Raw genomic sequence first — 144,179 nt, 5'->3', positions numbered from 1 at the left:
GATTCCCAATTAGTTTCAATTTCGTGCCATAAAGAACTGTTCTGAAGATTTTACGCGCAATTCAAATGTTCATTATAATTTATGTTTTAATTTAAAATGTAATTTCGTCTTTCAGAATTGCAAGATCTAATAAATGGCCAGGACATGACTTTTACTGAAAAGTTGACTAAGGAATTACTATTAGAAGTGATATAATTAATGGCACTTTACTAGCTTTATCTAAGATTAGCTTTATTAGCTTTATCCAAGATTAATGAACCCCAAAACCCTTGCTGTTTGCTTATAAATCTAAAAGCTATGTTTGTTCTTCAATCATCTTAATGAAAATGCTAATATCTGAAACCACTAGAGGGCGCTCTGTCACCGTGTATGAGCACAATTATCTTAGTCTTGTAACACTGGCTTAAAGCCAGAAATGACTGTGCATGTGGCTCTTTGTAAACACTGTAACCTCAGTTTTCTGGATCCTTGATATTGGGTGATCTAGGGATGAGTTTCCTTGTTTCGTGGTCTCTCCAGGTTAGCCATTTTTTCAATTTTGAACGTATTATATAAGAGCAGCCTCTATCCATTTATGTAGAGACAGTGCTAAATGCTTTACATATAGTATTTAATCCCCATAACAATCTTTCAAGAAGTTTTATTGTCCCCATTTTAAATTTAGCCTTGAAGTGGTTAAGTAACTTATCCAAGGTCATGTAGCCAGAAACAGCGGAGACAGAATTCAAACTGAGATCTAAATGATTCTAAAATCAGCTCACCAAACTATCACATTGTTGTTTTCAGAGCTGGAAAGAAACTAAGGAACAGCTGAGTTCAATCTTCTCTCTCTCTCTCTCTCTTTTTTTTTTTTTTTTTTTTTTTTTTTTTGGTGGGAGAACTGATATCCTAGATGAGAAGTTACTTGTCCACATCAAGGCCAGATTGAGAAATGATCTTCCCACTGCCAGTGTTCCTGGGTTACGCCTCATGGGAATCTCTGCCTTCTCTGTGCTCACGGATCCTGTACCATGCTGTACCCCAACACAGCAGATGAAACCATAGGACGATTAGTCTCTTACCTAGACAATAGAAGAAATGGACTTTTTAGATAGAAATTTTGCTCCATCATGGTTCTCTGTCTTTCCTACTATGGCCAAGCCCAGGAGAAGTATATTCATAAGAACACCTTGCATTTTCCAAAGTAATTCATCTCTGCCATTAGTAGGTGCCCCCTGCAGGCAAAGGCAAAGGGATGTTTTCTTATAAAACACGCATCTGAGCATGTCACTCCTCTGCTTAAAACTCTCCAAAGGCTCACCACACTTTCTGCGCCAAGTCCAAAAAGCTTAGAAAACCCTATCCATTCTTCAGTCTTACCTCTTGCCAATTCTCCTTCCCCTTCCAACTCTCTCTCTCTCTCTCTCTCTCTCTCTCTCTCTCTCTCTCTCTCTCTCTCTCTCCCTCTCTCCTCTAGTCATACTGAACTATATGGTGAATCCAAACGCGAGCAGCCCATCCTTGCAGGCCTACACACTCCTCCTTTCCCTGTGCATAAAACACCTTCCCTGGTTCCACTGTTGTCTTATTTCTATGCTACCTTCAAAATTTGAACATCACTTCTACCTAGAAGCCTTTCTGTCCCTTTCCTCTCTTTACTCCGAGACTGGGTTAGAGCCTTTAGACGGAGCCCTTCTAACACCCTCTTACAATTATCACCGCACCAGTCACACCGGCTTTACCTGTCTCCTTACTTTTCTGCTGCCTTCACTGGACCATGAGCTTCTGAATAGCATGGATTCTGCCTTTTTAAACTTCATATCCCGAGTAAGACTTAGCATAGATTAAGAAGGCACGTAATAGCAGTTAGATGAATGAATAAATGATTGAATGAAAGAAAGAAAACAAAAAGAATGGAAGGCAAATCCTTCTGGGGGAAAGCAGTTCTATTACACTCAGATGCCAGATTTTCTTGTATCCTACTAGAAGGAGGAGTAAAGAACTGAGGCAGAACTCTTTGTCCTGAGAAATGAGCCCCAGAGTCTGGGTGTGAGCCGAGAGCCTCAGAGAAGCATCTCTTCATTAGCGTAAGTGCGTGAGAGCTTCTGGAGACAGGAATTGACTGATTAGCAAGGGCAGCTTCTCCAGAAGATGTATACTCCAGCAATTTTCCAAAAACACAAAGGCAGGTGAGATTACAACACTATAAACATAATTGCATTTTCTAATCAAAAGTGCAACATAACTCAAATAAATTGTGAGACTTCAGTAGCCACACAACTCTCCATCCTAAGTGTTTTTATCACTGAAAGTTGGGGGAGGTGAGATGTCCGAACATTTTGATTCATCACCTTGTATTCTTTCTCAGGGCACCTACACATGGAGAAAACCACTCGAAATGAAAAGGCAGGCAATGAAGTAGTATCTATTTAAAGACAACAAAGATGCCTTGGTAAGTTGAGGCCAGAAAGTGAAATGGGCTCTGCAGTCTTTTGGACAAGTGGTGTTTCTCTGTCAGGCAAAGGTGAATGATGAGTGCATGGTTCTGAGACCCGGCTGAGTGGAGCAGGGAGAGGCGGCTCCAGCTCCCATCCAGGCCTTTTCTCCACTTTGAAAGATGCCCTTGAATTGCACTACCTTTTCTCCCAGGGAATCAGCACAGCCGACTTATCTACCCAGGGCAAATGGAGGGTATACATGTGCTCTTGGCACACCTGCTTCTCTAGACCCAGAATGGAATTACCCTTACTTCCTTAGAGGAGGGAACAAAAACCAGAATAATAAAACAAGAAACAGGGCTTTGAAGGGCTGGAGAGCATTTATTCATTGCTGCAGAAGAAAAAGAAAGGAATTCCACCCTCTTCCATGGTTTAGCTGTGTAATCACCCTTTCTCCTGATCCACAACAGAACCTAGCTCGGTGTCGTGGGCAGTTTCTTCTAGTTTTGTGGAGAGACGGGGCCATGCAGTAGGAGTCCTGAATTTCCCCTCAAAATATTTCTCAGTAACATGGGGAGCAGGATTTGGGCAGTCAGAGAAGGGAGAAAGGCACTCTGGGAAGAAGGTACAAAGCACAATGACAAGAGAAAATGGAGTCACCAAGCAATCCACAGATGGTCGCCACCTGCCCCAGCCTTGGAGTTGCCTCGAGAGGCCAATCTGCAAACTGAGGCCAGCTGCCATTAGTGCCAGGCTTGGGGCTGCTCAGCAAGAGGTATGGGGTATACTGAGGCTAGATGCTGCTTGTTTGGGTTTGTGAACATTTGAGGGACCTTAGGGAAGTCCACAGCATGAGCCAAGACAGCCATATGTGTGCACTAAACCACTGGAAGCAGGTTGGGTGGACCTACAAGTCGGATGGGGCGGAGTCTCAGGAAATTACCAGGGCGGGGCAAATGGTATTAACCAAGTCGATGGAGGCTCGGATATGGCGCCCATCTGTGTCTGTATGCCAGAGGAGGGTGGACTCAATGAAGGAGCAAAAGCTTCTGCCAGCGCTTCTGTTTGGGAGAAAGCTGCCCCTCTGGCCTTCGCCCTGAAGCCAGACAATCCAGTTCCTTCCCATATGACCCCGGCACCTTTCAAGCTACTGCACCAGCGCTGGAGCTCAGAGTGAGTGAGTCCATCGGTAAGTAAGTAAGTCTGTGCACGGGCCCCTTGAGAGGAATGTCTGTGGCTCCAGCCACCCTTATCTTACTCAGCCACAGTCTCCACTGTTTTTCACTGGTGCTGGAAATTCTTGAGCCTTGAGAGGTAGAAGAGATCCTGCAAAGTAAATCAGGTGACTTCTTGCCTTCCCCCACTGTGGGAGTCTTCTCCCACCACCTTCCCCGTTCTGCTAAGTCGAGCCTCTCCTATTTATCTGCTATTGTTACATCCGTCAGTACAAATCAGTCACCTCCACCCTCCATGCTTTATTGATGTTCCAAGAGGAGATGGAGGTAATGCTCTGCATATTTAATCCTTTATCTTTAATCCAGAATTTATCATGTTTTTTTCATATTTCTTAAACTCCCTTCAATTAGCATACATTATTTTTGTAATAGAAAAAAAATGGGAAGGAAAAAACTGGACATTTTGGCATTTCGGAGATTGATTTGAATGAACTTGAAAACTGCAAGCAGATGTGAGAGCGAGGCAGAAGTCTGGCATGACGCAGAGAGATGAGGGGCAAGGGTGCCATGGGCAGAGACGTGGACACAGAGATCAGAAACAGGTCCAATGACAATCAGAGTTTAAGCTGCTCTGTTCTTAGAGAATGGATTTGTCTTTGAGCTATGACCATAGGGCGCATGGGCAAAGACCGACTTTCCAGAGTGACCTAGGCCTGACCCCAGGCCCCAGGTGCCCCTGACCTTGGAAGCTGGAATCACTTGACATCCTGTTGCTCCTCCTCCCCAGACTCAGCCTTTCCCTCTATTCTGGGACCAGTTCTGACTTTACTGGGGTTGGGCGAGATATGGAACACTTTAGGCTCTGAAGTGTTGAATATCCCATAAGCCCAGCCACAGATTTCTCTCTGACTCACACACCTCAACCCTAATAACCATCCAGTAAATAAGACCCCAACTTAAACCCTAATTCTAGCACTTGCCTACTCACACATAGTTTTAAATCCAGATATTATTGGACCTTCCACCATGGCCTGAAATCTAAGCCGGAACCCACACCTATGGCTGGATTCCCGTTGCCTACTGCCAGTCCTCTGTAATGTGCCCTTCTATGTTTCTCACGACACACCATCACCACCCATCCAGAACCAAAGTGTTGCTTTACCCAGGCACATTCATGATCAAAAGGTACTTAACATAGCCAACATCATCTCTGCCCCTTGAAGACTGAGGTAATGATTCTAAAGTAAGACAAAGAAACGTTTCACCTGAGCTGACTGCTCCAGATTTACCCTCAAATGGATGTCAAATACTAGGCTAAACCCAGACTTGGCCTATCTTTCTGGAGCTTTCTGGGGCACTTAACAGCTTGATGATTTCTTCCCAGTTTCAACAGACAAATTTTCCTATTGCCTAACTTAGACTTGATTTGGGGAAGGCCCTATCTGGAATTGCTGAGCTGGTTTTACAGTACGAATTCAGAGAACAGACTGGATATGAGCTGCAGTAATGGGGTTGGATTTTGTATAACCAGATCTCATTTGTTCTCTATTAGTAATGAATAAAGTGCTTTTAGAAATGTTCAAGGAAGTGAGGGGCCATGGAGTCCTAGGGTCAGATGGAAGAAACAGAGGACATCTAAGAAAGTGGTCTTCCTGGCTATTGTTACTCTTGTGGTATTACTGCCAGGACTGCCCAGGTTCAAAGCGTTCACCACCATTCACTAGGTGTGTGACCTTGGACAATCATTCTGCCTCTCAGTTTCTTCATATGTCAGATGGAGTTACTGATAGCGCTTAATTTGTAAGGTTGTTGCAAGGATAAATGAGTTAAGACATGCGAAATACTCAGAACAGCATCTGAAATGAAGTAGGCACTCAGTAAATATTAGCTATCATCCTTATTGCTTTTGCCATTCTTATTATTATTAGTGATGAACATCAGTATTGTTATTTAAACACTGCATCAGTAAAGTTCCAGTGTGGGAAACAGAAATCACTGTAGGTGTTTTATGCAGGGGAGGATTTAACGCAGGAAATTAGGTGCTTACAAAGGGGTGAAGGTGTGGGCTCCAGTCATGGAACAACCGTGTGAGTCTTACTGACCATTCAAGACTGCTAGGATCTCCGAGGCCGCCACTAGAGCCTGCTGGAATGAAAATCCCACCACTGCTGCAGTGGCCACTGCTGATTCTGCTACCTTCTGGACACTGGGAAGCTGTGGCAGTGACCACCTGGGGATTAGGAAGCCAGGGAAGGAGCCCTTATCACCAATGAGTGTACACTAGAAGGCAGACACACAGAAAACTCACATCTCCACAGCCCCGCTCGCAGCAAAAACATCCTAAAAGAAGCAGGAAGATAGTTTTCCCCTCACTTCCATGTGCCAGGTCTCCTGAGAGAACATCTGAATGGCGGAATCTAATTAGCATGCAGCATTCCGAGTGTTCCAACTAAAAGAAGGAACTGGAACAGAGGTGGAGGGAGACAATCCCTGTATGTGATGACCCTCACAGTGGAAAGCATGCCCTCCGTCTAGAGGGTGGACATCTAGACACCTGAAGGGGAAAGTCATTCCTAATTTCAGTACATCACCAGACAAGAACAGAGAAGGGACTTAGGTGTGACCAGAGAGGGTCATGTAACTGTCTTGGCCTTCACCATGAAGTTAGATCTGTGTTAGGAGTAGAAATACATTGCCTGAGAAAAAACACATGAGCATATTCTTAGAACACCTACCTTTCAGGCAAAGCACAAAAACCTGAAGCCACAAGAGAAAAGACTGATAAATTAACCCAAATGAAAGAACTAAAATAAAAATACAAGCAAAAGGTTGACAGAAAATATTTGCAATTCAAATAAACAGTTAACAGCCATACCAAATCAAGAATTCCTTTACCACAATAAGATTGAAACATTCAATAGTAGCAGGTTTCCCAAATGCTTTTCATTGTTTAGTGGGTTGTGTATGCTGTATCCTCTGCCTTAAGAACCTTTCCCCTCTCACCCACCTGGAAAACCTCTATTAATATTCTAAGGCTCTTAGCAATATCTCCTGTCCTTGACTCAATAACCGATTCTCCCTCCGTATTGGTTACAATGGTGCACAGCCAAATTTCGCTTCAGAATGGAGGCATTAACCTTCCCAGGACAACTGAGTTTTGTATAAGAAATTGCCTCCTGCAAAAGAAGCAGCAAACCATTCTGATTTTAGATTCTTCTATTAGGTTTTTTGGCATCCAAGATTGCTGGGTACAGGAGTATGAATGCCTTGGACAGCTAGGACAACTTGGTAGAGCCCAGCTCCAGAGGTGCTCATGGAACTGGCTAAGGCTTCTGTTCAGATTTACTGGATCCAACCAGCTCTGCCCCCATCACCCCTCGCAAGTGTTGGTCCAGAGAACACTTCCCAATAAACCTCTTGCATGGAAATCTTAGAGTATTGGAGTCTGTTTCGTGGGAATCAACTGTGACACACTCCGACAGATGGTTTATAGATGTTTGCATAGTGATATGTGTTAATTTAGTTCATCCATCTTAATAACATCCATTGTACAAACATACCACAATTTGATTATTCCACCCTTATTATGGACATGTAGGTCATTACCTTTTTTTTTTTTTTTGCTATTGTAAACAATGCTTCTATTAATACCTTTTTACATAGCTCTAGGAGCATGTATGAGTTTCTCTGGGATATATACCTAGAGGAGGAACTACAGAGTCAAAAGGTATTTGTAGCTCTAAGTTTATAGATATTACCAAATTTCTCTTCAAAGTTGTATTATCCATAGACGCTCCCTCCAGCCTGCATCATCAGAGTGCCTACTTCTTCTCACCTAATTAGGTATTGTCAGACTTTTAAAATATTTGCCAGTCAGATGGGAGGGAGATGGGATTTTATTGGTTGTTTTAATTGTCATTTCCTTGGTGACTAGTGAGCGAGCTTGAGACTTTTTTCATCTTTGTGAAGAGTGTTGGCATATTCCCCTCTGGGAATTACTTGTTCATACTTTTGCCTATTCTTATATTAGGTTATTTGGCTTTTCTTGTTGATTTAGTTTATATTTGAGCTAAATAGAGAACATTTGTTGCTCATATGCATGGCTAAATTACCTCCCTCTCTAGTTTTTCTCAGTTTTCTTAGATCTCTTTGTATATGAAACCTTTAAGTTTTGAAATAGGGAAAATATTTTTGCTCTTTAGTTTATGATTTAGATGGTTTTAGGTAGGAAAAGCTAGTTTCATACCCTACAGCTATAAAAATGTATTCTTGTATTTTTTACAAGAAGTTATTTTTGTGTATAGTTTCTTCCATATGTGCAACTAATTGTCTCATCTCATTTACTGAATCAGTCCATCCTTTTCCCACTGATTTATAATGCCACCTCTGTCATGCATGAAATTCTTATGTATGCTGGCTCTGTTTAGATCTCATTATACTGTTCCCTTTGTCTGTCTATCCCTGTGACAATTCCTTACCACTGTAGTTTCGACAGTTTCCTATGAGTGCTGATAGTTGATTCAGTAAATCCTCCTCCTTATTCTTCCTCCCCCCCAAAAGCATCTGAGCTAAGCTCTATCCTCTAATAAACTACATAAATTCAAGAATCGGCTTGACAAATTTGACCATAACAACTCCCTTTAGGGAAGTTGAATGGAACTGCTTTGAATCTAAAGAAAATGTTGAGAACTGATATCTTTAGAATGTTAAATTTTCTTATTCATGAAGTTGATATACATCCCTATATTATATATCGTCTTTATTATCAACTTTGTTAATATCTTGCAATTAAACTTCATACTTTTATCCATAAGGGTCTTATACACATCTTATTCGTAAAATATGTAAATAATAGAATTTTTGGTACCTTAATTTTCGATATTTTTTAAATTGTATCTTTTAAAACTATATAATCAGCTGTTTGATGCTGGTGTATGGAAATGCTGTTGACTTTAATATATGGATTTTATACATATAAGCCTTGATAAATTCTCTTATTAATTCTAATAATTTGTAGATTTTCTTGTCTTTTAACAAATCATATCTTCAAATAGTGATACTTCTCTTTTTTTCTAATCTTTGTATATCTTATTTCTTTTCTTTAAAAGCTTACCATGCTGGTTGGGGCCTCCAATAAAATGTTGGAGAATAAAGGAGTAATAAGAGACGATCTTGTTTTTTTTTAAAAGAATTGGTCTTACAATCTTATTATAAGGTATTATACTTCTTGTAGGTGCTTGTTTGTTTGTAGATATTTTTACCAAGCAACAAAAGTTTTATTCCTGGTTTTATAAGAATTTTTTATTTTTTATCATAAGTTGCTTGAACTTTATTAGATATTTATTTTCTGAAGCTATTAAAACTTTCCTTAGCCTCCAGCCTTAATCTTTAGAGCAACACAGACATATGATGTTTCCTAGGATATTGTCCCTAATGCAGCCTCCCAGAGTTGCTGGAAATGGAACCAGGGGAAGTTTTCTCTGAACCCATCACAGCCTTGTTACTGTAGGTAACTAGGGTGAAATTTAGACAAAGTCTAATTGACAGTCTGGGTGGTGGGGAATGCAATACTCAGAATCAAACATTTTCTGAACTGCCTGGAAGAAAGCCTTTTCTCTAAGATCACCAAAGCAATTCCCACCCCCCAATTACTGAGGGTAACCAATATTAAACATTGATATTTTTAGCACCCTTGGTACAGAAAGCACTGGCCAAGGATGCACGACCCAGGAAATGAGAATGAATTCCTCTTGGACCAGATGTGGCCAATGGCTACTTTCTGTGAAATCCTCTAGTCTAAGCTTGATCAGATAGAAGCCCAACTTATTCCCATTTCTGAACAAGGAAACCAAGGCTTGCCTCCAAAAAGGAAAGCACACAATGTAAAACTGGTGACCACTGGATAAGAGATTAATAACTGAACAGACATTTCACATAAGGAAGGATAGAGATCACACTGGTTGTCATGTCTCTGGAGGGCAGTGGGGCAAAGAAGACGAAGTGGTCCATAAAATAGCCTAATGCCCAGAGGAGAGCATGCAGGTAAAAGAACCTCCCATAACTGAATGCAGGTGGAACCTGACAAAGCTGAGGACAGAAACATATCCTAAGTGTAAGCTGAGGACCATTCATTCTAACTTACTTGGAACATGAAGGGAAGTAGATCCCAGAATGAGAGTAAGGATGTGGAAGATGGCAATCTAGGGATGCAAAACTCCCCAAAGTTGTAGAGTATCAGTTCTCATGTACAATTCTCTAAACCTTAACTGGTAGAAAGTAGCAAGGAAGAAACTCAGTGGGAGGCTTGGGGAAGGCAAGGTCAACACCAGATAATGACAGGAGGAAATATACATGTCTCTTGACTCACTCAGACTTTCAGGGAACCTAAGAAAATGTCATCACCTAGTTATATACTGCTACACATGTAGTAATTCCTCTCTCAGAGAAAGAAACTGGGGAGAGGGACCTGGTTTCCACCTCATGGAAGGTAAGCAGTGCAGCCAATTCGCATTCACAGTAGTTATGATCCATAAGTCTGCCATGAACACTGAATTAGCAAATACTTAACCATTGCTCTTGGGGGAAATATAGGGTTAGGTTTTATGAGCCTCTGGTCACAAAATCTTCATCAACCGATCAATATATAACATTGTTTTATGTGTGTTTCTATTTAAAGACTCCTTATTTAATATATACTATTGCTCCATTAACAGTGAACTCACGGCCTACAGCACTATAACACATGCCTCATCTAAGCTTGTCTAGAACATGTATTTTCTCTGTAAGGCACATCACAACCTTCTTGCACTTAAGAACACTAGATAGCACTTCAGCACTACACTTGGCGGCAATTTTAAATAGCAGTATCGTCACCCAAAAGCATAAAAATGTGAAAAACATGGCACTAAATAGAGTATGGAAAGAACACTTGTTTGTAGTATGAGCCGAAACAAGAAGGCAGAGCATTGCCTTTGTCAGGCCCAGCTGAGAATGTGCAGTGGAGTGTCTTAAATTTTTTGCTGCTCTTTGTATAGCAACAAATGATTGGGAAATCACTTCAAGTGTTGCTTTTGGAGTTACAAATACGTTTTAGCAAGTAGGCAATTTCACAAATATGGAATGCATGAATGATGAAGACTGATTGTATATCTTTCGTGGGCACACAGGATTTCCTGTGAGAAGCTCTAGAGAAATAGGAGGAGGCAAGGAAAGGCTTTGCACTCATTTCTCAGTGTAAGATAACAACCTGCTGGAAGCTCTCCCTGGAGCTAGCAAACACTCTCTTATGCTTCTATTGTAACCAGATTCCCATCTATTTCGTATTATAGTTAACTTTATTCATAACTCTTTCTCTAGACCATAATAGGTCCCAGGCACAAGAAAATAATATATTTTGGTGCCCCTCCCCACTCCAGTGCCTAGTACATGGCAGGCACACAGTAAATGTCATTCTATAAGTATAAAGCTGGGAATCTAAAAACTGAGTTGCCCATGAGTAACCATCCAATCTCATACAATGGCAAATGCTTTGTACTTTACAACGTGTCTTCGCATCCAATGTGCTATTTAATCCTCACAGTGACCCTGGAAGGAAAGTATTGTTTTCCCTCTTTGTAGATGAGAAAACATTTCCAATCCAAACTGCTCTTCTGCACTCTAAGCCACATTTCAGGCAGCTATAGAACATCTTGCCTAGATGACCCACAAGCATGCCAAATCCTACATGTCCAAAAAGGACTCATTGAGCTCCCATTTCTCCCTGATCCAAACCAGAACCTGTTTATCCTCCAGAATTGTCCATCTCAGCTCATGGCACCACCACCTACCTAACCACCCAGGCAGAAACTTGCAAGAGAGCCTATACTTTTCCTTGCCCTCCCTTCAAGCTACCAGTCTGTGATGTTTACTTCGCAATGCCATATCTCTCAGTCCTCTTCTCCAAACCACTCCTCCTATGTTAGCTCAGGCCCTGATCACCTCTCCTAGAATAATGTGTTAGCCTGGGTGCTATTTCAACCTCTTGCCTTGCCAGTCTCACTCCTACCCCACCCTGGCTCTTGTTTCCCTCCCTTCTAGACCACACATCCCAATGCTGACAGAATGGTCTTTATAAGCACCAATTGGATGGTGTCCTTGTTCTCCTTTAAACCATTCGATGTCTCATTGTCATTAGGATAAATTCCAATTCCTTAGCTTATCATGGCTTCTTCTGTTTTCAACTCAGCTCTCCTTTCTGGACTCATCTTTCTTCATTTTTTAACTTCTATATCTGTTTTACGCAGCTGTTTATAGTTCACTAATGTGCCCTGTCTCTCAAGAATCCATCTCTATTCACATATCATTCCCTCTAACAGGAATTTTGTTCCTACTCTTTTCACCTAACTTATTATCAACTTCTCCAGGAAGTTTCACCTGACCTCCCTTGTCCCAACACAGGACTATGTCCCATAGCATGTTTGACTGGACTCCAGCACTTACTACTTGGACATAAAATTGTCATTTTTAATTTTTTACACTAGAAGGTGTATTTCTTGGGAGCTGAAATTGCTCATCTCTGTCTCCAGGGTCTAGCACAGTGGCTGTAACATAGTAGGTGCCTAGTAAATGTTAAGTGGGTAGATAAATGAATGGATAGATGGATGGATGGACGAATGGATGGATGGATAGATCCACTGTTCAAAATGACATGGCCAGCAGATGGAGTGACAAGTACTCAAAACTAAATCTTTCCATATTTTCACTTTTGCATTGCCTGTCTTTAAAAACCAGTTCTCCAACCTCCAAGGTTTCCCAAATTACACCTGCCACAGCATGCTACTACAAACGATGATAATATGCCCTGAGAGCTCCAGTTCCTCAGATGAAGGGCTCTTTGCCTCGTGCATACAGGTGGTAATTTGTCCAATGGGCTTTTTGTGTCCTGAACTGAATGTTGCAGAACCAGCTTATGAAATATACATTGCAATTAGGGAAAATATTCTTGTAGCAGGTTGGAGAGATAATTACTACCTAATTATATTTTTCCTCAGTATTTTAACCTAATGGTCTAGAAAATTAATCTTGAATTGTGATTTTTATAATGACCTTTTTTGAGAGGTCTATTCAGAATTATAATTATCCTCTAACAGGTGTGAGAGGTAACTTTGGTTTAGGCACTATTCTAAGTGTTTCATATGCATTATCTCATTTGGTTATCTCAAAAAACATGTGAGGTGTTTCCTATTTGCCTCATTTTATAGACGAGGAAAGTAAGGTTAAGAATCTTGCCCAGAATTGCTCCTGGTAACGGGGCTGAACTGGAACAGTACGTCTGCTACCACCAAAGAGCATGATCTTATCGACTTCTCTATGCTGCCTCCACAATTCTCAAAAGATTCATTTATTCAATTAATTTAGGAATTATTAATTGTTAAATCATGTCAGACACTATTTTAGGTGCTGGAGGTAACACTAGGGAACAAAACAGTCTCTCTTTGCATGGAGCATGTGCCCTGGGGACAGAGGAAGGAAACTAATGAATAAATACATATATAATATATCAGACATTGGTAAATGCTATAGGCAGAGAAAAGAGAGTGTGTAGGGAGAACTATTTAAAGAATGGCTGCATCTAAATTCCAAAACAGTAGTATCTTGTGTCCGCAAGTACTTGGGGACACACTCTGAGCCTGAGCTTGCATGCAAAGACTGCTCGGGAAGCCCTCTCAGGAAACAGGCCTATAAGGAAATGAGGACAGCAGGATTGGGCATAGAAGTTGAACCATAACGTGGCTGCATCTCAGCCCTCAGGGGATACTATAGTGAGCTGGCAGTCCAGAGGACTCTTCAGGGTAGTCCAAGCTGAGCCTTTGTGTCCCCTGGCTATCACTGTGGCCAAGGTCAGTACCCAGTAAGGGGTACTCTTTTGAGTCTTGGGTATTGTTTCTGGACAATGGGTATTTCCTGTCAAGCCTCTCTTGTAGGGTTATTGGCTGATGCCAAAGATTTAACTGTTTAAGCCTCTGTTCTTCCTCTTTACAAGCTAGGATAATAATATCTCTGCCAAAAGTGTTTCTATAAGGATTAGAATGATAAAATGGTGATAAATAACCATATAGAAATATAAAGGAGATTAAATGAATTAGAGTCAGGTATATTGGGAATAATGTAGATCATGTGTGAAAACAAATGATCTGGAACAGCCAGAATTGATGTGGAGGGTAAGACATATGAGAAAAAGAACGAAGAATGTGATAACATGTATCAGATGCTATCATTTATTTTTAAAAGACATCTGTTTGTATTCATATAGAAAAACAAATGGAAGGATATGCTTAAAATGTTGACTAGGAAAGCAGGAGTCAACCAGGAAGGATGGGAGACAAGGCAGAGCTGGATAAGAGGTGGGGCTAGAACTGGCTTTGTTTGATATGAGAAGATGGGCATAGAAGGCGTTGCAGGCAGATATGATGGGGTGGATGGCAACGAAGAAAACAAATATGGATGGGACTTTAGAGATAATTTGCTATTTGGATTTGCTTGTGTTCTGGAGTCAGCAAATCTGAGTTCAAGTCCCTACTCCACTACTAAATCGCTGACTGACCTCGGGCAAGGCAATGTCTCTGAATCTGTTTTTTCATCTGTAAAATGAAGATAATAATACTCACTTTGAAGAGCTGTTGTCAAGATTAGACATGATTGCCTCAGGCAGTCATTCACAGGAGACACTGTCATTAGCCCAAAGAGTAGTCACCTGACATTCCTCCTACTTCTGAACAAGGAGTAAAGTATCAGATTCCCTGGGCTGAAGTAACACTTTAGGATGAACCACCTTTCCAAATGAGCAAGGTTTCTGTCTGTCTGTTTCTACATAACTAGATGGGAAGTCGATTCACCTAAAATTCTTCTCCTGATAAATTAGTGGTTCACTTAGCTTTAAAATTTTTTCATCAAACGATATATGCACATTAAAAAAAAAGAGAGAGAGACAGGCAGAGAGGACAAATGAGAGTACTATGAGGCTTCTAATGAAACACAGCAAGCAAGCCCTTCTCCATCCCTTTCTTCCACATCCAACGGCAACCTCATCTAAGCTATCTTACTAGACAGTTATCTCCATATTTCTAAACAAGATACTTATGTTTCTATTTTGTTTTATTAAATTTAGACATCATCGATTGTATTTTATTATGATTCAAGCATTTAGCATTCTCGTACCACTGTTTCATTACCAATCTTCCCCATAGTCTTAGTGAAATCGAAAATTAGACTTGACATTATAAAGACTCGGTAAATATAGTTGTTATAATTTTTTCAAACTCTTTATCACATCTTCCACCTACCTATCCTTTGATTATTGATTCTAAACATTCTCATATTGGATACTTTATTATCATTTTATTTATCATTACTTCCTCTTTCTGTTTCAATATAGAGACATCTCTCTGAGACCTTCTGTCCTGCTCCTAACCAGATAGACAGGCTCTTTCAGGCCAACTGCACGGTTGCCATCTAGAGAATTCTCTGTGTTGCTACCCTGGGTAGAATCCTCTGTAACTTGGATTTCATGTCTTTTTCTCTCCCTAGCTTTACTGAAGCAACTTGGTGGGGAAGGAACTTGGTGGGGAAGGATCTAAGTTTTCTCTTTACAATATCCTCTGGATTCAATATGTGTTTGCAATTGGCGAGATAGCTTTTTTTCTGGTCATGTACTTCACACCCCTGATTTAAACAGGTATAACCAAGTGTTACATACATTTATTTAACAAATACAGGCCAGCACCAAAGCCACTGTCTAAGAATCTGAAATCAATAAGTTGGGGATGCTTCTCTGAAGATATTTTTTTTGTTGGGGAAAATATGTAAACAGGCAATGACAGAATGTGATCAATATTATAGTAGATAATAGAAACTGCATAAAGTGCTAAAAGACTACCAAAAATAAAAACAAACAACAATAACACAAAATTAAATTCACCTCGAGGAGTTCTTACAAGGTTTCCTAGAATTGAGACTGCCTAAATTAAGCCTAAAACATGAAAATACATGTTTATTATTTTATGTACTATATAGTTTTAAAAAATGGATCTAAGATATTTTTCAAAATGCTTGTAACTATTTTGGTATACTAAAATCTTTCCAGCTGGGTCTAGATTTAACTAACCTTCTGGGTTTCAGCATTTTCCCCAGTGATTTGAATGGTGCCTAGCATATAGTAGGCTCTTAATATATAGTTGTTGAAAGTCAGATGTGGCATTTTAAATCAGTGGAGGAAATGAGTTCTTTAAAAAAATTTTTAATAAATGGATCTGGTGTAGCTTTGCTATTAACACATATAAAAATACTAAAATTAGTTCTTTGCTTTACCTCATTTACAAAAGTAAATTCCAGATGCACTGAAGATAAAAATATTTAAGATTTTTTGGGACCAACACAAGATAATATTTTTATGACATCAGAGTAGGAATAGATTACTTAAATAGGACATTGTGCATAACTCATAACATAAAGATTGGTAAAATGGACACTATCAAGTATGAATTTTCTGTACAACAAAAGACACTTATCACAGGGTATTGTCAAAAATGTCTCTCCCACTAGACTTCGAAGGTCATGTTTGTCAGTCTGATAGACACTGATTCTAAATGTAACCTTGCCATTTACTAGCTATGTGAGCTTGGTCAAATAATTTAACTTCTCTGAGTTCAGATTTTCTCTTCCGTAAAATGAGGATAATATCATTTTAGATCATTAAATTATATGATGAATTTAAAGCTTTTATCAGAGTGCACAGTTCATTTTAGGTGATGAGTGTGCTAGGTGTTGGGGTTTTCAGGATAAATGAGCCATGATCCCATCCTTCACAATTGAAGAACTTAAGTCAATTGAACAATTTAGACAAACAGACACCCAACTATGAGGTAACAAGTGTCGTCATTTTTCTTTACTTTAGCATCTTGTAGATCGAGAAGTAATGGTACCCCAGTCTTCAGGGTTGGGGGAGGACACCTGTTGGCCTCCTCCATTAGTCCCATTTGTCAGGATTCTCTCAGAACTCTCCTGGTATCACAGGCACTCTCTTCCCAAGTGATCTTATCCATGTCTATAGCCATGAATGCTACCTCTGTACTGACAACCCCCAAAACTTTACCTGACACATCCATTTGAATGTCTAATAGATGTCTCAAACTTAGTATGTCAGAAACTAAACTCTAATCCTTCTATGTCCCTGAAAAAACTGCCTCTCCACATTGGCCCAGCTCAACCCACTCAGTCACTTCAGTTACTCATAACAAAACCCCAGAACCATTCTTGATAACTCCCACTCACTTACCACCCAAACCATGGTTATTCTCCCATCAAAATACTTCTTCAATCCATGTGCTTTTTTCTACCTCTACTTTAACCACACTGGTCTAAACCATCACTGTTTCTCACCTGGACTTCTGCTATAGCTACCTAACAAGCCTCCTTGAATATCCTCATATCTTTCTTCTCTTCCTGTTCTTCATCTAAATCTTTCGTTGTAGTAGTAGTAGTAGTAGTAGTAGTAGTAGTAGTAGTAGTAGTAGTTGTTGTTACAATATATTTTTTTATTTTTCAATTATAGTTGACAATCAATATTATTTTTTATTAGTTTCAGGTCTACAGCATAGCAGTAAGACATTTATAAAATTTGGGAAGCAATCTCCCAATAAATCCAGTAGCCACCTGGCACAATACATAGTTATTACAATATTATTGACCATATTCTCTATGCTGTACTTTACATCCCTGTGACTATTTTGTATGGCTTAATCCCTTCATCTTTTTCACCCAGCCTCCAACCCCTTCCCATCAGGCAACCTCAGATCATCCAAATCTTTTGAAAATGTAAACTTGATTGATATTTTTCTACTTGAAATCATCGATTGGCTTCCCATTGTACTTGAAATCTAAATCTCTTACCACAGAGGCCCTGGATGATCCTGCCTCCATCCATTGTAATTGCCTTGTTGCTCATTAGCCTTCAGCAATACTGGTCTCCTTTCAATTTCTTCAAAATATGACATTCTTTCTATCTCAGGCCATGGGTACCTGCTCTCCTCTCTTCCTTAAACAATCCCTATCTTCCCTGTAGCTTAGCTAATCCATCTCATCATTTCTGCTTTCCTCTTAAATGTTATTTTCTTACAGGAAGTTTTCCTAGTGCCCTTGTCTAAATCAACTACTTTAACTTTCTAATTACTTTCTTCTATTCTTTCCTTGTGTTTATAATTGTAAAATATTCATTTATTTTTATGGTTGAGTATATGTGTCTTATCTAAGAGACTAAAAGTTTCATAAGGATAGAAATGATGATAAATTTGTTCCTTCCTATTTTGTCCCTTGCTATATAGCTCTTATATCCAGCATAATTTGGTATTCATAGTAGAGGCTTAGTTATCGACCTGGCTGCACAGGAGATTTTATAGTGTGTAGTTATGGGCTGAATATTTGTGTCCCCCCAAAATTAATATGTTGAAGCTGTAACCCCCAATGTGATAGTATTTAGAGGCAGGCATTGGTAAGTAATTAGGTTTAGATAAGGTCATGAGGTGGAAGGCTTATGAGGGGATTAGTGCCCTTATAAGAAGAGGAAGATAAAGATCTCTCTCTCTCTCTCTAAGCACAGAGGAAAGACCATGTCTACAAGCCAGAAAGAGGGCCCTCATCAGGAACCAAATCTGCTGACCTTGATCTTGGGCTTCCCAGTGTCCAGAACTGTAAGAAATAAATGTCTGTTATTTAAGCCACCTAGTTTGTGGCTTTGAGCTAACTAAGGTAAGTGTTTTAGAAATATATTGATTTGGGGGCTTCAAAATCTATTGAATAAGACCCTTTCATGGGTGGAGCCCAGAAATCTGTATTTTTAACAAACTTCATAAGCGACTTCTATTTAGACAACCCAATTCTAATGTTTGGAACCTGTTAGCCTAGAGAAAAGTACCCAAGATTAGAAATCAGAAGACATAGGTTTGAATTCTTCTCTGTAAATTATTAGATATGGTATTTGAGAAAGTAATTTAATATCTCCGATCTTCAGTTTCTTTTTGTATAAATTTGTAGTAATGAAAACATTTGCTTCAAAGAGTAGCTGTGAGGCTCCAATGCACAATACTTTAAAACTCTTTGCAAACTGCATAGTAAAGAAATGTTAGACTTTTCGCTTGTTAAGGATCTCTTCTATGAAGGGCTTGCCTTGTCATCTCTGATAAGCTACCTGATACCGCCCATACTTCTCCAATGAGATAACATCCTTTTCCTCATCCTTCTGAAGAAGGACTAATAACAATAATTCACTGAGCTCTTTGCTTTTCCAAAGTTCTGGGATGTGATTATTTAGATATACATCAAACACATCCAGAGCCTCACTAGCCCATTTACTGCTGGGAAAGAAACATAGCTCAGACAGCAGCAGCAAAGTCAGGAGGAGAAAGCTTTGGCCTTACTTCCATGGGGATGATAAGAGTTAAGTTTTTGGAAAGGCCACAACCAGGAACTGGGCAACTTCTAAGCATTTTCTTAACTGACACTTACATGCTGAATCTTTTGCAAACTTACTTAACTATTTTGGGCAATGATAGAATCAAGAAAACCAGATTCCTTAGGCAAGATGTAATTATAAAAAGTGAACTCTCAAATTTGAGCAATTTGCTGTGTGAATCTAGGAAACTCTTCACATCTCCTTGGCTCTCAGTTACCTTACATGTGGAACAGATGATTGGACCAGATGAATGTATAAATGAATGAATGAATGAGTACAACTGCCTGCAGGACACATTTTTGTTTTGAAATATGGCACAAATACCCAGTTATCCAAGCCAGATATCTTGATTAAATGATTCTTCCCTGGTCATCCTAATTTCTCTTATCTGTCCCCATTTCTCCATTTCACTACATTGACCTGATTCAGCTCCTCATTATTTCTCACCTAGACTCTTTCTCCAGCTCCTAATAGATCTACATCCTTTTAATCATTAATTTATTTATCCAAACATTCATTCATCTGAAAAACATTGACCAAAGTATCTTCTACTGGGGGTTTTGTAGTGAATAAGACAAAGTCCCTGCTTTCATGAAACTTATATTGTAGTCGGGAGCGACGACTGCAAAACTAGTTAATGAGTACAAATGACATATTTTTGAGGTAACAGAAAGCGTTATTAAGAAAAAGTCAGGTGAAAAATAGACAGTAACACGGAGGGAGAGCTCCTTGAGGAGGGATTTCAGTAGGAATCTGATGACGTGAGGGAGCAAGCCAAGTAAAGCTCAGGCAGAATACCATTCTTAGCAGAGGGGAGGAAATGGGTGCAATGTCCTGAGGTACAGCTAAGCTTGTTGTGTTCTAGGAATAGCAAAGGGAGAAAAATGTGCCTGGAATGGGGTGAGTAAAGGGAGGAATAATAGGAGATGGGTTTAATGGGTAGGCATGGGCCAGGATTGTGTGAGAAAAAGAGACAAAAAGAGACATATTATAGAGAAAAAAATTACATAGATGATAGAGGCTCCGTTTATCCCTCTGGTGACCAAATCAAAGTTGTGATGGAAACAAGGAGCAGCAGTAAGAAAAAAAATCACCTGGGATCTAGAGAAACTAGCCATACAACTAGGGAGAAGTCCAAGAAAATACTCTGCAACAGCAGAAGGTAGGACGGGGCAAGGGCATGAGGCTGCCTGGTCTTAACGGCTGAGTGAGACAGAGGTTGCAGCAGTGGCAGGCTCCTCTTAAAGGGTCCCTTTCTGTGAGTGGGTTGTCATGGTGATGGACCTGCTCACTCTGAGCACTAGTGCTGATTTGGCTGCACGCGGGGGCACCAGGGACTTACAGGGAGACATTGTCAGAGTGAGGGCTGAGGAAAGACTCACTGGGTTCAGAAGTGCCGGCGGTATCCTTTGTTCCCTCTTGAGCCCTCCTCCCTCCCAGTGCACTGGACACAGCACAGCCATAGCCGTGACATCATCAAACTGGATAACAGAGGTCGCTCCACCCAGAGGATTCCCTGAAACCCCACTTCCTCCAACTCACGGCCCCACCCAAGCCACATCCAGGTGTATCCTCAGTGAGTCAGGTGCTCCTTGCTGAGACTCATAGTGGAGGCAGACTCGGTTTCTAGTGTAGCATTATAAGGCGACTGTAAACACAGCATCTGTGGATTGCTTACTGAATCTTAACAGGTGGCCCCAGAGGGGCAGAGGCTTGGGCTAAGTTTTGTCTGCAGCTGAACCCCTCTCAGGACTGTGCCACTGGACATCTACTTCACAAATCCACAATAATAAGACCAAGAGACTAAGGAGCTTTGGTTAGTACATAGAAACAGACACAGAAAGGCAACCAAAATAGGAAGACAAAGAAGCAGAAGCCATATGAGAGAACATCACAGAGATCCAGAAATAATGGAGTCAAATAATCTAACAGATACAGAATTCAAAACACTGGTTATAAAGATGCTCAATGAACTTTTGGGAAGTGTAGATAACTTCAGTGAGAACTTCAACAAAGAGATAAAAAACATAAAATTGGAAATGGAAGTTATAAAAAGGAAATGAAGAACACATTATCCGAGATGAGAAGTATATTAAATGGAATAAACAAAGTGAATAAAGAAGAGGCTCGAATGCCCTATCTAGAGGACAGGAAAGCCAATCAGGACGCTCAATCGGAATGGCAAGAAAAAAGATGCCAAGACTATAAAAATTATTTAAGAAGGATATGGGACACTATTAAGGCACCAATATTCATCTGATAAGCATAACTGAAGAAAATCAAGATGTTGAACAGATGTTTGAAGAAATAATGATGAAAACTTCCCTAACCTGGTGAAGGAAATGGACATAAAACCCCAGGAAGCTCAGAGAATTCCAAAAATCAGGGATCCAAAGAGACCTACACCAAGACACATCATAATTGAAATGCCAAAGGTTAAATACAAAGAAAGACTATTAGAAAAACAGATAATTACTTATAGGTGAACATCCATAAGACTAGCATCTTATTTCTTAAGAGAAACTATATAGGAAAAAAGGGCTTTGCAAAAAATATTTGACAGGATGAAGACCCAGGATCTACAACCAAGAATAATTTATCTGATGAAGCTATCAGTTAGAGTTGAAGCACAGATAAAGGGCTTCCTAGTCAAAAATAAGCCAAAGGAATTTATCACCACCAAGCCAGTATTACAGGAAGTTAAAGGGACTTCTTTAAGAAGAAAAAACATGTATCAAAAACAGGAATAAAAAATGGTAACAACTACATTCCTATCAATAAGTACCTCAAATAGAAAAGAACCAAGTGCTCCAACTAAAAGATAAAGTGGCAGAAAGGACAAGAAAACAAGACCCCTACATATGAAAAGGAAGGGGATGGAAAAAGAAATTGCTTGGATAAACCTAGAAGGTATTTAAATCAGACAGAGAAAGATAAACACTATATGATTTCACTTATATGTGGAATCTAAGGAATAAAAAGAACAAACTAATCAATATCAGACACACAAATATAGTGGACAGAGGGGAGGAGTTTGGGCGGCTGGGAGAATGGGATGAAGGGCTAAAGAATTACAAATTAGTAGCTGATAGATGGTAACAGGGATGGGAAGCACAGCATAGGGAATGCACTTAGCATTAATATGTTGGCTAGATGGAGGATTGGGGAGGGAGGGAGCAATCGGGGGGATCGTTTTATGAACTATACAGATGTCTAACCAATGCACTGTATACTTGAAACTAAATAAAAAATAATAATTTAAAAAAGAAGAATGAATGCATGACTTTTGGCCTGAGCTACTGAGAAAACAATGGTGCCACCTGCTGGGTGAGGAAGAGTTGGGAAGAATGTGGATAGGTGAAACTTCTAAGATCCGTTTCCACCAGGTTTATTAGAAAGCTGAGTATGCATATCAAGTAAGATATTGGACAAATATGCCTGAAGCTCAAAAGAGAGGTTTGGGCTGGAGATGTGAATCTGGAGTTATCAAATGTTACTTAAAGTCAGGGGACTGGAGAGGGTATATGTGAGATAGAATTGATGGGAGGATTGACCATGAGAGAACTACAGTAATTTGAGAACTGAGGAGGAGAAGCGCCCAGAGACGATGTTGCTAGGAAGTGCCAGGAATACCAGGCAAGGGTAGGTGTGGGGGCCAAGACAAGAAAGCATTTTAAGAAAGTGAAAATGGCCACTATGTCAGGTGCTACTTCTTTTAATAGATTTTAATCAATTTGCATTTCTTTGAATGCTGAGGTATGTGGACATCTTTCTTACATCTCTTTTTCTTTTCTTTTTCTTTTTCTTTTTTTTTTGGTATTTCTATTTACCACACTTTTCTCTTTGTTTTATTTTTCTTCTGATAGAAATTCAATTTGTAGCTGGTTTGTAGGGGTATCAAATTGTTAGATAGAAACATGAAATGCTTTTACTTTTTCCCAATGTTGCTTCCCATACATTATGTTGATTCCCTTCCCTCACTGGGTGGTGGCTCCCTTAATGGCATCTTGGCCAGATTACTTAATTTTCTATAACTTTTGACTAATAGCATAGTTTAATTCCATTTTTTAAAAACTCAATTCTGTTTATTTAAAAACAGTTTTTTTCAAAAGGCATATGTTTCATTTTTTAAACTTTTAATGAAAATTTTCAAACACATACAAAACCAGAGAAATCCTATTCATCATAAACCTCATTCTTCTATCATGCTCCAAGCCCTCCTCATCTGGAGGCTGTAAAGGACAAGTGGGGAACCTATGGTGCCCTTCTGCCAAAGGGCTCATTCCAGGGCTGCCCCTTCAGGATGATCGTGCTCTCTTTGGAGATATAATCATGTCTTCTGCCCCCTCCCCACACTGGTGATGTCATGCATTCTGGTGCCTGGAACTCTCTTTATCTTCCACTCTTTCCTGGCCCTGAAAATACCACAGCCCCCTTTCCCTTGCCAAATAATCTCCAGTTCTCTTTCCTTGCTCCTTTTACCTCATACTCCTTCAATTTCTGATTTATTTTATCTTGTTTATGTATTGATTTATTCATTTCTTTATTCAGTGCTGTATATTGTGTACCTACTGTGAGTAAGCACTTGGCTCAAAGTGATAAGCAGGCAGACACTCTTCTGCCTTTATGAAGCTCAGGTTTCAGGAAGGAAAACAGACATTAAGTTCATTATCATACTAAATACTGATGCCGTATTATATGTTTTACACACATAAATATTCATCTTTTAAACTCAGTTTAGATGTGGCCCTCTCTAGGCAGTATCTCCAGGTACTCCAGGCTGAACGGGGCACCCTCCTATGTGCTCTGTTGGCATCTTATAAATGTCTCTTTCATAGCGCTTGACGTGCTATGTGTCACTGTGGACATGCCTGTCTTCCCCATGGTAAATAGCGGGGTTCTGAGGGGTAAGTATTGTCTCATTTATTTCTTAATCTCTGGTTTTGTTCACAGAACATAGACTCCATTAAATGTTAAGTAAAATGTTGACCAAATAAATGTTTTTTTTATTGGTTCCTTCCAAGGAGAGTCCCAATAAATAACACTTCTGGACAATTTGAGAAATAAATCATAAAAAAATTTTTTAACTTCCATGGTTGAAAGTCTTTTTATTATTTATGTTTTTAAAAATTCAAACACTTATGTGTTTGTTTATTTATTTATTTATTATGGTGACATTGGTTAATGAAATACATTAAGTTTCAGGTGTACAATTCAGCAGTAAGGCATATATATATATATTGCATTGTGTGTTCACTGCCCACAGTTAGATTTTTTTCTGTCACCACATATTTGATCCTTTGACCCTATCTACTTCACCCCTACCCCTACCCTCTGGTAACCACTAGTCTATTGTCCAGATCCATGAGTCTCTGTTTGTTTGTCCTGTTTGTTTGTTGCTTTTCGGTTTGTGTCCTGCTTATAAGTGATATCATGTGGTTTTCAATTTTTTCTGTCTGGCTTATTTTGCTTAGCATGATTATTTCAAGGTCCATCCATGTTGTCACAAATGGCAGTATTTCACCTCTTCTTATGGTTGAGTAATATTCCATTGTATATATGTACCACAGCTTCTTTAGCAAATCATCTATCCTAGGACACTTTGGTTGCTTCCATGTCCTGGCCACTGTGAATAATACTACTATGAACATTGTGTGCAAATATCTTTCAGATATATGTTTTCAAGTCTTTGGGGTAAATACCCAGTAAAGGGATTGCTAGATCATGTAGTAGATCAATTCTTAACTTTTTTGAGGAACCTCCATACTGTTTTCCATAGTGGCTGTACCAATTTGCAGTCCCACCAGCAGTGTGTGAAGGTTTCTTTTTCTCCGCATCCTCTCCAACACTTGTTATTACTTGTCCTGTTGATTATAGCTATTCTAACTGACATGAGGTGCTATCTTATTGTGGTTTTGATTTGCATTACCCTAATAGCTAGCAATGTTGCACATCCTTTCATGTGTTTGTTGGCCATTTGCATGTCTTCTTGGGAGGAGGGTCTGTTCAGGTCCTCTGCCCATTTTTTAATTGGATTTTTTGTGTGTGGTTGTTATTGAGTCATATGAGTTCTTTGTATATTTTGGATATTAGATTCTTATCAGAGGCATTGCTTGCAAATATATTTTTAAAAAAGAGTTTATTGGTCCATTGCTAGCGACAAAAATAGACCAGGTCCTGAGGCATGAAGTCCAAACTACCAACAGCAGTGCCAATGCGAAAGACAGCATGTCCACCCTCTTGGAGTGGGCAAGCATTTTTATACATCAGGTTATGGGGAGAAAGATGTTAGTTGTTTTAAAGATTTTACATTGACTATAGATAATCGGGTGGGAGAAGGTGAGGTAGGGCTAGTTCTGGGATAGGCATAGAGTCCTTAAGGAAGAAACATTCATTCCTTTGGAATAACTGTGGGCAACAGTCCAGAAAGTTCATGTATAAACAGGAAGTAGAGATTCCTGGAGTTCAATGGCACCTGGCTAATCTCTCTTTTAGATAATCGTGGAAATAGCCACCAGAAGTTAATTCAAAGTTCCAACACATATTCAGGAATGTGAGCAGTCTTGTTAGCTGGCCCCCAGCTATTAACAAGCTAACTGTTTTTTCTTTCACTCTCCAGCTCTCTGTAATTTTATTTAGAATATCTCAGAATTTTTCTCTTGTCAAAGTCAAGAGTAAATACATAGGCAAAATATCACCTTTAGTACTGATACATGCTCTATTGGAGGATGTAGCTTAGTTTGAGGGTCAAATGGGTCTGCCAGTGAACCATAGCATTAGTATAGCTCACCCAGGTGAGGGGACATTTGGGGCCTGTGAAGGATGGGGAGGGAGAATCACAGGAAAGTGTGTGCTCCATGCAGGCAGATTTGTTCCCTAGAGGAAGATAGCAGAGCTGAACTGAGCATGGCCAATTAGTCTCTTAAACTTACCATGAGAGCAATCACCTACTGCCCCAGAGGCTGAGAATGTGAAAAGAGAGAGAGAGACTCGGAGTACAGAGACTATACTAATTTGGCTCATTCATAGGAAGGAAACATCTGATGTCAGCAAGAAATGTTCCCCATGATCAACTACATTGCATCAAATAGTGTGCTAGATCCTTTTGCCTGTGTTAGATTGTTCAGTGCTTCCAAAAGCAGAGGTAGGTATCATTCCCTTTTATAAAAGAGGAAGCCAACGTTCATATTGGCTAATTCACTTACCCAAGACTGCAAATTGAGGATGTGGGATGTGATAGTACAAATTCAATTGCATTACTGATAATTATGGTTGATATTTGTTTAGGTGTTTATGATGTGCTAGGCTAAGTACATTAACATATGGCCCTATGAGGTAAGTATTATTTTTAATTCCATTTTGTAGATGAGATCATTTAGATGAGGGTCACTAGCTCAGGGCCAAGATTCAAACTAGGATCTGTCCTCCAAAGCCTTAGTTTGCCTTCAGATTCCCCTATCATTCCTGCCTCAGGTAAAACATGTAAGCAAATCAACAAATTTTCTGGAACCACAAGACATATTGTATCCTCTAAGACAAGAAATTCATTTCTAGAACTGAAAGAAAATCTCCAGGGTCTGGGGTTTGAATCTTGCTACTTTTCAGTGGTGTGATTCTGAGCTATGGCCTCAGTTTACTCATCTGCCAATAGGAAATAATAACTCCCCATCACAGAGATGCACAGGCACCAGAGAAGCATGTGTGCATTGCAAATGGTAAAACCCTGCACAGGTTAAGGACTTGGGTGGCTGTATGCTCATGACTCAGGATGATGATTTATCTCACTCCTTTGGAGGTTTGGTTCCTCCCTGGGTGTTTTGGTCCAGCAAGGCTGCTCCCAGTGCCTCTCCCATGTCTAAGACTTTAAGAGATGCCTAGAGTCCCTCTCTTGGGCTAATGACTCTGGGGTCTTCTGATAGGGAGCAAAAAATAAACCCTAGGCTGGGAGAGGGGTAGGACAATGGGGTGGCTGGAGTGGTTCTAATTGCTTCCAAGAACACAGGATATCTTCCGTAATCCTCTCAACAAACCTGAAAGGCAAGCATTATCTCTGATTTCAGAGAAGTGAGATTAATGAAACAGAGCAGGCAGTAGCAAGACCTGAGTGAGTCTGGGTCTAGTAGAGAAGGAGCAGAGAGCAAGGTGTTCCATCCTATATCCAATATGTTCATGTGGGGAAGAGAAGGTTGAATTCTAGATGATGGCAGTCTAGGTGCCAAGTTGGTAATATTATGCCCATTTATAAGGTAAAAAGCCTGAGGCCTCTCTGCCTGTGGTCCAGGCTGGGGGTTGGTAGAGAAGAGGCTGGAATTCAGGATAGTCTGACCCCTGCATCAGTGCAGTCTCTTTTTCCCAAATCTTTGTTACTTAAAGTGTTACCAGGATCAGCAGCTTCATCATCACCTGGAAGTTTGTTAAAAACAAGTAATCCCAGGGTTTGTCCCAGGTCTCCAGGCCAGTATCTTCCTTTTAGCAAGATCCCCAGTTGACTCAAATGTCCGTTTACATTTGAGAAGCCCTGTCTTACACCATGTCTAGGTAATCCCCAAATTCGCCCTAACCCTCAGGTCTCTTCTTCCATCACTGGCAGATGTGTCACTGTCACCCCTGGCAGGAAGCCTCTCCTCCTTGCCTTTGCTCTGGGACCTCCTGCAGCACCCACGACTTTCACTGCCCCTCTGGTACTTTGCCAGGTACCTGGAATTCTTGGTTCTCTTCCTTTTCCTGTCTCCAACCTGGTAATCCCCTCAGGATTCGAGGTCTTGACATAGAATGGTGTCCACACAGTAAAATCAACCTCTTAATCTCTCTACTACTGCCCTACAGACCTCATCTCATTCTGATCTTTACAACAATCCTTCAACATAGCTATTATTGTCACAGTTACTAAGACACTTGCTCAAGTTTTCAGAACTAATTTAGTTCAGGATAAGGGGTCCTCTCCCCTCAAAAAGAAAGCCTCACCATCAGTTTGGAGGTACTGAGACATGGGTATATACATGGGTAACATTTTTAAAGAGGGCATAGAGTTATTTCAAAATTCAGTCTTAACCTCTGGCTTGCAAATGCCCTCATGATCCAAGGAGAGTGGGCAGTCCTGAGACAGGCTCCCCCCTGCTGGTGGGGATCTCTTATCATTCTAGCCTAGGAGCTTGGAGCAGGAAACCGGTGGCCTTGGCCTTTAGCCTTGGCTGTCACTCACTTTGGGAAAGTTAGCTCACGTGTGTGAAGCACTAACCTCAGTGCCGCACACACAAAGGAGACGCTCAGGAAGTGGCAATTCCTATTGTTCCCTGGGCCTGACTCTCCCTATCTGGAAGATGAAGATGTTCCACTGGAATCAGCTGTTTTCAAACTGTGGTCCTAGAGCTTCGGAGATGTCAGCCTGCATCCATACTGGGTTTGGGTTGAGATAAGGAAGAGAAAGCAAACAGATCCCAGTACTGCCCCTGATTTCAACCAAAACAGTCAACTTCTTATCTGTTTTACATACAACCTTCCTCATGAGCTTTTCTCTAAACACACACACACACACACACATATACACTTACACACATATGTGTATATATACACACACATACATATATATGTATATATATATTTGGTCTATATATATTTATATTTTGATTTTATATGTATACATATATACATATGTACATATATACATATATATAAAAAATAATTTTGAGAACCATTGTGCTGAATATTCTTTGAGGTCCTGTTCAACTAGAATGGACTATGTATGATTCCAGGTTTGATTTTTCTTGACTCGAGATTTATTAATTGGGACACCAAACAAATATTTACTAAGTACCATCATGTCATTTACTGAGTGACATGCCCTGACCACTGTTTTGCAATCTTCTCTTTGGCTACTGTAGTGGAAACAGACCACAGGGGTGTGTGTATGATAGTAACCCCAATATCCACTCAATCCTTTCTCTGTAGCAATAGAGCCCTGATTTTTTGCTGGACACCAGGCTACATAGAGCAAAGCCCACATTCCTCAGTCTCCCAGGTAGCTAGGTGTGGCTGTTTGACTAAAATCTCAGCAATGTGTGTAAAAGGACTGGTAGGTACAATTTGTGGGCCACGCAGTTAAAGGAAAAGGCATGCTGCCCCCTTCTACATTTCTTCCTCCCAAACAGACTGAATGCAGACATGGCAGTGAGCAATGTTGTGTCATGTGAGCAAGGAAATACCCTATGGAGGGTGGGGCCACAAAAACAAGGAACCTGACTCTATAGAGCTGCTGCCACACAAGCCCTGAATTGTTTCCACCCAGGTTGCTACATAAGTGGGAAGCAAAACTCTGTCTTGTTTAAGCCATTGTTTATTTGGGTATCTGTTAGAGTAACTGAATATATACATACACACATACACACACATATACACTAACTAATATAGGGGGCAAGAGTAGGAGCAGAGAGGCCAGTTAGAAGCTTTTGAAACCATCCAGGCAAAGACAATAGTGGTTTGAGAAAAGGTAATAACTTTGATAGTGATTAGATTCTGGAGATATTTCAAAGATACAGATGATGAGATTTGCTAATGGAGTAAATGTGAGGTATGAGAAATAGTGTAGAGTCATGGGTAATTCCAAGATTTGGAAGAATGTGTTGCTAGATGGAGATTAGGAAAGGAACATGGAGGGGCTCAAAATCAGTTCATTTTGGGCACGTTAGGTTTGAAATGACAAGTAAACATCTAATATCGCTTAAGCATTTGGATTTGGGCATCAAGATTTCAGAGGAGAGGGAATTGACTTAAGTATAAAAACAGACTTTGGGCAGCAATGTAGAGAGCAAAACAGAATTCTACAGTGAAAATCTGAGCAAGCTGTTGCCCTGTCATTTTCCATAATTGCAATATGGCTTTTAATTAACTCACTCCGCAGACTACTTTGTACTGAAAAACCCACAGGACAAATTACGGCTCTGCACACCTCGGAAAATGTATCCTCACATCTGAACAACTCAGATTTCCCAAGGCACATAATTATCCTCTGAGAAAGCCTTCTGGGGTGAATGGAATTTGGGAAAGTTGGGAAGTTGTGGAACTGGATTTTCAATCCAAAAGGCACAATGGAAAGAGTGCTCAGAAGATCTGGCTTGGAGTTCTGGACTCTACATAGGGGTCTGATATGGCAAAAGTCATCTCGTATACAGACATGCATTTATTCATCAATCCATCCATCCATCTATCCATCATTCCATCCACCCACCCATCCGTTATCTGAATAGAATATCTTCAATATCATTTCCTTTCTATTTAATCACACATCCTTACACAATATGATTAGATTGCACTGCTTATTGCCCAAGTAAGGTAAGAGAGGAAACCACCTAAAACATAAAAGGCTAGAGAGTACAAAAGAAGTATTTATTGAGTGTCATCATGTCATTTACTGAGTGACATGCCCTGATCACTGTTTTGCAATCTTCACTTTGGCTACTGTATTGGAAACAGACCACAAGGTATATGTATGACAGAAATCCCAATATCCACTCAATCCTTTCTCTGTAGAAACAGATCCATGATTTTTTGCTGGACACCAGGCTGCGTAGAATGAAGCCTACATTCTGTCTCCCAGGTAACTAGGTACGGCTGTTTAACTAAATTCTGACCTATGTGTATAAGCAGAATGGATAAGAAGTAAATGGATATCTGTCTAGATAAAAATGGATAGTAGAAAGCTCTTCTGGCATCAACATTTGGAGCAGTGGACACAGAAAGCTGAACTCTGCAGCAAGAGTCATTTTGTGAGAGAGGTTTGGGGACAACCATGCAGAATAGTTTGCCCCTTGCTTCTCGGTGTCTAGCTCTGGAAAATTCCAAATCCCAGGTTCAGCATGGTACCACATCCAACACCACATGGATATATGAGCAGTAATAGGTAAGGAGGTGTCTAAGGGTAACGTCACAGAGGCTGTGCACTAGCTTGGAATGGATAGGGAAACAGAGCATCCCTGGAAGCACCAGGGCTGGGGTCATGAACTAGAAGCCACTGAGAGCAGGGACCTCATGACTAAAGGATAAAGCATGGATGAAATCTTCAGCATCAGGGGCCACACCTGGATGGATGATATCCAAAAGACCACCTCTACAGACATTCACTCAGAGTGCCCAGGGACCAAGCTGAGCCTGCCAGCCCTCTGGAGCACACTGAGCAATACAGGAGATCTTGGACCAGGGTCTTTTCCCATCTGTACTCTCTTCCCTGCCACCTCCAGAGCACGAGGATGTATAAACTCACATCTGCACCCAAATGCCATCTTGGGGAAGAAGGAAAATGAAAGCTTTTTGAACAAGGAGAGAAACAGTATTGATAGAGAACTTCAGTTTAAATTATCAACCCAAACAAGACTGGATTTGGCAAAAAGAGACTTTATGAATCCTAAACAAACTGAGTTGCCTTTAATTGGAAAGTTCAAGGATTATTTTCCACCACCAGTAGAAATGGGGATACAAGAAAAAAGATAGGTTATTGCCCAGGAATATTATGTTATTTTGCACATCAGAGTTGCGCACAAATTTTTAATTTTCTGCTATCATTCTTTTATTTATTCATTATTTGATTCATTCCACAGACATTTACTGAGGACTTAATTTCTCTCAGGCACTGAGAAAAAAATATAAAAATTTTCTGCCCTCAAGAAGCTTAGAGATTGGTGTGGGAGGCACTACCCACAATCCCAGTGCAAGGTAAGAAATTCTATGACAGAGGCTGGCCCAGAAGAAAACTAAAGGCCACTCAGCCCAGCCTGGGCAGGCAGTCAGGGAAGACTTGCTGAAGTAGTTGGTGCCTGACTTGAGTCTTTAGGATGAGTGGGAGTTGACCAGGCAGAAAAGGATAGACAGGAAAGGTAACATTCATTCCTATGTTTCCTTATGCATTCATTAATTTAACTAATATGTATTGGGTGCCAATTAAATTCAAAAACTGACCTAAGCAAGGGGATACAGCAGTAAATGAAACAGATGAGATCACTTCCCTTAAAGAACTTATATTTTAGTAGGAGGAAAGAGATAGTTAAAACAACAACAACAACAACAACAACAATAGCAATATAAATGTCTAATATAATATCAGAGAGTAATAAGTGCAATGAAGGACAGATAAAGTTTGTTTAGTAAGGAGACAGAAGGAGGCAATTGAGGGAGGTGAGAAAGGGCCAGAGGTTATTTTGAAGAGGGTGAAGAGGGAAGGACCCTCATGAAGTGAGATTTGAGTGGGGACCCATTTGAAATGAGAGCCTTAAATATGTGATTGTCTAGAAGAACAGTATTTGAGGTAGAAGAAACAGCAAGTGCAAAAGCTCTAAGTCCAGAGGGTTTTTTTTTTTTTTTTTTTTTTGGCAAATTTAAAGAATAGACAGGAGGCCAGAGTGGCTGGAGAAGAGAAGAGAAGTAGAAAATTAGGTTGTAAAAATATCCAGGACCAGTTCAGATAGAACTTTATAGGCCATGATTAGGAGTCTAAATTTTGTTCTAAATGTGAGGAAAAGCCATTAAGTTGTCAAGGCATGCGATAGTAGGGGCACTGGGAGATTTACAAATAATTCATTATGATTGGACTATAAAGTACACACTAGAGATCATAAAGGAACGAGCTAGAGAATTACCCAGAGGCCGAACACAAAAGGCTTAGACAAAAAAGAGCTTCACTCAGCTAGGAGAGTTGATATTAATATTGAGTACAGTGGAAGCATTGAATTGACATGATCAGATTAAGGTTTTGGGAAAATGATTTGTGGGTGTTTTGGAGGGAAGATTAGAAAAACAGGGGAGTAGTATAAGAGAGAGTGAGCAAAATAAGGGTGTGGAAAAATCAATCAAGGAGGTTATAATCATCCAGGTGAGAGCTGATGGTGCAACCAGGAAGGTGCAACAAAACTGGGGATAAAGAAGAGTGGGGTCAAAAGACAGTGAGACAGAACCAAAGCTTAATAGGAAAAAGTGTATTCATTAAGGTCCCAGCATGAAACAGATGGCATACGAAACTTAGGGAACTTTAGGAGAGCTTAATAAAGGGACTATTTTCAAAGATTTGAGCAGGATGTAGGGGAACTAGAAGGAAATAAAAGATAGCACAGAACCCTAGAGCTAATTACAGCTCCAGAGACATTGCCATTCTAGGAATAAAAGGACGTGAGGAGGGAGCAGTTATGTAATAGGGGTATATAGGGAGAGAGTGGGGAGAAAGGAAGTCAGAAAAGGGAGAGAAGAGGGAGAGAAAGAACTATGTGAAGAGGGCCTAACAATAGAAGGAAGAGGCCGGTTCTTTTCTCTCTCCAAGTGATTCCATCCTGGACTTAAACACTATCCTTATGATAATAGCTCCCAAACTTGTATCTCCAGCCCAAGTTTCACCTCTAAGCTCTTATACCCAGATACCTCCTGGGGTTCTCTATTGCCCCACAGATATCTCATGTATTCAAACAAAAGTCTTGGTTGGCCCCAATCACCCCCTCCTGTCAGTCCTTTTCACCTTAACAATAGTATCATCAATACAACTGATACCTAGGAGTCAGCCTTGACTCCTCCTTCCCACCCACAACCACTCCAATTGCAACTCTTACAATTAAAAATGCATTTTGAATCTGTTTACATCTTACTAAATCCACGGCCATCACCTTATTCACAGTCACTGTCACCTCTTGCTCAAACCAGAAGTCCAAAAATGGAATGCAGAATATGATCAAACAAGGTCCAAAAAATACCAGATCTTCTACTTATATTTATTACAGCATATTCAGTGTAACTTATTTTTTGTGTGTATTTCATAAATCAGTTCTTTGGTTGATGAGGAAAAGTTTTTTATTGAAGAATCTTAGTTAATAAATGCAGAAAGAAGGGTAGTATTAGAAATCACTATTTTGCAACTACCTAATGAAATAATTGGTCTAGTCAACAATCAACAATGATGGCAAAAAATTTTTAAGTGAAAAATTGATGGGAAAACTTTACAGTTGATCAATAAGGCTGAAATGCCTGAATCCACAGGTCAACCTAACATCAGTAAAAGTTGGACAACCAGACATTGCGTGGCTCCAAATGAGATGCTATTGAAAGTATACAGCAACCACCTATGAAATAATGTTGTCTTCTCCCTTTCTCTCCCTGCCGAAAAACCTGAATCTGAATCTCATCAGGCCTCTAGGTCTGATTACCATTTGACAAGAAATATGGGGGATGGCATCACAAAGAAATGATCAGCCTAAACCAGAATGTAGGAAAATTCTGCAAGACAAATGACCCAGGGTATTCATTAGGGTCCCAGCAGGAAACAGATGCCATACTCAAATTAGGTAATTTTAGGAGAGCTTAATAAAGGGACTATTTCAAAGATTTGAGCAGGATGCAGGGGAACTAGGAGGGAATAAGGGATAGATAGCACAGAACCCTAGAGCTAATTACAGCTCCAGAGACATTGCCACTCTAGTAATAAAAGGACGTGAGGAGGGAGCGGTTACATAACAAGGGTACATGGGGAGATGCGGGGGAGAAGGGAGGGCAGAAGGGAGAGAGAAGAGAGAGAGAGAGAATGAACAATGTGAAGAGGGCCTAATGACAACTGTTGGTTGAAGGACACAACAATGTCGCCAAGAAATATTGTACACGTATGTTCAGAATAGTAGTCACACCGTTTGGAATAAAATAGAAGAGGGAGATAAAAGATTCCATTTGTATAAAAATAAAGAATTTCTTATTTTAACTACCAATAGTTCAGCATGTATCTGAGTATTATTGTATGAGATGTATTTTTAATCCAGGACTAACACATTAGATTCCAATTGGTATTGGTGCATCCATTCTTTGTCCTTAATCTGTTCTCTGCTGCTAGGCAGTGTCTTCGAAAACTACAAATCTGGTCTTGGGGTTAAACTACTTGAAACCCTTCAGTTGCCCTTCAATAAAGATTTTTAGCCTAATTCAGAAGGCACTCCGTGATCTAGCACTTTCTTGCCCCTCCAGTCCTTCTTCTCTTGAATGGTTCTACTCCAGCCACACTGGATATCCTTAGAGTGCTACCAGCTTTCTTTCTAGTAGACTTTCACATAGGTGGTTCCTATGAGCTGAAACTTGTTTAGGGCTCAATTGCAAGAATCATAATCCACTCTAATTAGATTAAGCAGAAGGAGATTTACTACAGCATATTAAATGATTCCAGAAGCAATGGCATGCCTGGAAAATAAGGCTCTAAGAACAACAAGAGCCATGACAGCTCTGGCCACCTGAGGAACTTCAGCCTCTTCAGGGAAGGAGCTGGCAGGCAAACTGCAAAGTTGCCCCAGCAGCTGCTGTCTGCAAGGATCAGAAAACCACCCAAACCAGCAAACAGCCACAAGCTAGGAGCTAAAATGACCAAGAAGCCACCGCAATCCAAGGTGCCTCAGAAAAGCCAGGCCTCTTGTTTACTTGCCAGCAGAAGCCATGGAAGTGGGGAAGTGAGGCCATCTTGTGATGTCCATCTTCCACATCCTGTATGAGTGCATCTGACTGATGCAATTCACATCCAGAACTCGTACTACAAAGGACACTGGAGAATTTGATGTTTAACTTTCCAGTCTATCCACGCTAGAAAGCTGGTGTAGACATTGTCAATGGACTACATCTGCCATAGCCTGGAATACTCTGTTCTTCTTCCCCTGGCCCAGTATCACTTACCCTTCAAGGCTTGAGTTAGACTTTACTTGCTGAAGAAGGCATTCCCTGACCTCCAGTCTATTTAAAAGCCCTATCTCAACCCCACTCCTTGCTGACAAAACCCACATCACTCTGTGATTTTTCCATTACAAATTATATATTCACCACACTCCTACTCCCAGAACTTGTCTGTCTTCCCGGCCAATCTCGATGATAGCAAAAGCTATATCCATCTTCTTCACCCTTGTATCCTCAATAGATTGCCCAGTGTGTGGCACATTATGGTCTCTTTATATAAAATGAATGAATATACTGAATGAATGAATGCATGAATGCACAGAGGAGAGGATGGGAGTAAGTATTGTGAAACAGCTTGTAACGAGGCAAGTACAGGTACCAATTGGAGGAAAGTTCTGACATGAGAGGGAGTTTTTGTCTCTGTAATTTGTTTTCCAGAAATGGATACAATGATAAAATATGATAGGCCTGAATATGATCCAAAAAAAAACCCCATCATACACTAAATTTCTTCAGCAGCTTTGAATGGAAACAAAGTCTCCTAAGAGAACAGCATGTCCCATTCAGTAATATCCATTTCAAATAATAATAATAATAATAAATTGTTCCCTAGAATATTTGACTCTGAGGAGGCTGGAGATGATAGAAGTGCCCAGGAACCTAGAAGATATAGGAATGGTCTTTGTTCAGAGGTTGCCCATTGCTTAGTCCTGAGAACAGACTGAATCTCAGAGAATGAGCTTTCCGGTACAGCTCTTGGATAGGTCTGTTTTGAGTACAGACTCACTTCAAGGATCTGACAAGACAACTTGTTTGCCTGTGAAGACTAAGTCTGTGTAGAAGCCTAGCCATAATACTGAAAAGTTTTGCTTCAGTGAAGAAAACCTGAATGGTGGCTATGTATTTGGCACAGTAATGCTAAGAATCCGGCACATAATCAATCTGTCAGAAGCTCCTTTCCTTTAAGTAGAGGGACCAGTGATATTGGATGGACCAAAGTCTTGTCTCAAAAGGAATACGGAGCCCACTTTGGGATTTGCAGCCCCTCTTACTCTTCATCCATAGAGCCGACTTTACCATTGAAATTATTAGTGCAGTGAGTTTGGTGACAGTCCAAAGGGAACAAAGCCCAGAGGAGAACCTGGAGCCACTCAAGGGGGAGCCACCTGCTGCAGAGCTTGGTTTTGACACCTGTGGTCACATTTTCCCCCAAGATATAATATGATTGGGAAAACTAAACTTTGCAAAATCAAGGTCAAATGGAAAAAAAATATTGATAAGAAATCCATAATATGTGTGCATATGCACAGGTGAGTAGTTGAGGGTCCATCGTGCTTCATTCTTCCTTGATCTCATGATTGATCCATTCACCCCCAAATCCACCCCGTCTATGAGTCCTTCTTCCTTAATAACAAATCTGTGACACTTTTTATTTTTTTGTTCAGTGCTGCTACTTTCTTGGTTTAGAATAGTCATTATGAAATGAAATTCTAGAGTCAGACTTACTCAGTTTAAATTCCAATTTCACCACTAGTCGCTATGTGACTTAGGAAAATTAACCTAATTTTTTTCCTGTCTCAGCTCCTACTCTGACGAATTGAGATTAAAATATTTCTAACCACATGGAATTGCTGTGGGAATTAAATGAGGTAATCCATATAGCATTTAAATAATGCTTTGCATTTTGTAACTCCTCAATGATATTTGTTATCTTTTGTATAATTATTGTTATTAATATTCATTTATAGAACTCTTTTACTGTTTAGAAGCATTGCTTTCATGGATTGTATGTAGTTAGTCAAATTTATGGTTTTAATGACAGCTAGATCCAAATTATTTCTCTCCCATTCATTATTGTGGAGCTTTAAATACAGCCAGGGAACATTGGTTGATCTCAGGATGAACTGGAACTGAAGAAACTGAATTTACTGACCAAATGTCCATATTTTAGAGAAAAGAACTATAGCATTCATTAGGTTGCCTTGGGCATCAAACAACAAATCATGCACAAACTGACATAAGCTAGAAGCAAATGAATTGGTTCACATAGCAGATGCCCAACAGTAGGGTGGGCTTCAGGGTTTGTTGATTCAGAGATTTTATGGAGCCATTTTGTTCCCAGATTCTTCCCACCTCTCCCCTCTGCTCTCCACAGCATCGGCCTCATCCTAAGTCTCATTTCCCTTGTGTTCATACGGTGGCTGCCAATGGCAATCAGGCACATCCAGTGAGGGAGAAAAAGAGGCTAGATGCTCATGAAAGATTCTTTACTGGTGTCTCCAGAGCCCTCTCCTAATGACTCAGGGGCCTTCCCATATCTGCCTAAAAAGGAAGATAATGTTACTGTGGTTTGAATAGACCCATCAACTGGGGTGAAATGGATGTTGGAAATCAGTCACTATGGCCTCTGTAGGGATCAGAAGAAGAAGCTTTCAAGTGATGCTGGGGTTTCCCTATGTTTGTGTTCCTTGAGTGGCAACAAGCGAGGCTGTTCTGTTTATCTATTACTATATAACAAATAACCCCAATCTTAGTGGTTTGAAGATATACTTGTTTTATTATATCCCATGATTTATGGGTCATGAATTCAGGCAGGGCTCAGCTGGGAAGTACTTCAGCTTCACATGGCTTTGACTGGCGTCACTCCGTGGTTTTCAGCTGGCAACTAGGCTGGTCTGAGGGTCCTAGAACGTCATCCCACATACGACTGGCACTATAGGGACAGCGGGGGGCTGGGCTCAGCTGGGTGCCTCTGCCCCTCTGTGTAGTCTCAGGGCCTCTCCATGTGGTCTCCCCAGCAGAGGACACATGGAGGCTCAGTTTGTTACTCAGCTGTAAGTGATGGAGAAATTGTGAAATAAAAAATGATTATAAATGACTTAAAGTGCTATTTTCAGTACATGTAATAAACGTAAAAAGAAATGAGCATGCAATTTTTAATAACAGATACTTTGTTTCTCTCCATGCCCACTAAATAGATGTCTATTTTTAAACATCAGTTTTAAGAGGTGCTGCTTTGTTGCGGGTCAGGGTGCCTGTGTCACTGGCTAACCCTGTGTGGTGGGAGCTGTGGGACTCTCTTTCCTTCTCATCACCCCTGCCTGGTCTAGGGCACCATCATGGATCTAGGCATCATCACGTCTCCCCCATGACATCCCAGTCGCCTCCAGTTTGACCTTCCTGCCACCAGTCTCACCCCCTCCCTCTCATCCGCCATATCACTGTTCAGTGTGATTTTTCTGAAACACAAATCCGCTCAGATCATTCCCTTGCCTAAAGTCACTATTAGGTTTTCTTTCAACAACTAGACAAATTTCTCTTCAAACTCTTTGGTATGGCTTACAAGTTTTTGTTTGTTTGTTTATTTTTTATCCTGAGTCAGATCCCCCAATTTTCACTGGAATGTAAGCTCCAAGAGGGCAAAGATCTTATCTCAGTTGTTCACTGCTTTATTCCTAGCACTGAGACCAGGCCTGGCACATAGTAAGTGCTTACTAAGTACTTGTGGAAGGAAGGGGAAAAGGAAGCAACAGAGGAGGGAAGGAAGAAAAGAAGAAAGGTTGTTCCTATAGCACCCTGTACTTACCTATCATAAAGTTCATTTCTAGTTTAATGTCTGGCTTCCTCACAAGAATGTAAGGCCCAAGGGGGTAATGAATATACCTTGTTTGCAATTCCTAATGCAATGCCTGGAGCAAAGTAGGTGCTTAAATTTTTTTTTAAATAAATCCATTAGTAATGTGATCAGTGCTTAAGGCACATACACAGAGGGGTGAAAGCCTGAAGGAAAGGCCCACTGATTCTTTGGAGTTTAGGGGTGAGGATGGGAAGGGGGCAGGGTGTGAATGAGTCCTTGAAAGACAGTGCTCATGTCTTCTGTGTTGGAGCCAAGCCTCACAGAAGTCTGGGTGTCTGGTCCTCCTTATGCTCTGAAAGTTGAGTCCTATGCTTGGTCTTGATATCCCTTTTGTGTGACTAGTTTTCTTATTTGGCAAAGGTATCTAATCCTGCTAGTCTTTTTACCAAGAGAGCAAATCTTTTGAAGTGATGCATGGATTGATTTGTTTCAGCCTCCTGGAATGTGACCTCATTCCTTCCCCAGGTTGGTCCTCTCATTAAACAGCCTGCCCTGTCCTGCTCCATCAAGCAGCATGCCAGGCATGTGCTTAGCATTGGAGTTCCAGTTCAGGGGCTGAGGCAGCCTTTACTGTTTAAGAACATAGTTTGGATTCTGAATCCATCTCTTACCTGCTGTGTGGTCTTGGGCAGGTTACTTACCTGTCTGAGGCTTTACTTTATCATCTTTAAAGTGGACCTAATAATAGTGCCTAATTCATAGCACATTTATGAGGATTAAATTAGATAATCCATGAACCTGCGCCACAGAGAGCTCAGTAAATGTTAAGTATTGTTTTTCTACTTAAGAACTTCTCTTGCTCTTTGGAAAATCTTGAATTCTAGAGCAGGAGTAGAAGGACTGAGGAGAAGGATATTAGGAGGTATTGAATACCCATAATGTACCAGGCACTGTGCTGGCATGTACATGAGAGTTATCTCCCCCAAACCACATAACCACGCCATGTTGTCATGTGTAACATTAGCCCATTTTCCAGTGGAAGGAACGCAGATTGTATAGTAGACAAACCTGGGTTGGAATGCAGGCTCTGAAACCCACTTGCCCTGTGAGTCTGGGCAAGGCCCTTCCCCTCTCTCAGGCTGAGTTCCCACCAGTTATGGCAGTTCCCATCTGATAGGCTTGCTATGGGGGTTATCTGAGTCAACACTATGTAAAGATATTCAGCCAAATCAGGCTCAGTATATGTGAGTTCCTTCATTCTACAGGGGGCCCCTGGTTGAAATCAGGGCTTAAATAGAAAGAGAGAAAACTTGGGCACATGCCAGAAAGAGGAACCCCAGGACATCAGGATTCTGGAAGGGACACACTGCTCTTACTCCCCAGAGAATGGAGCTGCTATAGACACCATGAGTGGACTTCCCTTTTGGGCTTGCAAAAGGACTTAGATGGCTGGCCACCTTCATTCCTGCCCTTTCCAGTCCCAGGACAGAGGAGGGGATGGTCACACAGCAGGAAAGAGTTCAAACAGCAGTTCAAAAGGTCAGCACACCTGGGTTTAGCTCTGGCTCTGCCACTTATTAGCCATGTGATGTTGACAAGTCCTTCTAATCTCTCTGAGCCTCACTTCTCCATCCAAAATGGGATGATATCACATGTTCTAATTATCTATTATTGCATGAAAAACCATCCCCAAACACAATAGCTTACAACAACTGATTACCTCTCAGAGTTCAGTGCTACTGGGTTCAGCTAGATAGCTCTAGCTGGGGTGTCATGTAGTTGCAGTCAAATGGTGGCTGGGGCTGGAGTCATCTGAAGGTTCCATTAGGCTGTATGACCCAAGTGGCTTTTTCCCTTGTGAGTCCAGCACCTGGGATGGTGGAGCTGGAACAGCTGGGGCTTGGTTGGGTGCCTCTGTCACTATGTGGCCTCTAGGACTTGGCTAGCCAGGACTTTTTCATGGCATGGTGGTCTTAGGGGTAGTCGGAGTTCTTGCATGGTGAGTGGCATGCCCCAGAGGAAGCATGCTAGGAGACCAAACCAGAAACAGACAGGTGGCTTCTGACCTAGCCTTGGAAGTCCCGCTGTGTCCCTTTTGATACATACTATTGGTTCTAATTGAGACACTTGGCCAGACCAGATTCAAGGAAAAGAGATTGGAGGAGTGTCTGAGATTTGCAGCCATCTTTCACCCACTACACTGTATAACCCTCGTACCTCAGAGGGCTGTTGTGAAGATGAGGAAAGGTGGATGCACGGAAGGCCTTAGTGTGAATCATTAAAGAGACATGAGGTTCCTCTTCCAAATCCATTCCTTCCTCCATGCCCTAAATCTGGCCCTCATCCTTTCTATCCTGCACTAGCAGCCTCCAGTGCCATCTCTGATTCCTGCGTCTCGCCATCAAATGTATTCTTCATAAATGCCCACTTCAGTGATCTTCCTGAATCAAATACATCTCTGTCTGTCCCTAGTGGAAAACTGATCATTAGTCCTTCAGTGCCTTTGCCCACACCATTATTTTCCTCAAAACTTCCCTTTCTTTCTCTTTCTGTCCCAAACTCCTACCTTTCTGGTAAACCTTACTCATATTTCAAGATTCCCTTCAAACATCACCTTCTCCAGGATGCCTGTCCCAACTCTTCCCTCCCACTACTGCTCTGCATATCTGCTCAATTCAAGTACCCCCTCTGTGTGCTCCCATAAATCTTCTGCTCATTGCAGACTGGCCTTCTTGTCATTCTCCAAGCAGGCCAAGCACATTCCTGACTCAAGGCCTTTGCATGCACCATACTCTTTGCCTGGGATGCCCATTTTCTAAGTATTCACACAATAACTGACTTCTTTAGTTTATGCGAGTCTCTGTTGAAATCTCATCTCCTCAGAAAAGCCTGCCCTGACCAGCCTATCTAAAATAGCACCCCTCTACACTCCCCATTTCCTCAACCTGCTTGTTTCTTCCCAAAGCACTTATCATTTGTCACAGTGTTTTTGTAGTGCTATAGTGAAGCCAGTTCACACCAACTTGCAAGAGCCAATTGTGTGCATCTCTCCCAAATGGATGCTCAGTGATGCCATGTTGGTAGCCAAAAATTAGCCACAGGGAGAGTATTTACATCAATAAAATTCTAACTTATGGTATTTTTTCTCTCCCCCCGCCCCTTTTTTTTCTGGAGAACCCATTGTTAAACATCTACCTGCACACTACTCTGCACATGTATTTATTTATTGTTTATCTCTCCCACTAGAGTATAATTTCCGTAGAAGCAGAGACTTTAATAAATGCTGTATTCCCAGCACATAGTGCAGTGCCCAATAACATGTCAAATGAATGAACAAATGCGCAAACCAACCAATAGTAACAATAATGATGTGGAATTGTAGTTGAGGTTCCTGAATGTAGAAATTGAATCTTTTTTTCAACTTTTTCATCAAGCACAGAGCCTACCCCATAAAACCTAAGGAAATGTTGATAAACCGATTTAATGAACTCTGCAGAGGCTTGTATCCAGGTCAAATCCAGTTATACTGTGATGAACGTCAACAACAACAACAAAACAAACAAACAAAAAAACAGACTGAATGGCTTCTCCGACAGTTTCTATGATGTGCCAAACACAAAAATCTTCACTAGTGTGGGCGGGAGCCCAGGTTTCTAATCCCTTGTTATCCAGTCTCAGGGAAGGCATTTCCCCAACTTGGCCCTTATCATCCCTAGGGGTACAATGAAGCAATTGGGAATAGATGATGGGGTCCCTTCTAACCTACTGAGGTTGAGTTCATGTCTGGAGCTACTCTAGGCAGGGCTGCTCTAATGTACAGTAGATGTGGGCAGAAGGTAGCTCACCTGGCAGAACCGGCCTCTTATAGGAGAAGGAGGGTGTTCCCAATGCCCCATAGCTAGAAGGCAGCTGAGAGCTCCCAAGCCCAGAACACTGGTAGCTTGGGAAAGGCCCTTTCTCCTTCTCGTGTCTCTACCCATGCCAGAAACCAAGACCTGTGGTCCCCATTTCAGTTCCTCCCATCTGTCTCTGCTCCATGATGCTAGCACCTGACTTGAGGCTTCCTGAAAATAGAGTTTCAGCCACTTTGCCTATTTAATCTGAATATGGATGGGAAGGCGTCTGCCACAGGGCGGAGCAGGGAGACTCCATACATCTTAATAACCTCAGCTTATTTGTAACCAACAGGTTGGCTGAGTTGGTCCACCAGCACCTTATTTCCTGTTGTTATTTTGCTACATGGAGGCGTTCCTGGCAGTTGAAAGAGCCTTGTTTTGCCAGTGCTTACTGGGTGCCAGTTACCATTCTAAGATAAGAGTCAGTAAACTATAAACCTGCGGATCAAATCCTGTTTTTGTATGGTCTATGAGCTAAGAACGTTTTTTACATTTTTAAATAATTCTATAAGTACCTCCTTAATAGTCTTGAATTTTGTTCTTTATCCCACAAAGCCTAAAATATTTACTACTTAGCCTTTTACAAAAAGTTTGGTACCCCCTATGCAAAGATTTTAATATAGATGAACTCTTAATCCTCACAATAACCTTATGAAATAGGTTACTATTATCCCCATTTTACAGTAAGAAAACAGAAGTACAGAGAAGTTAAGTGGTTACTGAAAGTTAAGTAGCTGATAAATGATGAAATTGGGATTTGAACTCAGGCAGCTGGTTTCTGAGTTTCTTCTTAAAACCAAACTGCCTAATGTTTTCACTAATTGGCTGTGTGACCTTGAAGAAGTCATTTTACTGTCTCTGTTAAATGAGGTGAAGGTGTTGAACTCTATCAGAGATTCTAAATTGGGGGTGGGAGGGTCCCTGAAACGAATAAATTTCAGGGACTCTGTGATGCCTCCACTGGAAACTGTATAAGTTTAGTGTTTGTGCACAGTTGCATTGATCTGAGGAAAAAATCCATCACTTTCCTCAGAACTGGATTCCATGACTAAGAGCAGATTAGAACTACTGGACTAGCTTTCTTGGAAAGTCATCTCAGTTCTAACATCCCTTGATGTTATCAATTTGGATTGTGATTTTTTTGTTCCAAAAATATTCTCTTTTTAGTGTCTTTTATGGACAAATGTTTTTTATTTTATTTTTGTTGTTGAGATTTATTATTTACCATTTGGATTTTGCAAACTCCTAAAAATACAGAGAAAAACAATTTTAAATTTTAAAGTGCAATAATCTTGAAGTTGCATAAATAGGGCACTGAATGAGAATAACTGAATGTGTGGTACATTGAAAATTATGAAATTTAGTTCAAATCCCATTAAACACCTTGTGGATGAGAACTTATTATCTGCTTAAGCTACATTGCTTAATCTATCAAAATTAGACAAACTTAGACACAGTTAAGGTATGGAAATCCAGAAGCTTGACAAATCCTAATGCAGATGGAAGAAAGAAGTGTCGACTTATTTGCTTGAGCCCTTTGCCATTTGGAGTCATAGTTCTCTCAGGCTTGGTTTGCTGATTATTATTATTATTATTATTATTATTATTATTATGTGACATTGGTTAATGAAATCCAATAAGTTTCAGGTGTACAATTTAACTGTAAGGCATATATATATAGCATTGTGTGTTCCCCTCCCATAGTTAGATTTCTTTCTGTCACCGCATATTTGACCCTTTTTACCCCATCTACCTCCTCCCTCCTCAAACGTTATTTTAGTTGCCTTTTTTTTTCTTAATGCAAATGCCATCCTTTAGGCTGTGTTGTTCCCCTCATCCCTGCCTACCCTCTCCCCAAGCTGTCCAGATGCATCACTGAGAAAAAAAAAAAGAGCCAAGATTAAGAGAAAACTAGGTTTTTCTAGTGATGTATTCTGCAACTCTAGGTGAATAACCCATGTTAGTGGAGGGGACAGGAATTCTGGTTTAGACCTCTTTATTGTAATTGTTCACATGTTCCTATTATTTATTCAACAAATATGTATTGAGCTCCCTCTTGACAGTCATGGCTGTGCGGACTGTGAGAGCAGTGTCAGGGATTAGGTGCCATTATGGTTGTCTCAAAGTAAAGGTATTAAATGAATTAATGATATCTATCTGGCTGAATAGATGGTGAATGGATAAATGATGAGTCACTAGTGTGCGTGAGGCAAGGAGGTACAGAATGCTGAGCAGGTTCTATTGGTTCCTAGCTACCTTCTGACTGGCAGTATCTCATGTCTTTGGAAGAAGGGCTTTTGAGGGTAGTTCTGATTTGCCCATCAGTCATGATTAGAAAGGTTACAGCTGAAGTTTAGCTGACAGAATCAGGACTTCCCACATGAATCCAAAATAATGAGTCCAATTTCTTGCATCCTACTTAGGCCAAAGGAACAATGGGGGCTTTCTGGCCCTTTGTCTTGAACCCCTACATCCCCACAGTAGAGAACAATGAAGTCCCTTCTCTTGTGCCTGCTCAGTCTCCCTAGACTTCTGAACTTTTGCTCTCTCCCACTCTTCCTCTCTTCTACTTCCGTTCCCAGTGAGAATCTAGTGACTCACAACTGCTGAGAATAGAGGTGGAGTTCTAGCCCTCAGCACACTAGGCTCCTGGACCAATGGGACTGGAGACATTTCTCGATGGATAGCCACAGAGAAGAGCAGAAGGACAAACCACAGCAGAGGAAAGGGCAGGGGTTCTTACGTCCATGGGAACAGTGGCATCAGAGCTGAGAAAAGCGTCTACTGCCAGGAATACAGGAAGGTTCTGTCCTGCTCCCCAGCTTTGGACAAGCCATTAACCTTCAGTAGGCTGGACTTTCTTCACCTGCACAGTGCTAGTAATGCCTATGTTCTTCCCTAAAAAGATGAGTTCAACCAAGACATCACATAGTAAAACTGTGAGTTGTTGGATAAAATTGAAGTCCCATCTGTTATCACTTGAATTCAGTTGAGAGACTATTTTGGTGCTCTGATTCAGCAGGTGAGGTTGAAAAAAAGGTTGGGATATAGTTTGAACTTGTACATTAGTAAACTTGTACAAAAGCGTGGTGGAATTTTAAAACATTTGGGTTCAGAAAATTCAGCATGGTATAACGGAAGAATGTAATCTCCAGGACAAGACAATAAAGAATGTGAATTCTAGCCCTTCCATTTACTGTCTATGTATTCTTAGTCAAGTGCCCTTTTACCTGAATTTCCTTATTTATAGAGAATCTATAACAGAACCTATCTCATTTAGATGTTGCAAAGATAAAGATAACCCATAATAGGGTCTCAATAAATTGTAGACATTACTGGTATTACCCAGAAAACATCTGTTCCTAGAAAAGAGGAAATTGGCATGTAGCAGGTAAATGACAGATGGGGTCATACCTACCTTCCTAGGCAAAGGACTAGAGAGGCGGGAGAATGGGAGCAAACCCTTCTTTCACAACTTCTGGGGGGATCCTCTGCTGGTATCTCTCGAGACTGCCCGGTTACTTAATGTCACTTGTTGAACTAGGCCACTGATGGAAACGACAGTACAACTTAGGGTGTGAGTTTGGCACAAGAGGAAGGATGAGGGAATAGGGATATTTCGCCTAGAGAAAAGCAAGGGAAGAGGCATGAAGGAGAGAGGAAAAGAACGAAGGGACAAGAGAGCTGGCTTCAAATCAATCCCTGAGGAACCACTGAGTGAAATGTGAAAATCACTTACTTTTTATCACTCCAAGAACGAAACTTTGGATTTGTTTGTGAAAATTACAGAGGCACAAAATGTTCCTAAATATTAGAATGAACTTTCTTGTAAAGCTGCTTGGGACCAGAACGAACTGTCTTGCAGGGAAAGATGGATATTTCATCATCCCTGGTAGCACATGAGCACCTGTTTAGGATTTGGAGGACGGATTCCTCTCTTCGGGTGGGAGACTGGAATAAATGACCTCTAAGATCCTTTTCAATAATTCTAAGGAGCATCACTTGGACCAGGATTGCCCAGAAGGGCAGGCTAGTTTGGGGGTGGCAGCAGCGCATCTGAGACCTCTCACCACTTGCCTCACTTCCCCATCAGCTGAAAGTGCTCAGAAACAGCAAACGCCTCCACACTCCCCTACAGGTGTCACACGTCACCTGGCCAGCTCTGGGAAAGGAAGCTCTATGACTCATAACTGTGGGGTTGGAGAACTCTAGCTGCCTCAGGAATGTTGTGGCAAGTTTTCTCAAACTCTTCTCATTTGTTGCTAGATATCTCAGGAAACTGATGGACCCAAGAGCCAGTGAGATTAACTACAAAGTAACTACAAAGCTATTGGGCGTTTTATTGGCTTTCCCCTGAGGGTAAAGCCCTTGGAAAAGAAGCCAACTACCCTTAGAGGAAGAGACAGGAGTGAGAGGGGAGCCATTTAAGGTTTGTAGTTTGTGTCAAGGAAATCATGACACAAAGATCACGGAGAAGTTCCTGGACAGGAGATGAACACGCTTTTCGGGTGAAGTTCCTGTCACTTTTTAAATCCTGATAAACTATAAAAACCAAGCACAACCATAGTTGTCACAGCCAACTGCTCATAAAAGACTGAGTCAAGCCCCACCCAAATGAGCAAGCATAAACAGAGAAACTGTTGACTTTCTGAAAAAGTGAAAAGATCAGACATTCCGTTCCCTAGGCAGCTTAGACCCAAACCGAATTCAATTTACCATCCAAATGTCTTTGACCTACACTCTCCCATTTACGACTCTTTAGCAAGAGACTAAACTGTAATAGAAAAGTATAAATGTTTGTGTCACCAGACCTGGGTTCAAATCCCTCCTCTTCTGATTCCCAGCTATGTGACCTTAAGCCTCAGGTTCATCATCAGGTGAATGGAGACAAGAGAAATTATTTTGTAGAGTTGCTGGGAGGGTTATAGGGAATTTATTTATTAATTGCCTGGCACAATGATGGTGACCAACAAATGGCAGTTCACATTAATAATAGAAACTATGGAAATGAAAAAAAAAGACATTTGAAGCAAAAACGGAAACTTTACCCAAAATACTTGTTATAAAACTTAATTTGAGAGATTGACTTGATTTAAATTTTTTTATCATAGACATTTTAATAATGGCAAACAAGAAGATACAGAGAGTATACCCATCCCCTGGCTCTTTTGAATTCTAATATTTTACAATACTTGAGTTGTATTTTTAAAGAAATAAAATGGAAGATAGAGTCGTACACCCCTTATCTATTCCATTCTCTGCACCCCACTCTCCAGCATGGGGCTGACTTTTCATTCTTTCTATGGTTCATTTCTTGGGGCATTCTTCCTCCATCTTGAGCTAAAAATCACCACAGCCTATTTCTCTCTCTGCATTTGCTGCATTTTGGTTGAAAGATCACCTGCTCCCTCTAGGGCTCCAAGCTCCCTCCTTGGAGGAAGAAAATCCCTGACTGGCCCCTGGGCAGTCACTGTCTCAAAGGCTTCTCCTTATAGAGGCAGAAGCTGACCGTGGTCCGGCCAGACCTGAGTGAGGGCTCTCCCAACATGGCCCAGGCAGCTTCACAAACATTTCACCACTGAATCCCCACAAAGTCTCGAAGAGGTAACCATTGTCCCTGTTCTACAAAAAAGGAAACCAAACGAAAGGGCCTGAAAGTGGCCTGGCAGCAGAGAATTCAAACTGTTTCATCACAACAAACCATGGGGACCAGTTCCACTCCAAGGCAGAGGAACTGGTGGTTAATGGCATATGTCATAGGGTTTTCAAGTGCGGACTCACTGTTGCGCCCTATACAGTTAGCTATGTTTTGCTCTTCTTGAAACCAGCACTTTCTAAAAAATATTTGTACAATTAAGAGAAAGAAAGAAAAATAAAACCCGAGGAACATGAGATGAGACTCTAACCTCTGCACCCCTTCAATCTTCTTCCATTTTTGTTAATTTAGATGTACAACCGCAGTCAGGAGACCTGGATTCGAAGCCTGATCTCACCACTTATAAGCATGTGATGATGAGCAATTCCTTCCCTTCTCCCAAAGCCTTTGTTTCTACATCTGTAAAATAGACATAATAATATCTTCCCTGTCTACTCCCTGGGGGTGTTGTAGGGATCAGCAGATAATGAAATTAGAAATGTTAAGGCACTATCTGCATTTAGATATTCTCCATATTCCTGCACCCTGGGGGTCAGGATGAGAGCTCTCAGGCAGCTCCCCTCCCTAACTCCCAGTTCCATAGACCTGATCTTCAGCAGTCCTCACAATCACCAGCTTTGTGCAGAAACCTTTAAAGATCTCGAAGCAACCTCACATTCCTGAGATGGCTGATAATAATAACTAAGATTAATTCCACTCAGTATATGCCAAACATGTGTTGGGTGTTTTCTATTCTTTATCTTGAATCATTAAAATAATTATGGATGGTAAGTTTTTTTTTAATTAATCAAAAGCAGTTTTATTTTTGTTTTTTGTTTTTATAAATCACACCTTGAAATATGAAACTGATATGTTGCTATCAGTCTCATACCAACAACAGATAATCAACACCAGTTCAGAAAACAGAACACAGAAATAGGTGAGGTATGACGTTCAATAGGGGAAAAGCACATTCTTAAGAAAAAGATGGGGGAAGTCTTTCCTTTTATGGATGCTGGGGAAATGTAGGCACTATTACCCCCATTTTATAATTGAGGCTCAGAGAATGACATAAAACTAGAACTTGAGGCAAAGTCTCACTGGATCCATAGTTCATTTTCTTTCAACCATACTAAACTGCTTGTCTCTAGAATCCCTGCATGTTCTTAGACTCATCAGACCACATTCTTCCTCCCTCCAGCCACAAGGCTAATGAAGTTTGGGATCATGCATAAAAGTAAAAATAACACTCAGGGTAACATTACCCAGTCTTCCTTGAAGTTGGGTATTTGGAGAGTAGGTTAGGGTGGGGACAGAGGTTTGTAGCTGGGGTAGGAGATGAGAGTTGGACTAAGAGGGAACTATGGAAATGAACAAGAACACTCCTAGGAAGAGTATATTGATACCACAACATTCTGGGCACAACTCAATGTTAATTAATTAACCCAGTAAATATTACTGAGTGCCTAATATATGCTGGTGCTGGAGCTATAATCTCAGGTGTGGTTCCTGGCCTTGATATACACCTGACTTGTCCAACTGCATGGAATGCTTTTATTAAATATTTAAAGATTAAAAAAATAAAATAAAGACATAAAGCTAATAGTGATATTTAGCTCTTCTAGGGACTGGATAAAGGGAGAGGGAGAATCAGAGCTGGGTCTGTGCTCACTTACTAAACTCATCCTAGTGTTTGTATGCTTGTTGGGAAAAGACTGGCAGAACCACAGAATTTAAACTGGTGGGGTGGGGTAGTCATCTTTGGTTTGCCTCACCTTCCACAGAAGGATATTAAGAACAGGCTCCTTCTATCCCCTTTCTCCCAAAACTTAACATGGATGGAAAAGACAGAGGTTTGGAGACCTCTGAGACTAGCCATTTGGGGCTACTTAGCTAAGTAGTCAAAGACATCACTGATAATAAAAGTACCTACCTAACAAGTCCTGAGAACCCTTCCCCATCAGCTTTCCTCTTGCCAGTCTGGGACCTGTTGGAATATCAAGCAGGTGGCTATGCCAGTTATAGAGGACTGTGGCTACCTAGACAGTAGATGGAAAAGTGATAAAATAGGATATTTTTAAAACAAAAATGTAACCTAGCATTTTTATAGTGTCTTACAGTTTACAAAGCTTTGCCATCTACTGTCTCATCTATTTGGATTTGATTATCAGAATAACCTATGAAATAAATGCTATTATCTCTATTTTAGATAGGTATACAGAAGCCCAGAAAAGTTAGTGTTGCCATTATAGTATGTTATAGGAAATAAGAAAGTATAGAGAGGGGCATTCCCCTGAGTGAAATAAAGAGGGCATATCAAGGAAGGCTTCCTGGAGGTGACCCGAAGGCTGCATAATAATTTTATACTAATAGATGAAGAAGGGGAGACTCCTGGTAGATGACTGTACAAAGGCTTGAAAAGAGCCTTTGAGGAAGACTGGAGAGGCCGGCAGGAGAAAGATGAAGATGATGATTATGATAGTAACCATACAGCAGCTAACCCTTATCTATGCTTACTAAATACAGATACTGTTAGAAAAGATAGTGTTCTAAGTAGGTATCTATATTAATTCTCACACCTACCTTGTTAGATAGGTACTTTTATTATCCCCATTTTACTGATGAATCAGCTAAGGCACAGAGAAGTTAAGTAGCTTGCCCAAGGTCATATATGATCTTGTGTGCTCACTTAAGAAGAATGAATTTTATCCTGGGAGCCAAAAGCACCTTCCACTCTGTGCTCAAAGGGGCTTCAACAAAGAGGAGATAGGCACAGATCTGAGATTTAGACAGCCTTCTTTGACACTTGGTAGACTGGGAGTTGGACGGGGGAAAGAAACTGGAACCTGAGTAGACTAAGAACCTGAACAGAGAGAGTAGGGGTAGAGAGCAGTGGAATATTCCCACATGCCTGGTGCTTGTTTATAAGGTATTGCCCCACATGTGTCTGCTTTCTCTGCCTGCAAAGGGAGAATAATATATTTCCACCTACCTGCCTCAGGAATTCCTTGAAAATTAATGGGGTAGAGGCCTGGCTGGCTTTCATGTGTTAAACAACACTCTTGTACTATGCTGGTGTTCTTTAAATTCTGAACATATAAATTGTGCTTTGACAGAGGACCGGAGATTAATTATAGCTTGTTAATTATTATTAATCTTACCAAAGCTTTGAAACCCTGGACTTTCTCGATGATTCAAAAAAGAGAGTCAAAAGAAACTCCATTAAAGTAAGCCACACAGTGTCAGACAAGCAATTTCCCACAGGCCCATTCTTTATTTGCAGTGGTTCAGTGACCTATATGAGACACAGAAAAAGAAAAGCAATGATTTGTTCTTTTAGAATCGAATTGTACAAAGAACTCTTTATAGTCTCGCTGGTTCTTTTTTAAAAAAATTGTTCCTTTTCTTCTCCCTATACTGAGTACATGCATAAACATTGTCTTTGTGTGTGTAAGAAAGAGAAAATGTGGTTAACAAAACTTCTAATCGATTGGACACCAGGACACCTGGGTTTTACCCACGATACCATGAGTAACAAAAGTGCTTTATAAACTTTCTTCAGATCTGCACCACTCCGTCTCCATAAACATTCAAGGCCTCATAACTGCCCGGCAGAGAACCAAAGACTTCTCCCAGGAATCTGAGAAAAATGATGGCTGGGAGACTTTAAGTCTCCACGCCTCAACCATATCACCTGTAAGGACTGAGGTGAGGATGGGATGTTTGTGAACTGTAAACTGTAAAAATGTGTGCTACTACGAGGACTGGGAAAAGAAGTGAGGAAGTAAAAGAACTTAAAGCAGGAACAAAGGCTGGGAAAGATGAAGAAAAAGGAGTAGGGGATAGGGGACAAAAGCGTGACAGTCCCGCAATACTTTTCAAAGCAATTCCTGATAATTCCAACCCAGGAGAGCGGCCAGGACCTCCGTCCAAGGTACTCAGCTAGAAGCTGCGCCGAGGGCGGGTTCCTCCACAGGTGGGGCCAGAAGGGCGGGGGTGGTGGTGGGGGGCGGGTCACAGGCAGCTGGTAGGTGAGTATCGGTTCTCCTCTCTCGGGCTTTCGGTCCAGAGAAGGGAGGGGCAAACTCCGCTCCCCTGATCCTATCGCGGGCCAAGCAGGGCGTGCTGTGCCTTCTGTAGGACGGGGACGGGGGGGAGGGGCCGTGCGGGATGTGTCACCCAAATACCAGAGGGTGAGTTGGCGGCGGAACCAGCCGGGCAGGTCCGGCGGAGTATAAGAGCGAGAGGGAGCGGCCGGCGGCAGACGCCTGGAAACTGACCCAGACCGCGGAGCCGGAGCCCAGCAGAGCCCCAGAGCCCCAGAGCCCCAGAGCCCCAGAGCCCCAGAGCCCCGTCCGCCCGCGTCGGGTCCGCGCTCCTTGGCCCCATCATGGCCCGGGGCCCAGGTCTCGCGCTGCAGTCGCTGCCGCTGCTTTCGCTGCTCCTACTCGCGGCGGTGACTAGCCATGCTGCCGCTGAGGCCAACTGCACGTGCCCCACCAATAAGATGACCATCTGCAGCCGGGACGGCCCCGGAGGCCGCTGCCAGTGCCGTGCCCTCGGCTCGGGCTTCGAGATCAACTGCTCCACGCTGACTTCCAAATGCCTGCTGCTCAAGGCGCGCATGACAGCCCCCAAGCACGGCCGCTCGCTGGTGCGGCCGAGCGAGCACGCGCTCGTGGACAACGACGGCCTGTACGACCCCGACTGCGACCACGAGGGCCGCTTCAAAGCCCGCCAGTGCAACCAGACGTCGGTGTGCTGGTGCGTGAACTCGGTGGGCGTGCGCCGCACGGACAAGGGCGACCTGAGTCTGCGTTGCGACGAGCTGGTGCGCACCCACTACATCCTCATCGAACTGCGCCATCGCCCGGCCTCTCGCGCCTTCGATCACTCGGACCTGGACGCCCAGCTGCGGCGGCTCTTCCGCGAGCGTTACGGGCTGCCCCCCAAGGTCGTGGCGGCCGTGCACTACGAGCAGCCCACCATCCAGATCGAACTGCGGCAGAACGCGTCGCAGAAGGTCCCCGGAGACGTGGACATCGCTGACGCTGCCTACTACTTCGAGAGGGACGCCAAGGGGGAGTCGCTGTTCCCGGGGCGCGACGGCCTCGACCTGAACGTGCGTGGCGAGCCCCTGCTGGTGGAGCGGACACTCATCTACTACCTGGACGAGAAGCCCCCCAAGTTCTCCATGAAGCGCCTCACGAGTGGCCTCATCGCCGTCATCGTGGTGGTCGTGTTGGCCCTCGTCGCCGGCGTGGTCGTCCTGGTGATCAGCAACCGAAGGAAGTCGGGGAAGTACAAGAAGGTGGAGATCAAGGAACTGGGGGAGTTGAGACAGGAACCGAGTTTGTAGGTACAGGCGGGGCTGGGGGCGGGGTGGGGTACGGGGTTTCTGCAGGGTCCCAGACCAAAGTGGATCATGTTTCTTGAATCTTGACCCAAAGGAAACATTTCTCTTCCGAATTTCCTGCCTCTTCCCAATCCATCAAGTTTAACAGATCCTGCTCTCAGGATCACGTCTCTTTCTGACTTCTGTCTTGAAAGAAGCATTTCTAAAATTCCTTCCCTTTTGGTCCGACAAGAAACGTGACTCAAAGAGTTAAGGAAAGTGTGGCATAGGGTTATGTGTAAGAATCAAGTGTCTGTATGACAATCCAGCATCTTTGCAAGTGATGCAATCGATGTTGAAAGCTTAAATGCGTTTAGATGGGAAACAGCGCTTTCACTGTCTTGCGTTTAAGTTATTTGATTAGCTCCACTTGTATCATGGCCTTCCTGATGAGGCCGGTGTAGTATCCTCATTGACCATCGTTGTATTACCAGCCACATATGCTTGTGACGGAGAATGAAGTCTGTTTCAGCTTCCTGAACACATTTTAGATGTCTGTTTGAGGGCGGACTCTGCCCCAGAAACTCAGCGTCTAGCCTTCAGCTCTCCCTTATTACAATTAGTAATGTTTCTTTTGTAAAATGTTTGTACATATGTTGTCTTTGATAATGCTGCTGTGATTTTTTAAAAAAACAAAACACAAATTTAATAAACTATGGAAAAGGCACAAACTGAAAGATGGAGTTGGTGAAAACTTGCCTCAGGTGTATATCACTTTCGTCTCTAATTTCCCACGACTGGGATTTCTTATTTCAAATTCTAATACTTTTTTGCAGGAGCGGAAATTTCATATTGCCACTCTGGTAAACACCAGAGCTGCATTAACAGGCTGGTATAAATACTGGTGTTTCTAAATAAGATTATTTGGAAGTCTCTCTCGAACTGCAGGAGGATAGGTCTGAGGGAGGTGGTTAGAACTAGCTGCTATTGAAAAAGGGGACCAGCCTTAGAGTTATCTCTAAACAAGAATTCTCTAGGGGAGAATGAAAACTACCTTGGTTTCAGGAGCTGCATCTCTTTTGAATCTTTGTCTTATTTGGAAGTAGGTGTACTATACCCTTTTAGCCCTTGGCAATTTACTTAATCCTAAAGTGTGTGGCTCTGAGAGAGGTTTACTTTCCCACATTGTTAACAGCTGGTCAGTCAGTAGTGAGCCCTATGCGCAGGCCGTGTATGTGTGTGTGTGTAACTCATAGAAGGCACGGCCCATCCCACACTGCCAATGTCCACTAACATTGTTTTCCTAAGATTTTACTAGTAATGTGCTTTAAAAATGTGTACTTCTTACTATCTGTAAAAACCAGCAACCTGCCTGTTTTATGCTTATTTCCTTATTCACTCATTTCACATTGATTTAGGTGAAGCTAAGTGTGCCAGAAGGTCTCTGTAAGGTGGACTACAAGTAAACAAGTTCCTGTAATTCTTGGGAAATTGCTGCAACAATGGGCATGTAACAAAGGAGGGAGTGGTTGGCATATCCAAGGGCAAATAGCTAGATGCAGGACTTCAGTTTCTTCCTCCTCCAGCCCCTACTCTGTGTTCTGTGCCTGACCCTCCAAGACTGAAACACCAGTAAGAATTATGGGGAGGTAGCTCTCAGCCGCTACCTTCACAACCTGGGGGTGTGGCTGGTGGGTACAGCTGGCTGAGTGGATACTTTATCACCAGAGATTTCTAAGTCTGTAACCGCTCCTACTCCTAGGCTCCCTGACTTCTCTCAGGCTCAAATAGGGTTTAACTGGGGGAGAGGGCAAAGAGGGGCTGACTGCCCCGCAGAGGGAAGGGTTATGGAAGTACCTGAGGTCAGAATGGGAACCAACCATAATTGTGAGTGAGGAGACACCACTCTCTCAGTGCTGTGGGCTTCCCTGAGTCACTGAAGTGTCTCAGCTGAAGGAGCCTTGGCAAACACTTCTAACACCTCATTTTTCAAAGGAAAGAACCAATGACTTCTCAAGATTTTTGTTTCTGTGGCACAGCCAGAATTAAGTGTAAAGTCTCTTGATTCCTTATCCAGTATTTTTACTGTCGTTGGACTGCCTACAAAATAAGCAGATTAAGGATTGAGTGAGAAGCTAAATAAAGGAAAAAGCTCTGGAAAAAAAAAAAAAAAACGCCCATTCCATCATCAGAATGTCACTTCTGGATAATTTCTAAATTTCTGCATCAATTCAGGATGATGAGGCCTTGCATTTTCTTGCACTTAATAGTTCACAAAACACTTTCACAGGTATCATCTTTGAGACATTGGCTTACAGAAAACAACCCAAGTTTTGACAAACCTGAGTTCAAATTCTGCTCTCTTCGGCACATCTTGCTCCATTTAACTCTCCTCAGTTTCATTGTTTGTTGAACGAATCTACAAAATTCCCTACCACTATTGCAAAGGTTAAATGAGATCATTGGTAAGAGTGTCTAAAATAATCTGGGCAATGAGAGTTCTGTATATCTTAAATTTTCTACTCTCATAGATTATATTCATTTCACATATCAGAAAACTGAGGTCCAAAGAAGCTTAGCAACTAACTCATCATCACACATCCGCCAAGTGCCAAAGTCAGGGTTTAGAATCTTTGTCTTTGGTTTCCTAGTCCAGGTTGCTGCTATCCCGTGTGCAAGCAGGTTGAGACACCTTTCTTATTCTCTTCTTCCAAGGAAAAGCCCCTCATACTTCTGTTGGGAAGCTCAGCATGCTTCTGGGGACAGGACTCTCCAGAAGCCGTCTCCATGGTCTTAGTCTCCACCTCCAGGACTTCACCTTAAAACTTCCATTCATTGCTTTGTTCACAGGCCTGGGGCTGCCCTTGGAAGGAATGTGAGAAGCAGGCGTGACTGACCCAACAGGTTGCAGCTTGTCTTCTCAGCCCCAAGGCTCACCTGATTTCCTTGTTTTGGTCACTGGGGCTTTCTCTTGTTATTTCCCTAACTGGGGCAATTTTTAAAATCACACTATTTTCCTGCTTATTTTGGTGTTGCTGTTTTCCAAACAGAATCACAGAATGTTAGAGCTGGAAAGAGAAACATTTAGTCCACACTTCCACTCTACAGATGAAGAAAAGAAGCCCAGAGAGGAGAATGAATTTACTCAAGTCAGGTGGGCAGTAGCAGAGCTGTCCTAGAGCTCCAACACCTGGACTTCCGTCTTGAATAATGTTTGCTGCATTTATCTCCCCAGTTAGTCTCCTGTTTTTTTTTTTTTTTAATTTTTTTCCTTGATCATTTCTGTTCTTAAACTGTAATGGTTCTTAATTTTTTAATATCACTTAAATGAGAGACAGACTTTGGTTAAGTGTAAATGTACAGGCTTTGAAGTTACCTGGCCTAGATTCCCGATTTCTTATTCGTAAACTAGGTAGAGGCTTAGCTAATATGATTGATTTTAAAGATTAGATATAAGATATGAAAACATTTAGTATATATGTCTTAAATGATCACTTGTGTTAGAATGACAGCAAGGCCCCCAAGAATCTATGGAAAAAATAACTAGTAACAGTTGAGCTCCCTCCAATGGAATGTGGATAGCTAGCACTTCCACTCCACTTTCTTAAGGGGACATCTCTGTCCCTAGAGTTCTGCTATTAGGGGAACTAGAACCACCTTGGAATCCACCTGTCTATGAAGGCAGAGCCATGGCCTATCTGGTTTGTATAAAACCACTGCCACTGCCAAGTGGGACACTCACCTTCGACTAGGATGTGAGAAAGAAATGTCTTAGTTTTCAAATTGCATTATTATTGAGTCTTTGTAATAGTCTTATTTTAGCATATTCTTTTACTCTATATGAGTGGCTATATTATTATTCCTGTAACAGATGAAAAAATTAAGGCATTGCAAGTTAAATTACTTGCTTCTTGTCATGTATCCAATAAGTAACATATTTGGAATTAGATCCCAAGCAAATTGACCTTTAAATCTACCATGTTCTTAACTAATGAGCTATACTGCCTCTTACAATTTGTAAATTTGCAAGCCAGTGTATATTAGTTTTTACTAACTTATTATATTGATACACATTATCTTAAAATTCTCTAGGTCAAAAGTCCCACACAAGTCTCACTGGGCTAAAATCAAGACATCTGCAGAGCTGCATTCCTTTCTGGGGTTCCTAGGGGAAATTTTGCTGCTCATTCAGGTATTGGCAGAATTCAATTCTTTTTCAGTTGTGGATCCAAGATCTCCACTTTCTCATTGACTGCCAAGTGAGGTCTTCCCCCAGTTTATAGAGGTGGCCAGCATTCCTCAGTTCATAGTCCCTTTCCTTCACTTTCAAAACTAGCTCTGGCAGGTTGAGTCCCTGCGTTACATTTCTCTGAACATTCTTCCATTGTCCCATCTCTTTCTGGCAACAGTTCCATGCTTGTAAGATTACCCTGTCTCAAGGTCTCTAACCTTAATCATATCTGCAAAGTCCCTTTTGCCATGTAGTATAACATTCACAAATTCTGAGGATTAAAATATGGTCATCTTTGTCAGGGAAGGGCATTATTATGTCTACCACACAGAAAATGGTCCCTCAATCTATGCTCTTGGCTGATACATTGTCCAGGCTCTGTAAAATTGTAAGCTCTTTCTCCTATGGCCCTCTCTTCTATCCCTTTTTGGACAAAGGCTTTCCAAGGAGGAAATGGACTCCTGGGAGAATTTCTCCTGTATCTCACCAGGGCTGTACAGGGTATGTGTACAGGGTAGTACAGGGTATGTAACAAGCTCTCAGGAAAGTTTGTTGAATTAAACTGATACCAATGGCTGCCATTTACTGAGCACATAGAATGTCCTAAACACTCCTACAAGCGTTATCCTAATTTCCTCATTCATTTCACAGCAACTGCAGGGACATGAAGTATGTTCTGCTATTCCTGCTTCACTGATGAGAAAACCAAGGCATAAGTAAATGACTTGCCAGAGATCACGTAGCTGGTCAGGAGTACAGCTTGAATTCAAATCCAGGGCTGCCCTCCCCAGAGTCAGGTTGTACCACTCCACAACTCTGCAGTGCAAAGAGCCATATTCCATGCCAGATACTGATGGTGCCAGCAGGGAGGCTTTTTCTCAAGGACCTAGATGGAATCCCTCGAAGGACCGTTTAGGAACTTAACAGATCTCTTTTACAATCAATAATGAATCTTGGTGGACATCTTCCAATTTTAATTACCCTCCTGGAACCATTCTCTGTCATTGCTAAATCCCATCAGAGGTTTCATTATTGCTTTGTATGATAAACTCCAGGAACTGTTGGGAGGATGGGGATGAGTAGGGGGGCTAGGCCCATTCACTGTTAAGGAATTACACTGAAAACAGGAGAGCTGTGTCCCCTAGCACCTTAGCAAGCCATATATATTCAATTTCAAAGGAAATTCTCAGGTTTATGCTGCAAGAGGCCAAACTGAGATGAGTATGAAGGAAACAGAAATGACCCAAAGTGACAACCAGTGGTTTAACCGCAGACAGCTCAGTTTACCAGTACATCACATCCTGTCTCTTTGGAAGGACAGGGACACAAAACCCTTGATTATATCAGTCTAACTCTTTGGAAGCCTTATGTCCTCATGACCCCCACACTGGATGTGAACCAGTCTAATTAAGAGTCCCACTACTCTCAACTCCCTTGTTAGCTGGTACTGTTGAAGGAAATGTTTTGGCCACACAAATATTTTGATGAGAAGCACATTATTATACACTATTGAAACACAATGTGACATAGAAGGTATCAACAAGGTCAGCAGATGAAGCTTGATGTCTTGGTTCTCTCTGTGTGAAAAGGTAGTTCACCTCCCTGATCCTCACTTTTACATGATAAAATGGATCAGATGATACTTATTTATTTGTGTTTTTGTTTACTTGGCATCCGCACAACCTTCTCAATGGGGAAGCACCCCGTTATGTAAGTCTCAGTGAGAGGCTAGATGGTCCTGCTCCTGGCTGGTGGGATGTGGGCATGTGACCTGGCTCAGCCAATTGAACTCCTCCGCCTGGGACATTGATCTAGAAGGCATGAAGCCATACATCAGGCCACTTGATTAATTAGTCACAACAGTGTCAGCTTTGCCAACAGTACAACTACCAGATGTCCAGTGGCAGCAGCACCAGTGAGGCATTCCAGTCAGACTGACCCATAGCTGGACCTCGGCTATGTGTCTCTTGCCCAGTCAACCTTAGTTCCTGACTATTTTCTGAATCTAGTTCTCCAGCCTTCCCATTGATTCTGTGAACTTACCCAAATCCTCCAACACATTTTTTTTATGCTTAAGTTACCTGGAATTAGTTTCTAAGGCCTACAACCAACGATGTCAGGGGCCTGACTAGTAGAGTTCCTGCCTTTGTAGAACTGAAAAGGCAAAGAAAGAGATAGCAATTAAGTACATAATCATATAGGGGTGCAATTTAAAAATGAAGTCAGTGTTCCAAGAAAAAGAGCATGTGTGGGCATTCTGACATCGCCTTGGGGGGGCGTCACATCCATAAGGAACTGATGCTTGATCTGAGGTTTGAAGTATGAGTAGATATAATTTATGTATGAAGAGAACATTTTAGTAAGAGAGAACCGCATGTGCAAAGGTCCTGGCAGAGGAGGTGTGGCTTATCTGAGGACCTGGCCGGAATGTTGATAGCAAGGAGAACTGTGGTGCTGCTACATGAGGCTGGAGAAGTGGGCTGAGGACAGACTATGGATGACCTTTCAAGCTTATTAAAAATTTGACGTTTTGTAAATTAGCAAAAGGTACCCCTTCTGTGTAGGCAAGTAGAAAAAGGCATTCTATCTAGCTGGAGTTAACCCTGCAATGCAGGGCTTAGCACATGGTCTGTTGGGTATCTTTGTGTGAAGAAAAAGGGGTCCCTTCCTCCCTTCTGACACAACCTCACCTGACCTAAGTCAAGAATATAGGGAAATAATTGCAAAAAAAATATTTTTTTTGCCTTCTTTTTACACAGAAAATGATATAATCAGATTGTATTTTAAAAGGATCGCTTCAGCTGGAGTATGGAGAACAGGCCGAAAAGGACTAAGAGTAAAGGCAAGGAAACAGTAGAAACAGAAGAAGAATCTCCAGTGAGAGCAGGTGTGCGGGATAGTAATGGTGATGGAAACGAGTGAGTGTGTTGGAGGGATATTTAGGGTATAAAATCAATAGGACTTGGGGAGGATTCTTTATGGGGGTTGTGAGAAAGAGGGAGGTGTCAAGAGCAGTTCCAGGTTTCTGGCTTTCAGGACTGGTTGGTGGAACCATTCCCTGTGACAGAGAACACAGGGATAAGAGAATATTTGGTGGCAGCGAAATGATGAGTACGGTTGTAGACATGTTGAGTTCAACGGGGAGCTGGACATAGATGCCTGCTGTACTATGGGCTGGAGATGGGAATTTGGAAGGCACTGATAGTAGTACTTGAAAGCCATGGCAGGGATGCGATTGCCAGGGGAAAGATAACAGACTGAAAGGGGAAGAAACTAGTACTGTGCCTGAAAAGACTCCGGCACTTAAGGAAATGAACAATGATGTAAACAAAAATTCAAATATAAGATGCGTTCCTTGCATCAATTTTATAATAGCAAAAAGCTGAAAATCTAAATATCCAACAACAGGGGGATGACTAAACAGGTACACAACTGCTTGAGAGCTGGTGTGTTTCAGAATTCAAGAATTTTCAGGTTTTTCAGTGACTACCTTCTTTAGCCCCCTCAGCAGGGTCTGTGGCAGCGTCAGCAACACATCCAGATTTCCGCCATGAAAGTTATTGTCACACTAATTGGTATGAATAGACCATAAATAGCCCTAGGCCACATGAGGTCAGCTGTGCCCTCAAATGAGATGGCACCAAACTTTCAAAACAGCTTTCAATTCTCAGAACATTTTGTATTTGTTGCTAAGGGATTGTGGATCTGTAAAAATTGTGGTATGATACTTGAGGACTTTTTAATATGGTAAAATGTTCATAATATACTGTTAAGCAAGGTAAGAGGAAGTAACAAAATTACATAATGACGCACTCCATTATAATAAATGGAAACAATTTTGTTATTTAAATGTAAACTTTGCTGTTTTAAATCCAAACTGACTGTAAGTGCTTTGGTTTTCCTCTTATTTTTCTTCTTTCTTTCATTTTTTTAATCTTCGAGTGGAGTGGAATAAATTTTTCAGTGTAGGAGCCAGTCATTACTACATCCAGTTCTTTATGCACAGCCTGCTAGGGCAGAAGAAAGGGTACCTCTTGGGGGCCACCTCCTGATTGGTGAAGCAGAGAATGAGCCTTGGATATGCAAAGTGAGTCCCCTTAGGTAAGGAGCTAAGGAAACTAAATTGCTTTGCAAAGAGAAGTGGGAGGAAATTTTTTAAAGTTGGGTGGAATCTAGGGGTGGGGAAAAGGAAGAATTATTAAGCAGGGCTTTGGACCCTGTATTCATTTCTTGGGGCTGCTATAACAAAGCACAACGTATGTAGTGGCTTAAAATAATAGAAAATAATTTCTCAGTTCTGGAGGCTAGAAGTCCAAAATCAAGGTGTCAGCAGGGCCATGTTCTCTCTGAAAGCTCTAGGGAAGAATCCTTCCTTGCTTCTTCTAACTTCTGGTGGTTGCAGGCAATCCTTGGCATTCCTTGGCCTGTGACAGTATAACTCTCTCTACTCCTGCCTCCTTCACATGGCTGTCTTCCCTCTGTGTAGGGCAAAGTCCAAATCTCCCTCTTCTTACAAGGGCATCGGTCATTGTTTTAGGACCTATTCTTAACTTTATTACATCTGCAAAGCCATTATTTCCATATAAGGTCACATTTACAAGTTCCAAGTGGATATGAGCTTTTGGGGGATAGATACTATTTAGCTGTTTTAAGACTCCAAGAAATAAAATTTTAATATTTCATTTATTTTAAAGGCTATGTCTGCTGAATGAATGAGTGAACAAACAAATGAATGATGAGCATGGAACTCTGATATAATTTCCTCCTTGACATTACCTTCAAATTTTCAGGATGAGTCGGCTATGCAAGTGTGCTGTATGGGTAGTGTTTGTGTACAAATCAAAGGGAACACCCAGGAGAAGTGGTATCAGTCCCATTGGAGGGATTCTGAGAAAGTAAGGCCTGGAAATGCTCCAGTGTCCCTGGGGGCAAGAGCCAGGATCTGAGCTGACATCTGGTACACACAGAAATAAAAGGAAGGTCTATTGATGGGTATACTGGGACTATTTGTAGTCTCCAACTATGCTTTTTATGTATTTTTCAAAATTTCCCAAATGACTATGATTTGTTTTAACAAAAGGAAAAAAAGGTTGTTTAAAAGAAGGGCAATTCAAGGTGATCTGTTATTTATATTTTAAGATCTTCAGAAAATGTTTAAAGAGCTAGAAAATTGGGTTCTCCCCTTTTTTAGTCTAATCAGACCAGTAAATACTATTAAAGCAATAATCTTCATCTTCTGTGAGTATAATTATCCTCTTCAAATTATTTCATTTGATCAGCCCGGGGAGTTTTAAAAAAATTATTATTATAATTTCATTAAGAAAATCCTAAGTTAAAGCAATTACTAGCTTTTATATACTAAAACTAATCAGAGCATATTACAATTACCTAGTAGTCACACAAAAACACTTAAACTTAGCTGTAATTTATTTTACTATGCATTGGAAAAACAAAGATACAGAGCTGTGAATGAATAGACATCAGCTACCTACTATGTTTCATCACTGTGCTATGTTTCATTCCTTATGGGGCAACACAAGGGAATATAGCAATAAGCAGAATTTGTTTCTGTCCTCAAAGGTCTCACATTTCAGCCAAGTAGTGGTAATGGGATAGGGGAATAAACTGAACAGGTAATCACAATAATGCAGGCTCAGCGTCATGGTAAGGAAATACCAGGGCTGTGAGAACATTCAGTACAGAGAACTGAAGTGATATTGGTTGGAAGTGGGGATCGGTTTAGGGAAGATCTGCTTGAGAAAGTTAGGTGTGAACAGAAGCCTGAGGATAAACAGGAATTTTTAAGGTGTAAGAGGAGGAAGGAGAAATGGATCTAGGAGGAAGCAGATGTGCTGTATCTGAGTGTATTAGTAAGGACTACTTCATTTGAGGCTGTTAACAACTCAACTCAAACTAGTTGAATGAAGCAAAAGAAATTTGTTGGCTGATGTAACTGGAAAGTGAAGGGGGATGTGTTAGTTTGAGGCATGGCTGGAGCCAAGAATTTCAAATAATGTCAGGTTTCTGTTTCTTCTTATCTTTTTCTGCTCTCACCAGTAGGGGCACGTGCAGGAGGCCAGAAGTGTCAGAGAATTAATAATCACTCCCAGGACAGCCTTCAACTAATGATTACCTAGAGCTGGTGGGTAAATGCCCAGCAACTTTGTCCCTCAGGTGGGAAAACTCTGAAGTATGTGTTCCATAGTCTCCCCACATTTATCAGAGGGACTCCACTCCATTTGCCCTTATTTGTAACTAGTTTGTGAATGCATCATTTATTGGCTTCCTTCCCTTCTCTTTTTTGTCTGCTCCCCAACCAGTGCTTCTTGGGTCACCTTCTGAATAAATTACTTGCATTTCAATCCTCGTCTCAAGGTATCCTTCTGAAGGAATTCCAAATTTGATAGCATTCCACACAGAAAGAACAGCATGTGCAAGAGTATGGGAATATAAGCATGGACTCTCACAATCTATTTAAGGGATTGTTTAAATTATTTGAGAACTTGCTGCCTGGTCTCTTTTGGCCTAATGGGTGAAGAATTATCTGGGGCTTAGAAACAAATGGGTACTATTCTGTAATGTCCCTTGTTTTATTTTGAGAATTCTTGGAGTTCAGAAGACAGCATAGAGTTGTTAGTTTTCCTTAGAGCCCTCAGATCTACTTAGTGCCTGGTATGGAGGGATCGGTCTGTAAGTATTTTTGAATTAATGAACTTTATGATTGTATTGAAATTAGTATATTAGAAGTATCCAGTCCTTCTAATGCATGTTTGATAAATGTTGAACTGAAGGATACTGTGAAAAGCTGGGGGCGGGGGGGAGCCTTTATTTGAACAGGCATTCTGCCCCCTGGTGGTGATTTTGTGGAGGGAGACTTTGCAGGCTGTGGTTTTGTACTCTCGATTTTGGGGGACTTTGGTTTTACTGAGGGTTCAAGGCTGTAAGCTGAGTTACTTATCACAGCAAAAGAATAGAGCTAGAGTGTCCAAGAACAGGGGAATACTGGATTAAATGATTCAATGTCCTTTCCATAGAACACCAGGTAGTGATTAAAATGGATTAAGTTGATCTACATCCATTGATGCAGAAATTTCTCCAAGATCTGTTGTTCAACTGATAAAACGAAGCCACAGAAAATACATATAGTATGATGTCATTACGCACCCCATATCTTTAGTTGTTTTGAGAGGCAGACTCAGCAACATATTGGGTGGGGTAACCAGATGATTTTTAAGTCCTTTCTGGTTCTGAGATTCTGTAACACTAAGAAATCAAAGTTTATAGTTCCTTTAAAAAATATACCGCTTCAAACCAAGAAAACTATAAAACTTTATGGAGAGACATAAAAGAAGACCTGGATAAATGGAGATACATGTCAGTTTCCTGGATTGATAGATTTAACACTGCAAAGATATAAAATTCCTCAGAATTAATCTGTTCAAAAACAATGGCAATAAAAAAACAAAGACCCAATGTATTTTTTTGTGGGGAAGACTTAAAAAATAGTTATGAAGTTCATCATGAAGGTCAAATGTGTTTGAAGAGCCAGAAAATACTTAAAAATAAAATTTATATTGTAAAACTAGGATAATTTGAATCACATGCTAGGGCCAGAACAGATGAAGGAACAAAAGGGAAAGTCCAGAAACAGATGTGAGTGTTTACTAGAATTTAGTATTTAACAAAGTGACACTTTGAGTCGGTCAGGAAAGAATGTGTTATTCAGTAAATTGTTGGGACAGCAGTTACTTTTGTGGTGCTTCCCATGGGAAGAGCACACGCACGTGTCTTTTATAAAAGTTCCACTGGCCTTATCATTGAGAAAATATTTTAGGTCATGTTTTCCCACCTTACAATAAAACAAATTCATGGTAGGTTAAAGATTTAAGAAAGAAAAATTATTAAATACTAAATTGGTAAATACTATACAAAATCTTGGGATTGAGACAAAATGTAAAAATCATCTCAAAGGCAGAAACCACAATGATAAGTTGAATAGATTTATATACATGTATAGATGAATTAGCAAAGTTGAAAGACAAACATCAAGCTACATAAATGATAGGCAATTATTAAATATGTGAAACTTTTTTATAAGTCAATATAATAAAAATTAATATTTTATAGAAAAATGGTTTAAGGGCATGAACAGGGAATTTGCTAAGGAAGAAATTCAAACACCATATAAGTATGAAAAAGTATTTACATAATTAGGAATCAAAGCAATGCACATTAAAATGACAGTAAGAAACATTTCATCTCATCAAAGTTTTAAATATTTATAGTAATTTTAACTGTGTATTTCAAGAGAGTTACACATCAAAATGTTAATGGCTATTTTCTGGGTAGTAGAGTTAAGGGTATTTTCTCCTTTTTGTTTTGCTTTTCTGTGGTATTACTATTTTACTGTGTAAGAAAGAGATAATAGTTTGCACTGACTCTTAGAAAGGTACTCAGCCGGAATCTCTGGGGGACTCATCTCTGAGGAGTGAGCAAGGTCGTGTCCAAGCAGTGGCCCTCCCCTTGGGCTCAGCCTGGAGCTCACTGAGCCATACTGAATCACCTTGGGCCCTGACTTCCAGAGCTGGGTCTGGGTGGCTGCTGTTTAGACAAGGGGAATGAGACAGAGGCAGGGAGACTAGCGAGCTAGTGCAATAACAATCCAGGTGGTGTTTTATAAAAATTGCACAATGGAACTTGGTGTGACCACTCTTTTCAAGAAAAAAAAAATTCAATGGTATGTCTGCTCATGTGCTATGGGAAGATGGGCAGGAAAGGCAGAAGAAGAGAGTAAAGGAAGTCAAACATGTGGATGAAGAAAATGCTGAGTGAAGTTTTGTTAGAGTATGCAAATGAAGATGCTGCCACCTTCTAAGTTAGGGTGATTTCGTATTCAGAACCAGCCATTTCCAGCATTTGGAGCCTTCATTCCCAGGACATTTTCCAAAAGAACGAAAAGTGACTTCAGTCAACACACCACTCATCCATTGCAGCCTGCCAAGGATATGGCTTTCATCAAATCCTGCGACCATCTCACATTGCTCTCAGCCTGAACCCAGGTAAGCAGAGAGTTGTGTTGTCCATTGAGCTCCTGTCTACACCTAGTTCTAAAACAAACCATGCTTCATAATCCTTCAGAGTTAGTCTCTCCTTTAACTGAGTATTCAGTCTCTAGTACTTCCTCATGGAGGTGAGAATGAAAGTCTTTCTATATTAAAGCAGCTTCCACTTCTGGAGAAAAGAGTTGCCTTAGGTTCAGTTCCTTAGAAAGACTCCGAGGTGAAATTCGTGTGCAAGTTTGTTGTGTGTGTGTGTGTATTGGTGGGGGGGGGGGGGGCGTGGGTGGTCCTCAGAGATAACACCTATAAAGGACTAAGGGAAAGAGGACTGGGTGGAGGAAAAAGTGGGGCTTCTCAGTCAACCCCACCAAGAGCTCTGGAGCTGGGATGGCCCTGCAGCATGGTCCTCAATTGAAATATAGGGGCCAGGCTTTTTGTACCCCCAGATTAACTGGTCGTTTGGAGGCATCCTGTCCTTGGGGAGAAGGCAAAATTTTTGATGAGGCCGGTGCATAATTGGGAATATATATTGGACGGCTGGAGCAAGCTCTACATTAGGTCCTTGGCCTTCAGTTCTCATGGTGGAGAAAATCAAGTGAAAGCCTCTACAATTGTCCCTTCCCTACCAAGTCAAGATAATAAAACCAATATTTCATCCAAGGGGATGGGGAGGGAGGGATGATGGTAAAGATTAACATCACCACTAAATACCTAAAGGTCATCCTCTCATATTTCCACTTAATTCACCAGTCTGGCTCCTTCTGAAATCAGGAGAATGGTTTACAGACTACTACAGACCTAACCATTTAGTAGCGCTGATCGCAGCCAGTGTGCCAGGTCTGCAATCTTGTCATAATACAGTCCAAAAGGAGCTGGACCACCTAGACACTCCACAGAACATCACACTCATCTGAAACACTGATCACACCATGCCAATAAGGCAAGATCAGCAAGAATGGCTAGTGCTCAGGGAAACCTTCGTAAGACACATGTACCTCAAAGGGTGGGAGGTAAATTTCATAGAGATTCAGAGATCTGTCCCTTCAGTTTTTAGGAAACCAGTGGTCAGGGATCTAACAGGATAGTTTTTTTTTTTTAAAGTAAAGGCAAATATAAAACACAGATAAGCAAGAGAAAAAGAAAAACGTTACTTACAAACTCTTTAAAAGCGATACCTAAAATTGTTCATAGTGTTATATCCTTTAAAATTGTTTTTCGTTGTGCATAACTCATAAATATAAATACAACAAACTGATATGGAATCACATCACTATCTAATATCTTGTTTATTCACCTGTCTACTTACTTACTGTCTATCTGTCCTCACTGTGATATAAAGTTCATGAAAGTCAGGTCTTTGTCTTGTTCACTTCTGTATCCTTGGCACCAAGAATTCACTTGGTGCTCAATAAATATTTTTTTTGGTGGAATGAAGGAGTATCATACATATTGTTTCGTAGCCAGCTATTTCCAACTGACTTCCCGATGCTTCAGGTTATACTTCATCTTTCTTAAAACGCGCCTCTCCATAAGTCATGTGAAAGAGGAATTCTCACATTCCAGAGATTCCTATCAGTGCAACTTTAGAACCAAGAAACCTTAGTTTCTTGGCGGCCCTCAAGTCTCTTTCCTTTTGGCTAGTACTGCTTTAGAGTCTACAGCAGGTACAACCTTGCGGGGATCACCACTTTAGACCATCCAGCTCTGCTAAGTCAGGTTCTAAGGATACAGTAACTGAAGCTGTTCCCAGGCAAGCAGTCCAGTCCAAAGCCACGTCCCTCTTTCGGCCACGCGGGGGCGCTAGAGGGCCACAGTCCGCGCAGAGCTCCGGGCCTCCGGGAGGAAGACTCTGGGCGAGTGTGTCGATGCCCGGTGTGGGCGGAGCAGGAGGCGCCCAGGCCCGCCCGGAGGGCAGGAAGTGAGGAGGCGGGGCTTCTGCGGTGGGTGCGCGCTTGCGCGTAAGTCAGGTCCGAGGAGTGGTCTTCTCCCCTGCTGGAGTCTGTCTTGGTGGGGACTCTTTTGACGTTCCTGAGTTGGGTCGTGCCCGGGGGTGGGGCCCAGTACGGGAGCGGGGTTGGGGAGAAGTTCGAGGGGCGCTGGGGTGAGCAGCGGGACCCTGGAGGACCGGCGAGGTGGGGTGGGGAGGACCGCAGTGGTGTGCGGTGGGGGCGGGGAGGGACGAAGGGGCGCCCGCGCAGGAACGTGGAAAGCCGGGCGTGTGGGGTCGGGGCGAGAGGGGTGGGCGAATAGGAATGTGTAAGCGTCATTCTTCCCCCTCCTTCCTCTTGGTGTGAAATGCAGGGACTCCACGGTACTGCCTTGGCAGCACGGGAGTTGCAGATTGGCAAGTGGCTGTGTTTTCCGGGAAGATATTCTCTCTCTCCCCTCTGCCTTTACTTCCTTTTAGCGGCTCTTTGTTAAAAATGGTGTTTATTATTATTATTATTAATGCAGCATTGTGTGCCTTGCATTGACACCTCCTGTGGAAAACCGCTTCTAGCTGTTTAAGGCATCACAAGAGTCAGGCCCTCTCTTTTATTTACTTACTCACTCCAAAAGTAGGGAAAATAAAAGTTCCGCCTAAACTCGGCAATGAAAAATAGAAAGTTTCCTGTATAAACAGTTGTAGGGAGTTTTAGTCATTTCTAAATTAGCTTGTGTACTACAATCACTTTTTATACTATTTAAATAATGCCACTTGCACGTTATTGTGTAAAGTGGAGCAACAGTTTTATTGTGCCATGCAGTCCCAATGACATTTTAGTCCAGGAAGATGAAAATATGTCATTTGGAATTCAAGGATTGATAAACTATGGTGACTGACCAATGCCATGTGATCCTCACTAAAAGTACTTGGGTTCATGTCCGTCGTTCTCAGCCATGGTGAAGGGGTGCAGTCTGACACTTGGAAGCTTAAAAACCAAGTCTGTTGCCTTCCAGTTTATCTTTTTAAAGCCTTCCATCATGTGTGTATTTTGCTTGAATGATTATTTTAAAGTACATGTCCTATTTTTGCCAATCTGACAGCTGTTTCCATAGAAACTAGAGAAGAAATAGTCATTTTCAGCAGAGTTGTTAAAACTCTTCTAGGCTTGAGCTGTGTGTGCTAGTGAGTGTTGTACTTGCTCAGTTTGAGATGGTACTTAAAGAATTAAGGATCTGAAATGTTCTTGGAGGCTAACAATCCAAATTGTTTAATTTTCTCACATCATTAATTTAGTAATCCTAGAAGTCTGCCAGCTATGTTTGTCGACCTTCAGTATTTTGAAGTGGTTGTTTCAGCTGGGATTTTCTTAGGCTCTGTGTAGTCTAGTGATGGACTCTTTGAAAAGGTACAAATAGATTTCTTCTCCCATTCTTTACCATCAAGGATACACCAAGGATTACAGAATATCAGGCACTATTTCTGTGACACTTAACTGTCAGTGATATAAATGATAATGCTTTTTACTTATATACATTTGATGTTATACTTCTGTTAGTAGAATACTTTTTAAAAAATTTCACATAGCTCATGGGAGATGAGCAGGAGTTTGCTTGGCATACGAGCAGAGCTAAGCAATGTAAATAGATGTGCATAGTCATAGAAATGAGATTTTTTTTTTTTTTTCTTAGAAGTGTAGGTAAATCAGTGGGTCTAGTGTTTGGGAATGGGTGAAAGAGGTGGAGAAGACTCCTGGAGAAATAATGGGAGGCCTGGTCTACCATATGAAGGCATTTATTGAAGCCACTGGAAACCAATGGAATTATGAAAAATAGTTGCCTTTGTTGATTTTGGGGCTTACGGAAGCAATAATACATCCTGTAAAAATTTAAACAGCATAGAAATATAAGAGATGGAAATACTAAATTCCTTACAACTACCATCCTGTCACCCAAAATAAGCACTGCGAATAATTAGGTGTATATTCCTTTCGATTTATTCATATTTATATGTTAGCCTATTTTAGTATTACTGTTTTTGCAAGTTGGTTAAGAGGTATGTGTGTGTTTTCTGTGGTTTCTATGGCATCAAGTAGGGTTAGTGGTATGGCATGTAGGAGGCACTCATGAAATAGTGAATGAATGAATAACAATTTAGAGATCAAAAACTGAATGGGGTTTGGGTTTGTTTGATTATGGTGGTTATATAATTTATTAAAAAGTTAGTTGCCAACATTTTAAAATTTACAACTTTCACATGAAGTCTGAATTTCTGGGTTTCCTTGAAAATATCAAAACATTTGGCAACACTGCACCCGAATTTCATTATACTTGTTGCATCTCCTTTAGATGGGTGTGAGTCTGTGTTTACATAGTATGACTTTGCTGATGTTCACCTGCTGGCACCCTACAAATCTGCACTAATATAGTCACCACTGGTCACGCATAGCCATTTTTTATTATTAAATTTCTTTTAATTAGTTTCAGGTATACAGTACATTGCTTAGACATATATATAGTGCATAAAACAATCCCTCCCTCCCCTGACCCTCCATCTAGCCAACGTATTAATGCTAACTACATTCCCTATGCCGTGCTCCCCATCCCTCTGACCATCCATCAGCTACTAATTTATACTTCTTTAACCCTTCTCCTCATTCTCCCAGCCCCCCAAACTTCTGTCCCTTCTGTCACCACATTATTCACTATATTTGTGTCTGTTTTTGATTAGTTTGTTCTTTTTATTCCTTAGATTCTGCACATAAGTGAAATCATATAGTGTTTATCTTTCTCTGTCTGATTTAAATACCTTCTAAGTCCATCAAAGCAATATCTTTTTCCATCTCCTTTTAGTCTATGTGTCTTTTAATCCGAAGCGAGTCTCTTGTAGGCAACACGTAGGGTCTTCCTTTCTTACCGATTCAGCCACTCTATCTTTTGGGTGGAGCACTTAATTCTTTTCCATTTGAGGTACTTATTGATAGGAATATAGTTGTTACCATTTTTTATTCCTGTTTTTGATACATGCTTTTTCTTCTTGAGTCCCTCTAACATTTCCTGTAATACTGGCTTGGTGATGATAAATTCCTTTAAGTTATTTTTGTCTGGGAAGCTGTTTATCTGTTCTTCAACTGAAATGATAGCTTTGTTGGATAAATGATTCTTGGTTGTAGATCCTGGGTCTTCATCCTGCCAAATATTTTGTGCCAGGCGCTTCCGTCCTGTGTAGTTTCTTTTGAGAAATCAGCTGCCAGTCGTATGAGTGTTCCTTTATGAGTAACTATCTGTTTTTCTGTTGCTGCTTTTAATATTCTTTCTTTGTATTTAACCTTTGGTATTTTAATTATGATGTGTCTTGGTGTGGGCCTCTTTGTATCTCTGATTTGTGGAATTCTCTGAGCTTCCTGGGATTTTATGTCCATTTCCTTCACCAGATTAGGGAAGTTTTCCATCATTATTTCTTTAAACAGCTGATCAACATCTTGATTTCCTTCATTTATCCTGATCAGATGGATATTTGGACCCTTAATAGTATCCCATATGCTCCTTAAATTATTTTTATTCTTGGCATCTCATCTCATGCCATTCTGATTGAGTGTACTTGGCTTTCCCATCCTCTAGATAGAGCATTTGATCCTTTTCTTTATTCATTTTGTTTATTCCATTTAATATACTCAGATAATGTGTTCTTCATTTTAGACTGATTCTTTTTTATAATTTCCATTTCCATTTTTATGGTTTTTATCTCTTTGTTGAAGTTCTCCCTGAATTTACACTTCCCAAAAGTTCATTGAGCATCTTTATAACTCTGCGCCTGTTAGATTACTTGACACCATTATATCTGGATCTCTGTTCTGTTCTCATATGGCTTCTGCTTCTTTGTCTTCCCATTTTGACTGCCTTTCTGTTTCTGCTTCTTTGTATGAACAAAGCTCTTAAGTCTCCAGGTCTTATTAGTGTGGATTTGTGAAGTAGCCATCCAGTGGCACAGTCCTGAGAAGGACTCAGCTGCAGGCCAAACAGCCCAAGCCTCTGCCCCTCTGGGGCCGCCTGTTAAGATTCAGCAAGCAATCCACAGATGCTGTGCTTATAGTTGCCTCAAAAGGCCACACCAGAAACTGAAGCCAGTTGCCTCCAGTGTGAGTCTAAGTGCTGCTCAGCAAGGAGCACCTGACTCATTGAGGATATACCTGGATGTTGCATGGGTGGGGCTGCAAGTTGAGAGATGCGGGGTTTCAGGGCATCCTCTGGGTGGAATGACCTCTGTTATCCCGTTTGATTACATCACAGCTATGGCGGCGCTTTGTCTACACACTGGGGGAGGGGAGGGCTCAACAAGGAACAATAGATACTGCTGGCACTCCTGTACAGACGAGTCTTACATCGGCCCTCACTCTGACAATGTCTCCCTATAAGTCCCTGGTGACCCCTGCATGCAGCTGAATTGGCACTGGTGCTCAGAGTGAGCCAGTTCGTTACTGAGATAATCCACTGCCGCAGCCTCCGTCTCACTCAGCTGCTCGAGACCAGGCAGCCCCACTTCTCACCCCGTCCTACCTTCTGCTGTTGCAGGTTGATTTCTTGGATTTCTCCTTAGTCGTATGGCTCGTTCCTCTAGATCCCAGGAGATTTTTCCTTGCTGCTGCTCCTTGTTTCTGTCACAACCTTGATTTGGTTGCCAAAGGGATGAACAGAGCCTCTATCATCTCTGTGCTTTTTTTTTTCTCTCTCGCCATTTCGTCTTAAATTAATTAGAATTAAGTTCATTAAAAATTTAGTTGCTCAGTAGCCACATGTAGCAGCTACCGAATAGGAAATTCATAACATTTCCATCATTGCAGAAAGTTCTGTTTTGCAGTGCTGCTTCACACATTTGTTTCCCATCCCTGATGTAAAGGATTTTTGCAAGTAGCATTTATTATTTTTTTTAAATTGCAGATCTTTTATTACAGAAATCTTCAGCTTTTAAATGGCCGCATGGTAATTTGGAATGTAGGACTTTGTATGTGAGTTGTGGGAGTAGGATTTTGTTGTCCGATTTGCATTTAATATTGCTTTTGTTCTTTGTGCTGAAAATTGAGAATTTAGCTTTGCAAAATATAAAAGGAACTCTCAGTTCCAATAAACAACATGTATATATTAAGATGTTAACAGCTTGTATATGAAACAAGTATGTAAATTTTTTTACCATGTACCCTCAAGTCAGCAAAAAAGTATTTGCAAGATACAGAATCTCTTCGAAGGGAAGGAATTATTTTTGGAAAAAACTAAAAGCTCATGAAGCTCAATTAAATGTATGAAGTACAAGGTCTCTTGGAAACCAGGAAAGCGTGAATCTTCCTCTCCCCCCTCCCTCCTCTTTCTCTGGCTTTATGGTTTCTCACTTTCCACACATTAATTGCATTGTCCTTTTTGTAGAACCACTTCTTTTGCAAGATGCCTAATCTTGGTTTTCATCTACAGTTCTTTGTGTTGCCATAGCACTAGCTACATTCCCAGTTTATACATGCTCTTACGTTCCTGTGCCTGATAATGTCTTATCACAAATCTTTTCAGTGTTGGATAGCTACTCCTAGCTCTGGTCAGTGGCTGGGATCACTAGAGACAAACATCGCAGTCTAGACTTATCCCTTAAATTGAGGTTGTAGGATATAATCAAGAAAAAGATTATGGCTAGGCAAGTTTCTGAAACTTATCTACTAGAGTAAAGGAAGGAAAGTGGGTTTCTGTTGTTTTTATAGTTTGACTTCTAGTAGAAGACATTTTATATTTAAACCTTAAGTACATTTTCCTGTTTGAAACAATTCCTTTAAATTTATTTTTTGTTTTATTTTGCATATGTCAAAAGGCATAAAAAATAGTTGTCTTCCTGGTCTATTCTTCTACTAATGGATATCCTTATTTATTTACTTATTTTTAAAATCCATGCAGTACATAGCATTTAATGAGGAGCTGTATTATTTTTTTTCCTCTACTATATTACAACCTCCAAGAGGACGGATACTGAATTTTATGCTGCATCCGTAACTCACATGCCTCCTAGCCAATGAAGAACCTTACTAGCTACTTAGTACTAATATTGAAATGATTTCCAGGCTTAAATTATTTTACTTCTTTTCAGCTTGTTTTGAAAAGAAACCTGGAAAGTATATTATTAATAATGCCAAACTATTATATATCATCCTGGACTCTACTGATTTAAAATTGGTAGCAATTCAAAAATGGTCAAAGTGGAGTTAATGTTAACTTAGCATGCCCTTTACTCACATTATACGTTCATAATGTGCAGGCAGAATGTATAAACTATATAAAAAATTTCGAGTTATTTTCAAACTAAGTTTGATATATAGATAATACTATTTATCAAAACTGGTGTTCTGAAGCATCTTTCTAGGTAATATAATATTAGCTTATATCGAGTTAGATTTACATATTCAACTTATGAAGATTTTGAAATAGAAAAATTGAAAAAAATGAACACATAATCATTACTTAGATATAATGATTAGTCATATTTTACTATATCGACTTTGTCTTCTTTGTGTGTACATTTGTACCTTTGCTATACAATTAAAAGTAAGTTTTATTTATCATGAAGAGACACTTCAGCAAGTATTTCAGGTATAAGAAAATCACCTATATAACTATAATATTGTCACCTAAGAAAATAAGCAATATGTACCTAAAATAACCTAGAAGTAAAGCCATATTCAAATTCCCCTAGTTGTCCCAGTTGTCTTCTAAAGCGCATTTTTTTTTCAATCTAGGATCTTACCTTTTCTTGCTGTCTCTTTTCGGTATCTTTTCAAAAATAATTGGTGTATAACTGATATACAATAAATTCTGCATATTTATACCGCATAGTATAAGTTCTGACTTAACCTGTAAACCTGTGAAACCATCAGTCAAGATACTGAACATATTCATTACCCCCAAAACTTTGTATTCCCTCCCCTTGTCCCTCTTTACCTCTCTGTCCTTAGGCAATCACTTATCTCTCTGTAATTGTAAATTAGTTTGCATCGTCTACAGTTTATATTATAGGTTGGAATCACAGCATGTGTACTCTTGGGGGACAGTAGGGTCTGACCTCTCACTTGCTAGTATACAGAAATAAAATCGTTTTTGTATATTGCTCTTGTATTCTGCCACCTTACTAAATTCATTTTAATATAGTATATATATATATATATATATATATATACACACACACATTTTAATTTGTAGATTCTTTTAGGTTTTCTGTATAGATTATCATGTTATATAGAAATAAAGACCATTTTACTTCCTTATTTCTTGCCTGGATGCTATTTCTTTCTATCTCTCCTTCTTCCCCTCTTCTCCCCCTCTCCTTCCCATCTCCTCTTCCGCCCTTTGCACTGACTAGGATTTCCAGTACAATGTCGAGTAGATGTGGTGAGAGTGGACAACTTGCCTGGGTCCTGATCTTAGGAGGAAAGTATAGTCTTTAATAAACATGTTGGCTAAAGGTTTTATGCAGGTGTCCTAGTTTACTGAGTTTTTATTAGGGATGGATGTTGGATTTTATCAAACACTTTTTCTGTGTTTATTGAGCTGATCATGTAGTGTTTTTTTTTAAAGTCTTTGATTAGGGTGAATTACATTGATTCGTTTATGTTTAATCAGTGTTACATTCCTGAGACAAACCTCATAGGTCATAATGTATTGTCCTTTTTAGGTATGGTTGAATTAGATTTTTCTAAAATATTGTTATGAATTGTATCAATTTTCGTGAAGGATCTTACTCTAGAGTCTTCTAGTAATGTTTTTTTCTGGCTTTGGTATCAGGATAATACTGGTCTTACATAGTGAGTTGCAAACTTTTCAATTTTCTATGTATAGAATTATTGATTTTTCTTTAACTGTTTGGTAAAATTCCCTAGTGAAGCTATATGAGTAAAAAAAAAAAACAATCAATTTAAAAAATAGATATAGGACTCTTTAGGTTATCTAATTCTTCTTGAGTGAGCTTTAATAGTTTGTATTTTACAAGGAATGTATCCATTTCATCTAAGATGTCAAATTTAAGATTTTAACCTTTCATTGATTTTAAGAAATTTGATTATGGTATACCTTGGAGTTGTTTCTTTTGTATTTATTGTGTGTGTGGTTTGTTAAAGTTCTTGTGAGTTTACAGTTTTCATCAGATTTGAAAAATTTTGCCATTTTTTCAAGTATTTTTTTTTGGTCTCTCAGCCTTACCCCCTTTTCTGGGTCTCAGTTACACATTTATTAGGCCCCTTAAGGTTATCCCACACCTCACTGATACTCCATGCATATTTTTCAGTCTATTTTTTCTCTGCATTTCATTTGGGTTGGTTTCTATAGGTAGGTCAAATTTACAAGTCTTTATTTCTACAATGTCTAATTTGCTGTTAGTCTCATCCATTGTATTTTTCATCTAACAGAATTTTCTTGTCTAGAAGTTCAGTGTAGGCCTTTAAAAAAATTCTGTCCCTGCATAACATGCTAAAAATGTCCTTTAACTTCTTAAACAATTGGAATATAGTTATAATAAGTGCTTTAATATCCAAATCTACTAATGCTGTCATCTGTATTATAAAGGAGTTAGTTTCTATTGATTGAGGTTTCTCCCATTTATGGATCACATATCCTACTTCTTGCATGCCTGGTAATTTTTAAATTATAAATTGTACCTTGTTAAGTGCTGGATATTTTTGTATTCTCGTAACTATTCTTGAGCTTTTTTTTCCTGGTATGTTGTTAAGTTACTTAGAAACAGTTTGATCTTTTTGAGTGTTGTTGCTTTTAATCTTTGTTAGGTAGAGTCAGAGCAGCCTTTAGTCTAGGACCAATTTTTCTGTAATATTGAGGGAAAACCCGTCTGAGTACTTTATCTAGTGCCCCGTAATTATAAGGTTTTCCACTTCAAAGGATGGAACAGGCACTCTACTCTGTGCGAGCCCCACATGTTATATTGTTCCTCTTATTCTTTTAGGTGGTTCTTGCCCAACTCCAGGGACTTTTCTCACATGTATACCCTGATCAGGACTCAGCTGGGTACAAGAGGGAGCTTCTCAGCAGATGCCTGGAGTTCGTTCTCTGTGCATCTCTGCAGCTCTTGTACTCTGCTCTGTGAGCTACAACTGCTGTGGCCTGCTTGAACTGCTAGCTTCACCTCTTCAGTTTAGGGGGACTGTTGGGATGCACCTAGGTTTTCCCTCTCTGCATATTGTATGGCTCACCTTATTTGTTTTCCATCTCTCAGAATCACAATCCTTCATTGTCCTTCATTGCCTAATGTTCAGTGTGTTGAAACCATTGTTTTGCTTATTTTGTCTGTTTCTTTAGTTTTTCTAAGTGGGAAGATAAGTCTGGTCTCATGGAGTACATCTTGATCCAAATCAGAAGTGCCAGGGTTATACCTGAAAGGAATAAATTCATATTTTAAAAAATACATCTTATAAGTTAGGTTTTATTATTTCATTACATGCTTCTTTCCCCTGTTAACGCCAATTGATAAAAATTTACTGCTATTTGTATGTAATCCATTTCTTATTCTCCAAATATTTTAGCTGTTAAAATAGAAATAGACCTCCTCCAAATAAAAATAAAAAATGAAACAACAAAAAAAACAAATTTATAAAGTACATGTTGAAGAGTAAGAAAAAAGTGAGTAAAATATCTTTGGTTTGTATTGCTCAAAGGTATTACTGTATGGGGTGGTGAATAGAAATCCAAGGTAATTTAGTGTGAGATGTGTTAAAGTAAGACTAATCGACATACCTATTTCATAAGTGTTATATTCCTAAGTTGGTAAATATTTTCCAGAGATATTTATAGTTTAATTTTTGTGTTCCAGATAATCAAGCAAAAGTAAGATGAGCTTCATCTATGGATTGCAGTCTGCTACTAGAAACTGTATTTTCTTCCGATTTAATTTATTGACCAACTGGAGAAAATGTAACACAGCTACAACCTCACTGGACTATCATCAAGTTCAAATTAACCATGTAGTAAATAAGCATCGGGTCCTGGGAGTAAATCAGTGTGCTAGGTTGACTTCTCTGCCTGGAAACTTTCATTTCTGTAGAACTTTTAATAACAAAAGAACAGGATGCCTCTTGAGTATCAGAAGTAAGGAAATTTGGATGATTACCCGAAAATGTACTGCATGGAATGACTGTTTTACAAGACAGCAACTGTTAAAAGAAATTGCAGTAATTCCTACTCTTTCACTATTGCGTCCTCAAAACTATTTTCCCATAAGAAACATTAGGACTTTGCACACGTCTCCACGGTTTCAAGCTGCTCCGGTTCCTCTCTTGTTGATAATTCTTAAACCAGTGCAAAAACTACTTGCAATCATTATAGGCAGGTAAAAATTTTTTTTTTAAATGTACTTTTGTATTAAAAGATATTTGTAAAACTATACTCTGAAAGAAAATTTGTTAGATTTCTGTCCTGTATTTAGCTCAAAATTAAGTTTCTAAACAGTTAATTTACCCAGTTTTGTTATGTATGATTTGATAATCTTGAAATAATTTACTGCATGTTAACTTATAGAAATACAGTCTTTAAAAAATTATGTGTCTTACATAGACACTTTTTAAAAGATCGACCTTGTATGTGTGATGACAAAAGAATCAGAAATGTGGATTATAACTCATATATAAGAACAGTATTCACAAACATTTCTTAACTAAATATGGAATTTGAGGCAACAGATCATGAAATTGAAGGACTTTGCTTGTTTAAAAATGAGAGCTGACTCCTAGCCAAGTTAACTCTTAAATCATTAATATTTATTTTTCTTTTCTATTTTCAACAAACCTAGTTGCTCCTGGTAGTCCTTTATAATAATTAATATTTTTCAGTGTAGAACCAGAATCAGTACTGAGTACAACATAGGCAAGTAGGAATTTATAGCCAAGGAGCAGGGTAGGGGTTGGTGGATGGAAAATTAGGGGAACATTGGGAGTAAGGGGGGGATGTTGCCTAAACAGACCAAACAGGATTCTTGTTAAAGGAGGATGAGGCTGATCAGGTATCACCTGGGGCCTGGTGAAGGCTGAGGAACCTTATTGGTGATCAGGTATGGAGGATGGGGGATTCTGGCTAAACAGACTTAGCAGAGTTCTTGCTAAAAGTAGACAATGCAGAGATGAACAGGAAGTCTGAAAGTCAAAGCCTAGTTGAGAAATTAATTGTTCAGGAGACGAAGAGTAGAGTTTGGTGGATGAGAGAATCTGTGTCAAATCAGCGCGGGTTCTAGGACCAGCAGCTCCTTTTCATCCTTTTAAATTATTTATTTTTAATGTTTTTATTGTTATTGTCAGTCACCTAATTTTTTAAAAAAGTATGTTTTAATACATTTTAAATGAATAGTAACAAGTCATATAAAGTTTAAATTGGAAATAAATATACTTCCTAGGTTTAATCTTTTTGGGTTGAAACATTTTAGAGGCATTTTAAGTGTGACAGCAAAATTAAGATGAAGTTATTTTATAAAATTTCATCAAGAGAATGTTTATATTTAAAATTTTTGTTGTGATTTCATAGATAAACTCACAAGGAAAAATTTCTGTTCTAGTCTTGAAAACATCACTTGTTCTCAAAATGTCTCTGGACCCTAGTAAGCAGCAGAGAGGGTTGTCTGGTAGCTCTTGCAATGCTATTTGTAAAGTCCTCATTTTCTTATTTTCTTTGCCTATGCTCTTCTTATTACCTCTCCTTTGTCATGTTTTGGAGGGGATGGGGTTTCTGCCCCTGAAAAATATTTCTAAAATCAGTCATGAGGTAGGTTGCCTTGTACCTTGCTGAAGCACTGGCAGATGGTGCTGGAAGTCTGACGAGCAGTAGGGAGAAAGTTGGTTAAAGGTATAGATTTATTGTATCATAAACTCTCAAATGTTTATTTGGGTAATTCATCCCTTCTTAAGTGGTTAAGTGCTCAGACTCGGGCATCACATTGCCTGGTTATCCTTAAGTACCTCTTGACCTTGGACAAGTTGCTTAACTTCTCTGTGTCCTGTTTTCTATGACAAGATTATTGTGAAGATTCAATGAGATGACATATGTATAACGATTAAAAGAGTACTTTCCATGTGGTAAACAGTCAGTAAATGTTAACCAGTGGTAGTTGTAGTAAAATAGCTCCTCATTTAATGCTTACCTTTAAAATAACTGAAGAAAATTCATATGAATGTTAGACTTTTTAACTGTAGCTCTATATAGTTGATTCCTTTTTTATCATTTATCTAAGAATTTTATAAATTGAAAAAAATCCATACAGAGAGATATGTCATAAAAAAGTATTTGATGACATAAAATTCAAGCATAAGAATTGACTTTTGGTGATACGTACTGATCCTGTTATCAGAACTTTGAATTTTTTTTGCTCTAGGGGAATAAGGAAATGGTGGCATGCACTTCCTCCCAACAAAAAAGAGCTATTTAAAGAAAATATAAAGAAGAATAAGTGGAAGTTATTCTTCGGTTTGAGTAGTTTGGGATTGCTCATCATGGTGTTTTATTTTACCCACCTGGAAGTGAGTCCAATCACAGGAAGGAGCAAGCTACTGTTACTGGGGAAAGAACATTTCAGTCTTTTATCGGAACTGGAATATGAAGCAGTAAGTAGTGTGAATTGTTTTTAATCAGATTGCTTAATAAATACTTAAAGCAGGGAGATTTCTTTACTATGAAAGGCATACCTTTTTAAAAAAGTTTTAGTCTTTGATAGGAAGTTAGTAATTTTTCCCCAAAGGTCTCAGACCTTTCATACTTAGTATTTCTAGTACCTACATTGCTTTCCTCCATGTCAACTTAAATGTCACTTTTTCATGAAAGCCTTTCTTGATTATCCAAACCAGCCTAGGCAGGATATCTGTATTAGGCTCAGGGCAGGTATCCTTTATATATTGACTGAATTTTGGATCAGCGTCTTTGCAGTTGTTCCCAGTGCTTAGCTATATTGGGGTTAGTTTACTTTTATTTTCTCTTTGCGTACTGTATTTTTCCTTCAAAGCACCTATTACAAGGGTAACAACAATTATTTACTTGTTGATCTATCTCCCTTGTTAGACTAAGTTCCATGGGGTCAGAGACCCTGTCAGGTTTTGTTAATTTAATCTAAAGTACAGTGCACAAAGTAGTTCCTTAGTATATATTTTTTGAATAAATAGATCTGTAGTCTGAATTTTTATAACTTGAAAGTAAAATAGAATAAGATAGTTTTTTTTTTTTGTAACATCAATTTTGGCAATTATATTTTTTGAATGCAAAGTAAAGTTGTAATTCAGAAGCCTTAACTCCTTGGAGTGTGTAACTCAGGCAGTTAAACATTTTACACCACCAGTGAGCTCCTTGAGGATAGATCTTTCTATCTCCAGTGTATAGCACATACCTAGTATGTGCTCAGTCGACGTTTGCTGAAATCTCATAGCCTCACTTGACAGCTTTGGCATGGTTAGATCTTTATATCTTTTTATTCCACTTGAGCTTCCAAATTTGTCAATGGAAAGTTAAAAAAAGAACAGTGCTTTGTCACTAAAAAGATTGTTCTTAAGATCAGACGTTTCTAGGAGATTTATGCAGAGATTTGAGATGTTTCTTAGGATATAATCTCGGCAGAGGCAAGTTTGAAGAAAGTGTTCTGGAAGGATTGAGACAGGCCTGGTGTTAAATTAGTACATATACCATTCACATCACTAAGATGCTTCTTTTTTTTCTTATTTTTTAACCTACAAATGCAATATCTGATCTATATGAAAATTCAAACACATGTTCTTCTAGGGCTATTATAAAATACCATAATTACAGTAGTTCCCCCTTATCAGTAGGTTCACTTTCCATGATTTCAGTTACCTACGGTCAACTGTGGTCAAAAATATTAAACGGAAAATTCATAAGTTTTAAATTGCATGCCTTTCTAAGAGTACTTCATCTCATCACGTATGCATTTTTACAATCTCACATCACAAGAAGGATGAGTATGGTACATGAAATATTTTGAGAAACTGCATTTACATAACTTGTGTTACTAACATGATATTTTGTTATATTTGTTTTATTATTGTTATTAATCTCTTACTGTGCCTAATTTATAAATTAAACTTTACTATAAGTATGTATGTATAGGAAAAAACAGTATTTATAGGGCTCAGTACTATCCGCGGTTTCAGGCATCCACAGGGGGTCTTGGGACATATCCCCCATGGATAAGGGGTGACTATTGTACATATAATCTTTCTTGTTTTTATATATTTCAGAAGGGTTAATATAATAGTTTTATTTGTTTCAGATATTTTATATTGGTGACTTGTGCTTTTTAAGAACGTTAATTGATAGACTATTACGAATTCGTATCCTAAAAAAAAAATCACCTATTTTTAATACATCTCAAGGAAGAAACTTACAAACTTATTGATTTATATGAAAAAATTATATTTTATGGAAATTAAAATAATTTTTTAGAACATCCTATTAGTACACTTGCAAGGGTCTCATGAATATAGTTTTAGAAAAATGTCTTTATGTGGTTGCTAGTCTTAATCAGCATTATATAGAGAAAATAATATGCCTAATGGTTCTAAAATTTCAGTAATTTTCTTTCTCTGTGACTAAAGCACTTAAAATTAATGGAATGGTTTTGTTTTTTTTTTTAGAAGTTTAACTTATTAAGTATAGGGTATTTTTTACTCAGTGGGTCATGAAAGTAATTTTCTTTTGTATTTTACTTTCTTATATGAAATCTTTATGTTCCCTAGGCACTGTTTTGTTTTCTAAAATATTTAAGGAAGTAGCAATAATGTTTAAACATTGTATTTGTTTAGAGCCTAATTGAAGAGATGAATGAAATTTTTACTTGGACCAATTTATATGAAAAAAATCAAAATCTTAGTTTTCAGAATTTATTCCATTTATGAGAAACCACATTACCTTTGCATGAATAATTTAAATCTTAGAATTTGATTGTTTAATATATGCAAATTTTTAAATAATTAAAATGTTCAAATGTAAGCTGTATAACTATGAAGCAGTATAAACATGTTGTAGAGCTAAAACGCTTTTAAAATAAAGACCGATTTTCTTTTTTAATCTTTCAGTGTATGGAAGAATTTAAAGATTTTATGCTGACTGAGAAAGATGCCCGATACCTGTCCACTAAAGAAGTGTTTTATCATTTAATTGAATGCAATAAAGATATTCCAGAGATCTCTGAGATCAATTGGGTTATTCATGTGGTTGAGTCCCCAGATATAAATGCCTTTGTGCTTCCAGTAAGTAAATGTTCTCGAACCTTATTGTTAAATTTAACCTCCTTGTTTTTTTATGTAGTTCTAATTGCTTACATTATTTTCTCTATGGTGCAGAATGGACATGTGTTTATCTTCACTGGGCTTTTAAATAGTGTGACTGATACTCATCAACTTTCCTTCCTTCTGGGCCATGAAATAGCACATGCAGTACTTGGGCATGCTGTAAGTACTTAAAAAAATATTTAGCTATTGAACTGCTTTGCAGTTAGCAAGTTAAATCTTTTAAAGAGATGAACTTTCAGTTTTCTTTCTTTTTTTAATGATGGAATTTAAATTTTTAGCAATTGTCTTACTCTTTTACCTGAAAAAAATATGATTGGCTAATTTGGGGAGTTTTTGTGGTCTTATTCTTTTACCTGAAAAAAATATGATTGGCTAATTTGGGGAGTTTTTGTGGTCTTTAGTACTTGATACTGAATAATTAGTGTTTCTCTTAATATTTTTATCACCTGTCTCTTTTGCTAAAAAGTAATTATTCTCAACCTCTAATTATTTCAAATTAGGTTTTAAACTTTCCATAATTATTAACATACTTGTAATTTAGTCAGAAAATTAACTATAGGAAAATGATACTACTATTTAAGTGAGTAAATCTGTTTTCTTGCTTTTTAAATTCATTTTCCAAGGATAGCTTGGAGCATCTTTGAAAATGTCTGGAATGATATGCCATCTATAATTAAAGCAGGGTAATAATAATGATACCTTGCCATTTTATGGTTTATCGACCTTTTTAATAGGTACTTTCTCATAAGTTTAATACTGTCCTTATGAGGTATGTATTTAATATCCTTACATTATATGTGAGGAAGCTGATGTTTAAATAGGCTCAGTAACATGACTAACATGACAAAGTGGCAGAATTGGGACTTCAGCCCAAGTCTTTTGTTTGCAAGTTCAATGCTGCTTCCTTTTACCACAGTTGCCTGGTCGTTGGCAGCACTTTCTCATAGGTAATAGAATTCAGATTCATTTATGTACCTGTGAATACACATCTGTTTGACTTGGTGTGCATCCATAAAAGTAACATATTTGTTTATTTTTATGCATTCAAATATGCATGGCTTTTAAAAAAGAAATCCATTTGTCTATCAATATATGGCACAGAGAATATAGTCAATAATATTGTAATAACTGCACAGTGACAGATGGTTACTAGACTTACTGTGATCACATTGTAAGGTATATAAATGTTGAGTTACTGTGTTGTACACTTGAAACTAATATAATGAATGTCAACTAAACTTTAATAAAATTAAGAAAATATATGCATGGCTCTTAATTAGAGGTATATTTTCTTTAATTGAAACCATAAAGGTAAATAGTAAAACGCTTGTAAAATGCTATGTAGAAATGCAAGTAACATTGATTTAAATTGAAATGATAGTCATGTTAATTTCTCTAAAAGTCATCTCAAATTCTATTCCTTAGAGTATTAATAAGATGATGTGAGCCAAAGTTGTGCTTTTCAGTAGCATAAATAGTAATTACTTCTTCTGAGTTCCAGGAAAATTTTAAAAATGTTTTCTTTAATCAAATATATAAAATAATAAATCTGAGCAGTTAAAATAGATTTTATCTTTCAGGAAAGATAACTGCAAAATTAATCAATTTTGGCCATTTTTAGCATTTAAAAGGTGTTAATATTTAAGTACATTTGTTTTTCTGGCACTTCATTCGACGCCTCATTCAGCATATTGTCATCCTTTTCAGTGCAAGAACAGTAATTAGATGAGATATAAAAGGCAGATAGCAGCCTTAATAATAGAAAATAGTTATTAAATTTCTTCGGTAGAGTTCTTAGACATTATCAATACTGTTTTCTCTTTTAGGAGTCTCTGTTTTGATTTGATGGAGTCCTTTATGTTGTTTTCTTTATTCCACAAATACACTCAGATTCTGCTGTGTAATAACAATTATGTTCTTTAATAATTAATAACAAGGATTTATCTCTTCTAGAATGACTTCATCATTTGGGTTTTACTCTTTTATGCTAAAATAATTTCATAATTGTTTTTCATAACCCACAGTTCTCATAATGAAGCAAAGAATTCTTCATAAGGGCAGGTCATATTGTAAAGAGCAGTATTCTAGGGGGTTATCTTTAGTTGTCAGCCATGTTTCATACATTGAAGTAGTGCTTCCTATGTTATTAGTACTAGCATTATATTAACATTTATAATCTACCTTAATGGTGAACAATGAACAATCTAGTGCATTAAACTTATATTTAGATATTACTATTACTCAAAACAACCATTTTAAACAAAGTCTGCTTTGATTATTGCTCTAAGTACATACAAAAATTCATAGAACCCGATTCCTGGTGAGAAATACTAGGCTTAATAAAATTGCAAACTTACATAAATCATACTTCATATATTAGGTCATGAAGGCCAAAACATTTTTATTTAAAATAGAATTTGATTATTTTCTGAATTGTTCTTTAACTGCTTCACATGTTAGGTAGTGTTGTGTCTCTATCCCAAAGTGTAAGTATAATAAACACATTTATTTAATTTTTAAAACGATATAGCAACTGTGGTAGAAACTAAAACTTTGGCTTTGATTCCTTGTTCTTGTACTAATAGCTGTGTGAATTTGGGCGATTCTTTTTATTTCTTTTCCATCTTAGTTTCTTTATTTATAAAATAGGGATAATTGTACCTTTTTCACAAGATTATTATGCTCGTTAATATAAGAAACTAGAGATTAATGAATTCGTCATTGTATCTGAGTGATAGTAAGTGAATCAGTAAGTGTTAATTGAATGAATGAATGAATATATAATGTAACTATATAAGCAAGGGAGGAAACAAACAGACTGGGAAAAGATAAAGTACACAGGAGAAAAAAAGTTCGATCTTAGTTGGTGAAGGTTAGTTAAACACAAGTAGTTATTTAGTGTGATTACACATGATGAACTAGAAAATGTAAGCATGTACTGTCTCAATTTATTAAATGTAATTTTCATTATTTTGATTATTCTCAGGCAGAAAAGGCCAGCCTAGTTCATTTACTGGATCTCCTAGGTCTGATTTTTCTCACAATGATTTGGGCCATTTCTCCTCGAGATAGCTTGGCACTTCTGGGCCAGTGGATACAGTCTAAATTTCAGGAGGTAAGTCTGAGACAGTAACTTGATTTTGTAATGGCCTGTGGTGAAGATATTTTAATATTACTGTAAAGCAACAAATACCAGAGATATTTTCAAATGTTATGAAATATAGGTACTAATTTTTTCTTTTCTCATTTTTAGGGAATATTCTTACTAATGAATATTCAAATTAAGAAATACTACATCTCTCAAATGATGGAGATAAATGGGTTAGAAGGGCTTAGCAACTTTTGGCTAACATAATTTTTTTTGCGGGGGGGTGGTATAGTTATGGGTCTTAAAGAGGAAATCTGGTAACAGACTGTTTTCTTCTATCATTTTACCTTCAGACTTGCCACTTTTGTCTTTTGTTATGACTATGGTGTATTCACTGGATGACTCTCCCTTTCCTTAAATATTTGCACCTTAAAACCTGATGGCTTTTATGGGTGCAGAGTTGGCTGAAGCTGCTTTGCCACCCTCACCTCTTCACTCCTAGTTAAACTAACATTGCCTGAAAGATATTGAAAGGACAGTCTTATGAGGTGTTATGTTAACTTTTGTTTTTAGTACTTACGTATAATGATAATCATTTCAAAATTTATTGAGTCTTTCCTTTTGTTCAAAACACTGCAGTACTGAAAGTAGGTCTTGCGATCTTGATAACTGCTTTGTTAACTATGATTAATTATTTTATTTTACATCTTTTTTTTTCCAAATATTTCCTCTTGTCCTGGGAGGTTTGGTTATTTAGGAACAATCTGTTATTTGTTTATTTAATGATTTGTGGAGCACCCATAAGAGTGCCATCTGGTTGCTGTTTAAATCTAATGTGTAAAATTCTTTGTGAGACAAATTGCTTTCGAAATTGGATAAGTAAGGCTTTTATTCAGTGTTACCACATCGTTTGGGTTCATTTATATTGAAATAAAGGTTCTTTAAAGGAAAAAGAAGGAATGGTTATTGCTTGGGTTATAGGATCTCATATCTTGAATTTTATTTGTGTCATGATGTGCTGGGAAAGTCAAAAAAGTTAATGTAGTTTTTTTTCATTTGTCAATAGATAGCTTTTTCTGTAATGGAATCAGAATATTTGGTCATAAGAAAAATGACTTGTAGTTGTTTCTTAAAATACTTGATGAGTTTTACTACTTCAGAATAATTCTTTAATATTAGACTGAAAATAAAATAGGAACTACTTATGTTTGAACTGTTTCCCTAAATCAAGACCTCCCCCCAAAAAAAAAAATTTTGATGACAAAGAAAATATACCTCTCTAGAAAGCCTTGCTCATTAGGATTGGTGAACAGAGAGGAATGCAGTTAGTGAAGTCATTAAGGAGGGGGAGTTGCTGACATTTATTTGTCAGAGAAACGAGAAAGAAAAAAGAAGTTGGGGCACTCACTTAACCATTGGGAACCCCTATTTTTATAATCTTAAAGATTTGGGCATAATGTAGTAGCCCTCATAGAGTGCTACCAGACAGGATTTTGAGAGCAATTAGTAATAATTATAGTAGCTAACATTTATTAAGTGTTTACCATATGTCAAGCACTAGAATAAACACTGTAGATTAATTATGTACAGGGGTTAAGATTATAGGCTCTGATAAGATGAACTTGTGTTTGAATTTAGGCTCCTTTGTACCTAAATTCTATAGAATCTAGATAGGTTACTTCACGTATATAGATCTCAGTTTCTTCATTTGTAAATTGGGATAATTAGAGTAGCTAACTCAAAGCATTGTTGTGAAATGATACATTTGAAGCAGGATTTCTCAATGTAAGCACTGTTGAGATTTTAGATTAGATAATTCTTTATGTAGAGAGTTGTCCTGTGCATTGCAGGATGTTTAGTAGCCTTGAAACATCCAGCTGCCGCTAAACATCTAGCCTCTACCTACTAGATGCCAGTAACACTCTCCTGTCCTCTACCTCCATCCATCCTGCTCCCTCAGACAATCAAAAATGTCTCCAGGTATTTTCAATGTCCCTGGAGGATGCAGTGACATCCCTTTGAGAACCACTTATTTAAAGCATTTAGCACAGTGCTTGGCACAACGCAAGGATTCAATAAATAGGACGTATTATTGTTTGCTCATTTTATTCGCTCTGCAACTCTAGAAGGTTTGTACTGTTAGTATTCCATTTTACATGCGATGCTACCAGACTTAGATGGGTTAAACAATTAGCCCAGGGTTAATAGTTAAAAAGTGTCAGCATTTGGATTTGAACACAAATTTGTCTCTTTTTAAAGCCAGTGTTTTTAATCAGACATACCATCAACAGACTTGATGGGACACCTGTAGATAAGTCACAGAGAGCAAAGACAGTATATAATATAGTTCAACAACCTAAAACGGACATGATCAAGGAGGAAGAAAGTTATGTCTAATGGTCACATACTGTGGATCAGATTGATTATATTATTTCTAGCCACCTCTGAAAAACTGCTTCCCCAATAAATTAAATGGCTCTTTTCTCAAAAGTCCTGCCTATTGATCCATCTCCTGCAAAGGTTTAGTACTTACTGAAAATTAGAATTTAACTGGAAAGCATTCACATAAATATAAGTAATCAGGAAAATTAAAGTTACAATATCTATTTGCATTTTTTTATTGAAGTTAGAAGAAAATTTCATTTTCCTAACTAATCAATACTTAGAAAAAAAGGAAATTAAGATAATTTATCAAAGAAAGAACGTTCAGCAATATGGTTAATTTTCCAACTGAAATAAATCCTCTAGTAGTGTCACTGGCTATTATACAGCCATATTTTTTCAATTTTCTTTTAAAACTGCAAGATCAAAATGTTCCTTGGCCATAATAAAAGACAGTATTGATAAGCTTTCTTGGGGGAATCTTCTATGTAATGGATAGAGATTATAGTTCGAAAAATAGAAGTACCCTGTATGGTACTATAAACTCTCCAGAAGTTTGTAGACTTTTTTTTTTTCTATTTCTGTTTAAAAAATATTAATCTTTGGTTGAAGAAATAAAGCCTACAGCTTATGTTTTATACCACAGTGTTCTTTAAATGTTAATACTGGAGAGTATAAACTTTATCCTAGAAACTCTTTGAAATTAATATTAAAAATCTCATTTTGTTAAGAAATAATCTTAATGGAACTTTTTTTCTGTTTCTTCGTAGTATATGTTTAAGAGACCATACAGTAGAACATTGGAGGCTGAAGCTGACAAAATTGGACTACAACTAGTGGCAAAGGTAAAATGTTTTGTAGATAATGCACAGTGTCCTTCACATAGTAAAAGATAAATGTGCATTGTCTTAATGAAGTTTGGCATGGGCAGAGAATGAGAGTTGGACTATACATAATTTTTCGTTAATGCCATTTTTAAATCTGTGCCTTCTGGAAGCTAATGCTCTCTTTATTTTACTCCTCTGCCTTGTTTTGCTGCTCTCAGGAGACTTTTTGAGTAAATAAGATGACGTGTAGCTGTTTTTTCCCCGATTTGGAGAAAGGTTTATCATATTGTAGCTATGATCCTGGCTGAGCAAATGGAATTTTTACCATTTGAATAAATAGTAGAAGAGCAGGCTTATTCCTCTGTATCTTTCACATTATTTTTGTTGCAGCAGATGGCTTAGTTTTGCAAGCCACAGAGCACCTCTGGGTATTTACCCGATTTAAGTTGGCTTTGTTCATGTCTGCTTAACTGAGCACTTTGCCCCCGTCTGGTCTTTTTAATCACCTGTGATAACTGACTATTATTATTATTTAGGTTTAACATTAGAAGAAAAACTGGATTTTTAAAAATAAGTGAAAACAATGCCACTTAACATATTAAATTCAAATCGTATGTGATTCTTTTAGTTTTCAATAGTTATTAAAAGTCCTGACTTTTAAAAATCACTATTATTAGAAATTCTTATGAGTTATAGATTTAACTTTATAAATCAAGATATTACTCATTCACAAAAGCAAAACCAGTTCTTTGAATATTACATAAGTAGAATTAAGTGAATTATCAGACTGCATAGATAAAGCAGTATCCAAATAATGGTCCACATTATTTCCTAATTTTAATGTGCTGCGGTTTATGAAATTTTCCTTTTAGGTAAATGTGTTCTGGTTAAGAAATCTTTGCTATCTCAATAAATTGTTCCTGTTTTATTTCCAAGAAGCTTTATTGTTTTGTTACCTCTGTTATATGTAACATGAAAGAGTTCAAGATAATTTTTTTTCCATATGACTATCTAATGAACTCTTTATTGAAGGTCACTGTTTTCCTACGTTGTCTTTCTACATTGACTACTTCAGTGTCTCTGTCATAAATATGGGAGGCTACATGGAAGTCTGTTTCTGGACTCCCTCTTCTATTCCATTAATCTGTCATATATTGTTGAGCCAATACTACATCATCACTTGCTTTGTAGTAAGTATGAGAGCTTCTGTCCTCTAATGTTGTTCTGCATGATTGACTTGCTATTCTTGGTCCCTTGCTTTTCCATATAAATTTCATAATCAGCCTATCAAATTACACATCTGTACAAAAACATGCCTAGGATTTTGATTGGAGTTGGGTGCATTAAATATAAATCAACTTGGGGATAGTTGACTAGTGTCAACAATATTGAGTCTTCCGATCCATTAATGATATATTTGTCCGTTTATTTAGATGTTCTCTAATTTCAGTGATGTTTTGAGATTTTTTTGTGTGTGTATATGAATTATACATCTTTTCTTAGGTTTATTGCTGAGTAACATTTTTTGATGTTGTTATAAATAGTGTCATTTAAAAACTAAGTTTTCTGATATATAGAAATATAGTTTGTTTTTATAATGGACTTTATATCCAGATACCTTGCTAACTTCACTTAATTCTAATAGTGTGTAGATTCTTTTAGATTTTATATATACTGTTACATGTGTATATACATATATTATTCATAGTCATCTGTGAATAATGACAGTTTTATGTCTTCTAATCCATAGATTTTCTTTTCTTTGCCTTATTGTAATGGCCAAAAACTTCAGTACAATGTTGATGGTGAGCACCTTTGTTTTCTAGTTATCAAAAGGGATGTATTAGTCTCATGGTTATGGATTTTTGTATTTTGCCTTCTAGTTCTATTAGTTTTTGCTTTGTACATATCAATACTATTTTTAGCATACTTTTGTAGGATTGTTAGATCTTACTGGTGGATTGATCCTTTTATCAGTATGAAATCCCTCTTTGTCTCTACTAATGCTTTTTGCCTAAATTCACTTTTTTCTTTATTAATAATGTTTTGACGACTTTCTTTTGGTTAGTACTTGCATGGTATATCTTTTCCATTCTTCAGTTTTTAAGCTTTCTGTTTTCTTATGTGTGCGTCTTTTATAAGTAGTACACAGTTTTTGTTGTTGTTTTTAATCTTTGCTCTTTTTTGGATCTATTTAGTCTATTTAATTTTACTTTTCATTCCTTGGTGACTAATGACAAGAAGCATAGTTTCATATGTTACTGACCATTCATATACCTTTTGTTAGTTGTCTTTTTACATATTTTGCCCATTTTTAAATTGGGTTGTCTTATTCTTACGTCGAAAGAGTTCTTTATACATGCGCTAGATACAAGTCCTTTGTCAAATATATGTATTGTAAATATTTTCTCATTCTGTGGCTTGCTTTATTATTTTTTAGTGATGTGTCTTGAAGAATAAAAGTTTAAAGTTTTTATGAAATCTAATTTTTCTACTTTGGGTTTAATTTACTTTTCTTTTTCTTGTGTTCTAAGGTGAAAATTTACATCATTGGCTATAAATTTCCCACTCCACGTTATTTTAGCTTTATACAGATTTTGATGTGTTTTATTTTCATTTTCAGTTAAGTCAGAATAGTTTCTAATTTTCTTTGTGATTTCTTCTTTCATTCATGCATTATTTAGAAGTGAGTCATTTCAAATACAGATATTTGGAGCTTGCCTAAATATTTTATTGTTTATTTCTAATTAACTCTTTTGTTGTCTGGGAAAATACTGTGTTAAGATTTATTTTATCACTTGAAAAAAATATATATTCTGTATTTGTCAAGTGTATATTTTATAAATATTAATTAGGTTAAGGTGGTTTATATTGTCTTAGAAATCTTCTATATCTTTCTGATTTTTTTTTATCTACATGTTCTTGAGAGAGTATTGAATTTTTAAAGCATAATTGTAGATTTGTCTGTTTTTCTTTCAATTTTTTAAGTTTATGCTTCATGAATTTTAAAGCTCTATTAGGTACATACATACATGAGGTTATTTTATCCTCTTTTTAAATTGATTAATCATTGTGAACTATTCCTCTTTATCACTGGCAATACTCTTTGATCAATTTTTTGTTTGACAGTAATTTTTTAACATTATTTTTTGCATTAATATAGCCACTTCAGCTTTATGTGTTACCATTCACTTCATATATGGGTATTTTTCTACCCATTTACTTTCAAACTATTTGAGTTTTTGTATTTAAATGCATGTCTTATAGATGGCATAAAGTAGGTTCTCACTTTGTTATTCAGTGTGACAATCTCTGCCTTCAACTTGAAGTGTATAGTCGATTTATATTTAATGTAATTATCGATATGATTATATTTAGGCCTGTCATTTTGCTATTTGCTTTTTATTTGTGTTATTTATTTTTTGTTTCTCTATCACTCCTTTCTGCCTTCTTTTGATTTAATCAAATATTTTTGGGTATTTCCTTTAATATTAATTGACTTTCTAGATATAACTCTTGGTATTATTTTTAATGGTTCCTTTTGGGATTAAATCTATTCGAGGTTAATATTAAGTAATATCTGACAAAATATAGGAACCCGGCGATAGTATATTTGGCAGTCATCAAGAATTTCAGTCAAGATGGAGCTCACCCTCCATGTTGTTTCCTTGTTTCTGAGTATTTCCTCTTTTTTTCCAGCTACTGGCTCTGCTGATTCTATTGAAAATTCAAGCCCACAAAGCTTCAAGTTTTTGTTGCCTAAACTGCTCATGGTTGAGGAATTTAATGAGTTCACAAAATAAAATAGCGGACTCACAGATTTGGTCCCATTAGTCTATTTTTCTTTCTGGTCTTTGATTACTTTTCTACAATTCCTACCCATCTTCCTCATATCTCCCCTCCTTATGTGTGGTTTAGCATCATCAGGAATTTGGGTAGTTTATACAGAGTTTCATATTCCTTCTGTAGTTCTCTCACTGTCAGAATTTCTCCTTTAGATTTTTCACTGCTTTCCTATCCCTGAACTACAATCTTTGGCACTTTAGCTGGTGATATGTTGTTTTCTACCACCATCTTCTACAGCTTTATCATGGAAGCTGGTTAATACTCTTAGGCTAGAAAGCCAGGAACTCTTGTTTTAAATTTATTTTTCAATTACACTTGACATACAGTTTTATATTAGTTGCCAGTGTAGAACTAATCAGTAGATTGGACACTTGCATACCTTACATAGTCATTACCTGGTAAGTATAGTACTCATCTGACACTATATGTAGTTATTATGATATTATTGACTATATTCCTTATGCTGCACTTTATATCTCCATGACTATTTTTACTCATAGATAACAGAGAACAAATTGATGGTCACCAGATGGGGCTGGGCGGTAAGGGGATGGGTGGAAAAGGTGAAAGGGATTAAGAAGTACAAATTACTTGTCTTTGCTTTTCTGTAGTTTGACGATGATGTGTCTAATTGTGCTTTTCTTTGTATTTGCTGTCCTTGCTGTGGCTTGATATTTTTCATTAGTTGGGAAATCTTCAGCTATTTTTTAACATATTGCTTTTACAACACTTTTTCCCTTCTCCCCTCTGGCATTGTTAGGCTTTCATATGTCTCATATATTGTTTGTTTGTTTTTGGTATTTTCTATTCTTGTCTCTTCATTTTTAAGTAGGTACGTTTTCCAATACAGTCATGTAGTTCACTAATCTTATTTTAGCTCTGTCCATTCTGTCATTAAACCCATCTTCGAGTTTTTGAATTCCAGTTATTGTATTTTTCCATTCTAGAATTTCCATTCGATTTTCTTTTACAAATTTCAGTTTTTTGGTAAAATTTTCCATTTCGTTCTATTTTTTTTGAATGTGTCAAATTTTTTAAAACATTCATGTTTTTTAACTATAATATTTTGTTATCTCTGGATCTGTTTCTGTTGTCTCTTTTTGTCTTTGATCTTGTTTCTTGATATGCTTATTTATTTTGAATTGAGTGTTGGACATTTCATATAAAGTACAGTTGGCTCTGAATGATAATTTTTTTCATCATAGAGGATTTTCTTTGTAGTTCGGTGGACAGCTAGAAAACAGAGGATCACTTGAATCAGTCAGAGCCTGAGCTGAGTCTTCATAAGTTTCAATTTACCTCTAGTTCACCTTCCTTCGTAAAGGTGTTGCTGTCTAGGAAAGCCTATTGAGGATTGGAGTATATGCTAAGTTCCTCTTCTGTAATGGTTCCTGAACTTCATTTTTTGTTCTGACAGCACAATGAGACTGTTGAAAGCTCTACTCATTTTTTTGGCCACTTTTTGTTTTAAAAAGTGCCCTGTGTAGCTCAAGAATTGATGGATGCCATGATGAACTGGCATCAAGAATTGTCTCTGTCTCCCTTGTATTTCAAATCTTAACTTCTCTTATTTGGCTGTCTTGTCAGCCTAACTTTTAAGTTTTGGCTCTCTAACCCTACTAGACAGCTAGAAGCTTTCTGCAGTTACCTCTTTCTGCTTGGATTTCGTCTGCATTTTGTTTGTATTCTCAGCCTCTTTATTGCTTAAAATTTAACAGATTTGCTGAGGGGAAGTGTGACACATAGAAGATCAGGCTCACCTAAATAAGCTTTCCTTCTTTCTGGAATTTTAGTTTCTCTAGTCTTGGCTAACTTGGTAACTCTCCAGTACCTTTGAACAAATATTATTTATATTTTATCCAGGTTTTCTACTTACTTCTTATAGGAACATTGTTCTGCAATAGGCTACTCTATTGCTGCTAGAAGAGGGAGTTTCTAACTTAGTCTTTTCAATAGCTACTTAATCTTCTGTAATAAGGATAATTCACTTAATTATGTACCTATTAATCAACATTGTGTTATTTCTAATTTTTTTTATTACAAGTATTTCTGAAATAAGCATCCTGAGACACATATTCTTATGTTCCTTGGGCTTTTATAAGTGTAGGGTAGGATTGATGGCATTTTCATTTTTTATTTTTAAAAGATAACTCAGTTATTCCAAAATGTAGATAGCTAATTTTCTAATGACATATCAGAATGTCCCTTTTTATACCTATATTGTCACTACTTTCGGTCTCTTTAATTTTTGTTAATTTGGACAAAAAATGGAATCTCATTGCTTTTAAGCATTTGCATTTTTTTTCCCAGTTGTAAAGTTGAGCATATTGTTTTATTTTTAATGCCTTTATTGTTTCTTCTTTTAAAGATTGCCTTTTATTATATTTTTGCTGGGTAGATTTTAAAAAATACATATTCTAGGCTCTACACTTGGAAATTCTAAATCAGTAGTTAAATGATGAAACTCTGAAACTGAATATGTTTACAAGTTGCCAAGTGATTCTGCTCTCCAGTCATTTTGGGAGTTACTACTCTGAATAATTACTATGTGAGTAATCAAATGTCAGTTTTGTGTTTTTGGATGACTTGATAAGTTAAATTTTCTGTTTTATTTAAAGAATGAAATTAGAGAAGTTAGTAAAGAAATATTGATATTACTTTGATTATTTATAATATGCAAGTCATATATTTTTTAAAAGTACATCTGAATAGACAAAACTATGATTTCATTTCTAAAGCAAACAAAATATTGTATTGTGGACTAGGTGATCTTTTTGCCAGTCGTGATATTATCGTTTATTTTGTTCAAAGGAGAAAACAATATTAGTACAGAAGATAAGTCATGAATACATAGTGATACAGGTAATATCTTTGTTATGGAGCACTTAGGATATAAAAATGCCATCTCTGAATACAAATATTTATTTTCTGTCAAAAGGGAGAAACAGTATAAAAACTTCAAATATTATATTTATACTACCAATTATTCTGTGATGTCACATTTTTAGATAATAACATCATTACCTGCCATTTAATATTTATTATGTGCCAGTAATGTGCTCAGTATTTTATATACATTGCTTAATCTAATCCTTATAGTAACTCCATGAAGTAGTTATTGTTCTGAGCATTATCTCCATTTTACAGATGAAGGAGCTGAAGCCCAAATAGGTTAAGTTACTTTCTTGTTCACAGGTACAGAATGGCAAAGCTATGATTCACACTCTGGTGTGTATGATTTCAAGGTCCATGCTACAGTTTGGTTTCTGCCCCATCCCTCTTTCATAATTACGTTTCTCAAGATCAGCTTGTCTACCTCCATGTTGTCATACTCTATACTTACCTTTCTATCTTTATCTTGTTTTTATTACTAGCATTTTATGCTATTAACCATTATTCCATTTAAATGTGTGTGTGTGTGTGAATGTGTGTATAGCCATACATTTTATTATAGAAAGTCATTTAGTATTATAATGGGAAATAACAGCCTTCATTGCGCCCCCCACCCCCTTCCAACCAGAGGTGAAAATCACCTTATATTCTTTTAGCTATTTACCTCTATATTTCTGTGTAATATGTTTATTTTATAATTTCTTGACTCATTAGGTTTTGACATTATTGATTTTTCGTTATGGAAGATTTAGTCTTTTATAACCTGACTAATGATTTTATATATTCCTCGTTGGTCAAGTATCTGTTCAAGTCTTGCCATGTTAAGATTGGATTGTTTGTTTCCTTACTATTGACTTTAGAGTTTTACTTATACATTCTGGATACAGTCATTTGTTGGATATGTGATTATGGATATGGGTATGTGAAAGTAGCTTTTTCTCATCCTTGTCTTTTCTTTTTCTTAACAGGGTTTGTTTGTTTGTTTATTTTTTATAAAGCAAACATTTTTAATTTTGATGATACCCAGTTTAAGGAACCTCTACACCAATTTCTGGGGAAAACTTCTTTTTGGTATCTTACCTCACAAATTCTAGTCACTTCTGCGGCCCTGAATTCCTGTCTCTTAACTCCTTAGCTCACTTAGGCACACCATGCTCTACTTGGGTTCCACCGCCCTCTCTTGTGGTCAGGAAACTGTCCTAGGCAGAGAGCAGAAACAAATCTGGGGAGCACTTCAGGTATTTCTCTTTCTCTTAAGGATTACATTCTGTCCTTCCCGAAAATGTTTACTTCACATATTCTGTCCAGTTTCATAGTTATTCATGGCGGAAGGACAACTCTAGTACCAGTTAACTTTCTTATGGATGGAACTGTAAATCCCCAAATTTTTGATTCATGATTGTCCATGTTTTACAAGAAGGCACTAAGAAACTTTTCAGAAGCTCTGTGTGCATAAGTTGGGATAGTGGACTTTACTGTAAGATTATAGGTCAGTGAGGTAGCTCTTTTGGGCGGGGAGTTTCACACCAAATATGTCTAGGTCTTTTCTCTATTGCTATTCAAGTGTCTTTGCAGAAGAATCTTGTAAAACTGGCAGTCTCTGTTTAGGGGTTGAGAGGGGGAGGGAAGTGGGGTTTTTCTCATTCATTGTAGAGATTTTTGCTTAATTTTCTGTTTGAACCTTATACCTCACCCCTTCTTTCCTAGGTACTAAACACTGAACCTTTCTGGAATTCCCATAGGGCAGAGTATCAGTCGGCTACCAGAGAAGCAATATAGTGTGGTGATAATGACTGAGCTCTGGAACTAGACTGCCTCAGTTTGTGAATCCGCTTTGCCAGCGTGTACTAGCTGTGCGATCTTGGGCAAGTTATTTATCCTTTTTGCACCTCGAGTTTTTCTCATCCGTAAGATAGGAACAATAATAGGACCTACATCATAGAGTCATTATAATTAAAGTTCTAAGAACACTAATCTTTTTAATCACTTATATCCAAATGTCAGCCTGTTATTTCCTCTTTGTATTTCACAAGTATCTCAAACCTAATATATTCAGTGTTAAATCCTTGATTTCCCTTTTCACCTTTATCTCTTCTAGTTTTTCTTTTCCCAATAAATATACCATAACCTTATGTTCAGTTGCTTTTGGAAAAAATCTGGAGTTCTCCTTAGCACTTCCCTCTTCTTTATGATTTACATATAACTATTTACCAAGTCCTGGTGGTTCTGTCTATAAAATATATTTCATTGTTCCCATCTCGACTATTGACATGTTTTACCTGAACTTCTGCACCAGTCTCATTATAGCTTTCATTGACTCCATTTATACTTTCCTCTGTTCCATTCTCTACCTTGCCACACATAAGAATCAGGGCTAGTAAACTAGGATATTCACTTTCTCAAGGCAAGACTTAAATGGACATTGGCCAGCATTTGCCACCAAATTTTTCAGTTTTGGGGCCGACTAACCCCTAATTCTGATCGATGCATTCTTTTTTAATATTTGTTGATATAATCAGAAGACAGATCTTTTAGGCCCAGGTGCCACTCTCCTTATTTATATATCTCTTCTCTGGCCTGTTGTGTTGATTTTCATTTATTCATTCACCATATATTTAATGTGCGCCTATCGTCTCCCAGGATATAGGGATACACAGTACCTTTACGGAGATCAGAATTTGAATAAGAAACAGAGGTATTCAATAAACTGTAACTTTTATAGTTTAAAGTATTATAATAGAGATATACAGTATCCCAACTAAAGAATATAGCAGGGAGATATAAGTGTAGGGATCAGGAAAACTTAGTCTAGGGATAATACTGAGAAATAAATTATTTGAAAGGAGGATATGAAAGCTAAGCAGTAATTACTCTGGTGAAGATATTGATGGTAGTGTTTCTGGCATGGCGGATAGCATGTTCAAAGGCAAGAGAAATGATGGCTTAGTCCAGGAATTGAAAATACAGTATCACTAAAATGTAGATAGAATTCAAGAGCACCCTTGTCAAGAGATAAAAATGAAAGGTAAAGACTTCTTCGTTAGCAAGAAGGGTTTTGTAGTGTATTTAGTATAGTGGTTAGGACCTTGGGCTCCAGAGTCAGACAGACCTAAGCCTGAATTCCTGTCTTCTCCACGTGGCTATAGGCAAATCATTTAACATCTTTAAGTCTATTTTCTAGTCTGAAAAGTGAGAATAATGATAGTACCTGCCTGAAAAAGTTATTTTGAGTCTTCTGGACTTGATTCTTATTTGTGGGTTGTATCCTTTTTTGGACATTGATGCATCAGACTCCTTTGATTTCTTGCCATTTAATATTCAAATCACATAACATAATTCCCTCATTCTTAATTCTCTGCTTATTATACAATATTCCAATCATACATTGTCTTCCTTTGTACCATGTCTGGAAAGGAGAGAACATGTTCTGTATCCTTGGTAGTTTTGGCAGTTATAGTTGTTGCTATAAATTAATAAGTTGACATTTCACATTTTATGTCAGTCTTGTGAGCTTGGTTATTGAGAACTGTTCTTGAGAGATGGACTTATCGGTCATGTGCTGTCCCATTGGATTTATGAACTTTTCAGGCTAAGGGCCAAACAAAATGAAAAATTCATTAAGATTAAGTTACTCAGGAGGCCTCTTTCAAAGTAAGCACCTTACCTTCCCTGGAGTGCTCCCTACTCTGCTATTGGCTGTGAGTTTATTTGTATACTTAGATTTTTTTAGTTATTTTAATTTTTCCTTTTTATGATATCATATAAATTATCAGAATGACTAGTACAGAATTAGTAAAAACTGGTAGGACTGAGATGTGTCTTAAGCACAGAACGATAACTACCTATTCAATTATCAGCTGACAAAAAAAGATGTCCTGTGAAGTATTTGATTTTGTTATGTTTGTATATTCATATCACTGTAAAGAGAATTTGATACTTTACAGCCCTTTACAGAAATTACTTTTGTTTATTTGATTTCATAAACAACTAAAACATCCATTTTTATTTTTGAGTATTTCTAAACTATGAAAAATAAAACATTTTCTTTTACTGGTTCTAAACTGGGAGGGCAGCCTTTTAGTAGGGTACTTTATGTGCTTGTTTTTGATTGTCACAGTGATCTGGAAGGTGGGCCTGCGAGGTGGGGGGCAGCGATGTTCTAACCTGTGGTGGCCTGGAGAACCCTGCCCTGTTAGGAACTGGGCTGCACAACAGGAAATGAGTGGCAAGCCAGCAAGTGAAGCTTCATCTGTATTTGCAGCCGCTCCCCAGCGCTTCCATCACTGCCTCAACTCCACATCAGATCGTCAGGCGTTGAATTCTCATAGGATCACCCATCCCTAGAGCCAAAAAGGTTGTAGACCGCTACTCTAAAGGGAGTAATTGTCTAGCCACAAAAGTTTGTAAATGGCTCTGCTGAGAGATATTACCAGCTGGTTTTCTCAAGTAGCCTGAATAACTAAGCAGATAGCACCATCTAGTGAGAGAAATAGGTAATAAGCAAAATTTATTTTTATCACAGAAATAAGAGAAAATTCAAAATTCTGAACTCTCTAAAATAGGTTAAAGAATTAGACTTTTGAAGTATGACAGAAAATTGGATATAATCTAATTTACCTTCTCCTTTTACAGATAAGGAAATTAGGGTCCAAATAGGTGAAGTGGTTTGTCCAATAATATACACCTAGTTAGCAGAAGAGGCCGAGCTAGAATCCAGGTCTCAGTTTCCCAGGTTAGTAGCCTGAGACTTCATCATAGCAAACTGTCTTTGTGTTTTATTTGAGTTAATATCTAAGGTTCTTTATTTAGTATTTAAGAAAGAAAAAGCCATACATGAGAACATCTCTTTAGTAGGTTTGTTATAAGGTAAATGTTCATAATGCATACATTATTTATTACATCTTATTTTGAACCTAATCATATTACCTAGAGAAATGAGACAGGCTTTTGTGTATTTGTTTAATTTTTAATTGCTGTGATTTCAATACTAAGTGTTGAGTCTTGTGATAAAACCTTATCTAGGATAGAGCAAAATATATACATGAAAATTTACTACAAATTTATATTGATTGATGAACTGATGTGCTGGCAATAAAAAAATGCAAAACACTTTAAAATGAAATGAAATACAAAATAATAGAAGTCTTAATAGAAGTCTTTCCATTCCTTCTCTTTGTTAGGGCCTATTAGTTTTGATAGGTCAGGTTTTCTTTTTTCTTTTTTTTTTAATGAAAGGAATTAGCAAATATGGCTTAGCTGAAACCATTGCCACATTCATTGTTAAAGAGCAATTTTTAATTATTGGCTGGAAAAATGTTTAGACAAGAAATAGGTTGCAAAGTAAAGCGAGCATTAACAAGTGATGCCATCGGCAGTATTGGGAAAATGAACCTACGAAAGAGAGATCGAAATGTACCTGTGTTCTGGCAGATGATAATGACAGTGATCACAGTAGTGCGATAACACTGATGATGCTGTTTACAGCAATGATAAGAATAGCTAACATTTCTTTACGTGCTTGGCACTGTTCTGCGTATTTTACATGTGTTAACTTTTAATCTTTATAACAAACCTGTGAAGTATAGGTACTATTATTACTATCATTTTACAGGTGAATCTGAGGGATGGAGAAATTAAGTAACTCGCCAGAAGTTTCACAGATAGTAAGGTTTTTCCCTCTGAAGATAAAGATACATTTATTTCTGAAATGGAACGTCTTTAGTATTTTAACGCACTAGGAAAAATTTTGGTCTTCTACAGTATCGCCTCTAAGATGCCCATTTTTATATCTGTTTTGGTCCCTTTAAATCTCAGCTATTAAAATAACCTCAGTATATTCTACCTCTAGGAATCCAGCTACCCTTTTGCCACAGTCCTTCGTAGTATTATCTCCGGACTATGTAGTATTTTACGTACCACAAGTTTATGTGGAATACAGGAGGGGTGCCAGAATGTCTGGGGCAAGTGTAGGCTGTTAATAGCATTCTGAAAAAAGATTCAAAACTGCTATATCAGAATTTACCTTTGCGAGAAGGTGATGTCTGGCAGGAGTTTTGTTGGAGAGTCTAGCTGAAGAGAAAGCAAAATTCAGAGATACTTTTTATCTTTGTAATTCTAATGAAAATTGTGGTTGCAGGTAAGAGTATACTAGATCTATTTATACATTTTCCTCTAGCACTATTTTGGCATCAGGTAATGTCCAAATTATAAGTACAGCTCTTATACTACCATGCTCTTAAGAATATACCAGTCCAATGAGTTTTTTAAAATTCTTTAATGTCACCACATATTTGACCCCTTTTACCCCTTCTACCTCTACCAATGAGTTTCTAATTGAATAGTAGAAACTTCTTTGTCAATTAATATGCCCCTTAATACATATTCATGCTTATTGATGTTATAGGCTGATTTAAACCAGACCCTTCTTTAGTTGTTAAACTCATGACATCGTCACTTATGATCAAACCTGGCCTCTTGCAATAACCATAGGACTCTGCTTGCTCACCAGAGGAAAGGAAGAGTACACATGGTTTTCACCATGTTCTGGCCTGGCTACTTTACAAGAATTATCACATTTAATCCTAATGATCCATTGCTTTAGTTTCATTTTTCTGATGAATCAGATTTCTAGAGACTAAATTATTGGCCCAAGGTCACAAACTCTGGAACTAGTCTACATGGGTTCAAATTGTGGCTCTCTCATTTATTAGCTGTGTGACCCTTGGCAAATTATTTGGCTTTTGTGGGACTTGGCTTCTTCATCTGATCTATAACATGAGTGTAATAATAGTACTTAAGAAAAAAGTTGAATTCTTGAGACTAAGCTAAACAGATATGGAAAATGAAAGGAAATATACTCCCTGCATAACTGATTTCAAAGCTAGAGAGACAAATCAGGCAGTATTGGATCTAGATCAGCAAGGGTAAGTGGGGACTTAAGTGCAAGAATTCAACTGACAAAAATTTGGGGACCTTATGGAACATTCCTTAGAGAGTAGAATTCTTGGGCCACAGTGTTCCACAGCACAGGGCAGTGGAAAAAGCCAGCTGAGACACAAAGAAGAAACCTTGGGACTCTGCAGGGCTTTGAGAATGCAGAGAAAAGATCAGTGTGTATGTGGAAAAGCCATCCCTTTGAATGATGCTCAGAGAAGTGCCTGGTATACCATGGTCTCAGAATTCGAGCCTGTGGTCACTAAATAGAAACTCTCCTTTTGTCACTACTGGAGTTCCTAGGAATACGAAAGAAAAAGGAAATTAAGTGGTTTCAAATATACAAATGAGTACTAAGGGAAAGAAGAAAGACTTGAACTTAATATGGAAGATGCTACCTGTTTGTAGGAAGACACTGTTGCCTTGAATGCTTATTTTTAATGTAAGATGCCAGATAAGACTGGGTGTTTGTTTTTTGCATATGAAATGTATAGTCACATTTAACTTAATGGTGGAGATCTCTCCCAAATTCTAATGAATTTGAATTTCCAGGTCACAAACTTAGAAGCCGGGAACAAGCTGATTAATTGATCCCAATAAGGCTAAAAAATTTTCTTCTTTTTTAGCTTCTTTTGTTTAGAAGAGGCTTTTTCTGCAAGACTTACATTGTCTTAAAATTGTGTAGTTGTGAGTTTGCTGCTATATATGCTCTGTTAATTCTTTGAAACTTCAGAAAGCCAAAATTGGAGAATGCAGAGTAGGATTAGTTAACTTTTAGAGATGCTTAAGAAATGGCATCTATTATTCTACTACCACCTATTTTCTAGTCAAGAGGCACCAGTACTTTTCACAATAGGTACAAGATTATACATCATATCTCTAGAATTTATTCATTTTGTATAACTGAAAATATATACCTGCCGAATAGCAACTTTCCATTTCTCCCTACCCCTAGCCCCTGGCAACCAGTGTCCTACTCTCTGGTTCTCTGAGTTTGACACTGTTTCTTCCTAATCAATTTTTTGGATGATTTTGAGAAGGATTAACATTAATTCTTCTTAAATGTTTGATGGAATTCCCCTGTGAACCATATGGTTCTGAGATATTTTGTTGTTGGGAGATTTTTAAAATTATTACTGATTCAATCTAAGTAGTTTTAGGTCTGTTCAGATTTTCTATTTATGGTTCAGTCTTGGTAGGTTGTATATATTTAGGATTTATCTATTTTTTTCTAGATTATCAAATTCTTTGGTATATAACTGTTCATAGTGAGCTCTTATGATTCTTTTTATTTCTGTGGCTTTAATTGTAATGTCTCCCCTTTCATTTCTCACAAGTTTTATTTATGGAGTCTTCTCTTTTGGTTACCATTTGCATGGAAAATCTTTTCTGAGCCCTACACTTTGAGTCTGTCCTTAAATCTAAAGCAAGCCTCTTGTAGACCACAGTTGAATATTGTTTTTTAATGCTTTCAGACACTTCATCTTTTGAGTGAGGAGTTTAATGCTTCTCTCTCTATCTTTCTGGGACTCCTATAATGCATATATTGGCCTGTTAGATAGTGTCGTATAAATTAATTGAGTTTTTTTCACTCTTATTATTATTTTTTACTCCCATGAGTGAATAATTTCCAGTGACTTGTCTTTAAGTTCACTGATCCTTTCTGGATCGTGTCTGCAGTATATCCCCTCTAGTGAATATTTTTGGTTCATTTATTGTTTTCTTGAGTGTTATGTTTGGTGTATTTTTAATATTTTCTGTCTTTGCTATAATTCTCACTTTGTTTATGAACTTCCCCAGGCCTGGTTGAGCATCTTTATAATAGTCTGAATTTTATGTCACTACATTATATATTTGTTTCATCAGGGTTTGTTTTTGGAGATTTTGCTTGTTCTTTGGGACATATTTTCTTGTTTCTTCATTTTCCTTGACTCTTTGCATTGGTCTCTTCATATTAGAAAAGGCAATCACCTCTTTCAGTTTTCTTGGACCGGACTTATACAGGAGAGGTCTTTTATCAATAGAGATTTTGGGGACTTCTCAAACCTTCATGTTAGTCCACACCTCTGTCTTTGTTCTTAGTGGCTTTTAGGCATCTAAAGTATGTTCGGTCCTGTCAGTGCTCTGAGAAGGATGAGACGCTAGCCAGTCCTCAGGCAGCTTCCAGAAGTATTGCAGTGTTAGACATGTGGTTTACTTCCTTCCCTCCCACTGAAGAGAAGCTGGAATGTGGGACTTTTTGCCTGCTTGCTCTCTGCTGAGCTATGGGAAGGAGCATTGATAACTACTATGTGCTAATTCAAACTGCCATCTTTGTTTCACTGGTTTCCAGGAATCAGGTTTATTTTGGGTCTTATCGGTGGTCAGAGAGAGGCAAGACAGAAGCCAGTCCATTGGGCAAACCTGGAAAAGTTGGAATGTTGGGCATATGGTCTTTTTCCTTACCCAGGGAGAATCTGGAAACTGGATTTCCTTCCAATTGTATGACTCTGTGTTGAGTGTAGAGGTTATGGTAGGAACTGTGTTGAATTTCCCTACTGACTTTGATGTGTCTGGTTTCACATTTGCTCAGAGTGCAGAAGTTTCTGAATTAGTTTCTGGATTTCTCACAAAGGGAATTCGTCTGTGTATTGTTGTACTCTACCATCTTGTTGATGTCACTCTGTCATTTATTTTTGATAAACTGGAAAAAATACAAGTAAAATATTCCTTTTGAAAACAAAGTTATTTGACATTAATGGGTCTTTGAATTGGGTTTTGGAAGTGTACACAAACTTTAACACCTTTATCTTAATATTAAAGCAGATATCTCCAGTTTTTTTGGAATACTTTTAAGTTTGGAATATTTTTTAGTCTGTCGGGATAATTAATTTCTTCTATTTCTGCATATCAAATATTACTTTAAAGGTTGCCTTCTGTGTTTCTTAGAGATTGAAGTGGGAAATATTTTACTTGTGATTAGCACTTTTGGTCTGAAAAAAATATTAAATATGCTTTGGTCTTTGTAGCAAATAAACCTCATAGTAGATAATTCCTGAATTTGTAAAGTCTGTCGAAATGTTTATCATCTAGTTTTTAGAACTTTTTTTTAACTACTAGATGGGTCATGCTTTTGAAAATGGTAGCTTATAATTTCAGTTAAACTCTTTCAACTCATTTTATATTTTATTGGTTATTTTAGAAGAATACCTTGTTTTATTGTCTTAGTTTATATTTATATTGTGAATATGCTGACCTGCTATTGAAGGACATATTTCTGTGTGTAATTAGAACTTAGCATCAAATAAGTATTTCTGTATCAATATACATATGTATGACACATATTTTATACACAAGCACAGACATATTACACATACCTTGCACATATATAGATACATTTGTATATGTTTAAACATGGATCACATATTTATGTTTCTTGTAAACATTTATATTTTCCTATTTATTCACATATGTACATATATATCTGTATATGATTAATAGGGCAAAATACCTTGAATTCTTTTTAATTTAGAATAATCAGTGGTCTTAAGGAATTATATAGTTCTGGAAAGATTTATAACAGAAAGCTCCAGAAATCTGTCTCACCACCTAGACCACAATCACATCGGTGGAATCTGTCTGCTTTAACTATTTTGGAGCTCCGGAGTCTGTTGAAGGCTTGCAACTTCCAGGGGAAGTCTTAGACAATGAATTTTGCTTAATTTCAGCCCTTCGCACAGTAGCAGCTACCTATTCCAGTCACATGGCAGACAGCTGTTTCTGGAACAGCTTGTACACACCTTTAGTAGCCAAGTTGAACAAAAAGAACCCTGTCTTCCTAATACCAGGGATCTGTGCTCTAGACACTGAATGCCACTTTCGGTTGCAGATGGGCAGACAAAGCAGTGAGAAACCATTGTTGTTGCACTTTCCCCCATTATTTCAAGTCCCTCTTCTGGCTGAAGGGACTTTTGGGGAATTTATAGGCCTGGTGCCCTACCCCTCCCCTCCGCAACACACACACACACACACACACACACACACACACACAACAATAAAAACAATAACAAAACCAGCAAACCTTGAGTAAGGGCATAGAATCTGAATTCCAGAAATACATTGTTATTAGATTCAGATGTCCAGTATTCAACAAAAGAAATCACAAGTCATTCAAGGAAACAGCAAAGTATGGCCCATTAAAGAAAAAAAAATCAACAGAAATGGTCCCTGAAAAAGACCTAGTGGCAGATATACTAGACGGTGACTTTAAAATATGCTCAAAGAACTAAAGGAAGTTGTGGAGAAAGTCAAGAAAGTGATTATGCATAAAATAGAAATATCAGTATAGAGATTGAAAATCTAAAAAGAAACCAACAAGAAATTGTAAAGCTGAAAGGTGCAGTAATAGAAATGTAAGATTCACTGACCACAGTGGGATGAAGTTAGAAATCAATAACAAAAGTAAAACTGGAAAATTCACAGAATTATGGAAATTAAACAATACACATTTAAGCAACCCATTGAATAGACAAGATATATGAGTGTCCAATAAGCACATGAAAAGATGCTCTACATCACTAATCATTAGGGAAATGCAAATTAAAACTACATTGACATACCATCTCACACCCATTAGGGTGGCTACTATCAAAATAACAAATAATTGTTGACAAGGATGTGAAGAAATTGGAACTCTTGTACATTGTTTGGTGGGAATGCAAAATGGTACAGCCACTATGAAAAACAGTATAGCTGTCCCTCAAAAAAAAAAAAAAATAGAATTACCATATGATTCAACAGTTCTCCTACTGGATATATACCCAAAGTAATTGAAACAGGGTCTTGAAGATATATTTATATATCCATATGAAATGTTCATAGCAGCATTATTTACAATAGCTAAATTGTGGAAGCAACCCAAGTGTCCATGACCGATGATAAAGCAAAATGTGGTATATACATACAATGAAATACCATTCAGCCTTAAAAAGTAAGAAAATTCTGTAATATGTTATAACATGATGAATCCCGAGGACATGGTGCTAAGTGAGATAAGCCAGTCGCAAAAATACAAGAACTGTATGATTCCAGTTATATGAAGTATTTACAGTAGTCAGAATCATAAAAACAAATTGTATTGATGGTTGCCAAGGAATGGGGGGAGGAAAGAATGGGTAGTTAAAATCTAATAGGTATAGAATTTCAGTTTTACAAGATGAAAAGAATTATGGAGATGGATGATGGTTATGGCTGTACAACAATGTTAATATGTTTAATACCACTGAATGGTACACTTAAAAATGGTTAAGATGATAAATTTCATGTTATATGCATTTTACCACAATAAAAAAAATTGTTTGCTTTAAATATTGAATAAAATTTACTTCAATTTAAAATTATTTTTTTTCAACATTCAAAAATATTTTAATGGTGTTAAAAATGATGTTGACTAGCATATTATATTCTATATTTGTCTTTTTGTATATCACAATCTTACTATTTGAAGTCTGATAGCACATTAAGGCTTTTTGATAGTACATTTAATTAGTATAGTGTAATTTTTTCTTAATAGATTTAATCAAAAGTAAACTTGTTGAGACATAAAATATAATAACTATTTTTCCAGTCTTATTTCTTATAGATAAAGTGTAAGTTAAGAAATGTGAATAAATTGAACAGGCTTATAATAATATTTAAATCCCTTTATATAAGATTCAGAAATAATTTTTATTATAAAAATAATATACATTAATATAGTTTAAAAGTAAGAAGTCTTGCTCTTTCTCTACCATGAAATACCTGTTATATTCTTAGGACAGCTACGATTAACAGTTTTGTAAATAGCCTTCCAGAAATGTCCTATGCATATAAAATATGCATATATGTACATGGTAGACTTGTACATACATGTACTCAAGATCTGTATATCCTATTTTTTAAAAAAGACATACTTTTATAAGCTATTTTGAATGACTTAGATATGTTCTTCAGCACATACATTGAGGAAAAATAGGTGATTTGATGGCCATATTAAAATACAAGTCTTCATGTTTATTTAAAGTTTTCTAATCTAGTGGTATAGGTTAAAAATAAAATTTCTTTAAAACAATCTATTAACAGATTAGATTTTTAAACCTTATTTTTATAAAAACATAGAATATCTTCATTTGGAACATTTTTGCCTTTAATACATGTTTTTGATATCCATACTGAAAACACTGAGTTATCTTCAGGAGTGGTATTATTGTAGATATTGTGTAGAGGTTGGGGCAAGGAGGAGGGTGGATATTCTCCTTTTAGTTATATAATACCGTATTCTTTAAATTTATTTTTAAAGCAATGAACATATTCTACTTATTAGAATGATAGAAAATATTTTTTAAAACATGTAATGACATAAAAGTAAATGTAAAAAAAAAAGTGTCCTTATAACGAAACTCATTTTGTGATTTTATTAATATTGGTTTTAGGCCTGTGTGGACGTCAGATCAAGTTCAGTGTTTTGGCAGCAGATGGAATTTATAGATGGCCTCTCTGGTTCTCCCAAGTTGCCAGAATGGTTATCCACACATCCTTCTCATGGAAACCGAGCGGAGCACTTGGATAGACTCATACCTGAGGTAAGGTAACACAGCATAAGGCAAGACCTTATTTTTACCATATCATTTATTTTTAATGCTGTTACTTCTTGTGCTTAGAAAAGGAGAGTTCTAGCTTGTCCGCTATTTTGATTACTGTAATTATGGATTGTCAGTTTTCATAGTACTTGGCTGAAAAGTAAAATCCTTTTGTCCACAGGTCTTGGGGAACAAATTGCAGTGAGTTGACGTTTCTTGATACTGAAAGTTTAACCTTTTTAGTATCATATTTAAAATTTTTAACTGATATGTTGGAAGTTTAAAACTCATGGCATATTTTTAAATATATCAGTTATAATTTAATCATTTCTTGGTGATTTAATTAAGCTTATAGTTAAAAAAAAAACAATGAATTATGCAAAAATTTTGGGTCAAGTGGGTATAAATTCCAATAGTGATGCTGGAATTTTTCTTAGGAAAAAATCTCTTGATATTCGTTTGCTTTCTGGTCATTTATTTCTTTATAAAGATAGAGTAAAGCATGTGCTGTGTGGCCCAATTTTTTTTTTTTGATAGTATTCAGTAATGAATCAAGTTGAAGCAGCTTTCAGCCAAGTAGTTTTCATTATCTTATAAAAATCTTTTGATTTGTTAACATCATTTAAAATGTTTTCTGTAGTATTCACAGCAGTACAAATGGATATCAGACGTCTCCAAGGCAGGTTACACACTCTTTTCTGTCTCACTTGCATTAAATTTGCTGTTTGGTTATAAAAGCAGAACAGTCTTTAGCAGTTTAGGAATTGGTATTGGGCTATTTGCTAAAGAATAACACAACAGATCCAGGGTATTATAAAAGTATCGTTCAGTATGTCTTCAAATTTAGCTTAACAGATATTGAGTACCTGTTATAAGAAAGAATGAATGGTTGATACAGGGAATTCAAAGGGAAGTAAAACATGGTTCTTGATATTTCCAGGATGCTTAAGTACAAAATGAGAATACAACAAGAAATATGATTTGTAGTAGTATACAATTTGAAGGAATAACCTGCATCTAGTTTTGGACAAGGAACTACCACGAGGTTCATTCATTCATTTTTGTGATTAGTATTGATATTCATTGATCGTCTGCCATTCTGTATTTCATTACTGAGGAAAGAGCAAGGAACAAAACAGTCTCTGCTTTCTTGGAACTAACATTCTCATTAGGTAATTCAAATAATAAACATACATATAGTATGTCAAGCAGTGGTAAGCACATTGGGGAAAAATAAAACCGGTTAAAGGTAGTAGAGTGGGCTGGGTAGCAGAAAAAGTGTACTAGCTTATATGTTCATTTGTTAGAGAAGGCCTCACTGAACAGAATCTGGAAAGAAGCAGGAGAGCAAGTCCTGTGGATATGGGGAGCCTTTCAGGCTAAGGAAGCAGTTAAGTGCATAGGACCTGAATTGAGAATATGTTTGGTGTGTTCAAGGAATAGCAAGAAGATGCTGGGGCTGAATGAATATAGGAAGGCAAGCATGGTTGAGGTGTAGGGAACAAGACCATGAAGGGTCTTCTAAACTGTTGTAAGGACTTGACGTTTATTTCAGCTGTTATGAGAAGCTGGTAGAATATTTTGAACAGAGGAGTGATTTATAGTGATCACTGGGTCTCCTATGTAGAGAATGGACTGTAGTGGGGCTGGGGTGGAATTAGGAAGACTATTTAGGAGGCTCTTGACAATAATCCTGTTAGAAGATTATAGAGGCAGAATAGAGTGAAAGAAGTGGTCAGATTTTGGATATATTTAGAAAGGAATGATTGACAGGATTTAGATAGTTTGGGCATACTTTGTACCTTTCGTGACCATTAGGGACAAAGTATTGAAGAAAAAGTATTTGAGAAAAAAACAGCAGTGACGTTTACTTGATAAAACGTGTAATCATTCATCTCAAAAGTGCCACATAGGACTGGAATAGTATGTGTTTCATCAGTAACTGATTTGTGCTGAAGATCACTAAGAGCCTTCTTAGTGCTACCCAAGACCTAGGGAACTTATACCACCTTAGGAGGTTTAGCCAATCTTTAAAGCCATAGCTACATGGCTTTCTCTTAGAATTCCCTTTGTTTTTATTTTTGTTCAGTGAAATTCTAAAAATATATGGTTTGCTTATATTGCGTAATGAATTTTAGCCAGTTTTCGTCTGGAGCCTCTACTAAATTCTCAGTTGTCACTTTATCATTGAAGATAACTAAGAGTCTTTAGAGAAGTAAAAAATGTGCTTTAGAGAAGTCTTTAAAAAATTAATAAATTGATTAGTGAGTATGAAGACAAACAGTTAAAGAAGTAAATATGTTATATGGGAGCCAATGATGAAGAAAAACATTGGGAGCTATTTTTCTTCTAAAAATAAACTATCCAAGTTCATAAACTTAAATCGAAAACCTTATATTCTTACTTATATTCTTATATTCCGCACCCCTCCCCCTGAGTGATTAAATTCAATTTGAAAGTAATAAAACTCTGCTACAATATTGGGAATAATTCAGTGGTTAAAGTGAAACTGATAGTGTAAGAGCATATTGTTAATTAGAATAATGGTCATAATTCAGAGATTGGAATTTCCTACTATCAATAGATCTAATAGCTATAATGAAAGAAAGCAAATCCTCAGGCAGTATATAGAATTGTGTGAGTCTGTACACTACTAAAAACTACATTTTTTGTTTGATTTTATTTAAGATATTTTTTCTACTTAAGTGAGTACAATGTTATATTATTCCTAATTTGCCTGTTCTTTGACATTTCTTACAATATGCCTGAAGTGATGTGTATCTCATAGGTAGTTAGGAATACAGCACCAGAGCACAGAGAAATATAGAGGCCAGAGATGAGGATTTCAGTCACCCCCTAAACAGTGATAGCCGAAGCAGTGAAAAGTGAATGAGTTCACTTAGGAAGTAAGCAGAGAAAAAGATCCCAAATAGAGTTAATAGTATTAGGTGTTTTCCACATTTAATTGGTTAAGAGAAAAACATTCCATAGTAGATCCGATTCATAGGAGGAGAAATGATCAAGAAAATCAGGAAAGTAAGAGTCTTTGGTTCTTTGAGAACATAAAAGTAATTTTGATCTTTTTAAATGTAACACTAAAGATTATATATTTTTATATCTAATTTTATTTCTTGGGTATCATCGCAGAAATGTATTATTTCTTATAGTATATCAGCATTTAAGATGTTTTAAAACTATACTTGATGCTAAATTTAACAAATATTTATTGATTACCATTTATGTGCCAGATTATTGGTGTTGTATGTGCTGTGAACAAAATAGACAAAAAAACTCTGCCCTTATGAAACTTATTCTGCAGTAAAGAGAGACAGACAAGAAATACAATAAATTAATAATGTATAGAATAAATTACTGATACATATTAATCAGTAATAAGAGTTAGGGAGGAAAATAAAGGAACAGTGTAATAATAGTCAGCTTGGGCTGCCGTAACAAAAATACTGTAGACTGGATGGGTTAAGCAACAGAAATTCATTTCCTCACAGTTCTAAAGGCTACAAGTCCAAGATCAAGTTTCCAACTTAAGCAACAGCAATTAATTTTTTCACAATTCCTAAGGCCGAAAGTCTGCTATTAAGGTTCCAACTGATTTGTGGTGCACTCTCTTTTCCAGGCTTGCAGATGGCTGCCTTCTTGTGTGTCCTCACATGGTAGAGAGAGTACGCACACTGGTGTCTCTTATTCCTGTGCGGACAGCAGTCCCATCACGAAGGCCCTTATTTCCCAAAGGCTCCATCTCCAAATGCAATGGGGGTTATGGCTTTAACATATGAAATCTCTGGAGGACACACAGTTCAGTCCGTAGCAAATATATAACGTGTGGCAGATACGGTAGAAGTGCTAGAATAGCTGGTTTGAAAATGGGTTGATCAGAGAAAGTTTTACCGAAAAGATGGTATTTGAACAAAGGCTTGAAATAAGTGAGTCAGCCATGTGGTTATGCAGAGGGGAAGAACCTTCCCGGCAGAGGGAATAGTAAGTACAAGGCTCTTAGGCAGGAGTGAGCCTGGTGTATTTGAGGAACAGAAAGGAAACCAATACTTCTGGAATGGAGTGAGCAAGAGAAAGTGAAAGGTATGGGTCTTGTCACCCCGTGTAGACTTTGGCTTTTGTTCAGAGGTGCAACGCCAGTGGAAGGTTTTCAGCAGAGGACTATAGGAATAACAGAATCTGATTTACAAAAGAGGTGATCTACAGCTCATACAAGTTAGTATAATCATATAATTTTGCAGTATTTTAGTATAGTATATGTTTAGAAAGTAAACTAGCTCCCTTTTTTGTTTTGTTTTTTTAAATGAAGAAAATGCCTCTAGAATAGACAAAAATATGCTCTTGATATTTTTAAGGTAAATTCAGAGAGAAAGCATGTATAAATGCCTAATTAAATATAATCCTGTGATCCACTAGCATTTAAAAAAGATAAGTATAGGGTTGTAGTACTAATATTATTTGTAGTTAATAAGATGATATGTTATAATTTTATTTACTTGAAATAATCAGTTAAATTTAGGAAACACATATCTCACATAGTTTGGTTACCATAACAACTTGGGTGAAAAAATGAAGAACAGATGTTATATCAACCTGTTGACGTTTAATAGTATGACAGTTTTACAATTATAGTTATACTGTTCAGACTTTAAATTTGCATATACCATAAACTGCCCTTGAGTGAGATACCATATTTAACTTTATTTCTATAAGGATTATTATAAAATATGAATAGATGTGAATAAAGGAAATTGTATGAGAACCAAGGGTAGAAATTCACTTGAAAGATTTATTTTACAACTGAAGGCATTTAGACTGAATTTTTTATTTTCTACTTCTCTCACCAACTCTCTTGTATGTCATCCTTTCCTTTCCTTGGAAGGGGGGCAAAAGGGGTGAAGAATGATAGAATATATAAGAAAAACATTTAATTTGGACTTATTTGGGGGTTACGTTGTTATAATGATAATTTCAATTAGGATTTACTTTTTAATATTCTTAGAACTTTCAGTGTCAGCTTTATTTGTAAACTGTTTATTAAATCTTGATGTTCGTATTTACTACATTTAGTTTTTAGTATCAGAATCACTTAGTGGCAGGTTGTAAATGCATTCATTTTCTTCTCATTTGCTTTGAATTCTTTAAACTTTCAGGAAGCTGGGGGCTTTGGACTTATGTGTAAATCATTCTTATGCATTTATAATTGGACAAAGTAAATACATAAATCATGAGTAGAAAATATGAGAGTGTTTAACATTGAAGTGAAATGTCATTGTTGGCCAATGTATGCAAACATACACTGCTCACCTTACAGAATTTCATTTTGTCTGACATGGAAAGTGTTGAGGAAAAGGCAAATATCATAGCAACTACTGTAATTGAATTGGCCTCTGAATCATATAAAGCCAGGAAGCCTGACAGTAACATTGTTTAAAACCTTAAAAAAATATTAGGGTGCATGTAATGCGTATCTACTTGAGGCTGAAACGAATGGGCTATTAGAAAAAATTGCTTTTAGGGGGCAAGGGGAGAAAAGCAATGATATTTTTAGAAAAACATATTTAGAAAATGGAGGTGATTTTTTTTTCTCCCCTTGAAATGTCTTGGTTTCCGATTCCAAAGGAAGCTTTTAATCTAATCATGGAGCTTCTCTGGCATTAATTATTTTCCTGTTTTTTTTTTTTTTTCTTTTTTAAAACTTAAGTCTTTATGAGTAATTGCAGTTTTACTCGATATGTAGTGCCTAGAAGAATCCTGATATGTATCAGCAGTTGTTTGATAAACTTTAGTTGTTACTGGGAATAAAAGTAGCCATTTCTTAATACATCATTCACATATGTTACAAGTGGTTGGTTAGAAAATTTTCTTTGAAAAGGTTTCCTTACTATTTTCCTTTCAGAGGACAATTGGCCTATGTGAAGGTGACCTTAATTTTTAACTTTTGGTATTTGTGTATTTAAAAAGTTCAGTTATTTGTACTTATTTTAGACTACTTCATAAACTATTTAGACTTCGAGTTCTACTGCAGTTTTTGAAAGGAAATGAAATGAATTAGAGGAAATTTAAAAGGTAAAAATTATGACTTACACAAATATAAAATGAATCATATCTGAGATTTTATTTGTTATTAACAAGGGAGCCAGTAAAAGTTACCAGTAGGTCAAAGGAGAATTTAAGAACTACGAATATATGTAAGAAGCAATAAGGAATGCTGAAATAGGTGCAAAAGCGATCCATTCATAAGGCAACTATCAGTTCCACTTCACCAGACACAGTTCATTCATTTCTGTTTCCATTGACAAGTATGGTTGGCATTGTTACTAGTTTTCTACAACCTACAGAGTTGTAAAATAGCTGTAAGGCCATGAAAGGCAGAGATAACATCTAAGGCTACACTTGACAAGGCACCCAATGATATTTTTGCCCATATCAAAGCCTTTCACAGTTTTCTCTGTTTTTATTTTTTATTGTCATCCATTTGCCATTCAAGTAAAGATATCAGATCAAATCATCCTGTCAGACCAATATATAAACAGAAGTTTTTGTTTTGTTATTTTTAAGCAGCAACATAGTCATTATCTTTGTATTTTTTTTTCTTAAAGTGATAGCCTATGAGACTCTCATTAATTTCTATTAAATCTGTTTCTAGTGAGTTCTAGGATTGAGATTACTAATGTTAAACTCCTAGGCTTTTTGATAAAGTGTATGGTTGCTTTCAGACATTAAGGGAAAGAGTTGGAAATAGAGGGGGGCTGTAAAGGGACTGGTTTCATTTTTTTAGGAGAAACATTTAAACTTTTCATGAGCCATTTAGAGCTATCTAAAGGTATAGATGTAAAATCAAGGATGGGGTCGCAGAAATGCTAAAATGAGAATTTTTTTTTTTTTAAGAAAAATTGTTTTAGTTTTGCTTTTTATTATAATTTTTTAAAAGCACGTGTAAAGGTAGAGAATAATTTGAATAATTTAATGAACCCCTATCTTCCATTCACATTCAGTAGTATCATCCTTTTTATATACTTGGCGTCTTCTTTCCCTTCTCTTATTTTTTTCCCAGAAGTATTTTAATGCAAATCCCAGACTTGAGGGCTTTTTCTTCGAATTACTTCAATATGCAGTTTAGAAAGTAGTACCATTTCCTTCTATTATCATATCTAAGAAAATTAATAGTAATCCGTTAATATAATTAAATAGCTATCCATATTCAGTTTTCTGTCTTAAAATATAGTTTAGTAATTGGTTTGTTCAAATCACAATCCATCAGTAACACATACACTGCATTTGGTTGCTGTGTTTCTGAACTCTCTGACATTGGAACAGTGCCCCTACCACTTTGTTTTGCTTATTTTTAAACATGTCATTGATTTGTTGAATAAATCTAGTCCCACATTCTAGATTTATCTGATTGCTTCTTTAAGTTTTTTTCTTGCTTTTCTATATGCCTATAAATGGTAGTTAAATTTTGGCAAGAATATTTTTTAAGTGGTGCAGCTATGCTTCGTATCACATCGTTTCAGGATTCTCTTAACCTGGTTGCTCCACATTTAGTGATAGCGCGTGCAATCAGTGGATTTGAATGGCGACGAGCTAACCTGTGTTTCGGAAATGTGATTTTCCCTCTTATGGCCAGCAAGTTATTGTGGAGCGATTTACCACTCTGCAAATATCCAGTTCTTCAGCTGCCTGAGAAGTTTTTATGACTGTCCTCCTGTTCTGTCTCAGAAGGTTAACCTGAATGTGTATCTTCGGGACGAATCTATATAGAACGATGATGAAGGAACTCAGACCAACCAAATCAGCTCTAATGTAATAAAAGATGTTGCAGCCACATTTTCCTCCTATTCAAAGAGTAGGTTAAAGAGGTAGGTAAGAGAGATTTTTTAAAAATCAGAAGGATGAGTGCATAAGAGTTGAAAATAAAGAAGAGATGATCGTTGATAATTGTACTTAAAAGATTTATTTAGTGTCTGAGTGTCCTTAACTAATAACACCACAAGGATCTAAACTAAATACAGCAATAACAACAAAAGAGCAAAGCCTCCGAAATGCCCATTTTCCCCCAGTAACCTAAGCTTCAAAGAGTAGAAAATGTAAATAACAAAACCGAATCTCAGGTCTCTGGTCTGATTTGAAAGTTTTACTTCATTTGAGAGGACAGCCTAGGTGATGAGAACCACAAAGGCATCCCCATCTGAAGCTGACATAGGAAACCTAAATGAATTACATTGAAAGTGACAGAAGAAAGAATGACTTTATCAGATACATTCAGAAAATTGCATAACTCATGAATACAGCAGAAGCGGTGCAACTTTCATGGGAGGATGTAAAGAGTAGGATTGATGCCCCAAAGAATCATTGATGCTGGAGGTAGAGAAACAGCACAAATTAAAATACCCAAAGCTAAAAGACTGTCTAAAAAATAGAAGAATATTGAAAAGATGCAAGGAAATCCAAGCTGCATGTGAAGTAAAGATCAGTTCATTCATATCTTCATTTCCGTGACTATGGTTTCTATACTACGTTTTTGATTTAGATAATATTTCTCAAGATGGGTTTTTAGAAGAATCTCAGAGCATCATGCATGAAAAGCCCTGAAATGATGATACCCAGATATTTAAATTTATCAAATGTTTAATATTTATTGTAGAGATAGGTTCCTAGAAGATGCCAAGGTTTAAAGGGAAAATTTAAAAATGTAAAAGTGAGAATGACTTTGGATCTTACTTTTCAGGCTTTGGAGACATGTAAGAGTTTAGGTGGAAAGAAACAAAACAAAACAAATAAACCAAAAGCAATGGAACGAATACACTTTGGTATGGTATCTAGCCAAACCAACTTTTCTTTCCTTTAGGGTGGAAGACCCCTTAATAAGTGAAACACATGAAACAACACGTCAGTGAAAGACTCAGTAGCAACAGTGCTCTTTCCTCAATCCACTGGCCATTAAGAATTAGATAAAATATTTAGAATGTTTATACATAATTTTGATTATAGCTTGCACCCTACTATTCTTAGAAGACCACAGTTCAAATAAGGAATTAACAAAGAATTGAATGACTAGTACAAAAATATTTAACCGAAAGAAGAAACTAACTGCTAGAAAAAAGATGTTTATTTTCTTTTCAAATGCACGTCTTTCATAAAAATACTGGTTATATACCTTGGACAAAAACATGTATACTTCTTATAAAATGTTATGGTTCAAATTGTCAGGATACAATACATTGAAATTAATGTAACAAAAATTAAAAGATGGCTACATGGAAATAAAAGTAAAATTGCGTATGTATAGGGCAAGAGAAGTCCTTAAACAATTAAGAGCGTGCCTTAAAATCAAAAAATTTTGCAATGATATAGTTATATTTTCATTGGTTACTGTCAAATCTATATGTAAATAAAGTTAAATGTATTAGTAAGAAAGAAAAAGAGAAAAGAAATAGAGAAATGTAATGTGCCTACACAGGGAATATACAGTTAATAAAACTAAGCAGAAATAAGCAAAATTATAATAGTTGTTTCTTTGGGAAATTTAGTCAAAGTGAAAATCATTGGATCAGAGAATAAAATGTCAATAGGATTGGGAGAAAAGCCACATTAACTATCATAAGAAAACCAAAATATTTGGGTGAATGTTTTTAGTTAGATGATGTTAATAGCCCAGTTCAAAATCAGAAGTAATTAGAGTGTGTGCATGCATGAGTGTGAGCATGTTTGTGAAAGTTGCCAAAGTGGCTGCAGCTAGAAGTAGAAACTATAAGTAGAATGAACCTTCTCAAATTAACTTTTGAAAAAAGACGTAAGGCATAATTTAAATAAATAACAACACTCTATTCAAAACCCAAGGAATTATATCAGATTAGCAAAGAAAACGACACCTAGCACTGATGAGGATTTACTTGGCGACTTTAACATGTAGCATATTAATAGCTGGTTTTGGGAAAGGATACTTTTAGGAAGTAGTATAAAAATAGTAGTGGTCTTAGGAGTCTTGAGTTTTAGTTCTGACCCAGCTACCCAACTTTAAGGAAGTCACCTAACCTAACCTTGAGTTTTCTTCATCTGTAAAATCAGGATAGCACGCTCTCCTGGGTGTTGTACGTAGTACTTGTGTGTTTGTCTTGGTAGGGTCCTGCCTCCTTCCCTCTTTCCTTCACTCTCTCCCTTATGAGACACTTCAGTGATAAGTGTTCTTTCTATACCAAGACCAACATTTCAAAAGTGGTTCGTTCATATGATAGTATCGGTTTAGGTAACATTTTGTAAAATTCCTGGCACAATGCAAGGTACATAGAAAGTAAACAGTAAACGCTAGTCCCTTTCACTCTAGTTGGAATCTTTAAGCTGCCTAATTCCATATTTAACTTCAAGTCTTCCTTGGGATCTTAGAACTTTATATTGTTATTGGAGTACATCTCTGTGTTCTCTTAGACTATAAACTCTTAAAGAGTGTTTTCCCTATGACATTTGTCATAACGATTTATTCATAACTTGTGTTCTACAAATGTTTAAAATTCAGCACACATTTAAGCACCTATTATGTGCAGTGCATTAAGCACAAAAACAAGGTAAAAGAAATGGAAAGGCATATTCTAGCTGTACAGTGTGAAAATGTTGCTCACTTTTAAAGAGATGAAATTATATTTGCTGGGATGGATTTGAATTTATAAAGATAAAAGATGTTGACACCCTGATATGTAATAAAATAAATGTGAAAAGGAAAGTAAATTAAAAAATATTTTACCAACTTATGTAATAAAATCTGACTATGCAAAATAGATTAAAATTTGATAGAAATGTATTTGGTCCATAACAGGATTCTGCTTGAATGATAGTTCGAGGAGAGAAACAGTTCACACATGAAGAGATATTAATAGAAAGCCTTTATGAAGAATATATAGTTTTTCTAGCAATTAATATAGCTCAGACATCTTCAAAGTACATTTATTCTGTAAAAGATTTACTTCAGGATCATAAAATGTACAGAAAAACATTAGTACAAAAGCATCTAGTACAAAAATATTAAAAACAAAACAACAAAAGCAGGTTCTAATTCCTTTTTTCTAAGCCTTTTTACTTACATGCCAGCTTTTTTTTTTTTAAAGACAATTAAGAGCAATTTTAGTATCACAGCGAAATTGAATAAGAGTTACAGAGATTTTCCATATACCTCCTGCCTCCCCCACTATGAAAATACTGCTCCAGAGTGTGGTACATCTGTTACAGTAGATGAAACTACAGTGGGCCATCATTACCACCCAAAGTATAGTTTAGATTAGGGTTCACTCTTCGCGTTATACATTCGTGTACGGGTTTTGATAAATGTATAATAACATGTATTCACCATTAAAGTACCATGTAGCTTTCATTGCCCTAAAAATACTCTGTGCTCTGCCTCTTCATCTCTCTCTCTCCCATAACCGGTGGCAATGACTGATCTTTTTACTGTCTCCATAGTTTTACCTTTTCTAGTGTCTTGTAGTTGGAATCATACACTATGTAGCCTCTTGAGTTTTGATTTCTTTTTTTTTTTTTTCCCCACTTAAGGCTCCTCCCTGTCTTTTCATAGCTTGATAGCTCATTTCTTAGTGCTGAATGATACTCCAGTGGGCCAGAGATAAGAGCTGGGCTCCCTGCAACCTTAGACGTTCCGAAATTCCAGAATTCTTATTTTGTACGTGGCCTTCAGGGTAATTTTGAATGTGTATTCCTCAGAGTGGGAGAATAGAACATATTTTATGTAGTAGTTTATTAGCTTTACTTACAGCTTTTAGATATTTAAACATATGGTATCTGAGCCTCCATTTGCATTCTTGCCATGGACCCCACAGTTATGTGGGGTAGGCCTACTTAGAGTAAAACCTAAAATCTTTATCATGTCCTAAGAGGTCCTACATAACTGGCTCCTACCCAGTTATGCAGTGGCTTCCTCCTCACTATTCCAGAATACTCTAGGCATACTCCCATCTCAGGTCCTTGTACTTGCTGCTGCTTGTTGGAATGCTCTGCTTCTAGGTACCCACATAACCTCTTTCCTCACATATTCAAGTCTTCTACTTCTGTTCCCCAAAGTCATTTTATCAGTGAGAACTTGCTGGGCATCAGTCTTTCTAAAATTTTCCCGCTCCCCCAAACACTGGCCCCTTCCCTGCTTTATTTACTTTTCTTAACATGAATCACTATCAAAAAATTAGAGGTAGTACAAAAGTAAATGTTTCATTTTTTCCCTAAATATCTTTCTTTTTTAAACCCTTTCGATATTAAGATTTTCCTAAAAAAAAAAAAAAAATTAGTTTTTTATGTCTTAAAGTCATCCATGTACCTACTTTAAAGAATCACATCATTCTCTAAGGCTAGTTATGTAAAGCAGCAGTTCCCCTACCCGGCCCTCAATTTCAAGGGTAACCATTTCCAACGCTCTTAAATTATTCATTTGGTATTTCCCATCATTTCTGTATAACATGCTTCTATTGCCTCTTCCTAACTTAGGCATTATCTATTTTTACTTTCCCCTATAGAGAATGAGAATTAAGCTCTTCCTTATCACTGTCACACCCTGTGCACGCACACACATGTATCCAGCTTTTCCCCTTCCCTATGTGGTTAAACTGATTTCGGGTTAGATCAAGATTCAGTCTTCCAAAAACTGTAAATACTAGTCACAGCTGAGCTATGTAGTACACTGTGATTACTTTTCCTTTCTTTGCAGCATTTTTTTTCTTGGAGTTAAAAATTGTCATGATTTTGATTTACTTTTCTAGGTTATTAGCATCAGTTCCACTACAGATGGTCTCAGTTATTTAGATCTTTCAGTATGTTCAGACATTTATATTTTATTGTTTTCTTTTTCTTGAAAAAAAAAAAAACAAAAAACCTCTGAAAGGTTGTTCTTAGGGTATGTTTGAGTTCAACCGAAAGCGAAGAGATATACCTCTCAGAGGGCTTGTTTATTCCTAATGGGACATTGAGCTGTCATTACAGATACAGTTGTTTTTTTCAAATGTATTATTATGTCAACAAATCATCAAAATGTAACTGTTAACCAAGAATTTGTCTATGGTTCTCTTTTATATGTTGTAATTAAGATACCTTTTATTCAGAAAAAAAATGTATTCTTATATATCATTGTTTTGCATAGAGCATATTAAGAATTACTGGAATAATCTTAATAAATTTATACATATATATTTGTTTTGTATTCTTTTTTGTATTTTATTGTATTCTTTCTTTATAGGCTCTCAAAATTAGAGAGATCTGTAATTGCCCACCACTGTCTGGACCAGACCCTCAATTACTATTCAAACTCAGCATGAAGCATTTTCTTGAAGAATCAAAGAAAGAAGACCTAAATATCACTGTTAAGAAACAGGAAGTGGACATTCATCCCATTCAAAAACAGAAGCAAATACTATTAACACATATAGTTGAGAAAAGAACTAACAGTTGACTTGAAATTTATGAAACAGAGGATATATGAAGAATGCAACAATCCTTAGAATTTTTGTTACTTTTCCAAAAAATGATGTTTGAAATGAAAAAAAGTAGATATTCAGAGTCAAATCATGTATATTACAGGTATTACCTAAATTCTTCTAAGTGTTTATTTTTTATGAAATATTGATGTATTTTAATCTTTTAACATATCTTCAGTGAGGAAAATGTCACAGAATAAATTATAGTACGCATTTTACTCTGTCTCATACTTGCTTTTGATTTGGAAGGCAGACCTCTAGTGGATGAGAAATCAGAATGTGCATTAATTGTTATTGTAGTGCGGATTCTAGCTGAGCCTAAACTGGGTTTCAGAGGCTGGGTGGTTATGATAAACTGGGAAATTGATAGTCCGAAGCATCTGTTTACAGAAATTGGTCTGCCTTGTGGATTATGCAGAATGGGGGGACCTTGGGAAAGAGAACTTCCTGATCTTTACTCTGGATAATGAAGGAAAATGACATAAGCAGAAGCTAAAGAATCTGTTTTCATAGGGAAGTACAAGTAATACTGTTTGTGGTCCAAGTCACAACATGAGAAACAAAATGGGGAGAGAGGGTCATTTCCTTGTAGACATAGTTTGCTTCCGGTGCCCTGAAGTCCTAACAGAAAGTCTTGTTATTTTGGCTCCTTGATGATATTGTGATTTGGGAACCTTGGGTACTTAGGGAAGGCAACCACCTGTTGAGGGTTGCATCAGAAGAGGCAGCGGAAGGTTCTGCCCCTAAGGTGATCTCCCTGGGTAGCAAATATCAACAAGGAGATGAGGGAAGAAGCACAAGACACATCCCTAGTGACACCCAGAAATTGTTGTATTATATAAATGTGAAGATAAGTTAAAAATGTGTTACTTATACTTTCAAACTAGTGAAGACTTGTGATGTTTAGGCTATATTCCTAAGAGGAACTTTTTTCTTGAAATACATTATGTTGAATAAATAGTTTCTTAGCGAATTAAAGGAGAAAGAAACTTATCTTTCATTGAGTATGAGATGAGCCCATTTAGTCCACAACCCTATAATGTAGGTTTTATTATTCTCTTTTACAATACAAAGCAAAGATTAAAGGAGAGTTTAAAGAATCTACCCAGTGTCTCTCAGCTAGAAAGGGCAAAGATAGATCTCTGTCAGACTACTAATCTGTCCATTTCCATGACTCTCAGGTATCTAAAAACAAAGCTATCAAAGACAAGAAACAAACTATTCTCAGTTGTTTGTTAGCTTCCTCATGTGTGGCTTTGATATAGGTAAACATCTCATAATTATAAAATCAGAGATCACTTATACCTCTGATTTTATATATCTTCAGGATGATTGTCCAGGTCCTCCTCTCAGACCCTTCTATCAAAATTTTCATGACAAGTCTGGGGTGAAGCATGAAAGGAAAGTGGAACCTCACCCTCTGCCCATGAAAACCTGTGACTTCTCATTTGGGATGTGTCCTGACAGGATTACATTTTCTTAGACAAAATGTTTACATAGTTGTTAAGACCAATTCAGAGCCTGTTTTTATTTTTCAGGGCTTACTATAGATTGATTGTGAGGGATTTCTTGATCTGCACACAAGACAACACTGGTAAGAAGGAGGTTCAGATTAACTGTTCTCCATATAGCTGTTCTTTATACTCCTGGTGATTGGAGTTCTGTCAGAGGCACTGTATAACACGTACAGACATTTGGAGAATGTCACCTAGAGGTAAACAGTAAAACACACCATTAAATTTCCCTGTAGATTTCCTAAGAAAATAGTGCAGTGGAGACCCTAGTCTATTTTTCTTCCATCGTATTTTCACATCTAATTGTTCAGTCTCCTAGAAAACATATAAGTTGACATATCAGAAAGCAGAGGAAATATAGATAATACCTTTATAGTGCATACAAAAAAGATTTTTAAAAACCCATGGCATCAATAAATGTAAAAGACAAAACCTTTTCAGATCAGGATCTTAGGAGAAGTTAAGCAGCAATTGAAATGTAATATGTATACATATATTTTAAGCTTTATATGGAAATGACCTCTGTATATTCTGTATTTTGTTGCATGTGCCCATAGGATTTAGATGTCATTGGCTGGTTAGCTCAGTTGTTAGGAGCATGATGCCAGGAAATCCAAGGCACAAATTCAGTCTAAACTCTCTTATAATACAGATAGTTGTTAAGATTGGTATCCTCTAAAACTAAACTCAAAGAGAACATGTATATTTATACTGCTGTGTTCCCAATACCTAATAAGTTTTTGGCACATTATTTGTATCAATTGGTATTTTACTGGTACTGTAAACTCAACATCAGTCATCTGGTCAAAAAATGAGTAATATATTCTGTGAAATTTCTGCCTCTTGGTAGCCATGGGATCCTGGGCAAGTCACTTAAAATTTTTAATCCTCATTTCTTTATTTGCAAAATGGGGATAATAAATCCTACCTCATAGGAGTGAGCACACATGATGATTAAGGGAAATGATAGACTTAAAACATTTAGCACAATGTCTAGAGCACCAAACAATAAAAATAGCCAGAATTTGTTAATCGCTTACTCTGTACCAAGCACTGTACTAAGCATTTTTCAAGCCCTATTGAACCTCACTGCAACCCTGTATATTATAGATCAGGAAACCAAAGTTTAGAAGGTTAATGAGACTTGCTCATGGTTACATGGTCTATTTCTTAAGATTATTTTACTTGCAAGAACAGAAAAAACAATGTCAAACTCAAAAAAATGTATTGCCTCATCAACCAGAAAAGCCTGGAAGTATAGTAGCTTTGGACACAATTTAGAGGATCATGGTATCATCAGAACAATGGCTCTTTATCTCAGAGATTTTTCTCAGCTCTGGTTTAACTCTTCTCTGATATCGAGGTGGCTGCCAACAGGTCCCAGGGTTATGTGGTTTATTCTCATCCAGGTGGGAAGAGTGACTCATCTCACAACTATTGAAAAAAGCCTTCAACATCATCTTTACCAACTAAAGAACATCCTCAGGGGATGGGATTATCCTGTCTGGCTGGAGCTGAGCATGGGTACAGTCAAACAGAGCTGCTACAGCATGCAGGAGGCATGTGACCGCAAGGTCTACTAAGTAACTGGAATAAAAGACCTGTTACCATTTATTCTCTTTTTATCAGGCAATGAAATATGGCAGTTCCTTGAATATTGGTCTGAAATGCTTTTTAATCTGAGCAAAAACAATGTGGCATACATTTTATATTGATATGATAGTAATTTTGCATCAGCATTTTTGGCTTACCATTTACAAGATAATTTTTTTAAACCTGAATTATCTTGTATCCTCAAAATCAACCTGTGAGATTGGAAGGACAAGTAGTGTTATTTACTCATAGGGGAGAAAACTAAAGCTTAGAGGATTTAGGCAAGTTATCCAAGTATGCACTTCAAGTACATGGCAGAACTGGGACTGGAAGGAAAGGATTCATTGATTTGTAATCCAGTACTCTTCCAACAATACCACATCCTTTGGAGAGGCAGATATTGTCTCCATTTTTCAGCTGGAAACCAAAGCTCAAAGATATTAAGCAACTGTGTGCCCAACACTACTCAGCACGTAATGGCAGATCTGAGATTCAAACCCTCATCTTCTGACTCCAAAGTCTGTGCTTTTCAGCAATTTTCTGCCACCTCAGTTGGCAAATCTCATAAAGGAAGTGGGAGTGAAAAGTGTTCATTTCCCTTTATCCCGCCCTTGTAAACAGCAGGGCCAATATGCTCCGTTCACTTATTTAAAAGCACTCATTTTAATACTCTATGACAGGTGGTAAAGATACCATTTTTAAGTATATTCATACATGTGGAGGATAAAATTCCTGTTTATTGTCTCATAATGTGTTTTTATTAGGGCCTAGAGAGTTCCTGTACTCTTTTGTAAGCAATATCTCTTACTTCATTACTGGAAAGAAAATCTTATCCATGTTCTACCTTTACACCTTGGCCCCTAACTTCCATTAGAAAACCTATCGCCCTCAAAGGTAAACCAATGGCTCCCAGACTTTTAACCACCAAGGACGCTTTTTATGTTACCTGGCTTTGTGTGCATGGACTTTTACCTCATAAAGTTTTCTCTGTCTTGAAGGTTTGGAGTGTCTGGACTCATGATCGTGGTCTCTTGTCACTGTGCTGGCTGTTAGGAGCTGAGCTTGTTGGGCATGGGGCACTAGTCACAGTGTGATCCTGCTTTAAGGTCTCAAAATTTCTATGATATCATCAAAGACCAATGTGAATCTGTGATCTTGGCTGTTACCAAATTCTAGCCAAAAGAAAAATTTGTGATTTTAATTAGTTCGGCAGCCTAATTATGTGAGGGAGCATATAAAATTTTTAGTTAGGCTCTTTGAACTATGAAGCATAGCTGGCAGATTCCCAGTACACTCTTTATAGATCATGAGGGGTCTGAGACTTCCTCCTGGGCAACTTGGGTCTAAAATCAGTTTTGCTTTTTTTTTCCTCTCCTTCTCCCCTCCCCCCCCCCCCCCAGAATATGAAAGAGAATAAAATTAATGTGTTATTTATTTTGACCAATACATCAAAGTATAACCATATTTTTTTGTAGGTTAGGGATGATGGATGGTCTACTTAAGTGTTCTGTTATTCTGTATTTAAGGATATATTTTAAAAAATAACTGTTGTTTTGGCACAGAAACAAATAAGTTGAACTTAATTTTTTTCCCCACAGCTATTCCGCTTTGATGCTATAGTAGCCTTAGAGAGTCAAGGCTAGCTTGACTAGCTTTACTCTTTTTCGGGGGGGGGAATATGGGTAGTAACATTTACCTTGCTTACATCCCAGGGTTATTATGGGTTTTGAATAATGTGTATATGCTTTGTACAACATCCAAAATGCTATACCCAGGTTGTCTCTTATATTCGAGCATTGTCTTAGTCTGGGCTATAAGTTTATTAGGAGAGGTAATTTCCAAAAGGATGACCATTTGTCTGATCTGATACCACGTAGATTTGATGGTGATCTGCTCTTACTCAAGTGTGAGGAAAAGGAAAACTCATTTGTGGCATGTTTTATTTTAGTCTGATGTGTGTGTGTGTGTGTGTGTGTGTGTGTGTGTGTGTGTGTTTGTAACCTCGTTATTCTATTCTATTATGGATCTGGTCTAGAGAATGTTCCTGAGTTCTATCTATTTCTACATTCTGATGCTTGAATCTAGAGAAATACGGTCAACCTCTTACTGGAATGGCCAGCCCATTCTCCACATGGTGGACTGAGAGAATGGGAACTAATGTTTGTTGAGCTCTACAAAGGACAAGATATCACAGACTTTCTCTCTTTTTAATCCTCACAGCAGCTCCTCAAGGCATGAGTTATTCTAATTTCTAGAAGGAGATGGAGGCTCACAGGGCTATGTAAGTTAGCCAAGGTCTTGCAGATAGTCCAAGAATTCAACTAGCTTTGTGAGACTCAAAAGTTTTTCCCGACATATAAGTACACATCAAGAATGTCATGATCACGGTGAGACTGCACTCATGTCCCCTCTGCCCACCTGAGCTCATCTGCAGCAATTACTCTATTACTCTGCTGCTTTCTTCTCTCCTGAGGGATTTCTCTGGCACCATAGGATTTTACTAAGCCACAAGCAGGGACACCTAGGAAGTCCACGAGGTTTAACTCCCCCAGGGTGTTCCTGACTGCTCAGAGTCAGTGAGTAACTGTCTCATCCTCTTGAGGTGATTCTAGGGTGTGTTCCATAGTTTGTCAAAGGATTGCCTGTGGGACCGAGCCTTGTTGCCTGTAGTTTTAACCTACTCATTAATGCATACGATAGTGGCTTTTCCCCCTTCTTTTCTTTGTCCACTTCTTCATGTTTGCTTCCTGAGATCACTGTCAAATAAACAGCCTAGTGCCTAACTACCTTACCCTAGTGCCTGTCTTAGGGCCTGCTTTTGGGGGAACCTGAATCGTGAAGTTAGCTATCAGACATTAATATTTAATCTCCATAACACTCTACTTAACAGATGAAGAAACTGAAGTTCATAGAGGTGAAGTAACTGGCTCATGGTTATACAGCGAATAGTTCTAAAATTCCTCAACTCTCCAGGTTCTTTTGAGAAAATAATAAGCCAGCTATCAGATATAAATGGGCTTTGTAAACTGTAATATAGAATTGCTTATTGTCCCTTCCTAGTATCACCTCTTCTAATGATGGTGACAGAAAGTGATCCTCTGATGTCCAGAGTAGCCATAAACATGCCCAAATATAATAGCTAATCATTACTTTTTCAGGGCATACAATCAGTCGCCAGAGCAGACTCGCAGTTTGAACCTATTATCTGATTCATAGGCTCTGGATCCAGAGTGACCCTAATAGCCACCCATGCAGTGGGAGTTTTGACTTGGAAATCACAGTCCAGGCATAAAGTGGTATTTACAGACACACATGACAGCTTGTTCAGGAGAAGAAGTTTATTTAACAGCCAGGACAGATTGCAGAGGAACACTCAGTGGCCTCGTCCGGAACACAGAAATCTGTCGGGAGTTGAAATGTGTAGGAAATGCAGGCCAGGAAGAGAAACCGGTCTTGGGGAAGCCTACTCAGCAGTGCTCAAATGTACTCTGCAGAGGATGGTCAGGTCAGATTGTTCTGAAGATGTGGTCACTGGGGCTCAGCCAGATTCAGTCGCTAACAATAAGATCAGTAACCAGAGCAATAATAAAGGCTGTCATTCATTACTGAGACCTCTTACAAGCCGGGCATGAAAGCACTTGGCATGCATGAGCTGGTTGATGCCTATAGCAGTTCTTTGCGGTGGATATGATTGTCCCACTATAATTATAAATGAAGAAATTGGAGCCTAGGGAGCCTGAGTGACTTGACTCAGACCTCATGATTTGGACTACTTCCCCTTTCTAAGCTTGTGGACCCCAGATTAATTCCATATGGAGGTGTTAGGTGTTGGTAGGTGGGCTTTTTGCCTGTTGGTTGGTGTATAATGCGTGAAAATACAGTGTGATTTGGAGAAATGTCTTTCAAATCATATAGACCTTGGACAAATTACTTCCCTTTCTTGGTACTAATTTCACTCCTACCAAATATTTGGTAATACCTGCCCCACAGAACACCTGTGAGAAGATAGTGGGCTTATGCATGTAGATACCTAATACATGGTAACTGATCACTACTTGCTATTTCTCTTTCAACCTTGTGGCTTATAGTCCACTTACTTCCAAAGATGATTTACAAAGGAAAGTTGGGGCCATAATCTGAGAGGAGATTCACTTCTTGCTAGGCCTCAGATTATTTAGGAGATTCTTTTGTAAGGCAGAGAATGCCAAGAGACAATTATAAGATGGGTTTTTCAATAAAGTCTTTTGTTTTCTACTCAAAATGACATTAAGAAATAACCAGACATTACCTGCCCTGGTGTCTCTGCCCTTTTCTGGTGAGATCTCTCTCTGAACTATTTCAAATGTCCAACTAGAGCTGGAGGGCTCATCTCCCCGAGCCCTATCAACATATGAAAGGCAGAGAGAGTTTCCCTGGTTGAGCTCAATGGCTATGAATGGTCACTGACTCTCCCCCTTCAAGGGAACTGCCTCCTCCTCCTCTTTTTAACCAAGAGATAAATAAAATATTGATAAGATATTGATTGAGGCTAAGTTTCTACGTGAGACTTATGAAAAGTAATAATGACAAAAATAAAACAAACAAAAACTAAAATTAAAGTTATATTAGGGCCAAATATACCAAGGACAGGAGGGGACTACTTCTGGGAAAAGATGGTACGGTGAAGACAGATGATATGGAAAGAGCTGTGTTACTCCTGTTCAAGACGGAGGCTAATGTTCACACAAGTTGAACACTGTACACCTCTGGAGGGCACCAACCACCAAGCCTGTGATGTGAGTAATGCCTGGTAGAGCTATGCAGCAAGGCAGCCCTACCTACCATACCTTTATCTTTTCTGTCACAGAGTATGATTATCAAGGTAGAATATAATTAAGGGCCAACTGAAGTTCTAGGTGGGAGAAGAGATGGTCAGAGGAGTTGGATACTTTTATTAATGTTTATAACAATATTAGGCAATAGTAATAGTTACCACGGAGTAACTTTGCACGTATTATCCCATTTTACCCTTAACTATAATATCATTGATGTCCAGCCAACAGCCAGTCTTCCTGTTCCTTTCCAGCAAACCTCCATTTTGTATAGGGGGGGCAGTGTGCTCTGCCCAAGGGGATAAATCGTGATCGTAAGTCATTCATGCCAGTGTTATCCCCCTATGCCAGTGATCGGTCTAGGAGTAGGCATGTGATCATATTTGGCCAATGAGAAATAAAGGAAAGTCTCATATTTTCTAGGAATGGCAAAAATTTTCCTCCTTGAAAAGAGAGAGGTCACAGAAATGGACCTAAAATATCTTTTTAACTTGTTCCTTCTCTTCCTTCTTTACAATATTGTGTTAAGATATGATGCTTGTTGCTGCTTTGGCCTTTTAACAAATTTGAAGGAAAGCCAAGAGAATCATGGAGACACCAACCAAGAACTCTAACATGACCTTGATGCTGAGCGAACACTGGGACTGCCTCCCTTGAAGCTTTCTGTGAAGTGAGATAATTAAATGTCTTTATTGCTTATGCCATATTAACCGAATATTCTCTTATGCGCACACAAAATAATTCCTACTGATAAAATACTATTGATTCCATCTTACAAATTAGTTAAATAACTTTTTTAGTGTCATACAGCTAGTGAGTGGAACTTCACACTTCAAATTAGATCTGCTACAATTCTGCCTGGGGCTAAGTTTGAGGTCCAGGGAATTAAATCACGGGCAGTATGCTGGCCCAGTCAGATAAGATGAGTTCTCAACAATGGACAGCTCCACCAGGTAGGGAGATCTCAGTCACTGGAAATGTTCAAGCAAAGACAAAACTACCGTCCATAGTGTTTGTTGGAGAGGAGAGTCATGCTCTGAGTAAGCAGAAATGAAGAAAAAGGACTATGAGTGAGAGGCAAATGTTCCATGAATGTGTTCTCAAATAGAACCAAATGGACCCAAAGACTCAAAAAGAATTTCCAGCCTTGGCTAACCAGGTTTTCGCTCTGAGACAGTGTCCCAGCTATCTGTGCTCAAACAATGGGTACGATGGCTCTGCTCCTAGACCACTGAGGGCAGTGGCGCAGTGACTGGTAAAGGTCAGGTCTGGGTCTACATCAGAGTTCTGGCTCTGCCATTTCTTACTGTGAACCTTAGCTCCCCCCTTTCTCAAATGGGGAGAATGGACTCAGTGTACTTCACAGGGCCACTGTGAGGCATAAATGAGATGATTATATACTTTCACAAACATTTATTGAGGACCTGCTATATGCCTAGCCTTCTGCTGAATCTTGATATCTGTAAGCTATAAAGAGCTTCCAAAATTTAAAATATTAAGTATTAGTCTTGATTTAAAAAATTGTCCAAGTCTTCTTCCTACCCTTCCCTTCCAACCGAACAAAAAAGGACCTTGTTCATCTATTTTGAAATAAATTAAGCTCTTATCCAGGAAAACAGAAGAAATGACTCCAACGGACCGTGTTTCCAGCAAGATAAATCCCCCAATGGCCTCTTTCTGCCACCGCTCAATAACAGTGTTTGCTATAAATCAGAGGACTTCTTTATCAAGCGCCTTGGAAGCGCTTGGGACCGATTTAGCCCTAGAGTGAGATTAATCACAAATACTGCTTTAGAAAGAGTGATGGGTGTGAATAAGAAGGTTCAGTGGAGATCATTTCGATTCACCCTGATTGCTGTAGATAGCTAGAGTTTGCAGAACTAGGGCTCTAAGTTTTTAAACATGTCTCACTCAGTTTGAGAAAAATTACTGTATCCAAGAATGGGTTCTATACCCCAAACAATGACCTAGAGGGACTGGGGAAGGAGCTAATATTTTTCAAAGCACCGATTATGTGCACCAGACACGATGCTTACATCATCTCTTTTAATCCCCATAACAACTCCGTGAGAGAGGTCTTGTACAAATGACCAAATAGAGATGAGAATGAAATGCGAGTCTGCTTGATTCCAGAACCTTACCAAGGAGCCTCTTGTGACCTTGACTGTAAATCTCATGCCTCAAAGTTCAATGTAGTCACCAGGAAACAAAGGGAAGTGGCTCACTGAGACTCTAGTCTCCAGCAATGATGTCTGAAACAGTCCTTCTGGACCCAGCTTTAATTGCAGTGTTCTGTGATGACCTGAGATATCCAGTTTTTTCATAAGGTAGAAGATGAACAAATGAATGAAAGTCCCCCAGGCAGAGTAAGAATCGGCCCTTCTCTTCTCATGTACAATATGGCAGCCATGGAGGGTGTGGTGTTCAGATACACCCCCCCACCTTCAAGAGAACTCATTGTGAGGAGCATGTTCACTAATGCTCTGGCAGCCTCACCTTCAGACCCACTGTGACACTTCACCTGGACTGCTCCCGGCCAGTGACTGAGCACAACAGGAGTACCGGAGCTGGGACAGGTCATTCCTGTCTCCCATGAGGCGCCTCTAATGGACAACCTTTGCATAGAGACTTCCTATTGCACTACCTGAGACTTTCTTAGGACTGCACTACAGTCAGAAGCTCTTTACACATAGTCCTCTTTCCTTCCCACTCTCCTTTTGTATATGTCAGACCTGCATTATGGTTTGAAGGCTCTCCCTGCCTACGATTGCCCTACCTCCCCTCTCATTCACATACTGTCCCATTTATTGAGTTACTTCAGTAAATCTGTTGCACATCAAATCCCATCTTGGTATCCGCTTCTTGGAGGACTCTAATAGATAGGCATAATGTTTCTTCTTTCCCAACCCAAATATCTACTACCAGGAAAACAGATCAATACTGTGTTACTGTCGTGCAATGGAATAATAACTATAGAGCAGTGAAAATGAGTGAATTAGAAATGTAGGCGTCAACATGGATAAATCTCAAAAATTAACATGTTGAGCAAAAACAAAAAAGTTGTGGAGTGATATATATAGGATGTAACCTTAATATCAAGTTTGAAAACGTACGACAAAGCAATACATCATTTGTAGGTATGTACATATGTAATAAAAATACAAAAACGCATTAGGGAGTGATAAACACAAAATTCAGGAGTGAGGATACCTCTGGGGATAGAAAGGAGAAAGCAATCAGGTTTTCTCTTTTAAGCATGGTGGTTGGTACAAGGTTGTTCATTGTACCTGTGCTTTTTATATGCCTGATGTATTGCATAATAAAACAATACATATTAAATCATACCCAACAAATTGCCACTTTTGAAAAATATTAAAATGATTTGAAATTGGTTTTGTTGTGGAAAACCTTGGATCTATGTTGTCACATACCAGTAGTCGAGTCTTAGTCTATTGTGGCTTTTCCTGTGCTGAGTGACAATTCCTTATTTTTATGCTTGTTTCTCTTCTTATTCTGTCCCCTACCCTCACTGGACCAGATGCTCCAAGTAAGAGAGCTCAACTCCGTATTCCTGAATTCCCAGTGCTATGACAGTAGCAGAGCAATATGTGTTTATGTTTTTAATAATCAGGAGATGAGAAAACTGGGGACTGGGAAGAGAGAAGGCAGGTAGAGCAGATGGCAGAGCATAAGTAACTATGTTTGCAATATAGCCAGGAAGGCAGAGCCTCTGACTTTGAGAACTGCTGCGTGTGGGTGCTGGGGCTGCAGTAGGCTGTCTGCGGGGGCCAGGTCAAAGGGTCTGACATATTTGAGTTTCTACTACTGTGCCAGCCACTTTGTTAAATACTGCATGTGTTTTATTTTCAATCTGCATAACAACTTGGAGAGCTAGACATTGTCGTCCTGTTTTACAGATAAGGAAACTGAGGCTCAGCAAAGTGGAGAATTGCCTGAGCCACCCAGCTGCTAATTAGCAGAGCCAGGTTCACATGGAAGTCTTTCTGGTGCCAGTTGTGTGCTCTGGGGCTCTGTCTCCAGGTACTGTGTCTTCTTTACACACGGCAGGTGGTGTGTTTGTCTGCTGAGGCTGCTCATCCATTTATTAACGTGTTTGTTTATTCAGCACTCCTACGTTCCAGGCACTGCTGCACAGGCACCAGAACAGTGATAAATGGCATAGACTCAGACCTACCCTTAAGGAGCTGTCCATCTAGCAGAGGGTACAGAGGCACAAACAGGTTGCTAGTGCAGTAGAATGAGTCCCATGCAGATGAAGGTTACGGGGCAGTTGCAGGACAAAGAAGTGGCACATTACCTAGTGTCAGAGTGTCAAGGCTTTCTGGAAGATGAGATCCAGGTAGAGCCAGGTGCAGACAAGGGAGGAGGGTGTGTGGCAGGGGAGGGAGATTGCGCCTTCAAATAAGAACAGCCTCTTTGAGGCCTGAAGATGGGAGAGTAAGCGACAGGGCTTCTGGTGACAACCACTAGCACATCTTTCTTAAATATCCCTTTCATCTGCCCAACAGGCTCAGAATCCCATGCTTCGGGGTTATCTGCTGGGCGCCCACATTGCTTCTATTCAGACTTACCGACCTCATCTGTGTTAGTCCAGGTCCTCAGAGAAAGCAGAAAGCAGACACCAAGATGGGATTGAACATGTAAGGAATCTGGAAGGGCAAATACCTGTGAGAGAAAACAAGGAGTGAGGCAGGAGGGACTGGCAGACCTGTAGTCTGTGTTGCTGGTCTGACCCTGAGTGAAGGAGAGAAGGAAGGACAGTTAGGTGGAAATGTCTTAGGCAGAGCCGTTTGGAAAGCCTGGCTGGGAGTCCTTGCCCCCGAATTACCTGTGAGAAGAGACCTGAGTCTCCCAGGTCTAGCCCTGCCTGAGTGTCCCTGCCTGGCTCTACCACTGGCTGGGAGCATCCAGGGGCAAGCATGGCACAAAGGTGGTGCTGGGTTTCAGAGAGCAGGTGGTGGGACTGTTGGTCAGTTATGCTCCTTGCTGTTGGATGTCCGAGAGGCACATTGTCACAGCCACCACACTACCCTAGGTTTGTTTATCCCCAAAGTCTGGCTTCCCCTTTGACCCCTCTTCCTGCATTCCAGCGGGAAAAACACAGGTCATATAGGGTGCTGTTTAGGGGAACAGCTTGGAGCCATCCTCCTAGTTCTGCCACTTACAGATGGGTATTTTAAGCAAGCCAGTTAATCCCACCTCCACCCCAGTTTCCTCATCTGAAAATGTGGATAATAACATTGCTTATCTCAGGATTGTTACAGGATTAAATGCATTAAGACACATAGCAAGTGCTCAGTAAATATTATCTGTTATTACTTTAATGGAACCATTTTAATTCAGAGGCTGTTTTGATGCATCAGTTGACGGGCTGCATTACAGTGTAAAGACTCTGTACCCCTCTCACAGCTGTGTGCCACACATCCCCTAGCTTTACTCTCCCTTTGACCCTTCACCCACTTTCTGCAAAGCTTCTCCTGATCCCAGGGCTTGGTTCGGGATCCTGCTCTGATCCTGTACTCTCCCTTTCCTGTGGAACTTTATACAGTGATTGGTTGAAATTATGTCACGATTGTCGTTTCCTCCACTAAACTGAGAGTACCTGTGGTATGAGGACAATGTCCTGTTCACTGCTACATCTGCAGAGCCTGGCATGCTGGCTGGTCCCTACCCTAGCAAGGCTCAGACACAAGGTCATTTGGCATGGTCATGCAGAGCATGTGCTTGATTGGGGACGAGGCTGCGGTCTCCTGTGTTCTGCATGCTGAGCTATGTGTTCAGGGAGGCGCTCCGTGTTGGCCTGAAGGAGGCACGGTGTTCCAATATGCATTCACACCAACTTGCTGACAGCTCACCAAGCTGGTCACCATTGCGCTGCACCTACCCAGAGGAGAGTCCTTTTCTTATTCGAAAAAGGTGCTGGTTGGCTAATAGCAACCTGCCAGTCATAGGGCTCAGAATGTGTGCAAAAGCCCAGCACAGTGCCTCATATTGTGTTAGCTCCTCCTTCCAGAAACTTCTGGAAAGTCTTAGATGAACCTTTATAAGTCCGTTTTTGCTTCTGTAACATGAGAGGGTGGGTTCGTGTTCTTCTAAGGCCCTGTGATGTCCTGACATTCAAGGATTCACAGGAGCCGAGTGTTTAGATCCTGCTAAGGTGTGAGGACCAGAACGTCCCCACCTGGAGTTCAGGATCATCCACATCCTCTCCTTGGATCACCCACATCATCCTGGTCAGTTCTCTCCTTCTTCTCCAAGGAGCCTGCCTGACCAAGCCCATGTCTACCACATTCGCTTCATACTTTACACTTTCTTAGGTGACTTCATATATATTCTTTTAATTTGCACAACAACCTAATGATATTAGTGTTATTATAGCTGAGGGAACTGGAACTGAGAGATTAGATAACTTGCCCAAGACCACACACTTGGTAAAAGGCAGAGTTCAGACTTGAACATGTAAATCTAGAAAGTAAAACTCTTATCTATTTCTTTACATTGCTTGTAAGTTTTCTCTGTATTGTATGTTTCATTCCTCCACTTGGAATATAAGAACCTCAAGCACAGGGGACATGATTCTGCTTCATTCTAGTCCCTCCTAAGCACCTCATGCACACAGTAGGTGCTGTCTAAATGCTGTCTGAATAACAGCCAACATGCTTGAGATGCAATCACATATGTCAAACCTCACAAAGGCCCTGTGCAAATACAGACCCCACGTTATGTACAACAGTACCCAAACCGATACCTTTTGTGCATGCACACGATGTAGCTGGTGTGACACCTCTAAGGTGACATCGCTGGTTCAAAACAAAACAAAACAAAACAAAACAAAAAACAAAAACTCTCCTCTCCTGCCTGTGCCTGCCAGAGCTTGTGGGTTTGTTAGCTAGATATTCTTCTTCCCCATTTTGCATGGTGGTCTTCCTCGTGCTTCCCACAGCCCAAGCTCTGCGTCTCCTCTCACTTAGTATCCACTCTTCCTTGATGCCTCTGGCTGTGCACTCAGCTTCTCCCAACTAAACCTTCCTGCCGATTCCTAGCTTCAGGGCATTCACCAAGAATTTCTCAGACCTGGCTCCACAGATGTCCCATGGGCACCCCCAGAGTCTGCCGTGTCTCAGATTACTGAGCACTACTGAGACACATGGCAAGTACGTGTACAGATTCATATATGCCTGTGGACTTACACAGATGGGTCTACCTGGTGGCCACATGGATCCATGTCCACTGAGCCAAGTGTAGAGACACAGACATGCTTTTGTGCTCCTGAGGGGCAGACACAGAGTCCACATGTAAACCCACTCCTGTTTACAGGCTCGTTGTACCCAGATGCACAGGTACGTGAACACAGACTCTCAGTGTGCATGTGACCTTATGCATTTGAGACTAAGTCTGTGGTGCACATACCCCTTGGTGTGTGGATACCAATGTATGCAAACCTAGTGCCATACCAAACCTAGTTCACACACATGCATGCCACGGCAAGGAAGGCAGCCTTGATCTCCTCCCCTCCAGGGAGGATTCCATCACAGCTCATGGCCTTTTCAGACACTGGTTCATACCTTCTCCTTGGGCGCGGCTCTGCCTTTGTCAAGTTGTCTGACCCTAGCAGCACAGCTGGAGCTTGTGGTCTGGGATTCCTCAGGTGCCCACACACGGCCTGTCACCTCACACTCTCACCAGGAGCTCTCTGCTCTCAGCAGGGAAGGCACTAGGCACAAGGTAATTAAATCTCCCTCTTTTTGCTTCAGCAATATTGATCTGTACAAGGGACATACTCTCGCTTCAAAAGAACACAGCTTTTAATTTCCCTGCTGTAATATGTTCTTAGACTTGTTTTATGTGTGAGTCATAAGAGTAAAGCTTACAGCATACTCTCATCTTCAGCGCCTGCTATAGATTATAAGGCACTTTTTTTTACCATTTTATTTGAGTCACAATAAGTCTATGGGGTAGGTAGTATATGAATCAGTCTTGTTTACAGATGAAGGAACTGAGGCTAAAGCAAAAACAACAGTAGCTGTCACTTCCTACTACATGTCAGGCATTGTTCTAAATACTTTGCATGTTTTAATTTAAAAAATCCTTAGAATAACACTAGGAGGTATGCCTATCTTTATTTCTACTTTACAGATGAGGAAACTGAAGCACAGTTTGAGTTATATTAAGAGGCTGAGGTCACGTAGTAAGTTGTCTGGCTTCATTGGATGCTATGTGAAGTTCAAAGGACTTGACACATGGTATTTATCTTCTGGGTCAAAGTCTAAAGCAGTGATTCCCCATATTCTGACCAGCAATGACCACATATATGATTTTCATACATCATTGACTCCACCCCTGAAAGATTTTATCCAGTACAAATACTATATTCATTAATAAAATGGCCTATCTTATGCCGTTTTTATGAGACTTTCTGAAGTTTTGAGAATAGCTCAGAGGTACCCGAACCTCCAAAATATTGTTACTAAGATGCCTTGGAATCGAAGGGGTTCAGGCTGGAAACAGTTGAGATGTGGAAGAGGATTTAGTTAAGGTACTTTCTCAGATTGACCTGGGTTCAAATCCTGGCTCTTCCATTTACCTCTTGTACATCATTGGACAAGAAACATACCTGTTTGAGCCTCAGTTCACTTCCCTGCTGTGTCAGATGGAAACAGCACCCATAACTGTAGCATCGGGGGGCATGGCTGGGTGATCATGGATGCCCCACAACAGCTCTGAATGAGGAAAGGCATATTTGTAATTGTCAGAAACACAATGCAGCCAGCAGAAGTACTATATGAAATCAGTTACGTAAATTGTGAGCTATATGTCAAAGTTCTGATTGTCCTGAGACAGGGTGGAAATCAGCACATTTCTCATCAAGATAGAAAAGAAAAACAGAAAAGTTAGGACACTTTGGAATAACTGAGCCACAGAGAGAGCTCATCCTCTTCATGGGTGCGCCAACGGAGCATGCACAGGCCCACCATTGTTGATCTTACTGCGTACCTGTTGATCTTATCCCTTCACTCTTTAGCTGTGTAGAAGTTTAGCTGAGTTGGTTGTAGTTTTGTTCTTGGTGACTGTGCTTATGTAAAAACAACTTCAAGATGAATCTTGCTTTCTCCTTGGTAACCTCTGAGTAGCCGTGGCTCTCCAAAGCCTCCATCTCTTTTGAGTCTCCATCTTTGCTGTCTCCTTTGTTGCGCATCCTGCCTTTTTCTTACAATTGTTTCAAGAGAATGAGCACAAGTCTCAACCACGTTAGGAGAAACAACTGGGCTCTAGATCAATCCTTTGTAATCACGATCCTCTACTGGGGGGGTGGAAATTTTTGAGCATCTGGTATCATTGTATGCACATTTCTTTGTTTACAAATTATACAGTTACTTCTGTATTAATATTTTATGTGTATGACATCCACAAATGAAGATTTTTAAGATGGGTATTCAAAAAGCATGAGATAAAAATAAACAATGATTTAAAAATACTTTATGAAAGAGACAAAAATACTTGCTCACACTAAAATACTATGTTTTCGAAAACCTTGGTTTAACACTTTCTGAAATAGTTATTTAAAGATCTAGTCCAAAGTTCAGTTTATATTAGAGGTTGAATTTAATCATGTCTTGGTTGTAAGGGACTACCAACAGCTGGTTTCATCAGAGAAAATGTCAACAAATTGCAGATCCTTGTCTTTCTGAAAATGATTGCATATCTCATCTTTATTTTAGACAGCTCTTTTAAGTACTCAGCTCTGGGATAACTGGCGAACCTGTTTGGTTCAGAAGATTTTCATCATCTTCACACAGTTCTAATATTTCATATAACATAATCTGTAAGGCCACCTAACTGTGCACATGTCAACTACCATAAACCACGCAATGCTGAAAACTAAAAGCTGAGTGAGGAATCCATGGGCAACCCTTCTGTATTGTGGACACTTAATTTTCCTCAAACTCCTCGTAGAGAGATGACAACAAATAGACCTAGTAAGAGTATCAGTGTCCATCTGTATATTACATCTCAGTAAACCTTAATATTTTACTTATTGTACATTTAAATATATAAATAGAGGGCTACTATATGTCCACACCCTCTTCCCTCCCCCAGCCCCCAGCAACCATGAATCATCATGCATGCTATCTGGCTAGGTTAACTTCATTTTGGAGACCGCTCAGCTAGAGAACAAGGAGATTCGGGACTTTGGATAACTCCATATACAACCGGGAGGGCACCATATTTTAATAATCTGCCTTTGAAACCTACCTGATAATTGTGAGAAATAAATAAAATGGCATAGTAAGTGTTCGATAAGTATTAATTCTTTACTTTTCCTTCTCTAATGTTCAACCTGAGGCCAAGTGAAGGAAAGGAGATGTATTTAGGGAAGATATTCAGGCCAGAATAAAACAATTTATTCCAAAAATGCAATTTTGGAAGGTTTTTCTGAGTAGTGTTTCTGGTGCCTCCCTCCCTAAATACAATGTCCCAATTAGGTGAAAGGCTTTATGTATAATATGTTTATATTCCAATCTACTACAAATGATGTGTGCTTCGTTCCCCGCCCCACGTATATTCATATATATGCCTGATATGTCCCACAGGTGCCAAATTCTTCATCTGGTACAGTCAAGCCTTCTGCTGTCCTTTGAGATCTGACTCAGATTCCTGGATGGTAGTGGTTTGCCTCAATCTTGTGCCTTTAGCTCTGGTTGATCCATCCATATACTCTGCTCAAAGGGAGCTCCGGACACTCAGCCCAATTTGTGTTTGTGGTAGTTTTAACACATTTCCACAAATCTATTGATGTTCCTCCATTCAAATGTGGAGCTTAATTCCTCTGATGTTTCAGTGTGGCTGGATGTAATGACTTAGTGACTCACTTCTAACAAATAGAATAAAGCGGAAGTGATGATATGTCATTTGTAAGATTAGATTATAAAAAGACCATGGATTCTCTCTCTCATTGTCTTTCCCATTGGTCAGTTGCCCTGGGGAAAGCCAGCTTCCATATCTTAAGAACATTCAGAGAGCCTTGTATAGAGACCCATGTGGTGAAGATCCAAGATGACCAGCCAACAGTCAGAGAGAAGCCAGGTCTCCTGCCAATAGCCTGATGATTAAGTTCTCTTCAAAATTGATTCTTCAGCCCCAGTCAAGCCTTCAGATAATACAGCCCCAGCCAACAGCTTGACTGCAACTCATAAGAAATCCTGAGCCAGAGCCACCCAGCTAAACGCTTCCAGATTCATTGCTCTCAGAAACTATGAGGTAATAAATGCTTGTTGTTATAAGGGGCCAAGTTTTTTGTTTTGTTTTGCTTTTGTAATTTGTTACACAGCAGTAAAAAAGTAATACAATGCTCAAAATCCTGTGCCCACTTTCCTTGTTCCTCACTGGTTTTAATTTTTCCCTTCTCAGGTTTTCCAAACCAAGTAATTTCTGAGTTTATTTCTGGTCCTAAACCTCTGTTGATACTTGTCTCATTTAGAGCTTAGT

The 144,179-nt window shown here is 38.4% G+C and overlaps 2 protein-coding genes across 6 annotated transcripts; both read left to right on the top strand.

The window, feature by feature from the left end:
• Window positions 1-53,081: 53,081 nt before the first annotated feature.
• On the top strand, window positions 53,082-54,924 carry TACSTD2 (tumor associated calcium signal transducer 2). The gene has a single exon (XM_016159891.2). It carries the CDS (start codon window positions 53,243-53,245, stop codon window positions 54,209-54,211), a length of 969 nt encoding a protein of 322 aa, XP_016015377.2. The 5' UTR covers window positions 53,082-53,242; the 3' UTR covers window positions 54,212-54,924.
• Window positions 54,925-69,384: 14,460 nt separating this feature from the next.
• On the top strand, window positions 69,385-124,971 carry OMA1 (OMA1 zinc metallopeptidase). 5 transcript variants are annotated; one of them, XM_016159885.2, is made up of 9 exons: window positions 69,385-69,484; window positions 79,245-79,760; window positions 81,789-82,017; window positions 84,493-84,666; window positions 84,760-84,867; window positions 87,695-87,823; window positions 90,949-91,023; window positions 111,126-111,275; window positions 114,907-118,673. In XM_016159885.2, exons 2-9 carry the CDS (start codon window positions 79,264-79,266, stop codon window positions 115,057-115,059), a joined length of 1,515 nt encoding a protein of 504 aa, XP_016015371.2. In that variant the 5' UTR covers window positions 69,385-69,484; window positions 79,245-79,263; the 3' UTR covers window positions 115,060-118,673. The 5 variants fall into 5 exon arrangements, with proteins under 5 accessions (XP_016015371.2, XP_016015368.2, XP_036084373.1 ...); XM_016159882.2 differs by lacking the exon at window positions 114,907-118,673 and adding an exon at window positions 124,516-124,971 and having other exon boundaries at window positions 69,386-69,484; XM_036228480.1 differs by lacking the exon at window positions 114,907-118,673 and adding an exon at window positions 119,007-122,731 and having other exon boundaries at window positions 69,386-69,484.
• The last annotated feature ends 19,208 nt before the right edge of the window (window positions 124,972-144,179 follow it).

Source organism: Rousettus aegyptiacus, unplaced genomic scaffold, assembly GCF_014176215.1.
Source record: "Rousettus aegyptiacus isolate mRouAeg1 unplaced genomic scaffold, mRouAeg1.p scaffold_m13_p_1, whole genome shotgun sequence".
Lineage (NCBI taxonomy): Eukaryota > Metazoa > Chordata > Mammalia > Chiroptera > Pteropodidae > Rousettus > Rousettus aegyptiacus.
Note: the sequence above shows the minus strand (reverse complement) of the source record. Positions and strands in the feature narration are given on the sequence as shown.

Coding starts and splice junctions, on each gene's coding strand:
- TACSTD2 (XM_016159891.2), top strand. CDS start 53,243: ATGGCCCGGGGCCCAGGTCTCGCGCTGCAGTCGCTGCCGCTGCTTTCG.
- OMA1 (XM_016159882.2), top strand. CDS start 79,264: ATGAGCTTCATCTATGGATTGCAGTCTGCTACTAGAAACTGTATTTTC. Junction 84,667..84,759: donor TAAATGCCTTTGTGCTTCCA/GTAAGTAAATGT, acceptor TCTATGGTGCAG/AATGGACATGTGTTTATCTT. Junction 87,824..90,948: donor TACAGTCTAAATTTCAGGAG/GTAAGTCTGAGA, acceptor GTTTCTTCGTAG/TATATGTTTAAGAGACCATA.